We start from the raw sequence: 144,179 nt of genomic DNA on the forward strand, positions 1-144,179 counted from the left end.
AGGATGTCAGTATCAAGATGCTGAACGTGACAGAGTTTCAGCGCTGAGGCAGGAGCTTACAAGCTGTTCCATCCCACCCCTACCTAGCACTTGTATTCCCTGGTTAATTTCTCAAGTGCATTAGCTCACTGTCTCATTTGGTGGCCTCTAGCTACATGTAGCACTTGAAATGTGGTTGGTCCAAAAAGGTATGCTGTGAATATAAAATATCAATGACCTGCTAAAATGAAAGTGTATATTGACTATATTTTGAAATGATAAGAGTTTTGACATACTGGGTTCTAAATAAAATACATTATTAAAGTTGATTTTACCCATTTCTTTACCTACTAGAAAATTTGAGATTACATGTGACTTGAATTCTTTTTCTATTGGATTGTGCTGCTCTAGAGACTTGCAACACATTGGTAATTTTCATCTGCTTAGTCTTCTCCCAGACTGTGATATAGGAAATGGTCAATAGGCAACATGACCGAATATGAGAAACTACTGGTTTGTGTCTTTGGATGGTATCTGTGTCACAGAGGTAGTTACGCTCTGCATGGAAATACGGAAGTTACATAGGAGAGCTGGTAAAGTGACAGATATGGAAGGTGATTCATAGCTGGTTTGGGTTTATACAGCTCTTGAATGCCTGGAGCCCATACCTCCCTACCTCTCTTCTAGACATTTCTTCCTAACTAGGACAGCAACTTGAAACTGAAAAAAAAGTGAGCATTTTGTGTCTACCAATAGCTTAGCAAGACAAAAGGGTAGTTTTCAGCTTCTGTAAAGCCTGTAAATCCAGGCAGTGATGAAGAAATCCCAGAAATGGTGTTCTGCTGGGTTTACTTTTATTGAACAAGTAGTTGAACAGACAGCATTGTGATCAGGAGATTTTCAAGCACAGACAGATGGAGATATCTCTGTGCCCTTGGATCACAGATTCTAGGAGGAAAGAGATGGGAAAGACTGAAAGTCAGTGAGTCCATTCCCCCAACAGCACTGTATCATTTTCTATAGTAAATAATAAGCTCTGAAGAATTCTTTGTATATACAGATGGTGAGAGGCAATTCAGAATTAGGGCATATATTTTCCCTCATGGCTTTCTCCAATTCTTCCATCATTTGTCCTGGAAGAGAAGATGGATAGTTTAGGTGCTAGAAACTCAGAGATATAATAGAGATGTGGGCTATACATTTATAGTTATGTTGTAGTCAGAGAAATCCACAGATCCCTGCATTCTGCCAAGAACTCACCATTTAAAATCACTTCCACATTTATTCAATTGATTCAATGAGTACTGAACACCTAGTACATACTACCTGTTGAGACAGATACAAATACGAACTCTGTGCTTGATTACATGTGGTCCTCATGGTAATGAAAAGAGGTAGGTGTCATTAACATCGTTTGACAGAGCAGGGAACTGAGCTCCAGGGAAGGCTAGTGACTTGCCAAGGTCTTACATTTGGTCAGAACTTAAATCCAATTCCTCCAACACTAATGCTTTACTATTACAGCTTCTTTGGGTTGTAAGAATTTAATCATCTCTCTGATTTTTAGAAGAAGGCAAGGGCCTCAGGAAGTTTTCTTCCATATTACTGTGCGTTATCAGCTAGTACCACCTGGAGCACCAGCAGCACTGTTGTTCCAAACCTAAACCTCCAGTTTAGTCCTCACATCCACCCCAGGAGATTTACTTTGGTTTGAAAGTGGAAATCTATGGTCTTGTTACATCTTTGAAAATCTTTGTCAGGAAATTTCCTTTCAAGGTAGCTAATTTTTATTTAATTGAGATATGTAATCCCTTTTCTAGAGCTCCTGGTTTTCAGAATCTCCTGATAACCAAGGGATAGTAGCAGAGCATAAGCTCTGAAGTCAGAAGACCTACACCAGACCCAAAATGTAATATTGAATAATTCTGATAATTGCAGGATCTTCCCCGGGCTGATTTTCTATAAAATGGGAAAGATAATAACCCCTGTCCTAATCACAGGCCTACTGTGAAGATGCGCACAAGGAAAGAGCACATAAAATTCCGAGTTACATAAATCATAGTAGTTATCGTACAATAGAAAATACTTCTTAGATATTAAGTGTAAGTATGTGTTCTAGGATCCTCGGTCTGTTATTCCAGGAAAGTTGTGATCTGGCGTTTAATTCATTCTTCAGACTCCAGACTGTCTTATAGAATCTTTCTATACAGGAACAAAGTTCAGGCAATAGGTTTCGACCTCCAGGACACGCATCATCATAGTCATCAGAGCAATGCTGGGCCATCACCCACCTGTACCACCTTGGTGTATCCAAGATCACACCATGAATCCTACAGAGGGAAATGAACCCATGTTCTGGACATCTTTTGTTCTAATGATTTATTCCATCATCTAATACCATAAATAAGTCCTGTTGTTAATAATGTCTGTTACATAATTCTAGTGGAAAGAACACACCCAAAAATGAAAGGAAGGCACTCTCTTACAAAACCTTTTAAAATGCTTAGCCCTGGCAACTTCCTTATTTGAATAAATACATCTTATCAGTATTTCCTATGGCAAATTCCTCATAAAGTACTTTTTGTCAAGTTGTCTACATGAGATAACAGCATGATATGGTCTGAGGTGTGGTCTTTAGGATTCACATAAAGAGTATTTTTACATCCCTGCCCTGAGTTATATGTAACAGGGTATGTTTGTGAGATGGGAGGGATAATATATTCTGTCAATAAGGAACAAACCACTAAGAATTTAAATGTAATAGTTAAAAAAGAATTTATATTTAATAAGACAGCAAACACAATAATAGGAGTAGAGCAAAAGTTTATACCTTTTCTTTATGGATGTGTATAATCCAGAGAAAAGAGGTGACTGTCAAGCACACAAGAGGAAAAAGGAAGGTCTCCTGATTTCACCCCTATACTCTGCCTACTCTACCTGGCCTTCTAGCTGCTAACGTAAAACCCAAAACACCTAGCTTACGTCTCTTATTTTTCCAGTTTGCCATGTCAAGGCTCACTGAGTAGTTCTTTTGAACATGGTCTCATCTAGTGTTGCTTCGGAGCCCCAAATCTGGCAGAGAGGTTTCCAATTCCATTATTGCCAAAGCTTTTTACGGCAGTGGAGTGGCATGAAACCAGTTGTGAATAATAAGAAATATTTTTTTAGTAAATGTAATTGATTAAAATATTTTGTTTTATTGAATACAAATATATATTTTAACATCGAATGTAAATTTATTAAGCTATAATTTGTTAATATTATTAAAAATACATAAGCACTCTACCAGGGTCTGTTACTCTAAGTTTATACTATGGACTCTTTGTCTAACTTCATACTTTGGTCTCTTCAACATAATAATAATAAGTGCCATTAGTTTGTAGACACTGTGCCAAATACTTAAAAGTCAGTATTTATTGAATATTTTCAATAACTTGGTGAGATCTTTGGTTTAGATCTTTGATTTGCCAAAGGTCTCATATATGAGGAATATAAAAAACTGAAATTTAAACCCCTAGTTACCTGAATAGTTTCTCTTATTTGAAAATTCCTACATTTTCCCCCAAGTTACATATCATCTTGCCTGAGGAAGAGCATCCTCAAATGCAATCATCAGGGAGAATGGCAAACCCAATAATGTGTGTCAAAACGTCTTTGCAGGGATTTAAGAAAGACCAGCTGTTCATGCCGGGAAACAGCTTAATGCACTATGAAGTGCAAGAACATGTGGCTTACACAGAAATGGTTGAAATTTGGTTCTGTCACTGTGTGACCACTCTCAATCTTTGTCCTGTCTTTTTATGGTAGATCACAGAAAATAAAACCTACTTTGCAAAAGTCGTATGTCAGGGACATTGCTTATAAACAATCTATTAATGATCCCAGTAAACAGTAAATATTTTAAAATATTAACTATTATATTATTATCCCTGCATATTTCAGTAATTAATTATCTTCACAAGGAAGACGTGACCAGTTCTGGGGTCACGTGACCCAGTATCACTTCCCTAGCCGAGAAACGTCCATCAGCCAGTGGAAGACACAGAAGCAGAACCACTGCTCTGACCAGAACCAGTGTGGCTCTGACACTGTAATCACGAATGTGGTGTACTTACAGATGCTGGCACATCGAGAGGTGTTGTTCCTGGGGTGCTGTTCTCTTCACACCTCCCTTCACTGCGTATGTGTGTGCTAGTCTGGCGTATTCTAAAACAGAACAGAGGAAATTTAAAGGCTGGAAAAACTCACAGTTATAATGAGAAAACAACAACAAGGATCAATGTGGGTGACATCTGGGCATCACACCAGAACTGAAATTAAAGGTAGGACCTGGGATCTGAATTCAACTATTTTCCAGTAGGGATCACCCAGGTTCAGTCCTCTCTTCAGATTCAGCTCCAAATTCATTCCCCAGTCCTAGATCCATTCCATCGCATTTCAATCCACCTATCTACTTATGAAATTGTTCAACATTGGAAATAAACCTGGAAACTATCTAGTCCAAAGCCATTATTTTACAGATGGGAAAACTAGATAATGTGGGATTACAAAATATAATACATATACATAATAAAATACGTAAAATATACTAAATATAGAATATAGATTTTATAAAATATAACAATACATAATCAGTTTGAATTTTATTGCTGGAAAAATCTTAAAAGGTATGAAATTTTAATGCCTCTCTTAAGAAATATCATATATTAAACATCTACTTGTTTGCCTCTGTGATGAGAAACTCACTATCTATCAAGATAGTTTGCCTTGTCTTTGGACATTGCTCAAGTCAAAATGGCTTCCCTCTAACTTCCTCTGAGAACACAGAAACCAGTACTATTCTCTCTTGCTTGGATAGCCTGGATCTTCTCTCCGTAATATATATTCCCAGTTCCTTTAGGTAAAAAATCCATCCTGGGGCATGCTTTATTAATATTTTTACCATTGAAGTGTGTGACTCAATGTTCCCTTGACTAGAGTATCACTTGTTATGGGTTTATACAGTTAATGGAATGACTAAAGAACACTGAGTGGATAATTTAGGCTCTGACCTTTACAGTAATGGGAAGTTGAAAATTTTCTGGGCTGAAGAGAAGGCATATATAAAACAAATTCCTGAATGGTTGCATTCATTTCTTGAATGGAGATTTCTTAATTCTTAAAACTCTGTAAGATCCATGGATGGATTTCAAGAGATTTATGAGCCCATAGATAATAAACATACAAATTATTAATGTTGCTTCATTTTTTTTCTTTTCTGGAAAGAGGTAACTTTCTCCATATCGACAAAGAAATTTTTGATCCCCAAATGTTTAAAGAACTACCACCTTGGATATAACAGTAGTGTAGTGGAGAGAAAAGAAAACTGTATTTAGATCTAAACCAACAAGGTTAAAATCCTGTCTGATCTACTTCTTAGCTTTGCGACTTTAAACAAATTACCTAGACTCTCTGAGCCTCAGATTCATCCTCTGTACAATATAGTGAGGATTCAGTGAAAGGATTAAAGTGCAAGTGCTTTACCTACAGACATGAGAACACATAAAACACTCTTCAGATGTTATTCTAAGTATATGAACTGCAGAGGGTACCATCCTCACATTCTGACCTTTGCTTATAGTGTCCTCAGAAGACTAGAACATACATGGACTACAGTGTAAATCTAGGTGGGGTGAGGCAGGATGGAAAAGTCAAGATTTGTCACCATGCTTTCACTCCTAGCTGGTCCAATGGAGGCTGGGAATGGAGGGGAGGGTAAGACAGTATTTGAGCAGAAAAGCAACAGAGCTAAAACCAATGATGACAGTATTAAAACAAATCCCTTATATTTAATTTCAAATAAAAATGGCAATTCTTCTTAACAACCTAGTGAAGTCAGCTGGCTCAGAGAACAGTGTGCATTTCTCCAGTGGAAAAACTGAATCTCCGAATGATAATATGCCCAAGATGCACAAATCTGAGAGCCCACAGCAAGTCTGCCATTTGTTCCCAGTTGCTTTCTCTTGCATGACACCACTTCTTCACCAAGAAGACTTGGAGAGGATCTGAAATACCTGGCTATCAGGTAGTCAATAGGCCCAGTAGAGGTTATAGGCTGGGCTGACTCAACATAGCAATAATTCTCAACTTTTTCCTTTTTATATAGTGGGTGGACGATGTTCACATTCTCCTGAGTACACAGGGGCTAATAGAAACTTTCTCTAATTGTTATAACCCCACCACTTTTCCTTTTTCTTCTACTCAGTAAAGTATATAAGCAATTTAGCCAAAAGGATAATCTTCAATGTTCTCTATTTTATATATGAATAAGATCATCCACAAATTTTGAATTTTTAACTGTTATGGTTAGTAAATTGGTACAACACACCTCAAATTGCTATCAGTGCAGTACTGTGGGTCAACACCACAGTCAAGAACCTCTACCCTTGAAGATATAATAGTGCAACTTGTAGACTTACAGGTTTTCATGACAGAGCATGCAGGGATTGTTGTATGTCTGGCCATCATCACCACAGACAGGATGTAAATTCTTCGGGCAAAGGTAACCCATCTTGGGTAATACTCGGTAGTGTTTGCACATCTCAGAATCCTGAGCAAGCAAAACATAAATCAGATTTTGTCAATGGCACTCAAGAGGGATGGGCTTGGAAAAACCTTTTGATTTCCTCAGTCACATCTGAATAAAAGATTTGTAAAGGAACTGTAACATAGGTCATAGGCACTCACTATTTAAAAATCAACCAACCCACTTCTAAATAACTCATGATTCAAAGTAATCATAATGGAATGTAGAAGTGTTTTGAACTGAATGATGACAAAACTACCAGATATCAAATCACAGCAGCTAAAGCAGTGATATGGGGACAGTTGTAACAATTTTATAATTGGCAAAGAAGAAAGTTTTAAGATCAGTGACCCAAACTTTCATGTCGAGAAGCTAGCAAATAATAAACAAACTAAATTCAAAGAAAATAGAAGAAAACAATAATACAGAAGAGAAATTAATGAAATAGAAAACAGAACAAAGCCAAACACTAGTTGTTTAAAAAGATTAATAAATTGATAAACCATTTGCAAAACTGATAAAAAGTCAAGAAATATACATTACCAATATTAAAAATAAAAAGGGGTTTCACTAGATATAGATATTAAAGAATGATGTGGATATGTTATAGCTATATGCCAATAAACATGACAACTTAGATGAAATTAATAAATTCCTTGAAAACCACTCTTTGAAATAGACTGAAAAGATAGAAAATTTAATAGTATCATATCTGTAGCCATTCATACAGAAATACTTGTTTGCTAGTGTAGTTGTTTAGATAAATAATTAAAACATCCAAATGGACTGCTTTAGATTATGGTGAGTTCCATATTAATAGATAATCAGGGAGAATTTAGATAAGCACTGTCTATGAATCACTGACAAAGGTAGGACTGAACCACATATATCCTTAGTATTTTTTCACGTATCTGCTGCTACAAGGTTCAAAACTACTAGGATAAAGCATTATACAGAAGCAACAAAGACAGGCTGCTTTTCTTTTTTATATATATTAAAAAAAAATTTTAATGTTGATTTATTTTTGAGAGAGAGAAACAGAATGCGAGCGGGCGAGGGGCAGAGAGAGAGGGAGACACAGAATCTGAAGGAGGCTCCAAGCTCTGAGCTGTCAGCACAGAGCTGGATATGGGGCTTGAACTCACAAACCGCGAGATCGTGACCTGAGCCAAAGTCGGATGCTTAACTGACTGAGCAACCCAGGCATCCCTGCTTCTCTTTTTTCTTATGTAGTACAACAACTCTGAACCAAGTATAGTTGATTCTACCTTCAGAGCAGACCCAGGATCCAACCACCTCTCATGACTTCTACCACCACTGCTGTGGTATAAACTACCTCCATCTCTTCCATTGATGACTGCTATGACTAGCCAGCTGTCCAGATTTTGCTCTTGCCGCCCTGTAGTTTATTTTCAATATAGTATGCAAAGTTATTCTTTTAAAAAATAAATCAGATCACATCACTCCTCTTTATAAAACCTTGGTTCAGAATGATAGTCAGTGTCTTTATTTTTTTAATATTTTTTAATGTTTTATTTATTTTTGAGACACAGACACAGCATGAGTGGGAAGGGGCAGAGAGAGAGGGAGACACAGAATCTGAAGCAGGCTTTAGGCTCCAAGCTGTCAGCACAGAGCCCGACATGGGGCTCGAACTCATGGACCATGAGATCATGACCTGAGCCCAAGTCTGATGCCCAACCAACTGAGCCACCCAGGGGCCCCTCAGTATCTTTAGTCTGGTCTACAAAATCCTATATAATATGGCTTTCTGTTACTTTAATGACCTCCTCTTCTATGGCTCTCTTTGAGGTTACTCTATTTCAGCTACACTGGATTCTTTGCTGTCTTTAACCCCTTCCTTGGAGCTTTGCTATTCTTTTCTTGGAATGCTGTCTTCTCACTTACATGTATGGAATCAATCCCATTAGGCCTTGGTGTAAATGTACCTGTGCAGGCTACTTAAAATTGTATCCCCCTCCTTACTCCGATCCCAGCACAATGTAGCAAACTACATCGTTATTTTATTTTATTATCCCCTTGGATTTACGCTTTATTCATTTATGTTATCGATTACCTATGTTCTTCAAATATAAACTCCATGAGTGTAGACAGTTTCGTCTGCTGTGTGTATGGCTATCATTCTCATACACATAAATAATGCTTGGAAAATGTGGGTGTTCAATAAACATTTGTCAAATGAATGGATGGATGATGAAATGAATAATGGATATGGTTCTCATCTCCAAGGAAAAGCTCAGCTCAAAATGAGATTGCACATTAGGAAGAACCTTGATGAGGCTTCTGGTCTGCTGGCAATACCTCATTTCTTGACTTAGGTGCTATTATCACAGGTGTGGTCCCTTTGTGATATTTCATGTAGCTGTACACTCATGAAAAGCATACTCCTTCTATATGACTATTATACTTCAGTAAAATGTTTAAAAAAAAAAGAACAGTGAATAAATCTTAAATGTTCTCAACACACACAAAAATGGTAATTATATGAGGTGATGGCAATGTTTGCTAACACTATGGTGGTATCATTTTGCAACAAAGAAGTGTGCTAAATCCACACACTGTACATCTTAAATTCACACAATGTTATATGTCAATTATATCTCAATAAAGCTGGGGAAAAAAAGAACAGATTTGTGAATAGTTTATTTTCATGCTTATGGGATTCCTAGTGAAGTGTCTAATTTACTAGAAATATGTCATTACTATGTATTTCACTAGTGCAACTCATCTATTATCCTACTTAAATTGGGCAAATAATAAGATAAAATTCATGTTTGATACTTTTCTTTCTTTTTTTCTTGGTCATCGGACTAGGTGCTAAAGTCTTACTTTTCGGGGCCAATTTGATATTCTACTTCATGAGTATACTTCATGTTCTCTTACCCCCCTTTCCTCCTTTCTAGTCCCCACCTTGGCAAAGCTCTAAAAAAGCAAACAGTGGGGCGCTTGGTTGGCTCAGTTCATTAAGCGTCCAGCTTCGACTCAGGTCATGATCACACGGTTCATGAATTTGAGCCTGACATTGAGCTCTCTGCTGCCAGAGCAGAGCCCACTTCAGGTCCTCTGTCTCCCTCTCTCTCAGCCCCTCTCCCACTCGCACTCTCTCTCTCAGGCTAATTTACACTAAGGTATACATTACTGATGGCCTTCAACTTGTATTTTGAAGAAGCAAGTTTTAACCACTGTGAATTGCTGATCGGTGGAATTTCACAAGTTTGAACATGCTCAGCATACCTCTCTGGGCTATTGGGAGGAGGGCTGGTTTGGGGATGAGGAGCAAAAGGAAGCTGGATGAGGAGTCTTTCTGGTCTGCTAAAATTATTTATTGGACCACATGAGCAATAAGTCACATTCATGTTTTAAAATGTTGAAAACGTACTAAATTGGCTTGGAGCAGGACTAATAATCTAAAAGAGCACAGAATAATATGCCCAGTCATCCCAGAACTCTCACTGAGCATGAACTACAGACAAAGGATTTGGAGTTACACTGGATTAGCCTTTCCAAGGCCTTTCCATGGCCTTTCCATAGAAATGAAGTTCATGGAGAGCGAGTGGCAACACGCCCCAAGCATAGGTGCTTTAAGTTAATGAGTAGCTTTTCTGAAGCAGCCATTCTTACCAGAGAAGAACTGGAGGAAGCTGGGCTGTTTTTCTCTGCAGAAGATCTAAAGTGGGATGACTTTTCTCGAATTCTTGCCCTTTCCAAAGCTTCTTTTTGACTATAGAAGAAGACAGAAAGTAGTTTAAAGGTATAGCCACAAAGACTACCTCCTATAACTTCCAGGGGGATGTTAAGTAACCCTGAATAAAATGTGATATAGAACATTCAACCAGAGGATGATGTAAAGAAAGGTACACAAAGGCGAACTGGTTTAGAGTGCTCATCACTTAATCGACATATAACCTTGGACAAGTTGGTTCAATTCCTTGAGATTAGCTTTCCTAGAACATAAAAAGAGGGTAGTATTGATGATTCTTATCTCCAGGAACATACTACAAAGAGCTAAAAAAAAAAATACTGATTATTATTATCATGTTCACACAGTGTTTTTCATAGCCATGCTCATTAATCTCTACCATGTCCATTGTCCCCAAATATGGTTGTTTGTCAAAATAACCTAGAAACCCTTTCTAAAAAACAAGTTCCTTAGCTCTGAATTTTCTGACAATATATTTTGGGGTGTAAAAATCTATATTTCTTAAAAAGAGACTTCTCTGATGAGTCTGATCTAGTCACAGAACAAAGATTTGGAACAATTTCTTGTAGCTATGATCCTGAGAGTTGAAAACAATTTTTCTTTTGAGTGACACAGTTAGTAAATATCATAGTTAGAATTTACACCTGGATTTCCTGTCTCCAAGTCCAAGTGTTCTTTCTCCTATACCAGGTGTTCTCAACTTTTAAGGGCCTTGAATCTAAAGACTTATTTTAAGGATTCCATTGGTTTGTGTGCACACATTTATTTAACCAGCAGCTCCTAAAAATGCAATTTCCACATATCCTATCTCCATGCTTTAATAAAAACTCCTTTTTGCATTGAAAAATATAAAAATAAAAATAAAAATGCAATTGCCCCACTGAAGAGGGTAACAGGATCCTCTTACTCACATGATAGTTCTGCACATGTAGCACTTGTTTTTGTATAACTTTCCATCAGCACCTCGCACGGGGTCATTCTCTCGCGTGCACATGAGCTCATCATTCCTCACGTACTCCCGAAAGTTACTGCACTCATCCTAGAAAATGAGAAAGGGCAAGTGAACAGGATTTTCCCCCTTCTTGGCTTGGTGGCTTTCTCAAGCTTGATTTCAGAAAGTCTTTTCTTAGCTCTGAGTTCAGACTCAGTGCACTTCCCCTGTCAATGTAGGCCAAGGAGCACCCAGACTTTAAACTTTCCATCCCCCACTTCATTCTGAATCTCTCTGCACTGGTCCCAAAAATGCAGGGGGGTAACTCTTGACAGATCTCCTTGTCTCCCATACCCTTTCCTTCCTTGCTTCCTTTCTTCCTTTCTCTCATTTTCCACATGAGGTGTACTCTTGACCCAAGGACAATATCACAGGAATCTAATGCTACAAATGTGATTATTATTGCAAAGGACTGAACATGTCTTCTTTGCATTGAAAAGTAAATAGAAAAGGCAGCATCACACATACACACTATTGAGTCATTGATGCTCAGAAAGCCATCTGGAGGAAACAGAAAAAAGACATCAAGGAGAGAAGCTGAAGAGGAAGCTTTGAAATTAGTTTATATTACCTGAATTGTAAAAATCAATGTCAACAAACTACCTGAAACCTCATTTCACATTTAGTGTCAGAGATAAGCATGCAGTTGAGGTTGTAAAGATTTTTACACTCTATTTTTCAATCCCTATTTCTCCCAAAAAGGAGAGAATAAAGCAATAGTGGACACACACTGCAGGAGAATTCTCTACAAAATTGAGAAAAATGTTAAACCTTAAGGACAGAAAAAAATGTTGTTATAACCAAAATGCAAATATTAGCAGAGTCTCTTTTCTTTGAAGCAGAACATTAGCATTTTTATTATCCAAAAACTGGAGAATGTAAGATGCTGAGGATAAATGGCAAAATAGTCATCTTCATATCTTTTAAGAAATAATCTTTGTGGGGTGCCTACGTGGCTCCGTGGGTTGAGTGTCCAATGTGGGCTCACGGTTTGTGAGTTCCCAGCCCAGCATCGGGCTCTCTGTTGTCAGTGTGGAGCCTGCTTTGGATCCTCTGTCCTCCTCTCTCTGTTCTGTCCCTCCCCTGCTCGTGCTCTATCTTTCAGAAATAAATAAACATTAAGAAAAAATAACCTTTGCGTCATTTGAGGGCTTGGTGTTTGATTTTTCTTCATCGTTCTTTTTTCTTTCATTAGCTTCTCGCTCACTGCAGAATAAAAAAGGCTAGATCATTTTTTTATAGGGTTATTAGTGAGTTTTTTAAACTAAGTATTTCTCTAATTGTAAACCTTAGCAAATCTAACACCATTTTCTTGTATCTAAAAAATATCTAATATCTATCTATATATATATTTACTAATGAGTCCTAATTGTTGAAATTGTCATAATTCATTTTTGGCAATGTTATCAACTTTCATAAATTCAGCTACTATGATGTCACCCGAATGATATATGCTCCTAGAAGGCCATTGCATGTTTTCCTTAGTAAAATATTTGTATGGCCCTCATGTGGTGTGATGTTTCATTTCTCTTTTTTCTTTTTCATATTAAATTAGAACTGAACTCTCCAATATTCATTTTCATTATATAGTTATATTGCTTTAAAGTTTATAAATGTTTAAAAAATATTATCTCCTTGAATCCCCACAGAAAGTCTATTTTGTAGTAATTTCTTCCTTTATATATAAGAGGAAGTGAAACACTGCAGAGTGAACTGGCGTGTCCCGTGTTCCTCAGCTCCTGAAAGTCCGTGATTTTGGCACACTTTACAACAGCTGTCTCCCTGTCCCAGATGCTCCAGGTACAATTATGCTTCTCATTATCAAAATGAAAATTTCTTATGAGAGTGTTCTAGAAGCTTACTGTCCTCTTCTAAAGTGAAGGTCTACTATATTTTTAATGTGTGATGCCCAGGGTCTTAACTTTTAAATTAAAAAGAATTATCTCTAGGGCACCTGGGTGGCTCAGTCACTGGTTGAGTGTCAGACTTAGGGTCAGGTCATGACCTCACGATTTGTGGGTTCGAGCCCCACATTGGGCTCTCCAGTGTCAGAGCAGAGCCCGCTTCAAATCTTCTGACCCCCTCTCTTTCTGCACTTCCCTGACTCACTCTCTCTCTCTCAAAAATAAATATTAAAAAAGAGACAAAAAAAACATTACAAAAAAATAACTATCTCCTCACAAATGAGCACAACGTGCCAAAGTGATTGATAAACCTCTTCACGTACAAGATGCTCTGACACATAGCACACTTGTTGACGTGCATCTTGCCATCGGGGCCTCGAACAGGGTTATTTTCTCTTGTGCAGATAAGCTTTCCCTCTCTCACCATGTTCCGGAATTCATGGCATCGATCCTGAGGAAAAAAGAGATGTTACCATGATAGTCTGATCTCTAAAACTTAAAAAAATTTTTTCCTAATGTTTATTCATTTTTGAGAGATGGAGAGAGACAGAGCACAATCAAGGTAGGGGCAGAGAGAGAGGGAGACACAGAATCCAAAGCAGGTTCCAGGCTCTGAGCTGTCAACACAGAGCCAGATGCAGGGCTCGAACTCACAAACCGTGAAATCATGACCTGAGCCAAAGTCGAACGCTCAACCGACTAAGCCACCCAGGCGCCCCTGATCTCTAAAACTTTAAATGTAACTTGCGAGATATAAACTTATAATACTTAAGGGGGGAAATAAAAATCTAGAGAAAACAAAATGTTGGAGATGGAATGTGTTTCAAAGGAACTTTATTCAATATCTGCTTATGAAGTTAGAATCCTCTCCATAGCATCCCAGTGGAATTTTACTGTGTCAGGCAGCCTGTAGTGTGTTAACACAATTTTCAGCAGGCTGAGAGCTACACCTGTCTCCCTGCACCTCTACGTAATACTCCACACATACAAAAGCCCTGGAATGAACTGAAAGATGCTCTCTTGGCAAAAATCAAGTCTGTATTATCATATGCCAGGCATTTTGTTGTGTGCTCTAGTGGATTTCCTTGGGTTGTCATAAAAAAAACCTAGAAGATAAACATTCATTAGCCTCATTTTACAGATGAGAAAATAAGGCTCAAAGTGATGAAGTAATTAAAGTCAACATTGGAATCGTGTTCAGAAATCTGTCAACAAGCTTTCCCGTCTTCTGGGCTTTCACCTGGCAGAGAATAAAACTCCTAAGCACTTGTAAGAAGGTAATGTGGCTTCGTACATTCAATGAAAAATAAGAACCTTAAAAAAAAAGGCAATGGAACGGAGTCCACAGGATCTGGAAATTTTTGGACATCTACAGAAATTTGTAAGTTCAAAGAGCCAAAGTAGAGATATGGGAAGATGCCCTTGAAAGACACCGCTAGTAACCTAGATGATAGTTAACCTTCTTTCTTTAAAGTGTGATACCCATGAACAACTCTAGAACTACTTTTAACTGCAGCAGTAAAAAAGTCCTCTGGAATTGAATACTTGATCCAAATACTAAATATCTCACAGCCATCATTTTTGGGAGTTGCTGTATTTCCTTTTCCATACACTCCAAATGTCACACACTTATGTTTATGATAGCACCATATTGCAATCTTTGCTTTATGGGTGCAATCTCCGGCTTTTCTATTTATTACCTCTGTGTAGTTAACTTCCCTTGAGTTTTTCTCAACTGAAAAATTGCAACAGTACCACCTACTGCATTGATTTTGGGAAGGCCTGTTTATTAGTTTTTTTAAGGAGGTATAACTGACGTACAGTATTATACTAGTTTCAGGTATACAACATAGTGATTTGGCACTTGCATACTTTGCAAAATGGTCATCACAATAAATCTAGTTACCATCTGTTACCATATAAAGTTAATACATTGTTACTGACTATACTCCCCATGTGTACTTTATATCCCCATGACATTTATTCTAGAACCAAAAGTTTCTACTGGGCTGGTTTATATGATGATGCATGTGTTCTGTGAAAAATTTTACTTTGCATTTGTAGGTAAGACCATAGTTCTCTTTTTGCCACAAAACACACACAGACAATGTCTGGATATTTTTCATATATGAATGTAGAGAGTATTTTTTGTTTGAAATTTCTAAAATAGATAATTAAAAAAAGAAAAACATTGACCAGGATTACAAATAGAATAGATGGCCCGAAGAGATCATTTAAAGTTGGATAACAAAATCTTTTCTCAAGCCCATTCATTTACCAAAATGCATATGCCCAACATATTTTTAAAAAATGAAAATTACTGGGGCGCCTGGGTGGCTCAGTCGGTTAAGCGTCTGACTTCAGCTCAGGTCACGATCTCGCGGTCCGCGAGTTCGAGCCCCGCGTCGGGCTCTGGGCTGACGGCTCAGAGCCTGGAGCCTGTTTCGGATTCTGTGTCTCCCTCTCTCTGCCCCTCCCCCATTCATGCTCTGTCTCTCTCTGTCTCAAAAATAAATAAACGTTAAAAAAAAAATTAAAAAAAAAATGAAAATTACTATTCATGGTTCATTTTGTAAGTCAGTATAGACCTAATGAAAAGTTCCCTCATTAATGGGAAAACTTCCCTGGGGAAACTTCACAATTTCTCGTTTCTAATTGGAGTCCATAGATGGATTGGAGGAGATTGTGCTGTGTCACAGTCTATGTGTTAGTATTATAAAGCACTGAACATTGTTTTTTCTATTATTTTTTTAATGTTTATTTCTGAGAGAGAGAGACAGAGACAGAGACAGAGACAGAGACATGGGACTCAAACTCACAAAACAGGAGATCATGACCTGAGTTGAAATAAAGAGTCTGATGCTTAAACGACTGAGACACCCCATTGTACCTTGAACATTATTTTTAAAGCCCAAATTGGGGGCACATGTGTGGCTCAGTTGGTTAAGGATCTGACTTTGGCTCAGGTCATGATCTCACGGTTTGTGGGTTTGAGCCCTGCAGTGGGCTCTGTGCTGACAGCTCAGAGCCTGGAGTCTGCTTCAGACTTCAGTGAGCCTGGGTCTCCCTCTTTCTTTGCCCCTCCCCCACTAGCACTCTGTCTCTCTCTCTCTCTCTCTCAAAAATGAGTAAACATTAAAAAAATTAAAAAAAAATGTAAAGCCCAAATTGAATACAAGATGACACTGGACCACCAAGTCAAGAACTTATCATCAGAGCTCCAAGTTTTTGATATTTGCTTTCTTGTTCGTAATTTTGGTGTCTGTTTGCTTAATTATTTGTTTATTTGTTTGTTTTAAAACCTCAGAGAAGAAATCCCCTTGATAACAACCAAAACTTGACACTTGTCACTGGTCCTGTAAACAGGTGGTTAAGTGCATCAGAGTTGCTTTTAGGGCACTGGTTCACATGCTATTTCTTTGCCACATCTGGCCAGGGTTTCCTGTTTATCATTATGCCCACAATGAGTGGGTTCAGTTGGCATTCCATCAATATTTGTTGAAAGAATTAACCTTACAATCAAGCATCCAGCTTTAAGTGTTAGTATGTCTAACACGCACTACCTGGTTTTCATTGCTCTTTTCCCCTGCGTTTCTCATGTTGTCCTCCTCTTTCTTTTTTTTTTCAGCTGCTTCCCTTTCCCTTGAAGAAAAAAATGGGGGAAAAAAAAACAAAAACATTTCAGCCAGAGTGAACAAACACGTCATTAATAATTAGATCTGTTTTATTTTTTTCATTAAAAAACATTTTTTTAATGTTTATTTATTTTTGAGAGAGAGAGATAAACAGAGCATGAGTAGAGAAGGAGCAGAAAGAGAGACTCATGGAACCCGAAGCAGGCTTCAGGCCTTGAGCTGTTAGCACAGAGCCTGATGCAGGCCTCGAACTTACGAACCACAAAATCATTACCTGAGTCAAAGTCAGATGCTTAACTGACTAAGCCACCCAGGCGCCCTGATCTGTTTTAAAAAAAAAGTCATTTTCTCAAACTGATGAGAAAGGAGAAACAGTTATTATACTGTAATATTCACAATTAAAGCCCCATTTTTGAAAAATACTCACAGTTTGTCCTTACACATGGCACATTTATTGCCGTGTGTTTTGCCATCTGGACCCCGAACAGGGTCACTTTCTCGGGTACAGATAAGTTGCCCATTTTTCATTTGGCTTCTAAACTCATCACACGTATCCTAAAAATAAGGAAAGATGATATTGGAAATGACTATTTTCACATAGTATTTGATTGGGCTTGAAAGTCTGAAGATTTTGACTCAAGAGTCAGGAAGCCACTTAACCTTGCTGGGAGGCAATATAAATGACGTACAAACATGACCAGATTCTAATTCCTGGAACCTATAAATATGCTACCTTACATGGCAAGGAAAAATTAAGGTGGAAGATAGAATTAAGATTGCTAATCAGCAGACCTTAAAATGGTGACAGATTATCCTAAATTATCTGTGTGGCTCAGAGTGATCACAAAGGTTCTCAGGAGTGAAAGAGGGAGGCAGGGAAGTCAATATCAGAGTGATGCCACATGAAAATGATTCAAGTGGACACCGCTAAGTTTAAAGGTGGCCATGAGCCAATGCAGGAAGCCTCCATAAGTTAGAAAAGGCAACGAAACAGATCTTCTCTACAGCGTCCACAAAGAAACGCAGCCCTACTGACACCTTAGTTTTAACACAGTGTGAGATCCAGTTAGGACTTCTGAACTCCAGAAATATAAGATAATGCATCTGTGCTGTTTCAAGCCACTGTCGATAGCAATTTGTTACAGCAGCTGAGCCTCATTCTCCCCATCTATAAAATAAGGTTAAAAAAATGTATTTGACCAGGTTGCTGAGAGAATTAAATAAACTACGATTTATAAAAGTGCTTTGTAATGTGTTAGACTGAAAGATTTCCGTTTGGCATGAAATTTCCACACTGAACAAGTTATCAGCAATACTGACGTTTATGATGGCTTCTGACCTTCTTAGGGCAAAGATCTTAGCTGGCAACATTGACATTCTCTTTCTGTATTTTTGATAGCCAAGTGTTGACTTACAGAAAGACCGTTTTTATCAAAATCTAGTTAGTGACTCACCTTTTCTGATGCTGATTGAGTCTCATTTGATCTATAGTCAGAGTGCTTATTTTCCTCTGCTTCTCTTTCTCTGGAAGAGACAAGAGTCAATAGTCATCCTGTTAGCAGAAACTCAGGTTTGGAAGGAGCCTTTGAGTTCATATCCTACATTTCCTTCACAGAGAATCTCTGTGCATCCTCAAAGCTGAGAGTCAGCTTGGTTATTAAGAAGCTTCCTCATCACAGGGTCTATAGGGTAGATAGGTATTCTAGGTAGACAAACTCAAGTAATTTCAAAGTCTCCTTTATTTGTGTCCAAATTTACCTTTAACTTTCGTCCTTTGGACTTCACAATCCCAGGACAACACAGAACAAGTTTGCTGAACCCATTAGCTCTTCTCGATATTAACTCATCAGATATTTAGAGGCAAGTTTCAAGTCTCAGGCCCAGTGTCCTCATCTTTTCATGCTATGTCTTGGTTTTTAATACCTAACCAATTCACCAGTCTAGTGCCTTGACTTGTAGATCAACCCATTAGGGTATTAGTTTTTAAAGTATGGAACCCAAGATAGAAAGAAGATAAGTAATCTAGAAAATACCTTAGGATCATGTTTTTGTTTTTTTTTTTTTTAAACTCTTTTCTGATAAAATATTTATGCCAGTGGTCTCTAAGTTTTCATGCACATTAAGAAACACCTGTGAAACTTTTAAAAATTCAGATCCACTGACTATCCCAACAGGTTTACTGACAAGATCTAGACTGGGACTCTGTAGCCTGATTTTCAACAAGCCAGGTCATTCGGATGCAGTTGGCTCAAGATCTAGTACATTTACTTTTCTTTCCAAGTTTCATTTGGTGTTGTACACAGAACAACATGTGTATGTATGTATATAACATATATACATATATATATTCTTTTTAGGGAGTTCCCTTTGCATGTATAAGAAATAGGGAAGTGGCAGTAAAATAGATCCTGAAGATTCAAACAAATATAAAGTCATGAAATTTTAATCAAGTACTATTGGATGAAGAGGGTACTGTAATGATTCAGTTTAATGCCACTCGAGGGATAATCATGGCTCTGATCAAAAGCCTCCAGTGACCTCTGATCACACATGGAATAAAATCCAATATCCTTCTCTTGGCCTAAAAAAGCCTTATTTAATGTCCCCATACTCATTTTCTGCAATCTTCTATGCAATAATTTTGAGACATGATGACCTCCTTTCTGTTTTTCAGCTTGGTAATTTTACATCTTCAAAAGTTTTCACTGGTTCTTGCTCTGCCTGAAACTTTCTTCCTCTAGATGTCCACATGGTTCACTTCACTTACTCTTTACGGGTGTCCCTCACACGCCAGGCTTTCCCTGAACACCATAAATAAAGCAGCAACTGCAATCCCTTTATGTTGCCTTACTCTGCTTTATTTTCCTTATTACCATCTAGCCCTGTGCTATGTAGTTATTTGTTTATTTATTTATAACTTGTCTGTTCTATATTACGTTATAATTACATGGCAGGAACTTTGTCTTGTTCACATGAAGAATGCTTGTCCATGACCAGTGCTTATTACAATGCAGACAGTCAAAAACCATTCATTGTCAGATGAGTGATTTCTAAAGATTGTAAGAAATATTCCATGTATGTTGTGTTTTGTTAAATACTCCAGATGAGTATCTTATAGTATAGATGACAATTATTACATTGGCAAAATTTTATCTTATACATTTTTTGCATTGGAGAATCGTCATTTGTTCCTTAACAAAATTATCTATTAATATATGTGGCAAAAAGAAGCAAAGTCCTAAGTGAAATGCTCTCTCAGTTATGTTAGTCATATCTGCAAAGTACAAGTTGTGCAAAAGGACAACACAGTGTAGTGCAGGAAATCATAACATTAGTTATTATTTATTACTATTCATGCTGATGCCTATTATTTACTGGACACTACTGATGGTATTAATAGTGACAATTCACATTTATTGAATGCCTTCTTTGTGCAAGGCACTGTGTAGAGAGTTTTACCTGGTTCTTTTCATTTACCTTTCAAAACAGACACTAGTGGCTATGATGATTATTGTTGCCTCTACCACCATTATAAATATGAGCAGATGGAAGCCTAGGAAAGTGGAATAACCTGTCCAGAACATGAAGCTGCAATTATCTGATGCTAAAACCCTAGCACTGCTCTACTCTACTGCCCTGCTTCTATTGACAAATTTTCGTAATGTGAATAAATATTAGGCTAGTATTCAGAGGAACTGGATTCTGATTTTGGCTCTGAAGTTCACTTCCCCATGAGACCCTGAAGTTAAAAAAATTTCAGGGGCGCCTGGGTGGCTCAGTCGGTTAAGTGTCTGACTCTTCGGCTCAGGTGATGATCTCACGGTTTCGTGAGTTCAAGCCCCGCATTAGGCTCTGTGGTGATGGTGCAGAGCCTGCTTGGGAGTCTCTCTCTCTCTCTCTCTCTCTCTCTCTCTCTCTCTCTCTCTCTCCCTCTTTCTCTCCCAGCCCCGCTCTGTCTGTCCCCTACTCACGCTGTCTCTGTCTCTCTCAAAATAAAAAAGTTAAAAAAAGAAAAATTTCAGTTTTTCTCATCTGTAAAATGCAACATTTGAACTAATCAGATTTTCTCACATGGCCTACACTATCACAAGACTGTAATTTCTTTTCAAGGAGAAAGGTGAAAAAGATGTATGTGTGGAGAAGCATTAAATGCTTATTAAATTCATATTGATTAAGTGTCATAATTAATAGCATTATGATATATGCATCAAATTTTAAAACTGTGAGTACCTATCAAGGTCACCCAGAAAACTATCTCCGTGTACAAGGGTGGTTATGCTCCTTGACCCAGTAACACAAATCAAGAGTGGCTGAGTTGGATCAGAAAGCACTCCAATTCAGTACACTCACCATGGGAAAACACACAGAAGAAACACTCTGGATTATGCAATAAATGTGTTCCACACACACCGCAAGAAACAACCCTCTTAAACTATGCTGGTCAACTATTCCAAATTACCTTCGCGAACTCTCCACAGGACTTAGGCATTATATGTTCTAAAGAGAAATGCTCTATCATGATGGCAATTGCAGGTCACAGAATTATGAGAGAAAACAGACTAGGAATCAGACAATGATTAGCTGCCATTGCTAAGGCTCATTGTTTCTTACGGGATACAAGGGAAAGAGATAATACTTGGGAATTAACAAAAACAATTTTTCAGGAGGGAGCTATAAGTAAATGAGAAATAGCTAGTCATTCAGCTTTGAGACTGCCAGCTGAAAGAAGTACTTACAGTATCTCCTTACACATGGTACATTTATTGTTGTATGCCTTGCCATCAGCGTCACGTACAGGATCACGCTCCCGAGTACAGGTGAGTTTTCCGTTTTGCATCTTTCCCCGAAACTCTGCACATTGGTCCTGAAAAAGGAGAGGAGAGTAGGTCTCTTGGATTACTTGGTTTGTTGCATTGTTAAGTTCATGAAACGATTTGAGTTTCTGTTATTACAATGTCCAGCACTGCTATCTACAGAGAAAGAGGGACTGGAATCACCCATATTCTAAGAGGTCAGTTGTCATAGTTAATGATGTTGCTTCTAAGGTTCTACACAAGGAAATTATAAAGCTGGCTGGGATTTAATAGCACAGATGAAGGGTCGGCAAACTATAGCCTATAAGACTAATCTATGCAGCTGTTCTTATATATGGGGGTTTTACAAATCAAAACTTGAAACACACCCTCAACTCATTCATTTAGATATATTTATGGCTGCTTTCCCACAATAATGTCAGAATGGAATAAGAGAAACAGAGTCCATATGACTCACAATGCCTAAAATATTTGCTATCTGGCCTTTTACAGAAGAAAAAAAAAAGCTGACCTCTGGTGTAGACAGAAGGGAGAAAGAATTGCTGGAAGAAAGTACAAAGTTATACAAAATGCTAAGGAAGACAGGCTCAAGACAACTGTGGAGAAGACAAACAGGGGACTTTTGAGTCCTCATTCCTGAGAGTGAGGATGTAGCCTCCTTAAGGAGAAAAGATAGAAAAACAGAATAGCCAGAATTTATCAAAGACATATGTCAGGCCTGTGTCAGATCTGGAAGCAAAGAGAGGATCTTGATATCCGAAGGTCGTAAGAAGTGAAATCAAGCAGCTGTAATCTTATGCAGTAGTGTTCACAGGCCCAAGGACTGGGTTTATAGGCAACACTGTCATTCTGACTCTTAAAAATGTCTTGGCAAATGTGCTAAAAACTTGCCTAAATTATTTTATTTTGTCCCTGTAAGAGTACTGCTAGGTAAGGGAAGCTAGAGTTCAGCGACATGAAGTAATTTATTCAATGCTGCATAATGGGTTGCAGGGTCTACCCCTAAACTATGTGGTTCTGAAAACCATGCTCTTTCACCATATTATGCTGCCTTGGGTCAACAGAAAAAATGCCCTGAAAAAGTGACCCTATCGAAGGAAAGAGAATAATAGAAGAAAATAAAGAGCATGTGATGCTGCTGAGGACTATCTCCATGTTTATACCACCTAACACTCTTATGATCAATTAATGGCCTGAGAGCTACACTATATAAAAAGGGGTCAGGAGTCTGGGATGAGGTCATGATGTTAATTATTTCCAGGGTTAAAGAAATCAAAACGAGCCATAGAGAGACTAAAATTTGCTGAGATATTACCCTGCAGTTTCAAGGGGAAACTCCCCTGTCCTTCAGAGAACGCTTTCAAACTCAGCCTGACATTCATTCCCCTTTATGCCAGGCTCTGCCATGGTGCTCTTGTCAGACACTTGCGTCCACCCTGGTCGTGGAAATTAGAGGTCCTCTCACCTGCTCTTTCCCTCCTCCGCCACCACCACCATGGGAACTATGCCCCGCAGCGTTTCTCTGATCTTCCTCTTCTTTTCTCTTTCTTTCTTCATCTTCTTTCTGGCTGGAAATTAGAAAGGGGGAAGTACGGAATAACAGATTACAGAGAGCAGAGCCCATTTCTGTGAGTTGCTCATCGTGTGACCCAAATAGATTTGTACAGAATCCACCAGCATTTACTGAACATCCACTATGTTGCAGGCCCTCCTTTGAAAATAGAAAGACGAATTACATGGAGTCCTTCTGCCTAGAAGAGCTCTCACTACTGTAGAGGAAAACCAACATGTACACAAACACAAGCAAGGCCACGTGAGCGGTTTACTACCACTTCCTAAATGCTCACTGTGATTCTCCAGCTGGATTCTTCTCAAACACCTCATATTCAAGAGGTCCAACAAGAACTACCTCCTCCACCAAATGTGTCCTTGCTCCTGGATTCTCTACCATTCATGAAGAAGAAAACACTAGAGCCATCTCTGTCCCCTTCCCCGCAGCCCCCATGGCTGTTGACACTGTGACACTGTTTTCACATCTCCCATGTTGATCCATTCACCTTCCCTCTTATTCCTCTGGCTCTGATGAGATCTAGTGGCTCCTGGATTCCTGCAAACCCCTACCATCACCAGTAGCATTCTGAATCTTAGTCTTTTCCTTCTCTTTCCCCTCCTTTTTATTGTTTGTGTATGGATCTTCCCAAAGGAACCATATTTATGCCACTTACTCTCTTACCCGAAAAATGTTAGCAGCTTCCCACTATGTATAGCATTGACTTCAAAATCCTTGATCTGGCATTCAAAGCCAGCAAAGTGGCTAAGTTCTAACTAAACTACATGACTTGCTCTTTGTTGTTCAGATTACTGTTTTCTTAATTTCAGAGCTTTACCCATGCTGTTGCCCTCTGCCCCTCTCATTCCTTCCTGTACAGTTCATACCTTATCCAAATTATAAAGACCAGTTCTATTCCCCCTATAAAACTTCCTATTAACTCTCTCTTCCCTGAAGTACCAGAATACACTGTACACATCATTTTTCATTTAGCAGTTCCTCCCTCATATTTTATTAACTTGTACCCATGTCTAATCTTTAGTCAACTATATGATTTCTGAGAAGATTATTTAATCCATCTATGAACAATCATTATTCATGTTGTACATTGTAGATAGTCAGTAAATGGCTATTAAATGAGTTAAATATTTTATGTGTACTTCTGAGCTTTGTATAAAGAATTTATTTTCATTCTGTGAAAAATGTGATATTTTAAAAAATGTAGGTAGAAGAGTTAGACTGATAGCAAAATATGTGTATTATATTCCCAGTGGTAATTATAATCTAGAGAAGGGATCCATTTGACAGCAAAGGACCTAAAATTTTACCAAGAAAGATGTTGTGATCTATTAATAGGTAGGCTCTACCCCAGAACTAAGAGAGAATGTAACAACCTAGATATATTGTCTATTTCTAGAAGTGTAAATCTTGGCCTTTATAGAGGAAGATTTGCCTAAAAATGCTCTACAGATAATAATTTGCTCCTTTTATATGTAAAGAAAGGACAAACACAATGTATATTATTATCCTGGCTCTTTGCCTTCCACCATATCTTCCAGCTCACAGCAGGGGCTTCATTTGTGTACTCACAAGACAGCTTTACACATGGCACACTTGTTGCCGTGGGTCTTGCCATCTGGGCCACGCACGGGATCGTTTTCTCGTGTGCAGAAAAGATTTCCATTTTGCAAAAGGCTCCGAAATTCACTGCATGTATCCTAAAGGAGGAGAAAGGGCAAGAGTAGGGGTATTTTCTTATAAATTACTTTGTTGGGTTCCTACTAAGTGCTTCCTAGAAACAATAAAAAATGACCTATAGATATATTTTTTCCTGGCGATTGAATTTTTCAATCAATTCCTACTAAACACACACGATTTATTTATTTATTTTTCTTTTTTTTTTCAATATATGAAGTTTATTGTCAAATTGGTTTCCATACAACACCCAGTGCTCATCCCAAAAGGTGCCCTCCTCAATACCCATCACCCACCCTCCCCTAAACACACACGATTTAAAAAGAGGTTTCTCTTCCTTTTTCCTTGAGGTGTAACCCCCAAATCCAGACTGAATCTGCAATCACACATAAGACTCGTTTTTGATGGGGGCAAGGAAATGACCACAAATTTGAAAAAATATACTTGGAATCAGTCTTTTTTTTAAGCCAAGAAAATGTTATCCTAGATATCCTAGTGTACCCAATGTATTATTTTTACTTTCCCCCAAATGCTGTCACCAGAAATAAAGGTAAGGCAAGGAAAACAACTGATTTCACCAAATGTGGTCATCGAAAACTACATGGTGGGTTAGGAGTAATGCTAGATTTGGTGTCCAGAGGTCTAGGTTTCAATTCTTTTGTTTCCATTTTTTAACTGTGAGTACTTTGAAATATAAAGATGTGGATTCAGATACCAATAGTCCCACTGCCTTTGTAAGCAAGTTGTTCCTTCTCTCTGGATTTTAAACCTTCATTTAAAACTCGGGAATGAAGTAAATCATATGTTTGCCAACTATGGCCTGTAAGCAAAATCTGGCCCACCACCTCCTTAAATAAATAAAGTTTTATTGGAACATAGCCATGCCCATTTGTCTGCATATCATCTACGGCTGCTTTACAGCTACAACAGCAGAGTTGTGACAGAGACTGGATGGCCACAACCTAAAATATCTACTATTTGATCCTTTAAGAAAATTGTATCAATTCCTAGACTCAATGAACCTTGAGTTCTCTGACACAGGCTTTCAGTAATTGCATGTTATTTTTACAGAGAAACTGCAAAACCTCATCTTTTAGTGTGGTATTAAACTTCCAGGACAACTACCTTTTCAGCTTCTCTCTTAGCTTTTGCTTTGGATTCAGCTTCTTCTTTTTCTTTTGCTTCTTGCTGGCTGCAGGAGGGGGAGGGAGAAGAATCTTTCCTAGTACCCAGTACATGTTATCCTAAATGGGAACTCTCTCTAGATAGAAATATCCCATTACCTCCATACCTCTACCAACTCAGTTGGGAGTAGGAGAGTAAACGCACACCTGTCCATATTGTTTTCTGTGTTTAATGTTGCTTAAAGAATAAGACACACATGTCATAGCAAACCAGTAAACAAATTTACCACTACAGTTTTCTGGAAAATAAAGATATGGTTTTTCTCCCCAGAAAGCAATAAGGATGCTTGAAAATATTTACTAGATGTTAGCAAATGTTCCATTTGTTACCACCTAACGATCACATCTTTGGATTATTCATGGTAGTATGTAAGCAGAGAACAGATTTCTCAGTCCTTGTATGCCATTAACTCTGGGGGACTTTGCCCTTAGCACATAGTACTCCCTGGAACAATTCAAGTACAGTTTAGAACACTGAGAACACCTCAAAGAAATGTGCTAAGGATATGGCTTTTTAACTGTAAATCCTTGAAAATAATGCAAAGATAGCTTCCATATCTACCTCCTAGAGAAAACCTTCAAAATCACCTCCCTTGCCTGTCCCAGGCCTATCTTCTCTCACACTCAGCAGCAGTGGCTGTGGTTCTACTCACAAAAAGGCCTCACACATGGAGCACGTATTGCCATGCATTTTTCCATCTGGGCCCTCGATGGGGTCGTTCTCTCTGGTGCAGGGAAGTCGTCCATTTCTCACATAGTTACGGTATTCACTGCACAGCTCCTGCCAAATGACGGTGGATTTAAGAATCAGGTAACTAAATACTGGAAAACTTCCTCTACATTACCCCTATAAAACCTATGATACAATGCCCCCAAACATAGCAGATACATCAAAACGGTGATATAGAAGGTCAACATTAGCCAAGATTCTTTTTAGGGACTTTTTAAGGTCACGCATTATCTGGAGTATAAGATTACTATTACTTAGTTCATTAGAAAACCTTCAATTCAACTCAAATATTATTCTGGGCTAGATACTGTGAGATACATAAAGAAGAATTGAGCAGGGGTGCCTCAGTGGCTCAGTCAGTTGAGACTCTTAATTTCTGCTCAGGTCATGATCCCACGGTCATGGGATCAAGCCCCACATCATGCTCCATGTTGAGCATGGAACCCGCTTAAGATTCTCTTTCTCTCTCTCTCTGCCCCTCTTTTCCACTTGCACTCTCTCTATCTAAAAAAATACAAATAAGAAAGAAAGAAAGAAAGAAAGAAAGAAAGAAAGAAAGAAAGAGAGAGAGAGAGAGAAAGAAAGAAAGAAAGAAAGAAAGAAAGAAAGAAAGAAAGAAAAAGAAGTAAAGAAAGAAAGAATTATCTATTGTTCTTTTTGTAAAAAATTTGTGGTTGGCAGAACAACAGCTCCCATCCCTCCTATTTGTCCAAGTCCTAACACCCAGAGCCTGTGATCATATTACCTTACAGGGCAAAAGGAACTTTGCAGGTGTAATTAAGAACTTTGAGATGGGGAGATTCTCCTGGATTATCCTGGTATGTCCAATGTAACTGTAAGGGTCAGTCCTTAACAATAGGAAGAGTGAGACAGAAGAGATGGAGAGGGAAATACAACTGTAGAACAACAGTCAGAGATGTGATGTTGTTGGCTTTGAAGATAATGGAAGGGACATGGACGGCTTCTAGAAGTAAGAAAAGGCAAAGAGACAAATTCTCCCCTAGAGATTCCAGAAAGGAACAGAGCCCTACCAGCCCTTTGATTTAGTTCACTGAGACCCAGGTAAGACTTCTAATGTAAAGAACCAAAGACAGTAAGTTTGTTTTGCTTTAGGCCACCAGGTTTGTGATAATCTATTAGAGCAATCATAAAAAGCAAATACAGAGTGTTTAGAGTCTTTGAAGAAAATGCATAGAACCATCTATAACTTGGAATAAAAAGAATGAGATAATTGAGAAATAAAGGAAAATTTCTGGCATAATAGATGATAGAGCTATTAAGTATATTGTATAAAAGGGGAAAATCTTTGGAGAGCAGCTAATACTTATTCCGAGCCATGGAAAGTGGCCAGAATTTTGACAAATAGAAGACAAGGACAATCATGTCTGAGTATGAGGAAAACCATATAGAAAGTAAAGTTCATTGTGTGTATAATATTGAAGACTTAAGACATGTGCTGTTATATATGGGTAAGTTCCTTGGGACTTCATAAAAATAATATACATAAAGATAGTTTATTATTTTATAAGTGAAGAAACTAAGATGCAAAAATGTTAACTGTCTGCCTTATTGGTAGGGAGACAGAGCCAGTATTTGAGCCCTGACAGTCTCAGCCCAGGTCTTTAACCACAATGTGACTGAGTCCATGAGATGGGATACCTTGAATTAATGTTTGGGATGTCCGAGAAACAACAAGGTGGCCAGTAGGGCTGGCACAAGGGCAGCAATGGGTAGAAAATAGGAAATGAGGCCTGAGAGGTGGCAGAGGTCAGATCATGGGTGGAATTATAAGCCACTAAAAGGGCCTTGGTTCTTACTCTGAGTAAGTTAGAAGCCATGGGTGGCACAGATTGCCTTATGTTTTGCAAAACTGCTTTGGTTTTGGAGTTAAGGGTAGATTGTAGGAAATAAAGATGAGAGCAGAGAGAACACTAAGGAGTGAGGTCTTCCAAATTAGAAAAAGACACAGGAGAGGAACAATGAAGATCTGAGACACATCCTGTAAAAATGATACAAATGGTGATAAAGTGCAAAATCTAAGGCGCATCATGGGCATTCAAGTCAGAACTTGTGGTCCAATTGCTAGCTCTCAAATTTTTAACTATATACATTTCCTAACTTCTAATCTGAGCCTCTGAGTCCTCTTCTATAAAATACAGATAACAATCACATACTTTGAATGGTTACTACAAAGATCAGACATAAAACTGTTATATCACATGACATATGCCAGAAACTAAATAATTAATAGTCATCACCATCATCATCTTCATTACGTGAGAATGTAAACCCAAGGCTCAAAAATGCTGTTAAGTAATTTTCCCAAAATCTCACAGATAATTAATTGGGATTAAAATTTAGGTTTTATTTGTTTTGTTTTGTTTTGTTTTTTGTTTTATTTGTTTTGAACTAAACATCCTTATATAAAAAGATATGGAGAAAACTTTGAAATCTGCCTCTATTGATTTGCATTCATACAAGATAGCAATCTGTATATGCTTCTTTTTTGGGATACTACAATTCACATGGTAAGTGGAGAAAATGGTGATTGACTTCTTCTCAAATGCACAAGCAACTAAATCATACTTGGAGTGAATAAACTGAATAGGAACAAGGGATCTTCGTATACACGAGAATCCAATACATGTCCTCAGTCTGAGAAGTTACTAAGGACATGGGATAAGGAGGTGGGAGCAGGAGGCTTGCCTGGAGAGAATGGAACAGTTATGTGGCTCTGATGGCCTGAAACAACTACCTGGACTGCTTCTCTCTTCACTTTCTCAGCCCCTACTTTCTCCTTTCCTTCCTTGCTATTATTTTTCTTCTCTTCTTCTTCAAGTTTGCTGCAATCAAAAATAAAGAAGATACAAGCTAAGTACAGTTTTAGAGTCTCTTTGGTAATGTATTTTAAAAAGGAATGAGGATCTTCGAGACAAGGTCAGATTCACTCTTTGGTACAAATTTATGCAGTCTAAGAGGTGCTATTACTTTGCAGACAATAATAATAAAAAATAAATAATTCAGTAGTTTACAATTCTCCTTAAAAAAATAAAACTAGCATTTTTTTTTTATCAGTGTGTGACCCTCATGTAGTCTTTTTCTATCAGTCAGTGACTTTAGTGATCTGACTTTAGGCAAGCCACATTGCCTTGATTTTTCTAAACTGTGCAACTTTTCCTGTGTAAATAACAACCATATCAATGATCAAAGCAGAGGTGATACCAAGTCAGATGATGGGCCCTAGTCAAAATAAACCACGTTTCACTATAAAATTAAAACTTTAGATATTATTTTAAGGGCATTAATATTCAAGTTGAATTCACGTTTTAAAGTATAATAATGATCCAAGCCCAAGAAAATTCAACAACTAACATTTTGAGGTTGATCAAGAGCCTAAGCTTCTGGCATTCTTGCCATGTTCTACTGATACACAGCTTATCAAAGCTTGAACATCTATAGCATGGATCACATTATATCCGGTCATCTCCAAAGAATGAACAAATGGAGCAAGTAAGAGAAGACCCTTGATTTCCTGAATCTGAGCCCATTGTCTGCCCTACTGGCCTAGTGTGTCAACCTTTCCTTTAAGGAGCTATGTGCATATACCTGAGATTGGGCAAGGACATGCAAAAAGTTACAAGACAGAAATCAACTTTGCACCTCTTTCAACAGATACTATTTAAACATTTTCCTCAGGGCTCCTGGGTGGCTCAGTCGGTTGAGCTTCCGACTTTGGCTCAGGTCATGATCTCACGGTCTGTGAGTTGGAGCCCCGTGTCGGGCTCTGTGCTGAAAGCTCCGAGCCTGGAGCCTGCTTCGAATTCTGTGTCTCCCTCTCTCTCTGACTCTCCCCCGTTCATGCTCTGTCTCTCTCTGTCTCAAAAATAAATAAACATTAAACAAAATAATAAAAAAAATTTAAACATTTTCCTCAACATTTACTTTAGCGTGAGACTCTGTAGAGGACTAAGAATCTAAGGAGGAGGAGAACCAGAGGAGGTAATAATCAATTTCTCCTATACTGTTCCACACAATGGAGCTCAGGTCCGACTCACCAAAACAGCAGCAAAAAAAGTCCCTGGACCTGGGTTCACAAGAAGACATTTCAATAAACACCTATTACATGGCCCTGCCTATTAGGGGTTTTACTCTCTACACTAAACCACTTATCAAAGTATTTATCTCACCTGGGCATGGTAATGTTCCTAAAAGGATAAATGTAATTCTCTCCATTCCATTTCTCATTCAGGTTATTCTAACAGTTCTTGCACACTGGCCTCATAGATCTCTGTTCAACTGGTTCTTCCTTAGCCAATATTTGAATATATTCACATAATCATAAAATGTCAGAGGTGGGAGAGAGACCAATGATATCAGTGCATCCAGATCATCAAACTTCTGCTCCCTCTTTGTTATGAATGATGATTATCAAGTGTTACAAACATACCAGCACTAAATTAAAACTTTCCCATGACTTACCTAGAGGACAGAAAGAAAACTGAATAGAGAATCACATTGTCACTGTGTGATTCAATATTACTTCCTGCCTTGTCCATGTGCTTTTCAGCTTACCTAGCACACAACCCATGGCATATATTCTACACATTTCTAAAGAAACTGAGACTCAGACGTGATGGATAATAAAGAGATGCAGTAGAACAGATGAGCACAGGTACTCACAATAGACTTGCACACATGGAGCACTTGTTTCCATGCATTTTGCCATCTGGGCCACGGACAGGGTCATTCTCCTTGGTGCATATAAGCGTCCCGTTCCTCACTTGGTTCTGAAATTCACTGCAGAGCTCCTGGAAAATATTTTCTCAGAATGATTTCTTACCCTGACTATTCCTTTGCCTATTCTGAGGAATAAGTGATGCAGAGTAAGAAGGAAAAGGAAAAGTGATTATGTGTAGCAGTAAATCAGTAAGTATTTACAAAACTTCCATCACGGACTCAGCATTGTCCTGGCACCAGAGCAGGTCTGGAAATATTTAACATCATCATTCCCCTGAGACTGCTTACAATCTAGGTGCAGAAGAAGGCTGACAAAATTGGTAAAGAACAATATAAAATGTATGTTTGTGTTGTGTTACATATCAAAGTCTATAAATTATAACTGAATGATCAAAGGTGAGGGGGGTTCAATGGACCTAGAAGAAGAGGCTTCTTGGAGGAACTGAGAATACTGGTCAGCCTTCACAAAAAAGAAGGAAATCCTGCCTTTTACAACTACTTGGATGAAACTAGAGGGAACTCTGCTAAGTGAAATAAGTGAGGTAGACAAAAAATACTGTATGATCTCACTCATATGTGTAATCTAAAAAAGCTGAACTCATAGAAACAGAAAGTAGAACGGTACTTTCCGGGGGCTGGGTGGGGTGGGGGAAATAGGGAGATGTTGGTTAAAGGTTATAAACTTCCATTTAAAGATGAATTAAGTTCTGGAGATCTAATGTAGAGTGTGGTAATTACAGTTAACGATACAATAGTATGCAATACAGTATACTTGAAAGTTGTTAAGAGACTAGATCCTAAATGTTCTCACCACAAAAAAAGAAATGTATTTGTGTAATTATGTGATGTGATGGAAGTGTTAGGTAATGCTATGGGAGTATTATTTTATAACATATAAGCGTGCCAAATCAACACGATAGACACCTTAAACTTATACAATGTGATATGTCAATTAAATCTTAATAAAGCTGGAAAAAATTAAAATAAGAATATAGTCTCCAAAAATTATTGGTAAACCTCAATTTGTCTTTAGAAGGCCGAGAAAGAAAAGAAAATGATGCCCAAACTAAGAAATAAAGACATATTTCAAAAAAAGATATGGAGGAGAAAACAAGTATGATCCCTTGGAGAAACTGACACCTTTCTGGGAGTCACTTGATAAAGCAGAGGGATGCAGATTTCATACAGGAGAGGTACAAGAGAAGCAGAGAGAAGGAAAAATCGTTTAGGACCATTTGGAAAATCTAAGATGACTTAGCAGCTGATCAGATATTATGGATAAAACAAGTGTTCAGTTTAAAATAAAAAGATGGCTCCAACTAACAGAAAGAAAGTTAATGAGCAAGTGAGTCAGTTTAAAGGTCAACTTTTAAACTGTGTCAACTTTCCCCAAATAAATAGTAGGCTTACACCTTGCAGCTGTTAGGAAATAAAACACATAAAGGTAAATCCTGTTTATGGCCATTATATGAGAGTATTTCAATATCATATATGGACAGATTTTATTGTGTTGCCTATAAAATTATAAAATTAATCATGTACAGTAGATTAAGAATAATTAGAAAGTCAAAGGATTTAATAATTATTAACTAGGATGAGAATATTAGTACTTTCTCCATGTTTAGAGGGTGAGAAAGATAAAATATGATAATATATGTGTACTTTGTTTTATAAATTGGACTAATGAAAGCAATAGGGACATTGTACTGTGTATTTGAAATAATAGAGGTTGGAATGATGTAAACTGAAATTAGTAAATTGTAAAAATTGATATTAATAATCTGTGCCTGACAACAGAAATCTAAGAAAAGCCAAATATGGAGAATATACCTTACCAAGTAAGTTAACCCTCTACTTTTTATAAAATGAAACTCAAAATTTGAATTATCATGCAATATAATTGATACTCTGGAAACTTCTAATCAAGACCTTTTTTTCAGGGTTTTTGTTGTTGTTGTTCATTTCAGGCACGACAATTGAAAAGGAAAACATTTCTGCTAATGAGATATCTAGAATGCTTTAAGGAGAAAAAAATGTCAAGGCATAGCATTAGTAGTCCTGAGAAAATTACCTTTGTAGCTTCCCTTTTAGTCTTTGTTCTTGTTCTTTCTTCTTGCTGACTATAAGGAGCAGGGGAAGAAAAAGAGAGAAAAAGAAGAAATAGGTCTTAACAGAGTAGATTCTTAACGTGTACAGGTTGATCATCCGTTGCTTTAACAGGTCTCAAACACCCACAAAGATCCACTCATAGCAGTTTGTCATTTTAGTGGATAATAAACTGAAATGATTCACTTTACCTCAAGATAATAGTCTGTAAGAAAAAGTCCCTTCATGAGCAAAGGCTGCAATAATACTTCCTGTTTATGGATTCTTTTGCATCTGCGGTAACTCCTTCTACTTTGGTAATATTTGGCTTCTGTGGGGCAGCCAAGCATGGTTAAGGGGACAGACTCTGGAGTCAAACTGCAGAAGGATCACAAGAAATGTCTGACCCTCTCTGTGCCTTCCTCATCTTTAAATGGGGAAGGGGAAGGGAGGGATAAGAGAAGTAGCAATGAAATTAGTTTTATAGGATTGTTGTGAGTATAAATGGGTTAATACATGTAAAACAAGTAGAATAAGTATTCGGTACATGATAAAGTGATTGTCAAAAGCAATCGGTGTCATCATCACTGTAATTATTATTACGAGTCAATCCTCCCAAAACAGGCATATGATGGAAATAAAGTGGGGGTGATGGATCTTAACCATTTTGGATAACTAACAGGGCTGCAAACTGAGTTCAGCATAATTGAACCTACAGCACAATTTAATCCTGGTGTACAGACGGAAAAAAAAATTAAACAACATGTAAGAAGTTTTAATTTTAAAATGCAAAAATGTTTTAGATAATATGTAAAAATTAGGTTATGTTTCAGTCAACATAAGGCTTGCTCCCATTGATCAAATTAAACTTCCTTAAAAGGTGAAAAGACAGTTTGCATTTGGTATGAATGTGTGCAAGACGAGACCATGGAGGGAAGAAGGATTCTCAAAAAAGGCAACAGCCTTTGCTAACATACCCATAAAATATGAGGTAATAAATAAAACTTTATTTCTTTTTGATAAGGAATTAAAAATTTTTTTTTAATGTTTTTGTTTATTTTTGAGACAGAGAGAGACAGAGCATGAGCAGGGGAGGGGCAGAGAGAGAGGGAGACACAGAATCCGAAGCAGGCTCCAGGCTCTGAGCCGTCAGCAGGGCTCAAACCCACAGACCTGAGATTATGACCTGAGATCATGACCTGAGCTGAAGTCGGACGCCCAACCGACTGAGCCACCCAGGCGCCCCTTGATAAGGAATTTTTATAGGGATGGGAGAAAAGTACTAAAATAGTTCCAAAATTATGAGATTTCTCATACTTTTTTATATGGAAACTGACCTAAACTTTGCCGTGAGTCTAAGTTGACTAAAATATTTAAGAAGCATTTTCTTTCCATCCTGGGAAATCATCAGAGGAAGCAGCAGAGCTGACCACTAGGTGGCAGAATTCCTTCCTCATCACTGAAAGACTGATGTGGAGACACAGAAAAACAGACTGAAACAAGCCTACATTCAGGCAAATATAATTACTAGAAGTTGATAATGGCATTGCTAAATGATTATCTTCTATCTATACCATAGGGTGAGAAACATCATTTTCTTCATTTTTTTTTTCCCTGCACTAATGTTTCTAACTTTCCCAACTCTCTGGGCCTTTATTTTGTCATCTATAACTTGTGATAATGTAAGAAAGATTTATTTCATGTTTGTCTTGAAGATCAAATGAGATTAGGCAGCAAAGCTTTTTGCAAATATTTGTCAATGATATGCATTCAATAAATGTTGGTTATAATGATTATATGTTCATCATCTTGACTTCCATCTAAGAGGTTTTTAACGTTTCCGTGCCCAACCACTATGGGACAAATATTGTTCTCTACCGGGAAAGACTGAATGAATCGTTTCAGAGATTCTGAGTTTATAGCAAATCAATTGGAGTGTTTCTTGGGACAAAGATCAAAGCCTTAAGGAATATCATAGACTCTTTTTTTGTGAGAATACATCATGCCATTTATTCTACAGTTACCCTTTAGTCCCCTGTAAACAAGGATCCAACTTCCACTGTTCCTAAAACAGGCTTCACCTACTTCAAATATTACAAAGTTCATCTTTGTGTTGTGCTCAAATCTGTGTCCCTATAGCTCTCATCCATTTTAACTCTACTTCTTAAGATCACACAGAATGAGTAAGAAGAAAGGTAGTAAACTAAAACAAACACTCTCCTAAAACCTGCCATGCACCATAATGATATTTTATATGTAATCTCATCCATTTCCTATTTTAGCTGATAATCCTTCAAGTAACTAAAAAGCAATTAGTGTGGTTACCACAGAGTATTCTCTTCTCTGAATCAAAGATCTTGAGTTCTCTCTAAAACCTCTTTATATCGCAATCATCATCATCTGAAAGCTCTCCACTTGCTTTTAGGTTTTGTATTTTAATGTGTGTGTGTGTGTGTGTGTCTGTGTGTGTGTTTAGTTCATTGAAATGTGACACCCCAAATAGACTGCTGTACTGAAGAGAAAAATGCATTATTCACAACTGATTATTCACAAATGTTTGAAAACTTCGCTTGGTTCCTTCTCCCCCACCATCAGCAGTCCTGAGCTTTACTCACAAGAAGGCCTCACACATGGAACAGGTGTTGCCATGCACTTTCCCATCTGGGCCCTTGATGGGGTCGTTCTCTCTGGTGCAGAGAAGCTGTCCGTTCTTCCTTAATTTGCGGTATTCGCTGCACAATTCCTGTGAAATTGAGGAAGGAAGTTCGAGGTCTTGAACATAGGTTAGATCAGACTGGCAAAACAGCTGCATTTTTTCTCAAATGGGGATCAGCAAGTGGCTTATTTTAGAATAGGTCTTAGAAGACATGACTATTTTTAAAGGATGAGTTATAAACACTTAACCTAGAAATAGTCACATATGCACATGTGTATATGCTCACATGTAAACAAACACAAACTGTACAAACGTTTCCTACAACTTCAGGGGATTTATGAGTTCCCTGAATGCCATCTATGGAGCCCAGGTCCACATGCCTCTGACTTTTGGAAAAGTTTCCCTTACCTCAAAGGAAGTTGTGTTCTTAGATTGTCTCTTATTTCTTGACTCACTTTCCTTCTTTTTCTTTTCTTCTTCTGCTTGACTAAAAGAGAATATAGAAAGAGATCTGTAAGGATCATAGAATGCCCAAATTGCAAGTGATCTCAAATATCAGTTAATTATTGTAGTTAACATTTAGTAAATTCTTACTATGTACCTAACCTCATGCTCATACCATGAAATCTTCTCAACTGCATGTTGTAAAACTTCTATTACGACCCCACAGGTAAGAAAACTGACAGACAGAATGGATCACTTCCCCAAGGACACTTGCAGTTTTCCAATCTTCCAGTACTCACAATTTTCAATACTCAGTATGTCTCATTACTATCTAGCTTTGCTTTAATCTGCCAGTAAATTCTCTACTTACATCATCCGTGAAACCCCACACAGGTCATTCTACCCCTGAAGTCCTCAAACTGTTAGGAAGTTTCTCTTGGCATTGAGCTGGACCCCTTCCAGAGTTTCAACTCATTGTTCCCACTTTCATCCATACAGACAGCCTACAGTGTTGATTCCACATTTTTTTTTTTATTTTATTTTTTTTTTCAACGTTTATTTTTTTTTTATTTTTGGGACAGAGAGAGACAGAGCATGAACGGGGGAGGGACAGAGAGAGAGGGAGACACAGAATCGGAAACAGGCTCCAGGCTCCGAGCCATCAGCCCAGAGCCCGACGCGGGGCTCGAACTCACGGACCGTGAGATCGTGACCTGGCTGAAGTCGGACGCTTAACCGACTGCGCCACCCAGGCGCCCCTGATTCCACATTTAAAAACAAAAGATACTTGGGTATTTCAAGGCCATAACTCTCCCCTTGCTAAGTATGCCATGTCTTAACAGTCCTCAGGGGAGATGGTTTGTATTCATTTCCTCTAAATATGTTTTTGCTTTTCTGCTGAAGTGGAGCTCTCACAAAGGAACACAAAGTTAATCTGGACTCAGTGCTTACATTTTCTAGAATCCCTTCCATAACAACAACAATTGTCTATTGAAGAGAGAGATGTTGAACATATAGCCACACATATCAATTTACAGCTATACTAATTGTGGTTAGTGCTATAAAGGAAAGTCCTCGTCACCAAGATGGAACAATTGAGGGGTTAGGGGCATGGAGTAGGCTTCACCATGATTGTTTCAGCTGACAAGTCAACACATGGAGGGGTTTACTGTGCCAGATACTCATCTTTCCTATTCCAAGTCGTTCCCCCAGGTCCTGTGTATGGACTAATGTACCATTTTGCATACTGATATGTTTGCTTTGTGATTTGTTGTGTGATTTCAGATGACTTCACAACCTGCTCTGTAGGGGTGAGATCCTTGTTTTATATCCTGTACACTTCCAGAGGAACTCAACCAGTGATTGATATGCAGGAATTATTCTTTGGAGTTGGTTAGGAGTGACATCACCATGATGGCAACATAGGTGGTTCCTAACTTCCCTCCCCCTCACGAGAACAACCGACTTCTATTCAAGAACACGACATGACTGAGAGAATCCTACAACACAGGGGTGAGGCTGAAGCACACACTGGACCTGAGACCAAGACAGACTGCATTAAAAGGGTAAGAGAAGGAGCTACACGTGGACCTCTCTGCCTCTCTCTCAGGACAGAACAGGAATTATTCTCTGATAATTATGACATTGTGCAAAACTGTCACTGACAAGAAATAAAACACAACTTAATTTTTAAGAAGTAAATACAACAAAGCTAACATTAAAAAATTTAAAAAATGAAGCAGAAAGGACAAAAGTCTCCCTCATTTTTCCAGCTACAGCGCTACTCACAAGAACACCTCACACATAGAGCAGGTGTTGCCATGCATTTTCCCATCCGGGCCCTGGATGGGGTCGTTCTCTCTGGTGCAGGGGAGTCTTCCATTCCTCACAAGCTTACGGTATTCACTGCACAGCTCCTGCCGAAACAAAGAAAGCAAGTTGGGGATACTTGCTTTTATGCCTATTCCAAGCAGAATCCTGGAACATCTACAGTGGCAGAAACTAGTGTTATGTTTCTTTGATTCCAGGATTTCAGCTGTGTTTCTCTCACATGTAAAATTCAGTTCAACAAACAAAACTCATCATTTGCTAAGAGATGGGGACAAGTTGAACACAATAGGATGTCAAAATATAATAAATGAGGTGGGCAAGTAAACTCCATTTTAATCTAAATGGAATAAAATAAGTGCAAACATGTAGGTACAAGAAAATTTGAGAATGCAGAGGTTGAGGCCATGAGATCTGATTGTGAAAAGTAGAGAAGATGTCATGGGACAGGAATAATTTGTATGAGACTGAAGAGCAAACAGGATTTTGTGGGTAAGAAGACGATTGGGGAATACGCATACTAGATTGTTAAAACAAACTAAGAAACAAAGTTGTAAACTACACGGGCATATAGCAGAACATGAATTTCTAAATGAAGGTAAGAATCCAAATAAAATAGAGATAAGGAGGTTGAGGTGTATGTTGCAGTTAATGATGAGCCATTTGTGGGCTTTAAGCAGATTAATATTTTGAAACTTCAGTTGTGTTAGGGAGGATAGTTGGATAAGGGAAAGACTAAAACCTAGAGGGAGAAGTAGGAGACTTTCATCATCTAAACAATAGGTGATGGGGGGCCTGGATGGCTCAGTCAGCTGAGCATACAACTCTTGATTTTGGCTCAGGTCATGATCCCAGGGCTGTGGGATCAAGCCCTGCATCAGGCTCTGTGCTTACTTGGGATTCCCTCTCTCCCCTTCTCCCTGCCCCTCCACCACTTGTATGCTCTCTCTCAAACACACACACACACACACACACACACACACACACACACACCCCAAGGGAAAAAAAACCCAAAACAATATGTGATAATAACTTAATAAAAGGCTATGGAAACAAATATTATAACATTTCAGGGATAAAAATCAGGCTTTCTGTGTGCAGAATGAAGGTATTTTTATCCCAACTCAGATGTGAAATTTCCAAAACTCGCAGGTAGAAAATATACACGTAGAGTCTCTGGAAACTGGTTTGCCAAAGTCTAGCACAGTCTGTACTGGTGAAACCAGTACTAGAAGTCAGTTTTTTCAGACTTCAAAGAAGTTATTCTTATTGTACAGGATTAGTCTCTGAAGCAGCGAGAATGGATCAAGCACCCATAGCAGTCATCTCAATGTCATCTCCAGAGGAAAGGGTTAAGATTTCCTGGGAATTTTTGCAGGACAATATTCTACCCTATAGACTCTGAAATATGTTCAAATTATAGTGCCCAGTAGGACTCATTGGGTGGGTTCCACTCACTGCGTATGAAGGTGCTTTTCCAGATTCTCTTTTACTTCGTGCTTCATCTTCAGCCTTTTCCTTTTCTTTAGCTTCTGCTTGGCTGAATGAGAGAAAACGAGAAGAATCCATAGGACCAAATACAAGCAATTATTTGTCCACATTCCTGCATTGATAATTTCTCCTCCCTCTTTAGGAAGAGCAATTTTGGCCTTTTATCGCTAAACCAATGAGAAACAACAAAATAGCCTCCAGTATGGTAAGATACCATAACTTCTTCATAGTTTTTGCTTAACATTGAAAGAAATATGGTGATTGTGGATTTGGAAAACTTGCTTTCTGTAAATTACCTTTCTTGCCTGAGGTCAGAACAGAAATGTCATCAATGTCCACAGAGGAGGTATCAAAACTGGTACCATAGTGACAGTATACCTGGAGGCTGAAAGTGGCCTTTACAAGCACATTGACTGGTTCCCTTGTTTCACAGTGAGGCAGAGACAGTTTTGGCTATACTCTTAGGACAGGACCACAACTAAACAAGTTCTCTCCTCTTAAGTCTATAGTCTATCCATCACATCATGCACACCCTAGCTTTATTAATTCACCTTACGTGTATTGCTTACTCATGGCTGTGTTATCTAAAAACAAAATATAGGGTGGTGGGAAAAGACCAATAATTTTCATACACTGATAAACCAAATGAGCTTACATTTGCTTGGCACAGTGGAATTGCATAGTATGTACAGCTAACTGATGGCATTTCAATTACACAGGGCTGTCAATCAAAACAAAAGACCATAGATTTGAAATGTAAATCAACTACTTAATCTGAGCTCAATCAAATAAACTGGGAGCAATTGCAAATTTTGAAAGCAAACTGTCAATTCTAACTTATTGAGAAATGTCACATTATATATAGTAATATTTAATTTTATAAGGGTTCATGGTCGTTTCATGGGCAACACTAACTCTAATAATCACTTTCTGCTTTAGGTGTTCACTTTGGGCCCTAACGTCTCCAGAGGATGAGATGCCACAAACTTGTACAACAGGTTCACATATGATGCTTCAGCAGTGGGAAGAATGTGATATTTGCACAAGCTCATGGTTGTCAGGATGTTCCAGTGGTAAGAGAATGAATGTCGGGGAAACAGACATATTGGAATAAATAGTTCCCAGCTTTATTGGCTTTATTGCTAACATTCTATGTAAGTATTCAACTTATTCAACTCCTTTCCCTATTTTGAGCCACAGCTTCCCCATCTATGAAAGTAGCTAGTTCTATTAGACCATCTGTAAGTTCCCTTCTCTCTTTGGTGTTCTTTTAGACACTTTGACATTCTATACTCACTAGAAGGCTTGACACATGGAACACAGGTTTCCATGCATTTTCCCATCTGGACCACGAATAGGGTCATTTTCTCTGGTACAGAAAAGTATTCCATCCTTTGCATGATGCTGATATTCACTGCAGAGTTTCTAAATAATGAAAATGAGACACTTTAGATATAGTTCTCTATTCTGTTTATACATTTTAGATACTGTGGAGGATTTGAGTGACAGGAGACTGAAGTTAGAGAAAATATAGAAAAAAATAAGGAAAGAAAGGGAGGGAAGAATTGAGGAAGAAAGGAAGGGAGGGAGGAAGGGAGGGAGGGAGGAAGGAGAGAGTGAAGGAAGGAGGGTAAAGAAGGAAGAGAAGGAAGAAACTGGAAATGAAAGATAAAAGGATAGTTTTGATTTGAGAACTAAAATTAAAGGATTGTGGGAAAGAAACCAGTTGAAGATGAGGGCTTGACAAAAAGATGGAGTTACATGAAGTCAGAAGGGGACTAATGAGGTAGGCTGTTTTATGAAACTGTGAAACTGCACACTAGAGAAGGTGGGCTAACTCACTGTTAGAAACAACTTAAATAGAGTTTCTTCATGGAGTGAAATGGTCCAAATATCCTCCAGGATACCTTCAAATGTTGGCTTGTCATACTACCACTGGATTGTGCCAATATTTCTGACTCTATGAACACAATGTGGAAGATGAACTGAATCTTGAGGACTGAGGGAGATATTGGCTACAGACATAGAAACTAGGCAGAATGCTAATACCCTGACACAAAGGAAATCTATTAGAGATATGAGCTAAGTCAGTAGCAGGAGAAAAAAAACAACAACAACAGATGCCTGGTTAAGATATGTTTAGAAAGTAGAATGTGGTATGATTTTAAAGGAAGCATATTAAAATGTTACCCTGAAGACCTCCAAACAACTACCACACATATCAAACTTTGAATTCAGATAGTGCTTTGATATATTACCTTCATTTAGGAACTATTTTACTAATATGACTTGATTAATTTCTCCAAATAGAGCTAAAAATTGTAATGCCATAATTATTCTTATAAATCTTATGAATTAATAACTATAAATCACTTTCCAGAAGATCCATCAGTAATGGAGGAAAAATGAACCAACATCGAAAAGGCTTTCTAGAGTAAAATGTAAGCACACACACACACACACACCCCGCAAAAGTCAAAACAAGGTGATCAAACAAATCATCACCTCAATTTCTCTTTTAACTTTAACTTTTTCTTTAGCCTTCCTTAGGTTTTCATGTGCTTTATTTTTTTCGTCTGAAAAACGCCGTTTCCTGGAGAAAAACAAGACAAAATAAATGCATACAGATGCTTCAAATCTTTATGTTACAAAATAGTCATTTAGGTGAAGGTGGAAAAACAGCCACATGTTCATGAGTTCTAATACAAACATTTTCCAATCATCTTAAAGATCCTAATTAGATTGAAATCTTCACTCTTTACCCCCCCAATCCCTTTCATTTTGCTTTCATGTATCCACTGCAGTGATCGTTTTTGTCATCTTCCTTTTTTTAAAATCCCCTTAGCTTAAATTCTACCTTCACTGAGAAGACGTCCCAGATCTCAAAGTGGAAATGGGTTGTATAACTGTCACTGTATTTTCATACCTGAATATTCTCTTATGGGATAGTTCTCACTCTGTCTTGAAATGTGTGTGTTTGCGGAGGCACTTATTTGTACTCTTTAACTTTAAGCTTCTTGAGAGCAGGGATCTTCACTTGTACATTCGTTCAACATTTGGCCAGTAACAATTTTTTGTCAAGTGCAGGGCACTTGGGCATATACTACAGCAGCATACAAAACAGACACATACCCTGTGTTCTTGGAATTTAGAACCCAGTAGAAAAGACTAACAGTCAACAAACAGTCATAGGAATAATTACACAATTACCAGCTGTGATGATTGTTAGGAAATAAAATTAAGAGTTACAAGGATTGATTTCAATTAGGAATTTCAGGAGTCTTATCCAAAGAAGGATAATCTTGAAATGCAATCCACAGAGGGGGAGACACTAGCTGGCCAAGACTGAGACAGACTTGCTGGAGACAGCATAAAAAAAAGAGCTTGGAAAGATCAAGGATATGAATGAGTGACAAGACCTTGTCTGAGACATCTTCATAAATGCCATGATTTCTATGTTGTGGGATTTGCCCTTCCCCAAGGTCAGATGCCCGAGATGAAAAGATAACATTAATCTCATTCACATACGAACCTCATGTTTTTGTGGGTGTCAACATCTGTCTATCACAATGGGATAATTACTGAAGGAAAACAGTCAAAGTCTTGGTACCTGCTTTTACCCTCATTCTGTATTATGAGTAGCTCATAAAAAGGCTTACAAAAGTGGTGGGAGGAAATATTAAGAAGTATTTTGTAATCCAGTCTTCTAACTGGAAAATCGAATCCATCTGTACTCAGAAACAGACATACATCATGAGGATCTATTTACTAGGTGATATCATGTTTTGTAGAGGGCAGAAAACTGCTCAAAAAATTCTAAACAACAAAGCTGTACCTCAACATCGTGCTTATTCACTGTGCCAATCAATCTCCACTTCACGCGCCCATTCACTCCAAAGAAACTGCATCTATACTCACAACATTTCAGCACACAGGGCACATTTGTTGCCATGCATCCTGCCATCAGGGCCACGAACTGGGTCACTCTCCCGTGTACAATAAAGTCTTCCGTTCTTCACTTGGGTTTCAAATTCCTTACAAAAATCCTTCAAAAAGATAACTAATTACACTTAGCACTTTTCTACTCTTGAACACAGAAAATGTATACCATGGATTTATAGTCACAGAATGTCAGGTGTAGAAGATGTTGGTAAACATGTAACATATTAATGAAGATTAGTAAGAAATAGAAATAGTAATTATGTCATGACATTACTTGGTACCTGTATCTACTATTTGGTTTATTAAAAGGTAAAGAGCATTATAAAGAATAAGGCTGAGCATTTATTTCGTAAAACGAGATAGCTCTTGTTAACTTCCAAGTCAATGAAAAAAGGATTATAAAAAAAAAAAGTTCTTTCAACTAGTCCCAACAAAGACATAACAAAACGCAGCTGCCAAGACAAAAGCAAAAATTTGTCAACAAGCAGAACAGAGAATCTGTGAGATGTGATGCTTAAACACTATTTAATATGGACTGAATCAAGAACAATCCAATATGGCTTGCAAGGAAATAAGGTGACATCCAATGACATTACACTTTCTTTCATTTGTTCTCTCTGTGAATCTGGGGCCTCCTTTACTGATGTTCATTTTTATGGGCTCTGCTTCCTTTATTGATATCTATTTCTAATACGGTAGATAGAAAGCACAGAAAATGAATCTAATTTTCATTCACTTCCCACTGTAGAGAGAGGAAAAACATCAAGACTAATATTTATTTAGAAAACCTTAAAAGGCTGTGACTTCCCCAAATGTTCCAAGAAAGGTTTGTATCCAGATTTCCCAATACTTTAGTTCAGTGGTTTCAGGTTTTTCTCTCTGTTTGGAAATCCTACTATTAGATGAAGGCTAAACTTTATATCTATGTCTATATTTCTATCTATACCTCCCCTAAATTGCTCTAGACTTAGGGATCTCTCATGTCAACAAACATGTTTTGTGATGGTGTATATTACTATATAACCTACAAAAAATGCTTTTCAAAGCCTTTTTCAACTGTGTGACCCTCATTTTCCCATTTCAGCCAAGAAAACATGAGCACAAAAAATGTGGTTTGGAGTCTGAAGACCTGAGCAGCTAGATTGCCTTTAACTCCCTGGGAGATCACAGCAAAGCCCCATCACCTTAGAGACCTCAATCTCACCTATCTACACATTGAGGCTTTTGGAATAGATGCTCTTTAGGACTTTTTCTAGATCTAGTATTCTCAATTTTTAAAAAAGAACTCCTATTTCATGAGGACACTTTAAAAAAGGACTCTAATTGACTCTTAATAAGAAGATACTTGTTTTTGGAGGAGCAGTGGGTGTGCTCCAAACTTCCTGGTTATAATGATGTAGGAATAAAGACATAGAAGACAATCACCTGATAATCACAGCATAGTAACAAAATTACTGTTCAATGGTTCCCATAAGAGAAACAATGATAATTTCAGTTTATAAGTTGTGATTCATCTAAGGAGATTCTGAAGAAATACTTTTGTGAGCAAACCACTGACAGGTTAATTATGGGGCAGTTATTGAGCCATCACTATAAAGCATCCCCATTCAATACAATCATGTCCTGTGACCCCACCAAAACAATGACCCCAGCTACAGAGAAAAAGAGGGAAAAATAGCCAAGACATGATAAAAGACAATGGAAAAGATCTGTGTTTCTGAAGTAATAAAATGCTCGATATTACAAGATGACCCAACATTTTTGACTGAAATTTAACCACCAAAAGAAGTGCTTTTCAAATCTTAGTGAGTATTCAACAAATTACTGGCAACTCTGAATGCTCCACTTTTCTTCATTTAAACTCTCAACACTCTATTTAGGGTGGAAAATATGCTTCATTGAATAGTAGTATGAGGTGGAAGCTTAGCCCAGGTCCACCAAAAACTGGACCTATGACTATCGTAGGAAAACATTTGCCCATCATCCACAAAAATAGTATCTTGTGATGCCTCTCCCGATCTGATGGGGAACCCCAAATGTGGGGTGAAAGAATTCACCCAAGGCAGAACAAAAGAGATAAAAGTTTATTGAATACATCACAAGGGTGGGGGACAGGAGAGCAAAGGAGAGGCTACCTGCCAGGAGGCAGTGGGGACTGTATTTAAAGAGGGAAAGTGAGGAGGTATGGGAATGTTTGGAATTTTCCTTTTTTGGTAAGAGTGCCTGGTTGTAAGTAGCTGATTTGTTAGTTAGGACTTGTGAATATTTTGAGGTGGGTTGCCCCAGGGGCCTGTCTGTATTCAGCCAGGGGTTAATGTGGGTCCTTCAGCCTTGATCAAATTTCTATTGCTCAAGGCTATTGTCTAAAAGCAGCTTCTAAACTTGTATTAGCATGAAAAGGTACAGAGTGTGTAATCACATTCCAACAAGAAAGTAAAAATTGACATTTATCCAACCTCTTTAATTTGGAACAAAGAAATTGAGGTTCAGAGAGAAGAGATGACTTGGTCAGTTTCACAGAGCCAGAGCATAACAGAACTATAGCTAAAATTTAGGTGTTCTGACTTCTCAACAAAAAGTCATTTAGAAACATAATTACTGTCACTGTCATTGAAAGTACGGTTTAATAACTGTGGTGATTTAGGAAACCCAAGTTGTATGATCTACAATGCTTATTCAATTACGAAAGGAATAATTTTTGTATACTAGGTTAAACAATAAAATCATACAATAATTTGAAAAAACTTAAAGGGTACTTTAAAAACCACAGTCTCCGAGTGCTTGAATGGGTCAGTTAAGTATCTGACTCTCGATTTCAGCTTAGCTCATGATCTCACAGTTTGTGAGACTGAGCCCCACATTGGGCTCTGTTCTGACAGCATGGAGCCTGCTTGGGATTCTCTGTCTCTTTTCCACTCTGTTCCTCCTCTGCTAACACTCTCTCTCAAAATAAATAAATAAACTTAAAAAAATAAAATAAAAATAAAACCTACAATCTCAATATTTGTGTGGGTTTTTTTTTGTTTAAACAGAAGCAATACTTTTATAAACATAGGCCTCATTGAATGTAATAACCATAATGGAAAAATAACTCCAATTTGTATCAGTGGGATCATATATAAAATACACCAGTGATATACTGTTTAAAAAACTCTAACTGGGTGTTGTATGGAAACCAATTTGACAATAAACTTCATATATTGAAAAAAAATAAAAAATAAAAAATAAATAAAATAAAAATAAAAAACTCTAGACTTATTTAGAAGTTATTCTGTCTATATTTATGTTGCATTAAAAAAATTTATTCAAAGCAAAATTAATCTACACTAAACCAGAGAGAAGTCTGGGGGAAATTAAGTAGAACTTAATTTGCATGTTTTCTTTTTTTTTTCTTTCTTTTTTTTTTTTTTAAGTTTTTTTTAACGTTTATTTATTTTTGAGACAGAGAGAGACAGAGCATGAATGGGGGAGGGACAGAGAGAGAGGGAGACACAGAATCGGAAGCAGGCTCCAGGCTCTGAGCCATCAGCCCAGAGCCCGACGCGGGGCTCGAACTCATGGACCGTGAGATCGTGACCTGAGCTGAAGTTGGACACTTAGCTGACTGAGCCACCCAGGCACCCCAAATTTGCATATTTTCTGACTTACATTCTTTCTCTCTTTTTTTCTTAAGCAAGGAGGGAAATTGCTTGAACTTTAGGTGTGGAAATGCTATTTTAAGATTGAATCTAATGATTAATATACTAGGAATAGTGAATGTGGTAAAGTTTGAAATTAAGGGAAACAATTTATTGTAAAAATTAAGGACAATGACATTATTGAATTACCTCAAAGTGTCACACCTAAGTCTGTTAATATTTTGGCCACAAGAACCAAATTATGTTGGTGAGTAATTTACCTTTTCAGCACTTCGTTGAATTCTGGTTTCACCTTCTTTCTTGGCATTTTCTTGAGCTTCTTTTAAGCTGTTATGAAAGAAAACAGTTGGTCAGTTTATGGCTCAATCATATTTTCAGCATCCCTGTGCTAGGTACTTTCACATCCTTGGCCATAACTTGTTAAACCGATCCATTTACATGAGACAAGCTTTTCCCTGTCTTGATTGAGCCAGAAAATTGCCAAAGATAAGGAAGGGTGTGAAACTGACTCACTGACAGTCAATTAGAAGCTCTGTTCTGTAAAAGTAGATGGGTGTGACTCCTTGATTGACAAACAGAAGATTGTTAGGAAAATCCCCTTTAACAGGCAGAACTAAGAGCTTTAATACAATGCTGTGACTACAGTGAAACCAAACTAAGCATTTAAAGTATTGCCATCCACGCCCTTATGTAAACCTTTTCTATACCTTGTAAAGTATTTGTTTGCCTTCATGTAAAAGCACCTCTGTTAAAAAAAAAAAAAGCTACATTGAACTGAGCTTCTAAGTCCTCTCATACCTATTACCTACTTGCAGTCTCACCCTGGAGATGGGCATTATTAGTTCTACAGAGGAGAAAACCAAGAGTTAGAGAGGTCAAATTCTCTTTTTTAGCTAGTGCATGAAAAGAAACAGAAAGTCACAGAACTGAGGCAGGCTGGAACACTAAAATCACATGCCTCCTAGATAAGAAAGTGGAAATTAGGCTTATTTCCTGTCTGGAAACCAGTTATAATCACTGTTTTGCAAACCTGATAGGATGTGCCCCTGAATTCCATAAGAGCACACTGTAATTTTCAAAGGCAGGTGTGAAGTTTATTAATCTCTTAAATCTAATGAGGTAAATGGAACATTTTAAAGCTTGCTGACATATAGAGAGTCCATACCTTGTTTAATAGCCAGAATATTCAAAAGACTCACTGGATGGTCTTCATATCTCAGCCTCAGTACTCACAACAATGTCAGACACTCAGGAAAAGATAACCCAATTCTTCCCTTTCATAAAGTTCCACCTTTTATTTTAATAATGAATTCAGCCACATGACATTATTGTTATTATTATCATCTTAAATTAGACTTACTTTTAGTAAGAGTCTCTATACATATTCAAATGAAACAATGCATGTCAAATGACTGACGTAGATTATTCCATATGAAACTGCTTTCTAAATTTTAAAATATTGTGCCTTATAAACATGGTGCATTGTCCTGTCGTTATAATTAAGCAAATTAAGAGTACTGAATTTAATAATGTGATCATCTCATCCACTTCTTTTAAGAAACACTAGCAGATGACATTAATCAAAAAGAAAAGCCACTCTGAGAGCAAGGACTATTTCACCTTATGAAGACAAAGAATTATATGCTTCATGAAAAGGACTGTATCTCTCTGTGGAGTGGTTCTCAACACAGCAACCAAATGCATCCGCACCAAGTCTACCTACGTGCCCTGCTTGGGGATGACAATACTTACAAAAGCTCAGCACACATCGCGCATTTATTGCCATGTGTTTTTCCATCAGGTCCAAGGACGGGATCATTTTCCCTTGTGCATCCAAGTCTTCCATCTTTCACATAAGGCCGAAAAGCACTACATACATCCTGAAGAACAGGGAAAGGAACTTGACATTCACCATACTGATTGTAATGCCTTCCACACTGTTTTCAGAATTTTTATAATTCTCAGTGCTTCTCTGCCCAATGCACAGTAGCCACCTGGAGCAGTGCCAGATGCCTAGAAGTAGCTTAGTAAGTACTGCATTAAACATGTGGTTTAGTATGGTGCCCATTTACCTATTCATTTACTATTAAACACAGATACCCTAGTATGTGCTAGAACCAAGGTAGAACATGGTCCTTGCACTCAACTTGCTCATGATCTACTGGGGGACACAAAGAGACACTTAAAATATGATGTGTGGGGCACCTGCATGGCTCAGTTGGTTAAGTGTCTGACTTCAGCTCAGGTCATATCTCACCAATTCATGAGTTTGAGCACCTGATTGGGCTCTGGGCTGCCAGTGCAGAGCCTGCTTGGGATTCTCTCTCCCTCTCTCTGCCCCTCCCCTACTCATGCTTTCTCTCTCTCTCTAAATATAAATAAATAAACTTAAAAAAATATACATGATGTGCTAAATGTCTTGGTAGGTGCTCTACGAGCATAGAAAGGGCACCAAACCTTGACTTAGGCAAAACATTCAGCTAGAAAAAGTCAAACGTGACATGTCTGAGATACTTATTTCTTTCTCCTATCATCACAAGTGCATAGAATTTTAGCCTAGAGAAAAGCCATTTAATACAAATCTCACTTTTAGATATGGAAACACTGGTACAGTGTGGGTAAGTAATTTGCCCAAGATCTCCTGACAGCAAGTGACAGTGCTAGGGTTTCAATTCAGGTTAAGTACCTGATGCATAATGCCCTTTCAACTACAAATGTAGTTTTGTTTTGATTGATTGATTGATTGATTGATTTCTCTTTTTCATAGAAAGCAGAAAGAGAGCTGAAAGGTCTCACTACCAAAATAATAGTTTCAGGAACTATCAATTGCTTTTCATCTAAATGAGCCGTGTTTAAATGAGCAGAGGTTGCCTGCTTCCTCACACCCACCCAAGAAGGAAGAGGAGAGCATCTTTTCTCTCTCTGGTCAGCCTCCCAAGCGTTTCCACCATTTTGACACTTGTCCTCACCTGCTCTGGATTACTGGTCTCACATTCCCCTTCACTTTTTATGCCAACTTGGGACCTGGTTTTGCTGGAATTGAAAGTTAGTAGACACAGAAATTTAGCATCACAGAACATCTTACCATTCAAAAAATAACTTATTTTCATTGTATTACGATTCTCTTTTACCCTTAAAAACAGATGTCACACTGCATTCTTTTCCTGACTTACTCTTTATAATGACAGCCTGTGTTTATACCTTGGAGTCAAAGAAATAGAATCACGTTGGAGGGCTAATAAGATTCAGACCTGAAAATATGATTTCCAGAATTTTCCTTCCTGTGTCTAGAGGGGATCCATAACAGGAGAGAGGGAAAAACTACATCTTGTAACTAGATATGCCCCCAAAAAACTATGCTGCTGTCATTGATGGTTTTTTTTTAAATATACAAATTCAAGTTTATTGGATGTAACTTGCTACTATACTATTCTTTGTTTGGTTGATGCTAATATTTTAGTTGTCATGGAAAGTACCTAAAGTCCAAAGAATTTTATTCGGTCTAATAGACCTTTAAACCATATCTGAAAACAGAACCATAAATGTAAAAAACACTTTCTACTTTATAAAAAGATAAAAACCACAGCATTTGTGTAACAATAAAAGACCAATATAAGGAGAAAAATGAAGTCATTAAAAGCGATAATAAAAAAGTTATATCAAAAGATATCATCTGAGGGAAAGAAAAAAATTGAATCCTAATGTTATTGCAGAGTCTTCTAGCAGACAGAGCAAGACAGAAACACAATGAGCAGTATGGCTATCACTGTATTATAAAAGAAGTATACCAGAAATCAGGAGAGAGAAATTTACACCTAAAACAGAGAGTTAAAGAATCTACCACAGGATCCCCACATAAAGCACAGTAGTCATTAACTGTTCAGTGTGCTCATAATAGTATTACAAAATGCATATCTAACAAAGCCTGTCTGTTCTCCCTAATGTCTATTTGTGTTTTCATTTATGTTGGCCACTGGTGAGAGTTGAAGGCATAATTTCAGAGTACATCTCTGAAAATGGAGTAATGTGAGGGACCAGAGTGATTTAATTCAGTTGTCTTTTGGTAAAGATACTAATTACAAGGAAAGATAAAGCTTGCAGAAGCTTGAAGACCGAATATTTATTATATCCTTTACTAGTCTCAAGCACTGGTTCTTATCATTTTTGCAAAAACTGAAGAGTAGACAATTCAAGACTGAGGGCACAAACCAGAACCTGAAAAGCAGGTATGCCATCTTGTTGATTGAAGACAATTGATAACCAAACTAGCACTGAGGGTGGAGAAAGAATCAAAGAGGGACAAAATATTTGACAGTGAGATGCTTTAGCTATGTGACAAAGGTCGAATAAATGGAAAGAAGTTCAATATTAAAAATTCCAATTAATCTACTCTAATATTATAAGTTACAGAGTATTTAATAAAAAAATACTTTGATGATTAAATAATTCTCTGTGAGAAAAGATACACTCCTAGACACATAGAAATGGATAGGTGTCTGTATGTATATGTATGGGTATGTATGTGCATATACATACGTGTGTACTTATCTGTGCATGTACCTAGATATATCAGATGTCTACTTCACAGAGACACTGATAACTATTTGATAAATTACACACAAAAGTCCTTTGTAAAATATAAAGTGTGACACAACATATTTTTTTCCCTAAGAATATAGTAAAAGGAGGGGCACCTGGGTGGCTCAGTCAGTTAAGTGTCCCACTATGGCTCAGGTCATGATCTCACAGTTTGTGGGTTCGAGCCCCACGTCGGGCTCTGTGCTGACAGTTCAGAGCCTAGAGCCTGTTTTGGATTCTGTGTGTGTGTCTCTCTCTGTCCCCACCCCACTCATACTCTGCCTCTCTCTGTCTCTCAAAAATTAATAAACATTAAAAAAATTAAAAAATTAAAAAAGAATATAGTAAAAGGAGTGGTCCTAATAATTTATGGATGGCTAACTCCCACAAAATGAACTGATACTTTGAAGACTATAAGAAAAAAATGTGTCCTGTAATTATTCGGAGAGCATGCATTAGGGAGAAAGTCTGCTGCCAATACTCACGCGTTCTCAGCACACAGCATACATTTGTTGCTGTATGTTTTCCCATCAGTGCCACAAACAGCTGCATAATCCAGAGTACAGATAAAACCCCCATTTCTTTCTCCTTTTCTGAAATCATCGCAATTCAACTGCAAGAGACATTATCAAGGAACATCAAAATACAAGAGATAAAATATTCCTTAGGTACATAAATGAGTTAATATTTTAAACCCACAGCAATATAACTACACTGGAGAACAAAACAGGTTTAGGAGACTATAGTACACTAAAAAAGTCATGGATAATAAAACATGGTCCAAGAACAGAGATACAATTAGATTTCAGGAGAAAGAATTTCTATGTGATTTCAGTAGGGCAAGTCAGGCACCTCTGTGAAATTTAGTTTCCTGTTTGTCTGTCAAATCCTGCCTGTCTTCTCTACAGAGTAGTAATGAGGCCCAGTAGATAATGGATATGAAAACTCTCTGTAACTATAGGCTGTAACAAAGTTTTTATTATTACAGATGAGGATAGGGATCAGAAGCCAGATTGCTGGGTTCATAATTCTAACTCTCCCACATACTGGCTTTGTGATTTGGGAGTTACTTAACCCCCCTGGTCTGTAGTGTTCTTACTTGCAAAATGTGTACAATATTACTAACTTCTTAGGATTACAAAGAGGTTTCAATGTATGAATACATGCCCAGCACTTAGAATAGTGCATGGCATTTCGTAACCATTGACTGTTGTTGTTTTGTTGTTATTTTAAACATTTTCCCCACAGACAATCAGGCCAATAAGACTAAACAACCTTTTTTGGATGACGGAACAAATGCCCAAATCTCAGCTCTAGTGATACGACATGTACTTAGGGACACAGCTGTGCAGGGAGACAGCAACTGCTTGAGGTGATACCTGGAGACCAGCGTTTGAATCTCAGACCTGCCACCCACTCACTTCACCTCTTTGAACCTCGCTTTCCTCCTTGCCTGACAAATGGAAATTCACACCCTGTCCATATTACAGATTTATGCTGGGGATCAAGTGAACACTTGAGAAACCTTATTTGGCAACACTATTGTGACATGAGTTAACTAAAGAAGACCTCAAGTTAACTTGCATTTAATTTCTATCTAAAAGCAAATAATAACACTAGGTATTTTTCCAGTTATCAGAGGGCAACATAAGTTTTTGATGTTATTGTCATAACAAAAATATTTTAAATGCAAATGTGGAAAACTTACAATGTATAGATCTGTGACCTAGTATGTCACACAATACAAAGACTAAAAGTACAATGCATACAAATATATAACGAATTTGTGAACCAAAGGTGACATTGAGGACTTCGGAAAGACAATAAAAAAGGAAAAAGAATGTAGAATAGTAAAGAAAAGCTATGGGACATGCCCAACTATTCATGTCATATGTTTAGGAAGAAGTTAAAATAGAGGCAAAACAGGGTAAGTAATGGCTCTATGTGTTATTTCACTTGTTCGGTTGTTCATTTGTTCACTTGCGTTCTGATGAGAAGACAAAGACCATAAATATGATAATTTTAAATTATAATAAATGCTATGAAAAATAAACTGAACAATACCCACAATAGTGGCGATTTTAAATACAGTGTCGAGAATGGTCTCTCTGTAAAGGTAACATTTGAGGTGAGATGGGATTAATGAGAAGGAGTCAGCCACTGAAGATCTGAGGGAAGACTATTTCAGGCATAGAGAAACTACAATTGCAAAGGATTTGTGATAGGAACTAGATTGTCCTGTTTAAGAGGCACCAAGAAGTGTGGCTGAAGTAGAAGGAAAAAGCAGGAGAGCTGCTGGCTTTCTCTCTAAGGTCATTTCTGGAGAAACGACAGAAGCATGGGTGATAGGGATTGATTTTATTAACTTGGGACAATCACTGTGATTCCCCTTCACCAGCAAAAGCAAAGGCAGCATACTAGGTCACAGGTGTTGGCAGGGTGATGACAGGGCAGATCAAGAGCCCAGCTGTGAGGTGATGAGAACAGGTGCAGGTAGTTACTACTCCACTTCCTCCTCCCCCTCCAAACTCCAAGGGCTGGTAGATCACAACCTACAGAGAACACCTCTTCCTATTGCTAACAGATTCTGAGAGTGGACAGATGGATTTCTAACCTGTGGAGTAGGGAACAAACTGGAGGAGCAACACTGGTTCCAGAACATTCTGATCTGGGCTTCATCCCTTTTCCTATCCTTACACTCAACAGGAGAGGCAGAGCCTGAAGTGTGGCCTTAAACACCATCTCACTCACTGTAGCAGAAAAAGTAACTAAAGCTATCATGGAATCTTAAGAGTAAAAATATTTGTATACATGAGGAGCAAAACAAGGTAAAAGAAATATGGTAATGTGAGCAATATTCAGTATCAGTTGAAGCAGAATTATTGGAATGGATAGAAAAATAATTTATCAAAAGTGTAACTATGCTTTAGAGAGATAAAACATCTTCAACGTGAAACAGGAAAAAAGTTATAATGGGAAAAAACTGGAAGTTTTAGATATGGAAATATTTAAACGGCAATAAATAAAACAATATAAAGAATAAAAGAAGGATAGGTGCACATACCTAATGAATTTGTGAACCAGACAATCAGATCAAGAAACTCTTATAAAAGGCAATGATAAAGGAAAACAAAATTTAACATAAAAAATTTAAAGAACATGGTGAATAGAATTAGAAGTCCCCCAAAGGAGGCAAACATATATAGACAATAATATTTGAAGAAATAGGGAACATTTCTAGAACTAATGAAAACTGAAAAAACAAGAGAAAGAGAAATAGACATAGCAAATCAAAAATAGCATCTGGTCAATAACAAATTGGGGGAGGTTTAGGGAATTTTAAGCAAACCAGACTAGCCTAACATATGTTAGGGGAGAAAATACAGATATTGACAATAAACAAAGATGTTAGCAATAGTGATAAATAATTATAAATATGGATATTTGGTTAAGGGTAGTCATAAGAAGAACAAAAATAGGTATGCGACCTTTAACTCATCATCACACAAAAGCTGGAAAGAAGAGACTACTTTTAAAATATGTTTTTATTAAAGTCTGGTAACTGAAACTATGAAACATTAGGAGAACCAAGTCCTAGAAAAACAGAAATAACAAACTGAAAATGGGCTAAACACACAAGTTAAAATATAATTTGTTATTGGATTTTAAAAATTAGGATCAAATCAGGTATGGATGATAAGAGAAAAGTTAACATTAAAAAACACACAGATACTAAAACAACAGGATAAGAAAGGATACAAGGTAAAAATGAATAAGAAGAGAGCAGATGCAGTAATATTAATACTAAAAGTATAGAATTCAGTTCAAAATGCATCATAAGTGACAAAGAAGGACTCTATATAAAGTAAAAGAAAAAGCAGAACATGAAGACATAGTAATCACTGAGTATTCATTCAGTTAATTAAACAGGCTTTAACTATGTCAAACTACAACCATCAGAATGTGATAGAATTAGATAACCAGGGGGCGCCTGGGTGGCTCAGTCGGTTGAACATTCAACCCTTGATTTTGGCTCAGGTCATGATGTCACAGTTCATGAGATCATGCCCTGCGTCGGGCTCTGGGCTGAAAGCATGGAGCCTGCTTGGGATTTTCTTCCTCCCTCTCTCTGTCTCTCTTTGTCTCTCTTTCTCTCTCTCTCAAAAATAAACTAAAAAAAAAAAAAAAAAAAAAAAGAATTAGATAGGGGTGCCTGGGTGGCTCAGTCAAGTGACTTCAGCTCAGGTCATGATCTCACTGTTCATAGGTTCAAGCCCCACATTGGCCTCTGTGCTGACAGCTTGGAACCTGGAGCTTGCTTGGGTTTCTGTGTCTCCCTCTCTCTCTGCCCGCCACCCCCCCCCCCATCAGTCTCTCTCTCTTAAAAATAAATAAATATTTTAAAAAATTAAAAAAAAAGAATTAGATAAATCAGTAGCTGGAGTTACAGACTTCAGCATGCACTTCTCAGAAATTGATAGATCAAGAGTAAAAAGTTAAGATGCTTAAGCCATCAGATTTTGATAGAAAACTACATCCATGACACAGAAAATAAACACTTTTTCCAAGACATAAGAAACATTTATAAAAGTTGAATACTTATTAGGTCACTAAAAAAGTGTTAGGAAATTCCAAAGGATCAATGTCATATGATCTATGTTCTCTGACCAAAATTCAATAAAATCAAAGTTAATTTAAAATAGGCAAAAATCAAATAATCAAATCAATAATATAAAGAATGTATTACTGAATAACTTTGCAAGGGAGGAAAATTAAAGAATGTTTGGCAAAGAATGACAAATGGAAACACTTGAAGTACCAATCTTTAGATAATCATTAATATCTTTAAGTACCCCGGTCACAGAATTTTAAAAGTTAAAAATTTTAAACTAGGTATTGTGCAATCCATTATAAGATGTGCAGGAGAACAAGATTAAAGAAACAAGAATGAGTGACACAGATAACATAAACAATAGAGAAGATAAACAAAAACAGCTGGTAAGATAGATTTCTAGTACAATTGATATGAGAAAGAGAAGATGGAAATAAAAAATACAAGCAATGACCATTGAAAATAACTGTGTAAATGTTGAGATATACGTACAATAAAAGCATATTAGGAGTATCCATATGCTAAAACATCTGAAAACTAAAATGGAGATATGGCTTAAAAAAAAGTGTAAAACACTCTCCATTGTTTAATAAGAAAAGTTGAACAGACCAAAAGCATTAATCCAACTAATATACTGGCCTGAGATAATCCCTCCCCAAAATGCCACAGTCCTAATAGCCTTAAAATCCATTTTTCTAAAGTCCTTAAATTAAGAGGAAAACTTATATTGAATAATAATAATTTGTTATTCCAAAAATTGAGAAAGCGTGTAAACTGAAAAACAATTACAGTTTTACTGAGGTTTTACTTAACATAAAATTCATGAATTTTAAGTGTACAATTCAGTGATTTTGGGTTAATTTATGGAGTTTTACAACCATCACCATAACTCAGTTTTAGAATATGTCTGTCACCCCAAGGGGTTTCCACTATGACCATGTACAGTTAATCCCAGTTCCCAGCTCTAACCTTAGGTAACCACAGAATTTTCTGACTATAAATTTACCTTTCCTCTATATTTCTCATAAATGGAATCATAAATATGCAATTGTTTGACTCTGGCTTTCACTTTGCCTAATGTTTTTGAGGTTCATCCATATCATAACAGTAACAGTAGTACTTTCTTTTTATTTCAGAATATATTTCATTCTATAAATGTAGCTCATTTTGTTCCATTACCAGTGGTCTTTCAGACACTTAGATCATTTCTAGTTTTGGATTATTAAAAAGAATGCTGTTATGAACATTCACATGCCTGGCATATGAGAGAGAGAATTTTAAATAGGCTCCACACTCAGCGTGCAGCCCCACTTGGGGCTCGATCCCACGATCCTGAGATTATGACCTGAGTCGAAATCAAGAGGCAGACGCTGAACCCACTGAGCCACCCAGGTGCCCCCAGTGTAGCTGCACTCTTGAGTACTCTTACCAGAAATCTGCAAGTGTTCCAGTTTCTCCACAACCTTAAAAACATTTTGGGTTTTTTTTTTTTTTTTTTGTCTTTATGATTATAGCCATTGTAGTGGGTGTGTAATGGCACCTCATTGTGGCTTTAATGTGCATTTCCCTACATAATACCAATGTAAAACATCTTTTTAAGTGTGCACTAGCCATTAAGATATTTTTAGTGTAACAGCTGTTTTTAATTGAATTGTCTTCTTATGTCTGAGCTGTAAGCGGTCCTTATATATTGCAGATAGAAGTCTTTTACCCAATATATGAATATATGAAAATCAGAAATTTTCTCCCAGTCCATAGTTGCTTTTCTGTTGTTTCAAGGATTTAATTTGAAGCCCAAATGTTTGTATAGACATACTATGGAGACATGGCAGGTTTGGTTCCAGACCACCACCATAAAGCAAATACTGCAATAAGGCAAGTCAAATGAATTTTTTGGTTTCCCAGTACCTGCAAAAGTTATGCTTACACTATGCTAGTGTTTTAATAGTGCAATAGCATTATGTCTAAAAAACACCATGTACATACCTTAATTAAAAGATAGGTCTTTTTGGCTAAAAAATGCTAATCATCGTCTCAATTTTCAGTGAGTCTTCATCTTTTTGCTAGTTGAGAGTCTTGTCTCAGTATCAATGGCTGCTGATAATCAAGGTGGTGGTTGCTGAAAGCTGGTGTGGCTGTTGCAATTTCTTAAAATAAGACAACGAGGAAGTGTGCCATATCGATGAGCTCTTCCTGTCATGAATGATTTCTCTGTGGCATGCAATGCCATTTGGACTTCTTTCAAAATTGGAGGCAGTCCTCTCAAACCCTGCCACTGCTTTATCAACTAAATTTATGGAATATTCTAAGTCCTTTGTTGTCATTTCAACAATCCTCACAGCGTCTTCACCAGGAGTAGATTCCAGCTCAGATTACTTTCTTTGCTCATCCATAAGAAGTGACTCCTCATCCGTTCAAGTTCAATCACAAGATTGTAGAAATTTAGTCAGATCTCAAGCTCCACTTTTAATTCTAGTTCTCTTGCTCTTTCCATCCCATCTATAGTTGCTTCCTCTGCTGAAGTCTTAAACCCTTGAAAGTCGTCCATGGGGGTTCTCAACTCCTGTTAATATTGATACTGTATTTTGACCTCTTTCCATGAATCATGAATGTTCATGAATGTCAATTTCTACCAAAGAAAAAGCCTGCCACAGGATTTTGGTAGGGAAGATGTTGAATTTATAGATTACTTTTGGGAGAATTGTCATCTTGATAATAATTTCTCGATTGTTCATCATTAGTATACAGAAATAAAGTTGAATTTGCATTATTTATTTGCATGCTGAAATCTTGCTAAACTCATTTATTAGTTCTAGTTTATTTTCTTTTTGGATTTTCTATATATAGTATCATGTCCCTACAATGAAAAAAATTGGTTTTTTTCCCAAGCAGAATGTCTTTAATTAACTAAAACATTTTGCCTTATTATATTGGCTATACCCTCCAGTTCAATGTTGAATAGAAGTGGTGTGTTGAATAAGAGCAGTAAGAACAACCATCTTTGCTTTCTTCTCAATCTCTTTGGCCTCTAATCATTAAGTATGATTTTAGTTATAGGTTTATCATAGATGCCCTTTATCAGCTGAGAAAGTTTTTGTCTATTGGTAGTTGTGTGTGTGTGTGTGTGTGTGTGTGTGTGTGAAAGAGAGTGTGTTTATCTTGAATGAGTGTGGAATTTTGTTAAATGCCTTTCTGCATCTATTAAAATAATCGTGTAGTTTTGCCTTTATCAATGTGGTGTAATAGATTTTCTGTTGTTAAAACAATCTTGATTTCCTAGAGTAATTCCTACTTGGTCATGGTTTTATCTTTTTTATGTTGTGGATTCTGTTTGCTAATGTTTTGTTAAACATTTTTCCATGTACGTTTATAAGTAATATTTGCCAGTAGTTTTTCTGTAGTTGTGTTATCTTCATTTGTTTTTTTAAAACTTTTTAATAATGTTTATTATTTATTTTTGATAGACCGGAGGAGCGGCAGAGAGAGAGGAAGACACAGACTCTGAGGCAGGATCCAGGATCTGAGCAGTCAGCACAGAATCTGATGCAGGGCTCGAACCCTACAAACTGAGATATGACCTGAGCTCAAGTTGGATGCTTAACCGACTGAGCCACCCACATGCTCCACTTCTTTTGGATTTTGTATCAAAATAATACTGGCTGGTGTTACCTCTACTTCCTGAATGAGTCTATAAAATATTGATACTGTTTCTTCTTTCATTATTTGCTGGGGATCACCACTAAAGTCTGAACTTTTCTTTGATTTAATCATGGATTCAATTTTTTTGCTTGTTATACATGTATTTTGATGTTCTAATTTTGGGGTCAGTTTTTAATAATTCATTTATTTCTAGGATTTTTTCCATTTCATGTCAGTTGTCTACTTTTTTGTGGCACAAATTTATTCATAATACTCTACTATAATCCTTATAATTTCTCCAGGGCATATATTGATATCCCAAATCGCATTCCTGATTTTGGTTAAGTATTGTCTTCTCTCTCTCTCTCTCTCTCTCTTTAGGTCAATTTATTTAAAGATTTGTCTCAAGGAACCAATGTTTGGTTTATTAAATTTTCCTATTGTTTTAATAAAGTTTTGTATTTTATAGATTTCTGCTCTAGTCTTTATTATATCCTTCCTTCTGCTTGGTTGAGATTTAGCTTGCTCTTCTTTTTCTAAGCTTCTTAATGCGGAAGTTAAGATTATTAACTTGTGAACTTTCTTCTCTGATTTATGCATTTAGAGCTCTATAGAATGCTTTAGCTAAATGCCCAAGTTTCAAATTGCTATGTTTTTAAAAATTTTATTCAATTCAAATTGTGTTCTAATGTCTGTCAGGAGTGTTTCTTTTATCCATCAATTTTTTAGGAGTATGCTGCTTAACATGCAAATATTTGGGAATTTCCAGAATTTCTTTCTCTTGCTGGTTTTGTATTCAATTCTATTTTTCAGAAAACATACTTTGTATGATTTTAAATCTTTTAAATTTATTGAGATACGGGCTCCTAGGTGGCTCAGTTGGTAGAACACCCAACTCTTGATCTCTGCTCAGGTCATGATCCCAGGGTTGTGGGATCAGCCCTGCATTGGGCTCTGTGCTGAGCATGAAGCTTGCTTAAGATTCTCTCTCTCTCCCTCTCCTCCTTCTCCCCCACTTACACTCTCTCTCACTCTCTCTCAAAAAAATAATAGATTTATTGAGATAGATATCTTATAGAATGTTCCATTGTTTCTTAAAAAGAATGTACCTTCTGCAATCATTAGGGAAATACTCCCTATATTTCAGTTAGTTCATAGTGTTGCTCAAGTATTCTATATCTTTGATGGTATTTTCTCTAGTTGGCTCTTTCAACTTTTAAAAGTAGAGTATTAAAATTTCTGACTATTATTGTTGAATTGTCTCTTTCTTTACTTATAGCATATTTAGTTTCACACATTTCGAGCTTCTGTGAGTAAGAGCAGTTATAATTGTTATATCTCCTGATGTGTTAATACTTTTAAAATTATAAAATGTCCTGGGGTACCTAGGTGGCTCAGTTGGTTGAGTGTCTGACTTCAGCTCAGGTCATGATCTCACAGTTCGTGAATGTGAGCCTTGCATTGGGCTCGCTGTTTTCAGCACAGAGCCTGCAGAACCCACTTTGGACCCTCTGTCATCCTTTCTCTCTCTGCCTGCCCACGCTCTCTCTCTCAAAAATAAAAATAAAAACATTAAAAAAATAAAATTATAAAAGGTCCCTATTTGTCTCCAATAATATTTGACTTAATGTCTATTTTGTTAGATAGTAGTATAGCAAATCCTGCTCTCTAGTGTTATACTTGTCATGGTATCACTCTTCATTTCAGACTCCTGTGTCTGTAGATCTAAGGAGTATCTATTGGAGATAGTTTATAGTAGCTTTTTTTTAATTAAACAACAATCTCTGACTTTTGATCAGAATGTTTAAGTCATTTACATTTAGTATAATTATTGATATAGTTGTATTTATATTTGCTATGTTTCTGCTTGTTTTCAATATACTCTTACCCTTTTTACTTCTCTGTTCTTCCACTACTGCCTTCTTTTGGGTTAAATATTTCTAGTATGTCTTTTTAATACTTCTGTTGATTTTACATATTTATTATATATATCATTTTATTGCTGCTTATTCTAGTGATTATCATATTCAGCCCAGTTTATCCCAATCTATTACAGATTAATATTTAATTCTGGTAAAATACAGACATTTTGCCCCTATATAGCTCCATTTCCTTTATTCCCCTTTGTACTATGGTTATCTTAAATATTTTATCTATACACCCAATAAAACAGCATTATAGTTAATGCTTTATAAAATATTATATTGTTAAAAGAAACTAGGTAAAAATAAGGGAAATATATTTATAAAGTAGTTCATTTTAACCCATGTGTTTACCATTTCTGGTTCTTTTCACTTCTTTCTATAAATCCAAGTTACTATCTGGAAGTGATTTCCTTTCATCTAAAAGACTACCCTATTATTACTTGTAAAACAGGTCTGAAGGCAATAAATTTTCTCCAATTTCACTTATTTGGAAATGTCTTTTTTTGACTTAATTTTTATTGGTTAATTTTGGTGAATATAGAATATGGATAAACATTTTTTTTCTTTCAGTACTTTGAGCATGTCATACCATTGTGTTCTGGTCTTCATTATTCTAGATGAGAAGCCAGTCATTAATTTAAACCATTATATACAATGTGTCATTTTTCTTTTTCCACTTAAATTTTTACTTGATTTCAGCATTTTAATCATGATAGGCCTAGGTGTTGATCTCTTTGTATTCATACTATTTGGGACTTGTTGCAATTACTGAATGTGAAGAGTAAGTTTTTAAAAATCAAACTTGATACATTTTAGGCCATTATTCCTTCATATAATTGTTCTGTTTATTTGATCTTTTTTATTTTTGGTATTTCTATTGCACATGTATTGACATGCTTACTACCTCAGGGATTCTTTGTGTCCATTTTTAACCAATATTTTTTCTACTTCCATTGTTAATTTTTATTTATCTTTCTACAAGTTTACTAATTCTTTTTTATGCAGCCTCAGAGCTTCTTTTGAGCCTCTCTACTGAGTTTTTTGTGTGAGTTATGCTATCAACTCCAGAATTTCTATTTGAGGTATTTATCTTTGTCTGTCTCCGTCTCTATCTCTATTTACTGAAAATGTGCATTTATTTATTCTTTGTTATTATACTTTCCTTTAATTATTTCAGTAGTGTTTGAACTATTTAAACACTTTTAAAATAGCTGCTTCAAGTCTTTGTCTGCAAAATCTAACCCCCAGAGGCATTCAGATAGTTTCCATTGGCTTTTTTTCCCCCTGGGTAGGGGTCATACATTCCAGTTACTATTTTCATATTTCATAATTTTTGTTGATGGCTAGACATTTTGGATAATGATTTCACTATAAAGAATATTTTTGCTGTTGTGTTGCTTATTTGCATCTTCGGCTGGGCTAACTCTCTGATTTCTTGCTGTCCCACAATGTACAGTTGTTGATACATCTGCTAAAAAAATGTTTATAGTTTTTATTTTTTTAAGATTGGGTCTTTAGGTTTTTCTTTCCATATCTCTATAGCTTAGCAGATGGCCAATGATTAGACACAGTTTGTGCTCAAACATCTCAAGCTAGTAAGGCTTCCATCCCCTACAGATAGGCCTGTGTATATTGAGGAGGACATTCAAAGTTCAGAATACATTTACATCTACCTCAGCATTTGCTTTCCCCTGGGATTTTTTCATGTGTGTTTTCTAAGTGCTTGTGCACAATATTATGGCCAACGAAGACTTTGTGAATTGCTCAGTCTTTCTTTACTCTCTGCTGCCTATATATGAAGACCCAGCCAGAAATATGCTTGCCTCAACCATGTTACCACTTCAGGCCATTGTCTTTACTCTGGGTGAAGATCATGACATCTACTGGAAACACCTCTGGATACAATTGTTGCCCACTGCTCTAAATTACTTCAATAAGACAGTGCAGTTGCTGACCCTCATAGTCTGCCCAACTGGTGGACACTCTATACCAACCCAACAACAAGAGTGAGATGGGAGTTTCCTTAAGAAGAACATCACAGACTCCCATTGTTCTAAATCAAAGTTCAGCAGTTTTTCAAGCATAAATGCTTATCAGATTGACATAGGCTACTGGTCAATTTCCAGATGCTATAAGGGTTGTTTTGGTCAATTTTGTCTAGATTTATAGTTGGTTTTTGAGGAAAGGATTTGCTAACCTTGTTATTCAGCTATAGCCTTAAGTGCCACTTCTCAGGGTAATTTGATATTGATTTCAAAACCAGATAAGAATAATTAAAAAGAGAAAAGTATACACTCATTTTACTTAGGAAAAGAGTTTCAAATTTTCTAAATAAAATACTAACTATAATTCAACAGTGTATTAAAAATATTAAAAATATATTAAGGTTAGTATGATTTACCCTAAGAAAACATGAATAGTTTAACATTAGCAAATTTATCAAGAAATTTATTACATTAATAGACTGAAAGAGGAAAGTTAGAAAATTATTTCAATAGTTGCAGAAAAGGCATTTGACAATGATCAAAACAGATTTAGAATATTAAGAACAGAAAGAAATTTTTCTAAACCTGCTATAGTTTATTTAAAAAACACTTACAGTAAACATACTTAGTGGAGAAACTTTAGATATATTCCTTTTAATATATGAAGAGAGTGCAATCTGATGTTCATTATCATCACTACTATTTAACTTTTGAATTCTAGATCCTGGCCAATGATACAAGAAAAGAAAAAGAAATAAAGGAGTGATGAAATGCAAAAGGAAGTTATGAAACACCTACTATCTCTTATTATCCAGATAATGTGATGAACTACCAAGAAAAAATGATAAAATTAATAGATAAACTATCAGAATTAACAGAAGATGCCATAAAGCTATTCAGTGTAAGATTAACCTGTAGAAATCAAAAGAATTTTTCTATACCAGCAATAACCAGAAAGAAATACCATAAATAAAATACCAATCAAAATAGCAATAAAATTACAAATTTTGTAGGTATTAGCAAAAATCATAAAAATCTCTGTGGAGAATATAGATTTCATGAAGTACACAGAAATTATTATGAAGTAACGATAAGGTATTCTGTGCTCTTGAGTTGGTCAAGTTACTACTATAAAAAGTCAATTTTAGGGGCATCTGGGTGGCTCAGTCGGTTAAGCGTCCAGCTTCTGCTCAGGTCATGATCTTGTGGTTTGTGAGTGCAAGCCCCACACCTGGCTCTGTGCTGACAGCTCAGAGCCTGGAGCCTGTTTCAGATTCTGTGTCTCCCTCTCTCTGCCCATCCCCCACTCACACTCTGTCTCTCTCTTAAAAATAAATAAACATTTTAAAAAAGTCAATTTACTCAAATTAATTTATAAATTATTTGTATCCCTAATCACTTTGGGTTCCCAAACTCAAGTTAGATTTTTTCATAAACTGAATAAACTGTTTATTTGTAATATAGGGGGGAAATATAGGTCTATACATAGGTAAGTCAACTTTGAAAAAGATGAATTAAGAAAGGGGACCTGCCTTATTAGTTATTAAAGCAATGAATTCATCTAAACAGAATAGGTAACTCAGGAACACATACATACACACATATGAACTTAATATCCTACACAGTTGGCAACCTAAATCATAAATAAATGAATCAATCAATTAAAAAATAAAGTCTCTACACAGACCAAATACATTAAAGACTATGAGGAATTAGACGAGGGTGGTAGAAATGAAAATGGTAAAAAGGAGTCATACTTGGGATATACTTTGGAGGCAACACCAATGACAGTTGTAGATGGACTGGATATTAGAGTTGGAAAGTGAAAAAATGACATACTAGTGAAGTAGAAATTGATGCAAGAGAGAAAGGATTTCTGTAGGAGGAAAATTCTTGAACTGGAAGAGCACCTTATTCTGAAAGTGAGTATCAGGGTTGATTTTTGATGGGAGGTATCTAAGCACAAAAAGTGGGTAGATTTTTCTCTCTTATAGTAGACAGAAAGTAACAACAAAAACAGTGTAATTACATGAACTGATTCAAACACAAATAAGTAAAAATCTAAACAGAAATTATCTGAAAGGCCCAGAGACAAATATGAACTACCTTAATTTACAAGTACTTTCCTAGGTGGGAAAAAGTAACCATAAGAACTTAAGAGGTAAAAATTATAACTCAGGCATAAAATGATAACAGAAAGGTATAATGTGTTCAAATTCTAAAATTTTATTTCTTAAAAATCCTACTTGATTAAAATTCAGCAAATATATGCCTACATGTGAAAACATCTGACTAGCAATATTTAGAAATAGTTTTGTTAAAATTGGTATGTTTGTATAATTCATTTTTTGGTTTGTATTTCCTTGTATTTTATATTTTAAAACATCACTGATTAGTTTCTCATGAAGGAGAAAGATGGGGAACAGAAGGTGGAGGAGAATAGATCTTACTGAAGGAGCCTCTCTCTAAATGTGACCAGTAAGGGCAGAATTGGAACTTACCAGTAAACCTTTGGGATCTCCACAGACTTTACAGAGCACAGAAGCAGCTTGCTTTTGCTCAGATAAAGGATTTTCAGGGATTGACCAATTGAGTGGTGACTGTGTTATTGTTTTGGAAGTGAGATTGGTTGAGTTCAGGCAAAGAATTTGGTTGACTAGATTTACTGTGGAGGCTAAGATTCTCAGACAGACCTGAGTAACGTTGACAGGGAAAATTTTAGCTCGGTTAGCCCAGGGATGTTACAGCAATTTGGGTGTGCCTCCCCTGACTGATCATTTTAATTATGTGTCAGGGACAGGAGTGGAGGAGAAAGAAGATGTTGGAAAAGAAGCTACAGAGGAGATCTATAGTGATATGAGTTGTCACGATTCCTAGTGGTAACCCCAGCTTTGTCAATAACTTACTGTGACACGGTGTACCCTAGAAATTTCCCTTAATCTGGGTCTAGAATTCTTATTTTTTTGTGGAAATACAAAAATTGTGTATACATAAAAAAATAAAAAGTGAAATCATTGTGTGGTGGCTGGCAGCTGTATGGTTTCATTTTATTTGATTTTTTATCAAAAAAAAATTTTTTTTTTTTTTTACCACAGAGCACTTTTCTCAAACAAATATTAGCCTGTATTCCAATCTACAAAATAGATACAAATAAGCAACTCTAGTTGAGTTAGGGAAACTACAGGTATCAGAAAGGACATGAGTAGGAAATAAAAGAAGGAAAGAAAAAACAAAGAAAAGGAATTAGATGCCTGCTAACACGTGTTAAACCTTGTACTTGGCTTTTTAAACCTAGTTTCTCATTTGGTCCACATTCCATTTCACAGATGAAAAAACTGAGACGCAGAGACACATAAATTGTCCAAGTGACATAGACAATAAATAAGAGTTCTGAGATTTGAACTTAGTTCTAATAGTTCCATGAAGGCTCTTGGTGAAGCCGAGACAGGACAGGAGGAATGAGAAATGGCTATGGAAGGCAGACATCACACTTACTTACTCCACCTCTTAGCGTCTGTCAGTGCCCAAAATGTTTTCTGAGAGTTAGGTCATGGGTTGGGCATAGGGACAAGCTGTACCAGATAGTTAGCCCACCCCTGGACTAAGCCATGTTCCCTCCCTTCCTAAGTAGTTGGCTTCACAACAGGTATGACCTAGTAATTAGGAAATAAACAAATAGTTTTAAATAGTCAAACATAATCTTGAAAGTAAATATGACAAGTTGACTTCAAATAATCTCACCGTTTCTGGGGCATCGGCCTGAGTGGCTCTTGTTAAATGCCTAGCCCTCTTCTGGGATTTTGCTTGTTTTTCCCTGGAAGAGAGCAAGGAAGAGCATAGCTTGCTTAGATATGTTTTCCCAATTTGGGGGATAATAGCATACATGTCAAACTTAATTTTGACTCTTACCCTGAGCTCAATCAGGTATATCAGAAGTGAGGTACATGCAGAAATGAGCCAAGGTACCATAAATGTCTCCTCAGTACTGAAAAATATCTCAGATATGGTTCCACAGAAGGCAAGAATCTTTACCTTTAACTGCATAATGACTACTCCCCCACCCCTTTCAGTGCTTTCAACATCTAGGTGGTCACCAACTCTAAAAGCCATCTCTGCCATTGTTGGAATAGTCTCTTTGAAAGACCATGTTCACACTGAACCAAAATCTATCTGTCTGTTTGTTTCTGGTTCTACACTCTAAGGTCCCACAGAGAAAATTCAGAAATTTGAGGATAGCTTTTATGCCTTGCACAGTTTCCTTTCCAGATTAAGAAACCGAGTTTATTCCGACATAATTTAAGTAAGTGATAAAAATAATAATTGAGTGAATGACTTCAAAGAGATAAACTGCCTTGTATGTCTCAAGGCATTCTACTTTTGTTTTAAATTATTTTTCAATAAATGTACTAGGTTCATAGTTTCAGTCTCCTGTCAAGACAATCCTATGTAACAAGGAGGAAGCTTTGTAGTAACTAATACAACTGCTAGTTTACATTCAGGGTTCAAGAGAATAATTTGCCATAGGTCTCCCCCCATCCCCACCTAAATCTTGATCTTTTTCCTTCATCTTCCCCCAGTTTCTTCACTAGCAGCAGCATGTGTGATCATGGCTTCATTATCCCAATATTATTGACTATGTCAAATTAAATCCCCTGAGATTTAATTAGCATTTAAAAAGCTAATTATAACATAATTATCTTAAATGGATCAGCTTAGTGTTGGCTTAGTATCAGTGTTGAAGTTTTGATGGTGGTCAGAAATTAAAGATGACCTCCCTATTCAAAAACAAAATAGAACACTTTGATTTGAGGATTTTCTATTGATAACAAGCCTTCTTCCACCTTTGGGTGTCATCAAAGAGAAGGAAGTCAAGTTAAGAAGCATTACATGGATGTTGGTAAACTTTCAGGACACTCAGCCTTTCTGAGCTGCCGGGATGTAGAAAATAAAATTAATTCTTTAGACCTTTTCATCCTACTGTAATCCTAGGTGTCTACAGACACTGGCAGCTCACAGGGTCAGAGTGCAAGATGTGTCCTGCTTAAAGCCTTCTACTGTTTGGCTGCCATAAGGAGAGCCTGGCATCATTCCCAGGGTGGGGGGGGGGGAGTGGCTTTTCTCACTCCTGAGGGTACCACAGAGTCAGGGCTTAACACATCTAAGAATTCTTTTTTCCCAGAGTCAGGAAACTCAAATTGGAACTATATCCTTAAAAGACTATTAAGTGCTACATAAGGTATTAACCCTCTACCCTCTGGAATGTTTTAGAATACCATTTGAGTGATTTAAAAATCTTTCCAGGAGGCACCTGGGCGGCTGAGTCAGTTAAGGGTCCACCTCTTGATTTCAGCTCAGGTCATGATCTCGAGGTTAGTGAGATCAAGCTCCACGCAGGGCTCTGCGCTAACAGTATGGAGCCTGATTTGGACTCTCTCTCCCTCTTTCTCTGCCCCTCTTCCGCTCCCTAGCGTGGTCTCTCTCTCTCTCTCTCTCTCTCTCTCTCTCTCTCTCTCTCAATAAATAAATAAATAAATAAATAAAAGTTAAAAAAAAATCTTTCCAGGTAGGAGGTACTTATCCAACTTCTGCTAAGCATTTTTATTTAACCATTTAGATTTAGAAAAGTACATTTGATGGGATATAAAAAGAATACATTTACTATTTCAGAGAATAGCTGGTAACTCAAACACTCAAAAGAACGAGAACTTTTACTCACAGTATCATTTTGCATGTGGCACACCTGCTGATGAATGCTATTCCATCCGGGCTTTGAAAAAGTTTTTTATCTTGGGAACAAAATAATTTTCCATTTTTCATCAATGCCCGATATTCATTGCATGTTTCCTAAGGAAAAGATTTAAAGAACTGTGTTTACTGAAGCTCATAAAACCAAGGCTTTACCTTCTAAGAAGAACTTCCTTGAGCAATATTATTTAATGACCACTACCTGATTTCTATCGAAGCCAATCACTCAATTGACACAAATAACACGAATTCAAATAATGACTGGATTGTCCCTTGGGGATTGAAAATCCACTTAATAAGCATTCATCTAAAACAACGAGTAAAATGGAAAGACCTGACCTCATATTCCAGGGCTGTCATTCCCAAGCCCAATAGCCTTCTCAAATTAAGTTCTCAATGGCTAACTTACCCTATCTGTAAAAACAGGATATAATTTCATATGTTTCATATGTCTTGTGAACATTAAATATTATAAGTATGTGAAACATTCAAAGGTGCTTGATACATAGTAAATAATCAATAATTACATTCCTCTCCCCTCTTCTTCCTCCTTTATTATTATTGTTGCTATTATTATTATTATTGGAATATGATGAATATAAGATACCCAGCACACAGTAGGTCAATAATAATTGCTGTCAAAAGGAACATGAAAAGACTACTGAAAAGGTAAATTCAATATATTTCATGGAAGGCTTTCTGTATGTCACTATTTTCTAGGAACTTAAAATCAATGGTGCATTTGCACTATCTCATAAAGTACTAATTTAATATGTCATACTTGCTATCAGTTTAGAAAATCCACTAGGTATTTAGAGCAAGCCTTTAGAATGTAAGTTCTGTGGGGTTTTTATTTTGTTTTGATTTTGCCAAAAAAAAATACTGCCTCAAGATGTTTACATAAGAAAAAAAAATTAAACGATGCTTTTGTGTCCAACTCTGACAAATACAACCTCTTCAAAAGAATTGATCATAGAATTCTGTCCAGCCTCCTATATCTTTATAATAATCATTCAATAAGTTAACAAAAAGTCATTACAATATTAATATACTTTGCTAAGTGCCATGTATATAGCTAGATGCATGGATAGAGCAATGAGGCAGGAGCATCCTTGCCTGAATTGTGCTTACCATCTAATGGATACTAATGGATAATGATGTACTTCACCTAGCTTCTTTAACATGGGAGGCAGTTGGTAGCACTAGCAGAATAATTAATGGAGAAGAGGAATAAATAAATAATATCAGTGACAAGCCCTGGGAAATTTTGCTAATGGTGACCTACTAAAATACCTCAGAAAATGATTATCACCACCCAGTGATGTTATCTGAGTAGCACAGTAATAATTTCTGGCAACTGACTGATGACTAGGCCGCTTGAGCTCTGTGTAGTCTCTGATTCTATAGTATCTTTTTTTTTTTAAGTTTATTTATTTATTTATTTTGAGAGAGAGAGAGAGTGCATGAGCAGGGGAGGGGCAGAGGGAGAGGGAGACAGAACCCCAAGCAGGCTCTGTGAGCCTCACAAACTGTGAGATCATGACCTGAGCTGAAACCAAGAGTCTGACGCTTAACCAACTAAGCCACCCAGGAGCCCCTGATTCTACAGTATCTTATGCCAACATGGAAAGTTACTGCTTAGCTTGCCAGACATAACTGATTCTAAAAAGTCTAGATGCAACTTTGTCATAGAGAGAAGAGCCTGGTATTTTTTGTGATGGAAACATATCCTTTGTGAGTTAAGATAAAACTCAATGCTATTTTTCTGAGTTGTGAAATAATCCAATGGATTCTCTTGGCAAACAGAATAAAGGCCATAAAAATTAAAAGCAGGAGGTGGGTTTTTCCCTGGAAAAACCTTTGGCTTGTTTTCATTTTGTTTTGTTTTGCTATTGTTGTTGTTGTTCATGTCTTCTCCACATGTCTCAGAAAAACTAAAGCCCTCCAGGGCCAAGCTCTTTCCTTTACTGGCTCTGACATAGCTCATTGTCTTCTACTGTCTCTCCTCCAATACATAATACAATCCCCCAGGAGCTGGCATCACCTCCATTCTGTGTTAGGGCACTAACAAGGTGCTTTTGACTATAATAACCCTTCTGTGATAACAAATTTAAATGTATGGTAAAGATCCTTGCAGATGACTACAGTCATTTTCTGTGCTGTTCCGGGTCATGTTTATAACATTCAACATGCTTTTCTGGAGCTGTCAAGAACTCAAGCTACTGAATTTGGAAAATAAAAATTCCAGGACCATAAGAAACATTAAATCAATACTTCTCATTTCTGACAAAATATACAAAGATTGCTATCAGAAATATTTCCAGAGACATAATTATTTCTTTGTGTTCTTCTTGCCTATGCCAACATAAAGGGTGGCTAAATTTATTTTTAAAAGAAATAGAGTTTGTACAAAGTCCCAGTTGCAAAATTGCCTGGATGGCTCAGTCGGTTAAGCGTCTGACTTCAGCTCAGGTCATGATCTCGCAGTTAGTGGGTTTGAGCCCCGCATCCAGCTCTGTGCTGACAGCTCAGAGCCTGGAGCCTGCTTCAGATTCTGTGTCTACCTCTCTCTCTGCCCTTCCCCTGCTCATGCTCTGTCTCTCTCTCTCTCTCTCCTTCAAAAATAAAAACATTTAAAAATTTAAAAAAAAATAGAAATATCTATCAGAAATCACCACTCATTATCATAGAGTCTGAAAAAGCAAATTATGGTTTCATGCACAGTGATATTTATACAATACTCTTCTTTTTGCCAGTATAAAACATGCAAGTGAGCATGCTCTCTGACTCCTTCAAATCCAAGTTTTTTCTACTCTACCCTACTACCCTACTTATTCCATAGAGGTTTCTGAGCCTCTCCTCAGACAGCAAACTTAGATGAAATAATAGAGACTACGGTGAAATTTTCTACAGGGGGTGCCTGGGTGGCTTAGTCAGTTAAGTGTCTCATTCTTGATTTTGGCTCAGGTTATGACGTCACGGTTGGTGAGACAGAGCCCTGAGTCAGGCTTTGGACTTCAGATCTTTGTTTTAATGCTGTCTTTTTAGAGAAAACTTCTTGACTATCCTAAGAAGAACTGATACTACCTCCATCCCCAGAAATTCCTACCTTCCATCCTACTTCATTTTTCTTGTGACACTAATCATTATTTAATGTGCTATACATTTTATTAATTGACTCATTCACTTGTCTGTTTTTCTCCACTAAGATGCAAGTTCCACAAGGACCGGGTTCCTGTCTGTTTCCTTACTTTCCAATATCTCCAACATCTCAAACAGGGTCTGACAAATGGTAGATGCTGAGTAAATATTTATTGAATGAAATACATACACTGACATACATATACGAATATATACTAGGTAGAGACAACCCCTTTATACACAATAATCACAAGAGCACTCACTTCAGCTTTCTATGTATGTTGTTACTTTTTCAGGTGTTAAACTGAACAATACTAATTCACTGGTATGTTTATGGAATTTTTTTTAACTTTATTTATTTGGAGAGAGACAGAGAGAAGACATGGGGGGTGGGGCGGGGGGGGGGGGGTTGGCGCGCAGAGAGACCATCGCAAGCAGGCTCTGTGCTGTGAGCACAGACCTCAACCTGGGGCTCGAACTCACAAACTGTGAGATCATGACCTGAGCCGAAACCAGCAGTCAGAAGCTTACCAACTGAGCCACCCAGGTGCCCCTGTTTATGGAATTTTGAAGCACTCCTTTAGCATGGTAGATTGCCTCTTACAGACATCCATCATCATTTGCACATTGATATGCGTGTCTGTGTGTGTGTGTGCGTCTGTATGATTCATGTCTTCCTTCATAAAGACTTGTTTCTGTTTTTAACGAAAGCTATTAGTACCTATCAGTATAATATGTCTGTATTATTAACGTGAAGGTGTTGGCCACAGATCATTTTTCTTTAGAGATCTTGGAATGGATTCAATGAACAGAAAAAGCAGGACTAACCTGATTTTCACCCTCACTGGCAGCATCTGGGACAAAAATATAGAAACCAAAGTTAAGGGAATGTAAACTATTCAATAAACAAACAATTCACTCAGTGCAGTGTCTTGTTTATTTTAATGGCAATATGTTATAAAACCACAAATTGTTTTTGAACACATTAAAACTTACGATGGCAAATAAAATGAAGGCACTGCACCAAGAAATCAGCACGTACACTCACAGAGGTCCAGTCACTCATAAAAGTCTAAATTACTTTGGAAAATAATACTCATATACTTTCTTACCCCCTCAAAATATCTGATTTCAAAAAGATCCTTTCACAGAAAAGTATGAGAGACCTCTCTTAAAATTATAATGTAACAAATACCAAGTATATCACAGCAATTATAATTTAAAAGTATAGTGTAGCGTAAAGTTTATATCATATATACACATAAAATTAAATTTTCTCAATTCTGGCAACTCTGCCTCCTTATTACAGCTACAAGAATTAGAGATTTGACAAAAATTAAGAATGATTAAAATCCCAAGCTATTATACTCTCTTATTAACAGACTCCAGCGCCCCCCTTTTTTAATGTTTATTTTTTGAAAGAGAGAGGGCGAGCGGGGGAGGGGCAGAGAGAGAGGGAAACACAGAATCTGAAGCAGGCTCCAGGCTCTGAGCTGTCAGCACAGAGCCGGTGCGAGGCTTGAATCCACAGACAGCAAGATCATGACCTGAGCCAAAGTAGGTTGCTTACCCAACTGAGACACCCAGGCGCCCCAACAGACTCCCTTTTGTACCTACACACTTATTTTAGGAAAGTGACATCATTTATGTATAATAATCCCCAGACTCTTCATCTCTGTGATTTTCTTTTAAAAAATGCAAATGCTTCAGAGAAGATTGAGCCTAGGCAATTCATGTTTCCTTCAAATTCAAATAGCAAGTGCAAAAACTTACCTTTCACTTCTTATAAAAGTCTCTTACCCTTTAGGAGAGATGCTCTCAGTTCATTTAGGATTTGGTAATACAAAGATAAAATATACTAGAAGGCACTGCTACTTTAAAATAGGAATAGATGATTGAATTTTATTTTTAATTGTTTATATATAGTACTATATATATATGAAATATACATCTACATTTTAAATATCTACTACATACATAATTCCTATCAGTATGAATTGATGTAGTTGGTTATGGGAAGATGAAGAAGAATCTATTAGCTTTTCAGAACTAATAAAGAATTAATAGAAGGATTTCTCATTGGTAAAAATTCAGATTGTGTCAAACTACTTGCCATTTCTAAAGATAACAACATATTTATTAAGCCACATATGTAATCCTTCAAAACTCTGTCCGGCAAGATATTTCAAGATTATACATACACACATACATATATACATACAAACACACATTTCAGGAGTAGGGGGAGGGAGACAAGTCCCTGCCTAGGGCTTTACCATGTGTGGCAAGAGGCTTAGATTACATGCAAATTGCTCACCTTGTATAAGGCAAACAGCCAGGGTCAGAAGCATTGGCACTGTGGCTATCTTCATGTTGAAGATGATGTAAGTTGGTTACAAGTCTGCTCCGTGCATTGCTCACCAGCTGGTGCTCTAAGACTGAACCCGTGGAGATGCAGCCTACTTTTTATATATACTGGCAAATACTGGTGACACCCACAACAACAACCAATATTATAAAACCAGTTGTTCAAGGTCGTGCTAGACTTAATACACCACATCAATTTAGTTTCCATCCTTTAGCATCCTGTCAAGGGAGTAGATTTGAACCGATAATGTTTATTTCTACAGTTCTAATATGTTTTCATGATACCTCCCCCAAAAAGCGATAGATTGAATCCAAGAATGTCATTAAAGTTTAATACTCCACGGTTATTAGTATCTAAGAACTGAATTCTTCACCAAGACCAGACACATTACTTTTCAGACAAACATGTTTCTAACTGGGCTCCCTTCATAAGTGGGAGGGGAGGGAAAAAGACAGATGGATTACCCTACTAGTCAGAGACTTACAGATTCCCACATCTGGAGAAAGTTGCCTGTAGTGAGAGAAGCTGTTGCTTCCATCCGCAGATGTTTTGAAGTGTCTCAATTCAGTGCCATGGACTCATGTACAAGTTAGAATTTAACAACCCACAGAGCTAACCCAGCAAGATTCTAACACTGAGTACATGGGAAAGCTGAAATTCAGAAAAGGAACACTGACTTTCCCCAGAACACACAGTTTAGAAGGAAGACTCAAGGGTGGTACTTGAAGAAGACCACAAGTTCAACACTTTTTTCAACTTTTTTCATGGCTTCCATCACGCATTAGTAAAGGCAGAAACTGTGTGAAATCAAAGCTTGCACATAACTACTTTTAAAAATTCTCAACCTGAAGGACATTTTACATTCTAAGGTCTCACTTTTTGGTTTAACCAAACATCGTAATCATAAACATTAGAGTCTCCAGCTTTAAGTTTCCACAACCCATCACTCCCCAAATGACTGTTTGAAAAACTTGTCTCAACCAATTTTCTCCTAAATTTAGTTTACTCCTATGTTGACTCATTATTTAGTCTCCCAAGGAGGAAAGAAAGAATAAAGTATTTAAAAATACGAATATATCAATGTAACATTTTTCTAGAGATAGTATCTTCTCCTTAGTTCCTTCTTCCATTTTACAAGTAATGCCTTTTGTCTACCTGCTTACTCTACTCCAGTAGCTCAAGAAAGCACCTGAAAAATTATGTAAAAATGGTTGAAGCCAGAGCCCAACGGTTTGATTCCAGTACTCCAAAGGGTCTCTACATTCATAGAGGGAAAGTTTTAAACTTTATGGGATCAAAACCCTTTTAAAGGTTCTTCCAGAAAACTGATCTAAGGCTAGCCAATTTGAGAATGATGTCAATATTCTGGAGACCATCAAAGCCAGAGTATTTCCTTTTCTTTTTTTTTTTAATGAAATAACTTATTTCCTATAAAAGTATAATCATTGGTTTCAAGGTCTGTGGTTTGTTTCTTCCAATAGTTTCGTAAAATGAGTGTCTACGGAAAGCAAATTCAAACTGCATTACTGTTATAGATTAGAAAATTGATATCCATCATGGCGTAATCGAAAGAGAATGGAACAGAGAGTCAGGAAATTTGTTTCTATTCCTGTCTTTGCAACCTTACAGCGCAATGGAAATGAACTTGGCTTTGACGTATGGTAGACGTGGGTCCAAATCTTGACTCATCGGTTACTAGCTATGTTGCCTTGGGCAAATCACTTATTTTCTCTTGGCCTCAGTTTCCCAATATGCAAAACAGGGGTAATAAAATTGCAGTATACAATTGTTGTAAGAGTTAGAGGAAATTCTTGTGTGTGTGTGTGTGTGTGTGTGTGTGTGTGTGTGTGTAAGGCTTAGAATAATTTTGAGTATAGTGATAAGTCTTATAGTTAATTATAGTTGGTTTTGCATTTTTATGTTATTATAATGGTGTAGGTGTATTAGTTAATGTCAAAGATCCCAAGAAAAGTCAATATCACTTGGACATGGACCTCAACAACAGATTTAAGTTTACTCATCATGGAATCACACCCCCAACACGTTCTGAACTAAGATTAAAAAGTCAAGATATAAGTTCTCCTTTTAATTTTATTATATTCTTTCTTTTTTTTAAGTTTTATTTTAGACAGAGGAAGCGTGCACACATGCACAAGTTCCAGCAGGGGAAGGACAGAGGTAAAGAGAGAGAGAACCTTAAGTAGGCTCCACACTTGGTGTGCGAGCCTGACTTGGGGCTCGATTCCACAACCCTGGGATCATGACCTGAGCTGAAATCAAGAGTTGGACCTTCAACCAACCGAGCCACCCAGGCATCCCCATTTTATTATGCCCTAAACCACAATATCTAAAACAAATCAGACCATTTGCTGTTTAAAACTTGTCAAAGTCATTGCAAGATTTCAGTCACCATTGATTCCTTAGCTTTTTCTGTACAAGTGTCTTCTAAATATTGACACACAAGTACTGATTTTTTATTTTTTATCTGCTCTGTCAATTCATATGAAATGGGACCCAACAATACACTCTATTACTGGTGATAAGGAAGTTTAATGCCTTAAAGTAGAATTGGTGACTGTGTAATATGCTCCGATGAACCCCAAACCTAGCCCAAATGGATAGTATTCCCAGGAGTGGAAGTGGTGTGAAGGCAGAACAAAAGAACCAAAAAATTATTGCATCTCTAAAGAATCTCTGCTATGAGGAAAGGTTGAGGAGTTGGTTTCCTTCTTACTGGAAAAGTGCTCCTCAATGACACCCAGTACGTCTGAAATGATGAATAAGAAGTTTGGAATGGATAGCCTCTTCTATGAGGAGAGGGAGCCAAAAGAAGATTCAATGAGCACTCCCAATATTGGAAGGAAAACCAGTTGCCTCTTGACATCAGGGCTTTTTCTCCATTTCATTTCAGGAATGCTCTAAATCCAGAGGTGATTCATCACATACTCTGTTAGTTACTCCATGTTTCTGACAACCACAACATTTAAATTCAAATGAATGGGATTGAAGTTTTAGAAAAATGGGGTTTGGGTTATGAGAGTACTTTTGTGTGTGAGTGTGGTTCTGAAAACTGTTTTTCTTTATTGTTATTTTACAATGTACCATGAAAACCTCTTCCATGCACATGAGTGAAAATGTCCTACTGACAGAGAACACTGCAGTTGGATCAAAAGGCTGCTGGCAACAAGAGTGCCAGCTAAAGCAAGGTATCAGCTAAAGGTTAAAGCCAAAGTTTAGCTAATGCTAAAGCAAAGTATCAGCTTAAGGTTAAAGCACATAGCATGGCAAATGTCTGCCAGGGAAAGCAGAGTCAGCAATATTTTCATCAGAGAAATCAGAATTTAAGACCAAAGGCATTAGAGATATGGGATATCATGTAAGCCCACTTGGCCCCTACCTCCACCCGTGACTTTCCTGACACCCATGGTCCCCTTGGCGAGAATGGATCCCGTACATCTCTTTGCATCCAATGTAAACCACCCATTTTCTGTTTTTTCCTTAGCTCTTCCTGAGCCCTTGACATATCTCCACGTTCTCTCATCATCTCCTCGAGTGCCCTTTCTGTAAGTCCTCCTGATAATCCTTGGGGGAATCGTCTGTTCCCCTGTCCGTTTTTCTTTTTGCTTTCCTGGGCATGTCATCTTCAGCCAGGCGTTTTTCCGCATCCCACAGCTCGCTCGCAGGATTTGCCTGGGATTCTGGCTTGCTCTCACACTGCGGCCTTCCCTCATTCTCGGACTTGCCCGGCTTTTCTTGCTTTCCCTCATCTTCTGGTTGTCCCTCATCATCTGGCTGTCTCCCATTCTGGAACCTTCCCTCATGCCCTGGCTTCCCCCTCCACTTCCAGCTTCTCTTCCTCATCGGATTTCCCTTCATCTTCCGGCTTTAGCCTCGCTTCCAGCTTTCCTTTCTTTTCATCATAGAGTTTTTTCCATGTTGACATTTCCCCTTTTTTCCTGCCCTGCAGGGAACCCGGACAGGTTCCTCTGTCCCTTCTAGTCTTGCAGAGTGCTGGGGACTGACGCGCGGAGGAGTGGGCCGGCAAGCCCCCGCGTCCTCTGGCTCCGGAAGCGCGCCCTCCCCCCGCCAGCGTTCAAGGAGCAGGTTCTGCGCAGGTGCAGGGACGCGCCAGCAAGGCAGGCAGGGAGCGTGCGTACTTTTCCTTAAATTCCAAATTCCATCTTTTTTTTTCCTTCACTCTTTCAATTATTCATGAAACACGTAGAACCTTTTTTCTTCTCATGAAGAAGGAACGAAGCTAGAGTACAAGAAGTATAAACTTTACAGTTCAAAACAGGTATCAAGTGGTCCAGAATCTGAATTCACGTCAAGGATATTGACATACAGGAAAGAGATGAGAAAACTATAAAAGCAAACGAGATTTTGTAGACCAGTAGTGTTGCTAAAGGCCAAATTTATTTCCTAAATCCGAAGTTATCAGACTGTGGTTCAAATCTTCTTTTTCTATGTAGAGATATCCTTGATGATGACCATAGTTTAATAAATAACTATAGTCTCTTAAGATAAAATCACTTACTGCATTTTCAAAACAATCTGCCATTATTAGCTGTCTTGATTTGTTTATGCAATCACGTGAGGTAGCAAAGTACGTGTTATTCTTTTCTTACCTGCCCCAGATGGTAGCATGAATGAACCCCAGATCAGGAACTAGCTTGGAAAGTAATCCCAGCCTTGCCTCTTGCTCACCTTATACACCCGATAAAGCTCTCCCAGAGCCTTTTAGGGAGTTCAAAGAGAATCTAGACATTATAATGCTGTAAACTAGGGACAGCGTGCTACTGATCATTTAGTTCTTCTCATGCCTGCTCTCACACACTCATACAATTGCACACATACACACACAAAACCATTCACCCATAATGGCTTGGGCAAAATAAATGTGTTGCGATCATGACTGTAAAGTATATACCCTAATAGATCTTAGAAGATGAAGTAATTTACTTCTTATTTTCTTATCCGTAATTTCCTTTCCTATAATTCTCATATTTTTCCCCATTAATTTAACAGGTCTGTCTGTATTCTCTTTTTTAAAAGATGCTAACTGGAAAACAGCCTTCACCCACCTTCTTATCTTGCACTGTTCCATTAACAGCTAACTTCACTCCCTCTCTGGAAATTCCCCTCTGTTTGTCCACAAAGCCTTAGAAACTATAGAGATAAGCATCTCATTTTATCTAAGAACAAGATGGGATGGGCACTGTTTGATCACAGACCCTACTATTTATAGATATTGTTGCTTTTATTAGATTAGGATTAAGAAAACAGGAAAGTTTCAATACCTAATTTTTAACTGGATTAACTTTTACATACTGGGTTATATTTGTTCTAAAATACAATATCCCTACGGTTGATGCTACTAGAACCACTGCTCCATGACTCCACACTGTCCATCACCTGGAAATTCAGTACATTCTGGAGTCTCCTAGGAGTCATTCTGACTCTACAAAACAGAAGTCTGTGCAGCTATGGTCCTTGGGAAAAAAATCACAGTAAATTACTTTGAACTAGCTAGTATAATGAATTTTGTTGAAAGAATATTGTGTATTTTATGTGTGAAATATTTATGTGTCTATGTATACAGTAAGCAAGAACAAAATTGCTATATTTATAAGTAAAATTCTGAAAAGATAATCTGTGTTTTTGATTTATATATCTGTATAAAATTATTTGCAAAGAAATATAAAATTTGCTAGCTTTTTTTAATTAAAAATTTTTTTAATGTTTATTTTTGAGGCAGAGAGAGACAGAGCATGAGCGGGGGAGGGGTGGAAAGAGAGGGAGACACAGAATCTGAGGCAGGCTCCAGGCTCTGAGCTGTCAGCACAGAGCCAGATGAGGGGTGTGAACTCGTCAACCACGAGATCATGAACTGAGCCGAAGCCAGCCGCTCAACCGCTCAACCGACTGAGCCACCCAGGCGCCCCTAATTTGCTAGCGTTTACTGTATACTAACTGACAGGTATAACAGAAAACCTAAAAGGAAACTATTTTGTTCTTTTTTTACAGGTAAAGAAATCGAGGTTTGGTAAAATTCTGTAACTTTCTCAAGGTCGTACAGCCTATAAGAAGTAGTTTTTACATTGCAAGTAAAGGCAAACTCCAAAGCCCATGCTCTTAAATATCGCACTGTAGAGACCATGTTACCTACACCTGTAATTAACTTATCTCAGATACTCACTGTTATAGTCTCACTTGTGTCCCTCCAAAATTCATATATGAAGCCTTAACACCCAATACCTCAGAATGTGACTGCATTTGGAGATAGGTCCTTTAAAGAGGTGATTAAGTTAAAATAAGGCCATTAGGGTTGGGCCCTGACCCAAACTGACCATTGTCCTTATAAGAAGAGATTTGGACACGCAGGGACACACCAGTGAAGCATGCGCACAGTGACTTACACCAAGCACCTGGCTTGTAGGTGGTTAAGCTGAGAGTTGTATCTAGGTCTTAAGACTTGAAAAATTTCATTCAATCAAGTAACACATTGATTGTGTCATGTGACAATCTTTATTCATTAGACAGAAAAAAGCAATAAAGGGATGAATAGTAAGCTTGAAATCAGAGAGTTCTAGGGTATAGGACCAAATGATTTAAAAAGTTAAAAATGTGAGTCCAAAGTGAGGTGCTATGGTATTCCAGCAGATTGCATAGTACTCCCACATGAATACAACAAATATTGACTAAATGCCTACATTTGCCTGGCACTGTGTGAGAGGCTAGTGTTAGATTTGTGAATAAAAAGTCATTACCTCTATCTTTAAGAGGTTATGGTCTAGTGGAAGTGGTGGAAAACAATCATACAAGTCATTGTTCAGTCAAATCTGTGAAAGTGTTTTTTAAAAAAATGTCCATGGAGTAAAGCCAGTATATTAGCACAGGTATTTAGCCTCTGAAGGGGGATTCCCTGATGAAATCAGGCTCAATTTAAAAAAAATGATCTGGGATTATAGGTAGTCCAACTCACCTATCTGAAAAATTCACACAATCAGAATGCATCATTCCTTAAATAATTATGAGAGCCTAAGTTTTGCTCTGGTAATTTCTTTTATCTGATATTTTCAGTTTTTACTGTATCACTAGTTAGTTATCTAACAGCTAGGCAGGAGTTGAAATTAAAATTGAATGTGAAAGTGATTTTGAATCTAGTGGGTTTTTGGTTTATTTTGAGTGATAACTCCCAGGTGATATTAATGCGTTTCAAAGCCTCACTAAAAAACTAATCTAGTTAAGAAAATATTTTTCCTTAAAAGTAATTTTAATATTTCTGAGTGAGGAGCTGTAAGTGGTGGACATTTATTTGCCAACCACAAGAACACTCTTGGAAAATGCAATAACTAGCTTTAGTCTATAGTATAAGATAGCAGTTATTTTTTCTCTCACTCTTAGAATATACTACTTATGCTTCTGGGAGAAGTGTTTCGTTTTGTTTTTAATTTTTTTTTAATGTTTATCTTTGAAAGAGTAAGAGACAGCATGAGCAGGGGAATGGGAGAGAGAGGGAGACACAGAACCCAAAGCAGAGGAGGAGCAGAGAAAGGGAGACACAGAAGCAGAAGCAGGCTCCAGGCTCTGAGCTGTCAGCACGGAGCCCAATGCGGGGCTCGAACCCACGAACCATGAGATCATGACCTGAGCCAAAGTCAGATGCTTAACTAACTGAGCCACCTAGGTTCCCCCGGGAGAAGTGCTTTTAAAGTGTACAGGAAATTATTTAAGAACTCTATGCAGTTACTAGCATTAATAAAGGTATTCACCTTATTATTATACTGTACTTATATGTAAATTTTATTCCAGAATAATAATACTCATAGAATACTGTATAGTACAATACCAATTTGTACACAGTATAAATATGTGTACACTGTTTATATTTTATATATTTGATCCTATATTAACCCTTTAAAGTAAGTAGATAATTTGTTATTTCCATTTCATGGTTGGTAAAACTGAAAATCAGCACGATTGAATGATTTTTCCTCAAATCTATTAGCCAAAGAGTTGGCAAAGGAATTCATGTCTCTTGACTTTTATTCTGATATGGTTTTTTTTTTCACTCTCATATTTGATAGATCTAAACACTAATTCAGTGATATTAGGAAAGAAAAGAAGGAGAGGGGTGGCTGGGTCGGTAAAGCATGCAACTCTTGATCTCGGGGTCATGAATTTGAGCCCCACGTTGGGCACATAGATTACTTAAAGAGAAAAAGAAAACTAAAAAAAGAAAAAGAAAAAGAGGAGAAAATGTTGAAAGAGTACGAAAGGGTGTTTTAAAATACATATTCTCATTTGGGCCTCATTACTAACCTGGTGAGTAGGTTAGACATATAATATTGTTAGTATCCCCATTTTACAGAAATTTAGAGAGATACAGGAAATTTCTCAAAGGCAGTAAATGGTTAAAGTTGGAATCAGACAGGAATTTAATGAATCAAGATTCTATTGTCTTTTTCCAATGACCTTTGGGTCTCCTAACAATGTAAAAGATGCTTAAAGATATACTTTTCAAAATTTCATTAGGAGGAAAATTATGAGAAGGCTTTGAGAAGACAGGTGGGAAAAGAAAAATACCTGCTTTATATCCTGAAAAGAGAAACACAAATTAGTATGTATGCTAAGGAGTTCACTGGTTTGTTTTTAAATGATAAGTAAGATTTATGTTCTGGCTACAATGGAGTAGTAACAGGGAAAGGATATTTCTTCCTACCTGAAAAAAAAAAAAAAAACCCAGAAAAACTACACAGTTTTCTGACATCAGACATCAGATAGTACAGGTCGGTGATCTCTGGGAGAGGGAACAAGTACAGAGTAAGCAATACCTACATTGCTCACTGTCTATAGACCATTTTCAGGCTGCTACACAGAGAGAGAAAACCCAGGCAGAGCCTAGCAGTTTCCCTAAATGCAGATACACAGCTGAGAGTTGGGGAGACCAAGGGAGTTAAAATTCACATGGCATGGGTGCCTAGATGGCTCAGTCATTGGAGTCTGACTCTTCATTTCAGCTCAGGTCATGATTCCCGGGTAATGGGATTCAGCCCTGCTTAGTGCTCTGCACTGAGAATGGAACTTAAGATTCTCCCTTTCTCCTTCTGCCCCTCCCCTGCTTATGTGTGTGCACACACTCTTTCTCTCTTTCTCTCTCTCAAGAAAAAGGAAAGAAAAGAAAAGAAAAAAATCACACGGCATGGACTAAGAGAAGAGAACTTCAAAGAAAGGTCTTCAGAGAGCTGCAGCAAATAATAGTCTTCAACTGAGAACTAAGAAGTAAATGTAATTGAGAAGGCTACTCAAGTCGAGGGGAAAAAAATCACCCTACAGGGAACAATATACAGAACTTAAACAGGAGAGGAGATACCTTGTATTTCATCAGTAAAAGGGAAAAACCTTGTCATTCAGTTAGTGATCTGAGAACGGTATTGCTCTAGCAGTGGGGCAAAATTAACCCCAAAGCCTGCTTTTGTTCCATCCAAAAAAACTTAAAATCAAGACTTCAAAGTATCAAACTATTTCCAAGTAACTTAACTGTGTCTCAGAACAAAGCTCAAGAACAGAGGAATACAAAAATATTTATCACCCAACAGAGTAAAGACAATGACTAGTCTACAATAAAAACTTAACAAAGTAATAGGAAATAGAACCTGTAATGAGAAGAAACATCAATAGAAAGAAATGGACTGCTGGGGCGCCTGGGTAGCTCAGTCGGTTGACTTCGGCTCAGCTCATGATCTCGCGTTCCGGGAGTTCAGCCCCGCAGCAGGCTCTGCGCTGACAGCGGAGCCTGGAGCCTGCTTCAGATTCTGTGTCTCTCTCTCTCTCTGCCCCTCCCCCACACGCGCTCTGTCTCTCTCCGCCTCTGAAAAAAAAAAAAAAAAAAAAAAAATTAAAAAAAAAAAAGAAAGAAATGGACTGGACTCAAGAGTCCAGTCAAAATGAAGTAAAGTGTTTTAGGATTTTCCTGAACCATCTCCTACAGGTGGAGCCTGACAATGTCTGGGTAGGGAAGATCAATTCTCCAAAGTGCACCATAGAAGACCAGTGATTTTTTGGAAATGTGTGACTTGCTGGCATTTTGACGTCCTGCAAACCATGATAAGAGTATCATCCATTTGACAGCATTGTTAAGCAGATTGAGATGATTCTGTGAAAAAGCCAAAGCCACTATTATATTGGTAAGTGTGAATTACATAGTGAAGACTACTTGAGAGCCAAAAGTACTTTAAACTTCGAAGTTAAGTGTTTGGCTTTGTACCAATGCTACTTGGATTCAGAAACTGGCTTTTGTGATATGTGGCCAGGGACAATTGACTGAAACTCCCTGTCTTAATTTCTTCACTGCTAAACTCAAAATTGTAACAGTGATGCCATGAAGATTACATGAGGTAATTCCTGTAAAGACTTCAGATGATTCCTGGTGTATGGAGAATACAAGTGTTAGATGTTATTAGAAAGGTCTTCTTGTTACCCTGTTGACAATATTGAATTAGAGATCACGGTGGGGAAATCCAATTCTTGGGCTTTGAAAGTATTGAATATTTTATGGAAAGTGCCAAAACCCGGGGCCTAATTTTATGGGTACAAACTAAGCCTCCAGGGTAGAGGAGTCATTTCCTCATCATTGCCCCTTCCTTTGGACAGCTTATTGCACTCCAGGTGGTGAGGCTTTGGCAAGGAATTGGGTCACCCACAATGAACAATAGCCACACGTGGCTGGATGGACTGATAGGTCATTTGAAACATGAAAAAGTGACACTTTTTCAAATAGGTCAGAAAATGAAACAGCTCATTTTAAGCTCTTACATTTTCAAATATTTCCTCTTTTAAAAGAGAGGAAATATTTTATCAGCTCTCTGGGGATGGGGGTGGGGGAATGCCTTTTCCTACCGTTATGAGTCCATCTTAGGCCTTTAACTCATTAGCAGGTTCATGAATACAGCCAAATAGTACTTAATGTGGAATTTGGGAGTCTGCATTTTAATTCCAGTCCTCACTTTTAGCTGAAGTGAGACTGTGAACATGGATTAAATTTCTAAATTACTCATGAGGCAAGGCACATCAGAAAATTGACAAAAGGAACAAAATGAAGGTAGACTAATTAAATTTTACTAATCAAGTATATCAACCAATGTAATAAAAACATTGCCTTCAGACAGGATTTTTAAGATAGTAAAACTACTCTGTACAATACTATAAGGATACACATATATTATTATGCATTTGTTCCAACCCATAGAATCTACAACACCAAGAATGAACCCTAAAGTAAACTAGGGACTTTGGGTGATAATGATGTGTCAAGATGAGTCCATCAATTGTAATAAATGTACCTCTCTGGTGAGGATGTTGATAATGGGGGAAGCCATGCATGTATGGTACAGGACGTATATGGGAAATCTCTGTACCTTTCACACAGTTTTGCTGTGAATCTAAAACATCTCTAAAAAACAAGGCCTACTAAAAAAAAGTTTTAAAAAATACAGTCTTCAAAGGCAACAACGCCTAGAACAGCATTCAGTAGATAGCAAATTACATGATGACCCTTTTGACTAAAATACCCTATCATTAAGTCACATAAGGAACAGCTGTGAAAAAAAGTGTAAGATTTGGAATAAAAAAAAATGGGTCCCATAAGTTATCTGTGCAATTTTAAACCTATTTATTTACATCTCTTAGCCCATTTTCTCATTTAAAACATACACCTAATACTGCCATCTACAAATCAGTTTTGTCGTGAAGATAAAATTAAACAGTAAGAGTAGAAGTATTCCATGAGCTATAAGGTGCTAAGCCTAAGCTCATTGCTGTTCTTGGTCCATACTGGTATTATGTGCCTCAACTCATATATTTATCAGCCACATTCACTTACGAGGCTAGCTCGTTACATCTCAAAATCTTTAAAAAAAAAGGAGAGTGGGAAAGAAAGAGCTGAGACTCTTTTTTTTTTTTTTGCCCTTAGATTAATTAATATATGCAATTTTAATTAAAGTTCTTAAAAAATATGATTTGTCGTCATCTGGGTGTGGCTGCAATAGTAAGATGCCACTGCTGTGAGGGTGGCTGGTGGTGGCACCAGGCCAAATCCGTGGTGGGTGTGGAGACATCTAGAATAATAAAGTATCACTCCACCCAGTTGTCTGTCACCTAATTAACTGGTGTGCTCTGAAAACAACTCTTGGGAGTCACAGTAATCTCTCAAAGTTGTGATGCAATGGAAAATGGCAGCCTACTTATGGCGGAAATGCAGAATATCCTCTGACGTTTGTTTTCTGGGAAGAGAGTCAAATGGAGAGAACAATTCCCATGGAAGTTCACCCTTGACTCCTTGCCCACTTGAATTACATTTCTGAGCCCAGCAAAAAGTGCTTGCATAAGCAAAACTGCCAGAAAGAAAAAAAATGAATATTGCAAAATAGATGCCTTTGCCAGAGCACACTTTTTCCTTCCATTGCTCATAGAATTGAACAGTGAGGGTAGATATAGCATGGAGCCCTGTTAGAAAAGAAAAAAAAAAAAAAAAAAAGAAAGAGGGGAAACCTGTCAGGTTTTCTTGTTTTCAACAAGAAAATACACTCAGCTCTCTTGAGTGTCTAGTCTTTGTGAGAATTCAATAGCCAAAGAACTAGGTGAACATTTATGAATAGTCACAAACTTATCATAGTCTTTGAACTGGAATGGGTCTTGGTATATTCTAGTATTTTCAAATATCTTCATTTTATCTGTAAGGCCGATGAGGGGAAGCCATAAATTCAAGGACAAACAGCTGAGAACAGCAAAGCTGAAACTCATTCCACGTCTCCTGACTTCCAACTCCATGTGCTTTCTCCCACACTTTTTCAATCACCTACTCATGCCTGATTTGGGGATTGACTCTTCTTTCACACCCTGTATTTTGGGGAATAAACTCAGACTCATCTATACATAGAATTTTATGTAATGGTTTGGACTCTAGGTTACATTTTATTAGCTTTACTCTATCTTAACTGGAGGCAATTTTGTCCCCCTTCTCCACACAACCCCGGGGACATTTAGCAATATCTGGAGATAGTTTTAGTTGTTACAATTAGGGATCTTCTATGGCACTGGTGGATAGTGGCCAAGGATGCTGTTAAACATGCTGTAATACACAGGAAAGCACTTCTGGCCCCCAGAAAAGAGTTACCCAGTCCGAAATGCCAATAGAGATGTTCAGAAACCCTGCCTTATGCTTCCTAGCCAGAATTAGCTTCAAAGTTTTATTAATTATCTTGGTGATGAGACAGTTATTTCTGGAATAAGGGATTCTGCTGTGACCCACAGAGGGTATAAGGGTACTGTTAGAAAAGCCAAGTATTTATTTTTTAATGATTTATTAGATCGGCCAGTTTCTCATCTCTGATTTTAAAAATTGTATCATTACCTGCCTGCAGAATGTATACATAAATCCAGAATCCATCTTGACCAGAGATACACTTTTAAGAGAAGATGTAGAACCCTGGAGATTTTACTTTAGCCTTCTTTCTATCCTTTTCCTCCTTGTTTTGCAATCATTATTTTGTCATTAGCATCTCTATGGCTGAACTCCTCTGAGATCTAACTTCCAAGGACCTTCTTTGAGTGGCTTCTTACCTTTGGTGGAACTTCACCAAGCTACCTAGGTATTCACAATTGGCCACATTCTAAAGGTTTATTTGTATTGCTGACTCTCTTCACTGTTGTAACAATGGCCTATCTCAAATTTCCACTCCAAAGACAGCTTTCCTAACTTCCTCTCTTCCTGTTCCTTTAGAACTCTCCTAAGTGTCTTCTGTTCTTTTTCTGGGGCTTACAATGTTTCTGTCTTTGCTATATTGAATTTAATGCTTAAACAATAAAATTTGTTCAAATAAGATTGTGAATGTAACCATAACATATGTAACAAATAAAAGTATTTTGTTTTCATGTAGAAAGGGGAGGACCAGTGTGCCTCACCCAGCTTCCACCTTCATTACTTTCTACTTTTTTTAAGTTTTTATTTAAATCCCAGTTAGTTAACGTACAGCATAATATTAGTTTCAGTTGTATAATATGGTGATTCAGTACTTCCACACATCACCCAGTGATCATCAAAAAAAGTGCACAGAGAGGGGGTGCCTGTGTGGCTCAGTCAGTTAAGCAGCCAACCCTTGGTTTCAGCTCAGGTTATGATCTCATGGTTTGTGAGTTCGAGCCCTGCATTGGGCTCTGCACTGACAGTGTGGAGTCTGCTTGTGATTCTCTCTCTCCCTCTTTCTCTCTCTCTCTCTCTCTCTCTCTCTGCTCTTCCCTCTCTCCTTCTCTCTCTCAAAATAAATAAATAAACTAAAAAAAAGTGCATAGAGATTAAATTACCAGTGTGTATCTAGTATCTAGTACAGGGAGTACATGCAAAGACATTATATACATATTCGTTGATCAAAATGAAAGAGGGAAAAGATATAAACCGTTTGAAAATTAGTGATGCCAAGTGTGGCCTTTTCTCCATGCTACATTTTCCCCTGCATCTCAATTGCTCTGAGTATGTTGAATCTTGTATCAGTTGAATATTCTTCATGGTATGAAGAAGTGTATCTTTCACCACTGAACACATTACTGATTTGCTACCCTCTTTCTTCATTTTTAAAGTCCACTTCTCATTTTCCATTATCTCTATCAAGATGATGCCTTCTTTGTGCTCACTTCAGCAGTACATAAACTAAAATTATTCATTCATTGATTTGCTGAGTCATTACTGATCATCAATTTCAAAGTCTGTGGAAGTTACTAAAGATGAATCAGGTATAAACCTTGCCTTCAAGGATCTTCTAATTTAATAGGGTAGTTAAGGCTAATCCCCAACATAGCTCTACTTTGAAATAAACAGTGATAACCACCAAAAGATGAAGTGCCATGGGAGTTTGTAATGGGAAAGTTTACAATCAGCTGAAACATTAAGAAAAGATTTATAAGAGACATGAAATTTGATAAAAGCCTTGAGAAAAGAGTGATCTGAAACATAAAGACACTCAGGTGAGGTTCAGGAGAAGTATATTTTGAGGAAAAGGGATATTGTGGAGTTTAACTAGACTGTAATAAAAGGTAAATTAAAATAGTGGTAGATACAATTAGAATAGGATAATGAGACCAAAATGTAAAGGGCACAATACCTAAATCTTGAGTCTCATTCTGTTTTATTTCTCATGGCTTTTTCTACCGATATTTTCAGATAGCAAATATTTTCTTTATTGAAAGTCTTTGTACTGGGTTAATGTTCTATTAAAATAAACATCTTAATTAACTATTCTGCCTTAAATATTTGCTGAGTATGCAAAAATTTTGACATGCAAATTTAACAGTAATCTGATACATCTTTGTAAGTCAGATAATGTAATCAGTGGAAATGGTTATCACTTACATATGGTCAATAAGGAAAAGTACTTAAAACTCGGCCAAAATTAACAAAAAAGACATTTAAAAATGGAATTGAATAAGCAATTTTACTGGAAATGAGCCAAGCTTTATGAATAATATTCTGAAAAAAAGTAAAATGAAAAATTATCAAAGTTATTTAAAAAGAATACTGCAAGCTTGTGGTTTTTAAATGTACCTGTATATTTATATGTCTGCATCTATTGATACCTGTTGCTATCTATCCAAACATTCAGTGGTGATAACATTTACCATGACAAATGCAGTAACAGATTGGTACTGCTAAGAAAAAGTTGCCACATGCTAGTTTTCTTTACTAATGCTGATTATCACAATGGTAGTACCTGGTACAGGAGAAACATTAGAGGTAGAAATCTAGAGACACAAACTATAACTTGGCTACTAATTACAACTCATCTGGCCTGGGGCAAACTGCATCATCCTGTTAAAACAGAGATTACTCATTTATGCCATATTGAGAATAGACCAAATAACTTCTAATTTCAAATAATGACATTAATAGTAATTTTGTCTTCCATGATGCCTGACCTCTATGAAAAATTGTCCCACCCAATTTCTTTGAGGAAAGAGAACTCAGGGCCCTTCTTTCAGCGTGGGGAGGCATGACTACTAATCAGACAAAGGGTGACATGTTGTCCGAGGGCAGTCAATACATAGGCTGAGGATACTTTGCATGAGGACTTCTGTGTAATAGGGGTGATGGATATTATTTTAGCTAAATAATGCCCCCCCTGCTGGAATTTGAGTAGTGTAATATGGAAAGAATCAACATACTGATAAATGGAAAAAGAAATAAGATACAGAAAAGTAGGTGAGGGCCGGATAGTAGAGTCAGAAGAACCAGTGAAAGGGATGGCAAGAAAATCCATTGCTCGTAGTGATGAAGGCAGGTGTTCTAAGCATTACAAATATATTGGCACAGCTCTCTACAAAATATGGAATTCAAAATTGTAAGATTACTAAACACCAAAGCATGGGCACAGCAGTCCAACACACTTGAATTTTCCCCTTATGACTATGAACTGACTGTAATGAAATATCAAAATCTTAAAAAAAAAAAAATCCAGTACCTTGTCTTTGAACAAGTCTTAGGTGCCTGAAGCACATTCTCAGTCTTTCCTATTGGATCACTTATTTGAACTGTGATCCTTCTTTTCTTTCTTTCTTTCTTTCTTTCTTTCTTTCTTTCTCTTTCTTTCTTTCTGATAGAAACTATATAACATAAGATTTACCCTCTTAAAACATTTTTAAGCATACAGTACAGTATTTTTAACTACAAGCACAATGTACTGATCTCTAGGACTATTTCATCTTGTGTGACTAAAACAACTGAACTGAACAACTCCTTGTTTCCCCCTCACCCCCTAGCCCCTGGCCTTGATCATTCTAGTTTCTGTTTCTGTGAATTTGACTACCTCAGATACCTCATGTCAGGGGAATCATGCAGTATGTACCCTTCTGTGACTGTCTTGTTTCACTTAGCATACTGTCCTCAAGTTTCATCTATGTTGTAACATGTGGCAGGATTTCCTTTTTGATGAAATAATATTCCATTGTATGTATATGCCACATTTTCCCTCTGGGATCCTTTTTTCTTACTATGACATGTTATCCTTATAATACATTCCTGTTACTAGAAATAAGTAGTTTGGGTAAAACCTTTTCTCCCTGGAACTTAGAGAACTAATGACTATAATTTTTTCCACCTGTCATCTGATTTAATGTTTCCTCAAAACCTATGAGGCATTATTATCTCCATTTTAAAATTATTATTTCCATGTATAATTCTGAGGTTCAGAATCTTACCCCAAATTACAAAACTAGACAGTGGCACAGACTGCCTTCAAACCTAGAAATGTGTGGCCACAAAGACTATGCTATTGTGATGCCTTCCAAATGTAAATTACCAACAGGCTGTTATCCCACACCTCTAAGGAAAATGATAGTGCGATATTTTTCAAAATACTTCTATGTCTTTAGCCCGTATCTTCATACCTTTGCTCCAGTGTGGAAGTTAAATGAGAAAGGTAATATCATTTCCATTTTCAGATATAGAAACCTAGCATGCCACTCAATCTGGAGACTGTATAAAGTAAACCATTGCAGAGGAAAGAACACATGCCTGCCTCCTCCACTTACCAGGTGTATGAACTTCTGTGCTTCACTAATAGGGAGTTCCTATGTCAATAATGATATTGATCTCATAGAACAATGTTAGGATTCATATTAAATGAAATCTAGCTCAATAAATGGCAAGTAAAAGATATTCAATAAGATGATTGTTCTCTTGTTATTTTCATTCCAGATCCCACCCACCCTCTTTTTAAGAACTAAATCACACTGTACTCTCCAAGGTCAAATTATAATGTGAAATATATGAAGGATGATTCATCATATAGGATTTCCTTAGATTTAGAGTGTCATTTTATCCCAGACTACTCATGTCTATTTCTGCTCACTTGCTAATTTATTTCCACCCCGCCTTGTTCTAAAAAGAATTTAAGGCAGACAACTCAACTCAAATCAAATTGCCAGTATATAAACAGTGACATAAACTTGAGAGAGCTCATTCTTTCAGTGGTCTTTCAACTTAGGAACTGCCTGTAGAGGGGTGCCTGTGTGGCTTAGTCAGTTAAGCATCTCACTCTTGACCTCAGCTCAGGTCTTGATCCCAGGGTAATGAGTTTAAGCCCTGCAATGGGCTCTGCATTGGGCTCTGCACTGGGCATGAAGCCTACTGAAAAAAGAAAAAAAAAAAAGCCTGCTTGTAGAAAAGAAAAGAAGTGCTGATCTGAAAGCCAGATACATTTAGAATTAAGTACTAATTTCATCATCAAAAAAGCTAGATTTAGGAAAATTGCCCTCTCTGAGCCTCAGTTTCCACTTGTGTGAAATGAAGGAGTAGGATTAGTTTATTCTTCATTTTTATTCCAATGTTTATGATGCTATGTTATTATGGGTGTAGAACACCAACAGAGAACCTGGCCACTACCTTAAAACTGAAGTGGAGTGGACTTCCTGTCCACTTGTGACCCTTCCCTCCACTAACCTCTTCTATCATACACATATTGTCTTCATCACCCATTTGACGCATTATTTTAAGATTAAATTATGATGTGCTTTTTGTTTTCATAGGTGTGTAGTTAACAGAGAAGACACATAATTAACAGAGCCTTATCCATGTTCATAACTCCAATACCTGATAGAGTATCTAAAGAGAGTGAATACTTGATGATAAGGGAAACTTTTGTTGTTGTTGTTCTCTCGGGTTTAAAAATTTAAGCACCTTAAATGTGTTTACAATAATGTGTTCTCTGGTTCACACAAAAGAGTTCTGTCATTAATGTTGGTCCCAGACATTGTAAAGTCTTTTCACCTTAATTATTATGTTTGATGCCTCCACCAGCCTCAAATCTTGCACAGTGATCTACATCCTACTACTGATCTACATTCCTGTAACATTTTACAAGCAGGGAAGCAAGACAAGTGAAGAACATGTGCTTTAAAATTGGATCAGGTTCTTGGTTATGAATCCACCATTATCAGCAATGAAAACAACAGCAAATTATTGGAATTTCTGGGTCTTGGCTGAGATTAAACAATTCTATAGTTATCAGGAGGATTAATTAGCTAATATTTGAAAATTTCTAGGCTTTAGTAGGTAGTCAATAAATGGTAACTATTATTCATTCCACAAAATATTAAGGCATATATAGGAAGAAAAACATAAAATTGTCTTTGTTCACAGATGATATGCCTGTTTCTCTAGAAAATCCAAACAAATACACAAAACAAATCCCGGAACCAATAAGTGACTATGGCAGGGTTGCAAGATACAAGGTTAAAATGCAAAAGCCAATCACTTTTCTATATTCCAGCAATGAACAAGTGGAATTTAAAATGAAAACCACAACACCATTTACATTAGCACCCAGAGAAATGAAATATTTGGTTCTACATATAAAAAAATATGTACAAAACCTATATGAGGAAGGCTACAAAACTATGGTGAATGAAATCAAAGAACTAAATAAATTAAGAAATATTTCATGTTCATGAATAGGAAGACTCAATACTATCAAGATGTTAGTTCTTCTCAACCTGATGTATAGATTCAATGCAATCCCAATCAAAATCCTTGTAAGTTATTTGTGGGTATTAACAAACTGATTCAAAAGTTTATATGAAGAGGCAGAAGACTCCAAATAGCCAATACAATGTTGAAGGAGCAAAACAAAGTAAAACAAAACAAAACAAAAACAAAAACAAAAAACAAACAAAAAATAAGCAAGCTGGAAGTAATGCTGCCTGACTTAAAGTTTACTGTAAAGCTACAGTAATCAAGACAATGATGCTGGAACAACTGAATATCCACAGGCAAAAAAAAAAATCTTAATTCAGCTTTTACATTCTTCACAAAGATTACCTCATAGTGGATCACAGATCTACATGTAAAATGACATAAAACTTCATATAAAACTCCTAGAAGATAACACAGGAGAAAACCACAATGACTTTGGGTATGGAGATCACTCTTTAGATACAGCACCAATGGCATAATCCATGAAAGAAAGAATTGATAAGCTGGAGTTCATTAAATTAAAAACTTCTGTTCTGCAAAAACAAGCGAGTGAGAAGACAAGCCACAGACTAGGAGAGATAGTTGCAAAAGATGTCTGATAAAGAACTGTTACCCAAAATATACGAAGAACTCTTAAAATTCAACAATAAGAAACAATCTGATTTTTAAATAGATTGGGCCCAAGACCTTAACAGACACCCCACCAAAAAATATAGATAGATAACAAACAAGCATATGAAAAGATGCTCCATGTAATACTTCATTGGTAAAATGTAAATTAAAACAACAAAGATACCACAACATAGTGATTAGAATGGCCAAAATCCAGAACACTGACAACACCAAATACTGGTGAGGATATAAGCAATGGAAACTCTCATTCATTTCTGGTGGGAGTGTGAAATGGCACAGCCACTTTGGAAGACAGTTTAGCAGTTTTTTGCAAAAACTTTTACCATACAATGCAGCAATATAGCTCCTTAGTATTTACTTAAAAGGATTGAAAACTTATGTTCACACAAAAACATGTACATGGATATTTATTCATAATTACCAAAATTTGTAAGCTACCAAGATGTCCTTCAGTAGGTAAATGGATAAATAAACTGGTGTATCCAGAAAATGGAATATTATTCAATCTAAAAAGAAATTAGCTATTAAGCTATGAATAGATATGGAGGAACTTTAAATGCATATTACTAAATGAAAGAAGGCAGTCTGAAAAGGCTAGGTACTGTCAGGTTCCAACTGTATGAAATTCTGGAAAAGGTAAAAGTATGGGTACAGTCAAAAAGATCAGTGGTTGCCAGGGGTTAGGGATGAATAATTATAGCACAGAAGATTTTTAGGGCAGTGAAAATACTTTGTGTGATACCATAATGATGGATACATATCATTACACATTTCTAAAAACTCATAGGATGCACAGTGTAAAGAGTGAACCATAATGTGAACTATGGACTTTAGTTAATGATATTTTTTATGCTCATCAACTGTAACAAATACTCCACCTGGGTGGGGTAGGCTATGCATGTGGAGGCTGGCAGGGGTATATGGAAAATCTCTTTACCTTTCCCTTAATTTTGCTGTGATCCTAAAACTGCTGTAAAAAATAGACTTGATTTTTAAATCTTACCTTGTGATTTCATTCACAAAAAATCTTCCAGTGACTCCTCTCAGCCTCAGAATCAAGATGTTCATTTTCATTTCTGCTTTTCAAAGACCATGTAATTTGTCTGTGGCTTACCTATTGGAATATAAGGGAATCTATATGAGTCCTTTGACCTTAACAATCTAGCTTTTGAATACCTCTTCTTGTCCCTCCATTTGTCACTATAGAAAGAATAGGATTTTAAAGCTAGTCACAGACAGAAAAACAGATTGACAGAAAAACGTCATACCTATAGGATCTTACAGATTTCACTTAACCTGCTCCATCTGTGAAAAGGTGGTGGTAATATAAGGATTGCTGCTAATATCTATATTATTTAGAACTCAGGACCTGGCACATAGTAGGCCCTCAATAGTTGGCATTGATGGTAATAATGAGGATGATGATTTTCTGGCCACTGAGCAGAGATGCAGGAAGTAGAAAAAAATTTTCTTTCAATACTTTAACCAAGTTTTAACTAAATCATTATTGACTTATTCAGCTCACATGTGTTTTTCTACTAGACAGAGTGACATCTGTACCCCATATTCTATCTCATGTTGTTGTCTTTATATAAATAAAACATTCACCGATCCAGTGTCTTACAGATTGCCAACGGAATTTAATGATTAATGTATGGATTCTGGAAATAAATTGCCTGGATTTGCACCTGCCACTAACTGTGTAAGGTTGGACAAGTTTCTTTATCTCTCCTTGCTTCCATTTATTCATATGTAAATTATGGATAATAATAGCTGGATAATAGTAGCTGGAAAATAGTAGCTATCTCTTAATTCAATAACTAAAATTAAATAAGTTAACACATGCATAAAGTGCTTAGAATGGTTCCTGGCAATCATAAGCTCTCAGTAAGTATTTGCTATTATTATTATTTGATTCTTTGTTCTCTCTAACCCTCTCCCCAGCTCCCTCTCCAAATATTTAGCATTAGCTGGGAGGGTCCTGAGTATTTAATGACTTGAGATAGAATGCAATTTGGATTTACAAGGCTTGAAAAGAAAGACACTGGTAATGCTGGAAGAGTTTGTGGAAACTGGTACAGCCTTTCTGAAGAGCAATATAGATAGTCCATAACTATTTTAAATGCATATCTTAGTCCGTAATTTAACTTAGTGCCAATGAAATAACAGATCAAATGCACTAACCTAAACATAGATGTTTAATAATTGTATAGCTCTATATAAAACAAAATAACAACTTAAACATACACCAAAAAGAAAATGGTAAAAGAAACCATAGTGGAGCACCTGGGTGGTTCAGCCGGTTAAGACTCCAACTTTGGCTCAGGTCATGATCTTGTGGTTCACAAGTTCAAGCCCCGCAAAGGGCTCTATGGTGACAGCTCAGAGCCTGGAGCCTGTTTTGGATTCTGTGTCTCCCTCTGTCTGCCCCCCCCCCCCCCCCAACTCATGTTCTGTCTCTGTCTCTCTCTCAAAAATAAATAAACATTAAAAAATAAATAAATCACGGATTATTCACAGTGCAGCTATCTAGACTTGAGTCTATCAACTCTTGCACCCTAGCTGTACTCTTTATCACCTGTCCCACCTATCCTGAGCCTATCTCAGTAAATGTATTTCTCAAGTCAAAAACCTAGGATTCTTATCTGACTCCTTTCTACCTAATCTTCCAGTAAGTCCAGTCAATTCTTCCTCTACAACATATCTGCCTCTACGCTGTTACCTACTGACCCAAACCATCTCTCCTATGGACCGCTGCTCTAGCCTCCTCATCAGCTTCCTTGCTTCCATTTTGACCCCCATGCTGATCAATTTTCCACACAGTAGTTTGAGATATGTTTTAAAAATACAAATCACATGAATTAGACTAACTACTTAGAACTTCTGATTGTTTTCCATCTAACTTCACATTGGAATTACATCCAGACTTTCAGCTCTGGCCTACAAGATGCTAATGAATCTTTCCAATGTCAATTTGCACTATTGTTTTTTCTCACTTATCATATTCTTTCACCATCAGCCTTTTTCCTGTTTCTCCACCATGCAAGCTCCTTCCTATGTTAGAATCTTATATGAGCTTAACCTTCTGTCTGGAAAGCTCCTCCCCTAGTTTTTGAGGAGTTGACTCCCAGACAGGCCTCAACTTAATTTTTTTTTTTTTTTTCAGACAGACCTTTCTTTGTAACCAAATCTAAAGCAGACCTTCCAGCTACTGCATTCCCAATCCTGGTTGTTTTTATGACCCAGTTTATTTTATTTTCACTGTAAAATAATCACTCACTGGCATGCTTTTGTTATTAATCTGTTTACTTCTTTACTATGTGCCTTTACCACTAGAATATAGGCTCCATAAAGAAAGACTCTTTCTCAGATTTTACTCCATGAAGCTGTATTTCATGATTATTGTTATTGGTATTATTGATGCGGGACCATAAGGCACACTGAGGGCCAAGCACAACCTAGAATTACCTGCCCCCCTACCCAGGTGGGATATGTGTGACGTTCCTCAGGCACTCCTGGCTGCCCAAGGACAAAGGAAAGGACTGAAAACAAATGGGTAAGCTGATAAAGTCTCCATCAGTTTACAAATATCTTAGTAAATTATAAGAAAAAGGAATCTTATCAATAGCCTAATCTCCAGAAACCTATAGACTCAGCTTCCTGGAGCCCCAACATCACCCTCCCCTCCACAGTGATATGGGAAAGAAAGGCAGAAGGAAATGGCAGATAAAATTGAATTTCTTTATAACCTGCAGCCCATTGACAAATACGTGAGGCAGGCAGACTAAAACATTTCTCTAGGAGCCCCCTACTGTCTTATTGTTAATGCTTTGCTAGAGGGGAAAACAACCTTAGCTTGACAAATAGCTAGGCCTTCAGTAATTTGTGAGTCTTTAGCATGTGGAAAATCCCTTTATGAAAATTCCTCTTGACTTTACTTCCCCTGGCCCCATAGTATATAACCAGTCACTCTTTACAACCCCAGGGCAGCTCTTTGTGCCGCCGGGTCCTGTCCTGTGCTTTAATAAAATCACCTTTTTGCACCAAATACATCTTCAAGAATTATTTCTTGGACATCAGCTCTGAACCCCACCATTCACCCCAAAACCCCATCATTATCATATTATTATTATTATTATTATTATTTATGTGACTTGAGAATTTTCACTTGGTTTCCCCTATTTCAGAGCAAAAATAAGAGCATTCCTTTGTATAAATCTCATATACTACAAATATAACTTCTTCCAATCATTTTTTCTTATGCTCTCATTAAAAAAATAGTAAATCCATTAATTTGGTGCCAATGATATTTAATTTTCTTAAATCTTCTCATCCTATCACATTCCCAGACCTCTTTTTATACATTATAATTTTTCTATAGCAATAGGACTTGAAGTATCAACTATATCTCTGTCAGTCATCTAACCTACTATACCTCATTTAAATGCCCTCAACAACCTGAAGAGGTGATATCATCATGCCTATTTCATGAATAACAGCTAACATTTGTTGACTGATTATTCTCTACCAGGCACTGTTGAACATGTTCTCAAATTAACCAATCTTCATGACAACTAACATTTTACAGATCAGGAAGCCAAGGAGAAGAGAAATTAATTAACTGGTCTGACATTTTACAGACATTATTAATGACAATGTCAGGACTCAAACCTAATTCACCTGACTCTGGCCTCATTTTTTTCAACTTCTATATTATCTAGCTTTCACATATGAAAAAGAAGTTTCCTTTGGGAGAGTTTGAGGAAATGGAGAATACGTAGCAGAATGGGGTTTGAATGAAAAATCACATACTCTAAACTATTAAACTATTTTGCTATCCCAGTGATATTTAGTACCTCAGTCAAGAGTATGAAGTGTTTTATGATTAGCCAAGTTGTTAGAACCCTTTTCTCACTCCCTAGACCATTGCTTGTTCTTCTTGTTTAGCTGTCCCACACCATTCTTTATTGACAGTTTTCCTCTTCATAGGATTGGTAAGAAATTCTGTGGCTGATCACTACCCACTGCTTACACCCACCCTTGTCCCAGCAAATGTGAACAAATAGAACTGGCACAAAAAACCTGAAACATTGTAAATGCAGGAGACTTTGCAGTCTGTCAGAGTTAATAGTCATCCTTGAGGAAGGATTACCCATATTCCAGGCACAATGAACACTTTACATGCGTTATCTCATTTGGTTCTTCACAACAACCCTATGAGGGAGCTATCATTATCTCCATTTCCAGGTGAGGAAACACAGACTCAGAGTTTAAGACTCATCCAAGGTCACACAGGTAGAAGTGAAGCACTGAGATTTGAGTATGAGTTTTCCTAACACTGTGGGCTACTCTTAAACTCTTAAACACTACACATATAGATTTCTAAATAAAATTAGGAGGGAGCTTTTCACTAGAGTTCTATTCTAATCCTGTTTGTCAAAAACTTTTAAAATTCTAACATGGGCGGGGTGCCTGGGTGGCTTAGTCGGTTGAGCATCTGACTCTCAGTTTGAGCGTCTGCCTCTTGATTTCACTCAGGTCATGATACTATGGTTGTGGGATCGAGCCCTGAGTGGGGCTCCGTGCTGAGTGTGGAGTCTGCTTAAGATTCTCCCTCTCTCTCCCTCTGCCTCTCTCCCACACTTGTGCGCTCTCTCTCTTGTAATATGGGCAATTCAACTTAGTAAGTCACACAAGAAAAATGCTGAATAGGGGAGGGCTCAGGAGTCAGTGAGGGCATCCTGAGATAGAACATGGTTTCTGTCCTTACATAACACAGGTGCATAAAATGTTCCCAGCCCAGACATGCAACATCAAAGTTCTCATTGGATTACACATTTAAAGCTGTCATTCCCAATATTGTTATGGTATCATAGCAACTGATTCAGGTCAGAATTCCTGCATTTTAATTCTTGCCTAATAGTGAAAAGGAAAGAGTGTCTTACTGTCAGAACTCAAGAAGCTCTTAGAGTTCATCTAGCCCAACCTCTTTCATTGTCTAGATTAAGAGACTGAAGCCCTATTGACATTAAAACACGAGACAGCAACTGGATGAATCTCGAAGACACTCTGCGGAGTGAAAGAAGCCACATACAAAAGACTAAATGACCACCATGTAATGTTTTTATACAAGAAAACTAGAGTGAATTACCTGTTTAAAAAAAAAAAAAAAGACTACACGGCATACAATTCCTTTTATATACAGTTCCAGACAAATAAAGCAAATCTGTGGGGATAGAAATTCAAATAATGGTAACTTCTGTGGCCAGGGGTGGGGGAGGCATCGACCATAAAGAGGCACAAAGAAACCTTTAAGGCAATTTCTATACTTTAATATGAAAGGTGATTCTATAGGTCTATGCATATATAAACATGCAACAGACTGTACATTTATGACTTGCGAATTTCAGTGTATGTAAATTATATCTAAAAGGAAAATGAGAAAGAAAATAGCTGTCTGTATACTAAGAGGCCTGTGTGAATCTCATCTTTTACTGAATACTCAGAGACCATTTTGTCTCTGAAAACTCTGAATACTCAGAGACCATTTTGTAACCATTTTGAAAGTTACATTCAGTACTGCAGATGTGGGAAGTTGCTCTGTAGAACAGGGAAGACATTTACTCAAGATCACAGACTAATGACATAGCTAGGTTTGGATTTTATATTTCATGCCATAATGGCTTAGAAATACCTGAAGCTCTAAAGAAGTTTTGATGGAGGCCCCAGCCGTACTGTGGAAAAAATCACAGGAGAAAGGGTATTGAATTTGAAGCCAGATAATTTGTATTTAAAGATCAACTTTACCATTATTTCTATAAATTACAATGCTGGCACATGGTAGGCATTCAATTTATTTTTAATGAGGGGGTGTGTGAAGGGATGACTGAAAGAAATATGATCAGTAATTTAACTTCTGAATTTAGGAAGAATAAAAATAAAAATTTTTATGTATTTTAAACAGTAATCTTCAAAGTATGCTCCATACAAAACAAGTATTTACAATTGTATCTTTAGAAAAAAGGCTTTTAGGGTCAAATGTGGCTTGTCAATCTTTTTTTTCTTAATGTTTATTTATTTTTATTTATTTATTTTTTGAGAGAGGGAGAGAGAGAGAGTAGGGGAGGGGCAAAGAGAAAGGGAGAGAGAATCCCAAGCAGGCTCTACACTGCTAATGCAGAGATCATGACCATGAGATCATGACCTGAGCCGAGATCAAGAGTCAGACGGTTAAATGACTGACCCACCCAGGCACCTGATTTATCAATCTTGGTTTAAGCAAATTAAATAACTTTACCTAGCTGCAGGACTCCTTTCAAGTGCTAAAAGATATGTGAAATCTAGAGAAAAATTAAATATAGAACATTTCCTAAAATCATTTAGCCACTAAATTATCATTAGGTTGGACTATTATTAAAATCTCAAAAAGCAAAAATGCGTTATAGAAGGGAAACATCCTATCTTTTTTTTTTTTTTAATTTTTTTTAACGTTTTATTTATTTTTGAGACAGAGAGAGACAGAGCATGAATGGGGGAGGGTCAGAGAGAGAGGGAGACACAGAATCGGAAGCAGGCTCCAGGCTCTGAGCTGTCAGCACAGAGCCCGACGCGGGGCTCGAACTCACGGACCGTGAGATCATGACCTGAGCCAAAGTCAGACGCTTAACCGACCAAGCCACCCAGGCGCCCCCATCCTATCTTTTTAAAGGATGAGGAAAAACGTCAAATTAGTCCATGATATCCAGAACAAAAATGAATGTAATAAGATGAGATTTCAGTTTTACTAACTTCCAAACCCAAATTTAAACATTTTTTTAATTAATAACTTTAAAAGATATGATGCCCTAAAGTTAAATATATTTGTGGGTTTATTACATAGAAAGAAATTAAACATGACCACAATGGTATGAATGACTGCAGAGAGGAAATGAAAATATACTATTGTAAGGTTATTACATGCTCGGTGGTTGGCATAATATTTAATCATAGATTGCGAAAGCTTAAAATGTATATTGAAAACACTAGAGTAAAACTTTAAAAAATTTTAAAAAGGTGTAACTAATAAACAATGATGCAACAAAAATGGAATCATAGAAAAATACTCAATGCAAAAACAGCAGGAAAATGAGAAAAGGGAATCAAAAACAGGAGGAAAGACTCACAGAAAATATATAGTAAGGAGGTAGATCCGAATCCAATTATTGTCAATATCAATTGTCAATAAAATGAAAATACTAATTTGAGAAGACATACTTACTTCTATGTTCATTGCAGCATTATTCACAATAGCCAAGATACGGAAGCAACCTAAGTATCCATTGATGGATGAACGGATAAACACACACACACACACACACACACACACACACACACACAGAGGAATATTACTCAGCCATAAAAAAAGAATGAAATCTTACCATTCACCACATAGATGAACCTAGAAGATATTATGCTATGTGAAATAAGTCAGAGAAAGACAAATACCATATGATTTCACTTATTTGTGGAATCTAAAAAACAAAACAAGTGAACAAACAACAACAAAAGAGAAACAGACTCATAAATATAGAAAACAAGCTAGTGGTCACCAGAGCTTGTGCCAGGATAGGCAAAATAAGTGGAGGGAATGAAGAGGTACGAGCTTCCAGTTATAAAATAAATAAGTCACAGGGATGAAAAGGAGAGCATAGGGAATATACTTAATAATACTGTAATAATTTTGTATGTTGGCAGATGGTGACTACACTTGGTGAGCTTTCTGTAATGCATGGGACTGTTGGATCTCTATGTTGTGCACCTGAAACTAATATAATAAATGTCAGCTATACTCTAAGAAATAAATTTAAAAAATGTTTAGAAAGAATTGTTTTAAGTTTATTTATTTATTTTGAAAGAGACAGAGAGAGCATGAGTGGGGGAGGGGCAGAGAGAAAGGGAGAGAGAGAGAATTTCAAGCAGGCTCTACGCTGCCAGCACAGAGCCTGACATGGGGCTCGAGTGCCAAAACTGTGAGATCATGACCTGAGCCAAAACCAGGAGTCGGACACTTAACTGACTGAGTCACCCAGACGCCCCTAGAAATAATTTTTTTTTAGTTAAAATATATAAGGCCATTTACAATAGCATCAGAAACAAAAAATTTAGGAATAAACAGAATGAAAGCTGTATAAAACCTCTACACTAAAACTATGAAACGATACTTGAAAGAAATGAAGGAAACTGAAAGAAATAGATAAATACATGTTTGTGGATACAAAGGATTAAAATTATAAAAATTTCAAATGTACCCAAATTTAATGTACAGACTCAACTCAGTAGCATTCAAAATTCTAGCAAGACTCTTCATAGAGAATGAGTAGCTGAATTTATAGTACATGTTAAAGTGCAAAGGACCAAGAAGAGCTGGGTCCTTTGCAAGGATACTGACGATGGGATATTAGCAATAAATGGAAAGTTGCAATTAATGATGCCTAAAATCTTTTCCTTCAAGCTCTAAACTTCATATTTCTTTAAAAGAATGAAGCTCTTGGGGGTGAAAGTTGAGTTCAGAAGACCCAGGCTTTCACACTGGTCATCTTTATTTACTAGGAGAAACAACCTTTGACAAGTCATTTAACTTCTCTCTTCAGTCAGTAAAGTGAAAATAATCCCTGCTTTCTCACATTATTGGGGTGAGGACAAAAATGTACATATGGAAGCATTTTGAAAACTGTGCCACGTATATATATTTATTACTGCTTTTATTACTTTGGGAATTTTACTTATATCAAGAAGAAAACAGAAAAACTACATGACAGAGGCTATTTTGGGCGCTATTAAAAATACCTGAGTGGGAAGGAAGCAGCTGGGACTCTCAGGTGGAATGTGGGTGGGAATTTCCTGAGTAATTATCTGAAGAAGGGAAGAGCTTATCAAACATGGCGAAAGGGTAGCTCAACTGAAATACCATCAAAGAATAGAGAAGTTTTTTGGGATTCTGAGGACTCCTGCACCTACTGGCATTATACTTAACAGACACATAGCCAACCTGGCCGTGTGTGACAGAAGAATCAGTTAAACAATTGGGCCACAACATTTAGTGAGTATACAGGTTGTGGGAATAATTTTAAAGAACATGATATCAGTAAGCCAATACCTTACAGAATGAGTTATTCAATATGATGGAGATTTCTGAATAATTCAGAATTTCCCCTTTACATTCCACATAGCTTAACCATGTCCCAGAGGGGAAAATATTCTAAAAATCTCTACACACACATTTTGCCTCCTTGAATAAAAAATAATACACAAAATTTAACTATCCTTGACAATTGTATAAAATACAGTTACAACTTGTGGATTTTATTAAGGTTCATGGGGTTGTCTGCCTTGCACTGTTTTTATTGTCCAATTTATGTGTTCTCTGAATTCTCCTATAAGCTTTCCTTGTGGAGTTTTTTACAGAGCTACACTCTGGCCCTCATCATCACAGGGTATTCTCCACCCCCAAGATGTAAAACTTAAAAGTGCCGTTTCTTGGCAATGAGAAAGAATGAAATATGGCCTTTTGTAGCAACATGGATGGAACTGGAGAGTGTTATGCTAAGTGAAATAAGTCATACAGAGAAGGACAGATTCCGTATGTTTTCACTCCTATGTGGATCCTGAGAAACTTAACAGAAGACTATGGGGGAGGGGAAGAAAAAAATGGCTAGAGAAGGAGGGAGCCAGAACATAAGAGACTCCTAAAAACTGAGAACAAACTGAGGGTTTATGGGGGGTGGGAGGGAGGGATGGGTGGTTAATGGGTATTGAGGAGGGCACCTGTTGGGATGAGCACTGGGTGTTGTATGGAAACCAATTTGACAATAAATTTCGTAATAATAATAATAATAAAAGTGCCATTTCTGATCAGATCCCCTCTTTCCATCTTTCCCACTCTCTCTCACTCATCTTGCTCCTCACATTACTCATACCCAAGTTCCTTCTCCTCTTCCTATTATTGCTAACTGAATATCTTGTCTTAGTTTTCTCTCTCGTTCTTCCAACCTAAATCCAATGCTCAACATATCAGGTATTACCTCACCTTCAGTAACACATAATCTCGAGTTTCTACCCCTTCTCTTTGCAAAATTCCACACCTAATCAACAAAGGACAGCTATTTTCATGTGGAGGTATAGCTTATATTTAAGAAACTAAGCTCTAAATTCAGGCACATCTAATTTTGAATTTCAATTCTTCCATTTACTATTTCTTTGAACCAAGGCCATTTATTTAACTTCTCTCTGCCTCAATTCTCTCCGTAAGGTATATTCCCCTGGTATGTCCATGGTGCCTGACAAAAATCATATGCAAGGTGAGTATTTGTTGAATGAAAATGAACATTACCCTCCTTAATGTCATGGAAATGCCATTAATTTCAACTACTGTTCCTTCTTTTTACTTCAAAATACATTTACAGTTTCAGTCATCCTTTCCTTTTTCCATTTTGCCTCAGGAGAAGGATGACTTACAATTCTTGAAGGCTAATCACCCACCTCTCTTCTGTATTCCAAGGACTCCCACGTCTATAGTGCATTGCCTTATCAAAGTTCCTTATAATATCCTCACTACAACAGGATGTTTTCCTTTAACCCACAAACAAGCTTTATCTTTCTCCTGTAAGTTACTCCCTCAGTTCTCCCTTGCCTCTTGTGTTCCCAAGGTCCTCTGAAGGGCAGTATCTACTTATGGCTTCTGCTACCTTGCCTCTCATTCATTTATTCAGCATTAACCAAATCTAATTTAGCTTCTCTCCTACAATTGTACTGAAAATCACTAGCATTAGCTATTTAAAGATAAATTCGTTTCTCATTTTATTCAATTTCTCATCAAAATTCGAGATGATAGTTGCACTTCCCTCTGAAGTCTCTGCCTTTCATTTCAGCGCCACTACTCTCTTCACCTATGCTTTTACCATGCAGAACATTCTTTCTCAGTCTCATTTCCTTATTTCCCTTTCTTTCACTGCCTAGCTCTCAAGTCTGGTATGTCTCAAAATTTAATTCCTGACCCATTAACTGTCAGCTACATGACATTAACTCCAAATCATCTCCATCTCCCCCTTCAACCAAACTTCTAACTTCTAACTTTCCATCAGTCATAATTACTCACATATCCAAAACCAAACTCACTATTTCTTCCTCACACCCAAGTCTCCTCCTCTCTTGTTCCCTATATTTAGAGCTTCCCTATCCCCAGCTAGAAATGTAGAAGTCATTTTAACATCTTTTTATCCAGGTACATCTAACTGGTCACAACACCTTATTGATTCTATTAATAAAATCCCCAATCTCTACGCTTCTTTTTTAACTTCATTACTGATGCCTGCATGCTGGCTCACTTGCTTTTATTCATTCAAGATAGGGGTGCCTGTGTGGTTCAGTTGGTTAAACATTTAACTCTTGGTTTCAACTCAGGTCATGATCTCACTGTTCGCGGAATCCAGTACTGCATTAGGCTCAGGACTGATACCATGGAGCCTATTTGGGATTCTCTCTCCCCTCCACTCTCTGCCTCTCTCTCTCTCTTTCAGAATAAATAAATAAACTTTTTTTTTAAAAATATAGAACTCGTGACTTTCCCTACCTGACCTTCACCTACAGTCTGTCCTATTACAGTCAATTACACCATCATTTTCCCAACGATGCCCCAAACCTAGCATTTGTCTTTGATTTCTCAGTTCTCTCAATGATCGCATGCAATCCGTCATGTATACTAATTAATCCATGTTAATTAACTTCATCTTCACAACACCCCTATGAGGTCTAAGGCTCAGAGAAGTTAAATAGGTCACTTAAGGCCAAAGACCTAAATGAAATCAGGTCATGTCTCTCCTTTCCTAAGCAACCATCCAACAGATTTCCGTTACATTTATAATTAAACACAAATTGTTTATGGCAGGCAACAATGATCTCATCCTTGCCAGTTCTTCATCTTCATCACATACTGCTGTCATGTGTGTTCACACAAACTTGCCTAACTCAAGAGTTTTGCTCCTGTTAGTTCTTTTACCTGGAAAGCTCTTCTACCTAATTCTTTCTATACCTTACTTATCTCAACTTTCAGGCCTCAAATTAAATGACACCGTTTTCCCTGAAAAACTTAAAGGCCCTAAAATAAATAAAGGCCCTCAGGATGGAGAACTATTTATCATGCTACTGGAAGCCAAAAGAAAGCTGGAGTAGCCATACTTCTATCAGACAAACTAGACTTTAAATTAAAGGCTGTAACAAGAGATGAAGAAGGGCATTATATAATAATTACAGGGTCTATCCATCAGGAAGAGCTAACAATTATAAATGTCTATGCGCCGAATACCGGAGCCCCCAGATATATAAAACAATTACTCATAAAAATAAGCAACCTTATTGATAAGAATGTGGTCATTGCAGGGGACTTTAACACCCCACTTACAGAAATGGATAGATCATCTAGACACACAGTCAATAAAGAAACAAGGGCCCTGAATGATACATTGGATCAGATGGACTTGACAGATATATTTAGAACTCTGCATCCCAAAGCAACAGAATATACTTTCTTCTCGAGTGCACATGGAACATTCTCCAAGATAGATCATAGACTGGGTCACAAAACAGCCCTTCATAAGTTTACAAGAATTGAAATTATACCATGCATACTTTCAGACCACAATGCTATGAAGCTTGAAATCAACCACAGGAAAAAGTCTGGAAAACCTCCAAAAGCATGGAGGTTAAAGAACACCCTACTAACGAATGAGTGGGTCAACCAGGCAATTAGAGAAGAAATTAAAAAATATATGGAAACAAACGGAAATGAAAATACAACAATCCAAACGCTTTGGGACGCAGCGAAGGCAGTCCTGAGAGGAAAATACATTGCAATCCAGGCCTATCTCAAGAAACAAGAAAAATCCCAATACAAAATCTAACAGCACACCTAAAGGAAATAGAAGCAGAACAGCAAAGGCAGCCTAAACCCAGCAGAAGAAGAGAAATAATAAAGATCAGAGCAGAAATAAACAATATAGAATCTAAAAAAACTGTAGAGCAGATCAACGAAACCAAGAGTTGGTTTTTTGAAAAAATAAACAAAATTGACAAACCTCTAGCCAGGCTTCTCAAAAAGAAAAGGGAGATGACGCAAATAGATAAAATCATGAATGAAAATGGAATTATTACAACCAATCCCTCAGAGATACAAACAATTATCAGGGAATACTATGAAAAATTATATGCCAACAAATTGGACAACCTGGAAGAAATGGACAAATTCCTAAACACCCACACTCTTCCAAAACTCAATCAGTAGGAAATAGAAAGCTTGAACAGACCCATAACCAGTGAAGAAATTGAATCGGTTATCAAAAATCTCCCAACAAATAAGAGTCCAGGACCAGATGGCTTCCCAGGGGAGTTCTACCAGACATTTAAAGCAGAGATAATACCTATCCTTCTCAAGCTATTCCAAGAAATAGAAAGGGAAGGAAAACTTCCAGACTCATTCTATGAAGCCAGTATTACTTTGATTCCTAAACCAGACAGAGACCCAGTAAAAAAAGAGAACTACAGGCCAATATCCCTGATGAATATGGATGCAAAAATTCTTAATAAGATACTAGCAAATCGAATTCAACAGCATATAAAAAGAATTATTCACCATGATCAAGTGGGATTCATTCCTGGGATGCAGGGCTGGTTCAACATTCGCAAATCGATCAACGTGATACATCACATTAACAAAAAAAAAGAGAAGAACCATATGATCCTGTCAATCGATGCAGAAAAGGCCTTTGACAAAATCCAGCACCCTTTCTTAATAAAAACCCTTGAGAAAGTCGGGATAGAAGGAACATACTTAAAGATCATAAAGGCCATTTATGAAAAGCCCACAGCTAACATCATCCTCAACGGGGAAAAACGGAGAGCTTTTTCCCTGAGATCAGGAACACGACAGGGATGCCCACTGTCACCGCTGCTGTTTAATATAGTGCTGGAAGTTCTAGCATCAGCAATCAGACAACAAAAGGAAATCAAAGGCATCCAAATTGGCAAAGATGAAGTCAAGCTTTCGCTTTTTGCAGATGACATGATATTATACATGGAAAATCCGATAGACTCCACCAAAAGTCTGCTAGAACTGATACATGAATTCAGCAAAGTTGCAGGATACAAAATCAATGTGCAGAAATCAGTTGCATTCTTATACACTAACAATGAAGCAACAGAAAGACAAATGAAGAAACTGATCCCATTCACAATTGCACCAAGAAGCATAAAATACCTAGGAATAAATCTAACCAAAGATGTAAAAGATCTGTATGCTGAAAACTATAGAAAGCTTATGCAGGTAATTGAAGAAGATATAAAGAAATGGAAAGACATTCCCTGCTCATGGATTGGAAGAATAAATATTGTCAAAATGTCAATACTACCCAAAGCTATCTACACATTCAATGCAATCCCAATCAAAATTGCACCAGCATTCTTCTCGAAACTAGAACAAGCAATCCTAAAATTCATATGGAACCACAAAAGGCCCCGAATAGCCAAAGTAATTTTGAAGAAGAAGACCAAAGCAGGAGGCATCACAATCCCAGACTTTAGCCTCTACTACAAAGCTGTCATCATCAAGACAGCATGGTATTGGCATAAAAACAGACACATAGACCAATGGAATAGAATAGAAACCCCAGAACTAGACCCACAAACGTATGGCCAACTCATCTTTGACAAAGCAGGAAAGAACATCCAATGGAAAAAAGACAGTCTCTTTAACAAATGGTGCTGGGAGAACTGGACAGCAACATGCAGAAGGTTGAAACTAGACCACTTTCTCACACCATTCACAAAAATAAACTCAAAATGGATAAAGGACCTGAATGTGAGACAGGAAACCATCAAAACCTTAGAGGAGAAAGCAGGAAAAGACCTCTCTGACCTCAGCCGTAGCAATCTCTTACTCGGCACATCCCCAAAGGCAAGGGAATTAAAAGCAAAAGTGAATTACTGGGACCTTATGAAGATAAAAAGCTTCTGCACAGCAAAGGAAACAACCAACAAAACTAAAAGGCAACCAACGGAATGGGAAAAGATATTTGCAAATGACACATCGGACAAAGGGCTAGTATCCAAAATCTATAAAGAGCTCATCAAACTCCACACCCGAAAAACAAATAACCCAGTGAAGAAATGGGCAGAAAACATGAATAGACACTTCTCTAAAGAAGACATCCGGATGGCCAACAGGCACATGAAAAGATGTTCAACGTCGCTCCTTATCAGGGAAATACAAATCAAAACCACACTCAGATACCACCTCACGCCAGTCAGAGTGGCCAAAATGAAGAAATCAGGAGACTATAGATGCTGGAGAGGATGTGGAGAAACAGGAACCCTCTTGCACTGTTGGTGGGAATGCAAATTGGTGCAGCCGCTCTGGAAAGCAGTGTGGAGGTTCCTCAGAAAATTAAAAATAGACCTACCCTATGACCCAGCAATAGCACTGCTAGGAATTTATCCAAGGGATACAGGAGTACTGATGCATAGGGGCACCTGTACCCCAATGTTTATAGCGGCACTCTCAACAATAGCCAAATTATGGAAAGAGCCTAAATGTCCATCAACTGATGAATGGATAAAGAAATTGTGGTTTATATACACAATGGAATACTACGTGGCAATGAGAAAGAATGAAATATGGCCTTTTGTAGCAACATGGATGGAACTGGAGAGTGTGATGCTAAGTGAAATAAGCCATACAGAGAAAGACAGATACCATATGGTTTCACTCTTATGTGGATCCTGAGAAACATAACAGAAACCCATGGGGGAGGGGAAGGAAAAAAAAAAAAAAAAGAGGTTAGAGTGGGAGAGAGCCAAAGCATTAGAGACTGTTAAAAACTGAGAACAAACTGAGGGTTGATGGGGGGTGGGAGGGAGGGCAGGGTGGGAGGGAGGGCAGGGTGGGTGATGGGTATTGAGGAGGGCACCTTTTGGGATGAGCACTGGGTGTTGTATGGAAACCAATTTGACAGTAAATTTCATATATTAAAAAATAAAAAAATAAAAAAAAAAAAAAGCAAAGGAATGGGGAGCCTGGGTGGCTCTGTTGGTTGAGCGTCTGACTTCGGGTCAGGTCATGATCTCATGGTTCTTGAGTTGAAGCCCCACATCAGGCTCTGCTGACAGCTTGGAGCCTGGAGCCTGCTTTGGATTCTGTGATTCCTTCTGCTTTGATTTTCTTTTTCAACATTACTTTGGCTATTGGGGTCTTTTGTGGGTACATACAAATTTTAAGATTGTTTGTTCTAGCTCTGAGAAGAATGCCGGTGCAATTTTGATTGGGGCTACATTGAATGTATAGATTGCTTTGGGTAGTATCAACGTTTTAACAATATTTGTTCTTCCAATCCACGAGCATGGAATGTTTTTCCACTTCTTTGTGTCTTCTTCAATTTCTTTCATAAGCTTTCTATAGTTTCAGCATACAGATCTTTAACCTCTTTGATTAGGTTTATTCCTAGGTATTTTATGGGTTTTGGTGCAATTGTACATGGGATTGATTCCTTGATTTCTCTTTCTGTTGCTTCATTATTGGTATATAGAAATGCAACTGATTTCTGTACATTGATTTTATATCCTGTGACTTTGTTGAATTTATGGGTTAGTTCTAGCAGTTTTTTGGTGGAATCTTTCAGGTTTTCCATGTAGAGTATCATGCCATTTGCAAAAAGTGAAAGTTTGCCTTCTTCTTTGCCAATTTGGATGCCTTTTATTTCCTTTTGTTGCCTGATTATGGAGGCTAAGACTTCCAACTCTATGTTAAATAATATTGGTGAGAGTAGACATCCCTGCCATGTTCCTGATCTCAGGGGGAAAGCTTTGTTTTTCCCCCATTAAAGATCATATTAGCTGTGGGCCTTTAATATATAGCTTTTATGATGTTAAGGTATGTTCCTTCTATCTCAACTTTCTTGAGGGTTTTTAATAAGAAAGGATGCTGTATTTTGTCAAATGCTTTTTATGCATCTATTGATAGGATCGTGTGGTTCTTATCCTTTCTTGTATTGATGTTATGTACCACATTGATTGTTTTGCAGATATTGAACCAGCCCTGCAGCCCAGGAATGAATCCCACTTGATCATGGTGAATAATTCTTTTGATATACTGTTGAATTTGATTTGCTAGTATCTTGTCGAGAATTTTTGCATCCATTTTCATCAGGGATATTGGCATGTAATTCTTCTTTTTAGTGGGGTCTTTGTCTGGTTTTGGAATCAAGGTAATGCTGTCTTCACAGAATGAGTTTGGAAGCTTTCCTTCATTCCTATTTTTTGGAACAGCTTGAGAAGAATAAGTATTAACTTGGCTTTAAATGTCTGGTAAAATTCCCCTTGGGAAGTCATCTGGCCCAGGACTGTTATTTGCTGGGAGATTTTTGATAACTGACTCAATTTCTTTCCTGGCCATGGGTCTGCTCACATTTTCTATTTCTTCCCATTTGAGTTTTAGTAGTGTCTAGGACTCTGTCCATTTCTTCCAGGTTGTCCAGTTTATTGGCCCATAATTTTTCATAGTATTCTCTAATAATTGCTTGTATTTCTGTGGTGTTGCTTGTGATCTCTCCTCTGTCATTCATGATTTTATCTATTTGGGTTCTCTCTCTTTTCTTTTTGAGAAGTCTGGCTAGGGCCTTATCAATATTGTTTACTTTTTCAAATAAACCAGCTCTTAGACTCATTGATTTGTTTTACTGGGTTTTTTTAATTCTATTTTTTTAATTTCTGCTCTAATCTTTATTATTTCTCTTCTTCTGCTGGCTTTGGGGTTTCTTTGTTGCTCTGCTTCTAGTTCCTTTAGGTGTGAGATTGGGTTTTCTATTTGGGATTTTTCTTGTTTCTTGAGATAGGCCTGGATTGCAATGTATTTTCCTCCTAGGACTGCATTTGCTATATCCCAAAAGGTTTGGACTATCATGTTTTCATTTCCTTTGCTTCCATATATTTTTTAAATTTCTTCTTTAATTGTATGGTTGCCCTATTCACTTTTTAGTAGGATGTTCTTTAACCTCCATGCATTTGGAGGGTTTCCAAATTTTTTCTTGTGGTTGATTTCAAGTTTCATAGCATTGTTATATGAAAATATGCATGGTATGATCTGAATCCTTTTATATTTATTGAGGGATGTTTTGTGACCCAGTATGTGACCTATTTTGGAGAATGTTTCATGTGCATTTGAGAAGAATGTTTATTCTGCTTCTTTTGGAAAAAAGTTCTGAATATATCTGTCAAGTCCATCTGGTCCAATGTATCACTCAAGGCCATTGTTTCTTTATTTATTTTCTGCCTATATGATCTGTTCATTGTTGTAAGTGGAGTATTAAAGTCACCTACAATTACTGTATTAAGATTGCTTATGTTTGTAATTAATTGATTTATATATTTGGGTGTTTTCAGGTTGGGAGCATAAACATTTACAATTGTTAGCTCTTTTTGATGGATTGACCCCTTAATTATGATATAATGCCCTTCTTCATCTCTTTTTGAAGTCTTTAGTTTAAACTCTAGTTTGTCTGATGTAAGTATGTTAGCCAACTTGACAATAAATTATATTTAGAAAAAAAGAACCATGAAAGTCAAACAAAAGAATAGAATGGAGTGGAGAGCAGGGGGAACCATCTGGAGGCTATTGTGAAAAAGAGAAGGATCTGGGACAGCATGCACTGGTTAGGGACAGAACATACTCATTTACTAATAGCATGAGAAAAGTATGGGGGTTTTTAAAAGAGTTATCTCTAAAGCTTAAGTATCATATTCTAGGAAATTAACCAAAATCATCTCCCTTTTGCTAAAGATATTCTATGGAATGAAATCAGTCACACGAATAAAATTGCATTAATTCAACAGGATGCCAACTTGACAATTAAATTATATTACTGAAAACCTTTATTTTCTGGAAATAATAAGTACCACTTTCCACGATGCTTACATAACTTTCTAAAAGCTATTACTTATGTCCACAGCAGGTCTCAAGTTGGAAGGGTCAAAGACATGCAAAGCTGGACATGGTATGGTACTAGAGATTATCTAGTTCATCCCCTTAATTTTACTAATGAGGAGACAGATGCCTGGAGAGGGGAAGTAGTACTTAGCCAGGTGACAGGACAAGTTATTTCATCCACTCATTAGGGTAAATATTTATTGAACTCCTACCTTGTACTAAGCTCTGGGTTGGTATTTGAGCCAGGAATAAATTCCAGGTCTCCAGATTCTCAGCTTCAGGCCCTTGTGCCACAACATGTATGGCCAAGCATTTAATAGCATATTGATTCACCAGGGACAAATTTCAACTTACATTTCTGTAAATGAGGTCCATGGTCCACCAGAACTGGAGTCCTGGGCACTAACCTAGACTTACTGAGAATCTCTCTGGAAAGGATTATAAAAACTGCATTTTAACAATTTCCCCAGGTAATTCTCATTAATAGGATATTTGAGAAACACAGCTCTAAGGGAGTAGACAGGAAAAATCCAGGATTTAGACCTTTCATTTAATTTAGAAGCAAACAGCTAATACCAGTCAGCATATCCCAGAAGTAGGAAAGAAACTGATCCTCTAGCCAGATTTATGGTATCTTAGAATCTCACTCACTGGTTAACCATTTATCTACAAGGTATACTTCATTTATAAGTGCTTTCACATAAATTATCTCGTTTGATCAAAACAAAAACACTAACATATATTGGCACAATTACCTTCTTCTCTCTCCTATCAGGAGACAATAACTCAGGAAGGTTAAGTGGTTTGTAGGAGGTTATATAGATAAAAGGCCACAATTATTCTCACTGTATCACTATGTCCTCATCTGGCAGATAAAGAAATTGTACTTAATGAAACTTAAAATTCTCTGTACGAGGTATGAAAACTAGAACATGTGTTTGCCAGTGCTTATCTATATGGTTTCATTCACTGCACAGCCAAAGTCTGTGTTTCCTTAAAAAAAGAAGAGGAAAAATGAAAGCCAAGCATCTCTTGCCAGACTGAGACCTTGAAACTACGTAGGGGAGAGTATCATATGAATGTCCAATCTCTGGGGCTTCAGGAACTTACTCCCATGCCTGCCATCTGCCTATGTATATCCTTTTCCTAGCAGATGCTTCCTTGCAGGTGTCTGTATGACATCACAGGCCTATTTCAAACAGTGTCCACTATGCTCTTTCTCCTGGAAAGAAACTGAGTTCACATTCCTTCTATTGATACTAATACCATCTTACATAAATTTAGCACTTTGTAGTTTTTAAAACGTTCAGAATCTTTTTATCAGACCCCAGGTAGTTCTTGGTTGCTATGTTCTTCTGCTGAGGCTTCAGGGCTCCAGATTCAGATCCACCCCAGCCTAGCACTCTCAGGGCTCCCCCTGAGGCACTTTTCTTCATATTCTCCTTCACACTTAGGGGCCTAGGCAGCTAACTTCACTTCTATTTGGTCTCGTTTACCCAAAAGAACTATCAGCCCCTTTAAGTGTGGGGATTTGCAATGCCTTTTCCCCACCTCCCCACAGTCCAGAACATTAGGTAGAGCACAGGTACATGCTCTGGAACACAGAGACAGAGCTCCCTGATGCTTTCACTTGACAGGATGCCCAAGTAATGTCCTCTCCACTTCCTGCCATAATGCTTAGCCATAAGAAACCACTCCCCCCAAATTTAATATTAAACTCCCTGAATGCTAACAGCAATACAATTACTGTGTCTAGGAGATTGCTAAGTGCTTTATATGTATGTATATCTCACAAAAGTTCTGCAGGAAAAATATTATTACTTTCATTTTATAGATATGTAAACTGAGGCCACAAAGACTAAACACTCACTCAAGTCACACAGCTAATAAGTGGAAACTTTGAAATCAGGTCTGTGAAACTTTAAGAGCTATGCTCTTAACTAGTCAGTTAGACAGTCTACTTTAACCATTACTTGTCTCTCGCCATACTCTTCTTAGAAATATTGAACTGTGTTGGCTGGCTGAAATTCCTAACTGCACCATCTGCAGCTGAGTCCCTGCCCACCACTGTCCCATTCAAGTGGGTGGAGGAAGTTCCAAGTTCCAGACTCTCCCAGTCATTAAATTCCACTAAAGTTAACCAGGCTATGCTTGGAATTATATTTGATCTTCCCAGAAGCTCTGTGAAATTGACACCACATAGATCATAAATCCCACTCTCTGGTTGAGGATGGCTGAGGCACAGATAATTTGATTAGTCTGGGTTTAATAGAGCTAGCAAGTGGCAAAACCATGAAACTCAGGTTTCAAACACTAAAGCACTGTACATTTAAGTTCCCCTCAAATGCATTTAAGTTAGGCAAGGAATACAGAAAATTAAATGCACTGAGTCTGATTCATCACAATGTCGAAGTGCATAGAAATTCAGTTCTGTATGAGGGCTTGAGGCTAAGATGTTATCAGCCTCTTCACCCTTACTCATCACCTCTTTGTACCATGTTGGCCCATACAGTAGAGCAATAATCAATTCAGTGTATGAAGTAGCCACATCAATGATCCAGAGTATATGACCCAGTAGATTTGAATAAAATTATATAATTAATGGAAGGAGAGGAACAAGGAATGAGGTAATAATGAAGTAAGATCTGGGGTAAGTCTGGACAGGAATCAGGAAAGGAAAGATTTTGTTAAAGATATTGAAAATGTACAGTGGTAAAATAAATTTTCCTCATAGGGTACCCTGGGTTTCCCCAGTTTTGGCTAAGCCATATCAATATCTGACATTTCCCTAGAGGAGCAAGATCAATCACCACCACTGAAATAAGACTCAGTGAATATGGAGGCTTCTATCCAACCTTTCCTATTTTTTAATGGAAAATCAAAAGAGGAAAAGAAAAACCCTCCAGAAGTCACTCATTCTGTGCCCTTGCTTGGAGATACAATCACTCCCATTTAGCTCTTGAGAGTGATACAGAATTTTGAGTAGGAAGGGCCTCGAGGGTCATCTCTTGTAACTCCCTCATGTTACAGATGACACAGTTGATGCACAGAAAGAATAAATGACTTGCCCAAGGTCACACAGTGAGTCACTGTCAATGCTGGGCATCAGCACCCAATGTGCTGTTCCTCTCAGGACTTAAGCAACTGAAGGCTTTCTTATTATTATTTTATATTTTATTTTATTAGCATGGGGTAAAATCTGATTATTTACGAGCCAGAAAAAAATGAAAGCAAGATACTAGATTGATTACTGTGTTTTCAGTATTATGAACATTTGTTTGATAAGGGGGATGGTGAAAAATGGATACATCCCATTAGCTACAGTAACTGTATTTCTATTTTCTTTGGAGTATAAAATGATGAAGTGGCCAACTCATTAATCAAATGTAGAATTAATCTTTAAATTCAATTTGGGTTAGACTACATTACTTCAAGATTTCTGAGAACATTTGAGACTCCGTGATCCTGCACAGAGAATGGAATGGGCCTTGGACTCTGAGTCCAGAGATATCAGCTGAAATTCCAGTGCTAACCTGACCAGCTCTACAACTTGAGATAAATCATTTAATCTTTCTGAGCTTCATTTTTTTTTCTTCATATGAAATACTAATAATCCCTGGCTAAGCCTCAGGCCTATAAGGAAAATAAGAGATCATGTATTTAGCAATAGTTTATATTCTATATTATTAGTATTACTAATATTAGTCTGTAGTAAGTATGTAGATGCATGTATATATGTATGCATTCATGTCTGGATAGATGGATTCATAGACACTTCTGCTTTAGCTCTCTGTGCCCAGTTTGATTCAGCTGTACTGTCTCATAATGGCAACACTTCTCTAGGGTGTACCATACCTGCCCTAATTTGACTTCCTATGAAACGTCATCCCCTTCCCCTTCCTCCTGAATGCATCTGCCATGGTTCACATACCTGGCATTCATGACATCGTACCTCCCAAGTCTGTGGACGGTACGGCTTACTGTTCTGTTTCTCAGTATTCCATTTTGCGATTTCAGTTTCAAGTTACATTTTAAAAAGAACAAATCAGATTTTTGTTTTTCTCTATTTTTTTTTTCTCAGATCTCCCAGGATTTTTTTTTTTTTTTTGTAGAAAATATATGTGCAACTTTGCCTTATGAAATTTAAGGGCCAATTCTAGATATAAAGCCTGTGAATTGGAAGTCTTTGAACTGAGGATGTGGTCACTTTATTGAGTCTTTAATTTATAGATGGGGTGGGAATAATCAGCTATAATCATCTGGGTGTATACAATGTCTAACATAAGCTAGGATTTCGGGATCTGATGAACTAACATTTTTATGCTGAAATATTATCATCGAAAGTAAATGAAAAACTGGCAAACTTTAAAAAGGGAAATGTTTTTCAAATTGCTACGTGAAAAGCAGTGACCAAGAATCAATCTGGAAATGGGTGGGAGGGGTGGGGGGGCATAGCAAATGAATAAATTAGCTTTAGCAATAATATAACAAAAATGATCTCTTCCATGTGGAATGTGTTGTGTATTTTCAATGACTTTTTATCTGTTGTGTTTCATTTTATCCTCACATAACACTGCTAGGAAGACAAGTTGATGATGTATTTTTCTCATTTTACAAACAAGTATCTTGGCAAGGTTAAATATTTTGCCTGAGGTCCCCTGTATAGGGACTGGAAAAGCCCAGACTACTAGTTGAAGACTTGCTCTGAGACATAAATTTTATTCCCCCAGAGTGAATTTCCATTATTTTGTTACTTTCTGATGTTCTCAGAGCACCCTATTTTTAAATTATTAAATCATTTTAAGGATTCCATGAATCAGAAATTGTATCTTCGTGTTCTTGGTCTACCAACAATACCTAATGTGCATGCAGACCCCTTAGCAGTTTGCAAAACTTTAGGAACCCCGTCTCACCACAGAAACTTGATCCCCTTCCCTGGGAACCACTACTTTTACATGGTTTGCAAAGTGGCCTGTGTGAAAAGAGCCTGTGTCAATTAGATATTAATCAGAAAGGGAGTCATTATTTCACAGAACAGGAAGTCTAGAGGTGGAGCAGGCTTCAGGACTGGGTGACTCGGCAGCATGGCTTGCATCTTCCTCATGCAGGAGGCCAACTGGCTGCAGCAGCTCCAGGCATGGAGCAAGACGACAAAAGACCATTTCTTCTTCAGGCATCTGTTAGAAGAGAGGAACCTTTTCCAGAAGCCCAGCACAGATACCACCAGTCTGTATTGAGTTCAGGTCATTCCTGAAGCTAAGCACTGGCAAGGAGAATAGTACTTCCCTTATGTCAATGAGGCCCAGCCTGGGCCTGTAGGTAAGGTCAGCTTCCTAGAGGCACAAGGCTATATGCAGAGATGAACAATGGACAAAAATCAGCCTTCTGTTAGGCGGAGAGTGGAATTCATGCTGAGTACGGAAACAACAATGGTCACCGGGCGCCAACACATGGGCATATCTCTAGTGCAGGAATAGGACCCAAAGGAATTCTTCACTGGAAGTCCTAAAGTTAGATGATAGCATTTGCCTTATAAATTTCTTCAAAATTGAAGCCAACACCTGATATTTTAGATTGAAAATACAATTAGTACATTTCCATGGTCTATTAACGTGAATGACAGAAAATGACCATTTGTGAAGTGATCACAGTAACAGTGTATTATTTTTAGTAACTCATTTACAAAGTTCATTAATCAATTTAGCAGTCACTGAGCAAGTGCTACATGATGGATAGTGTTCTAGACAGTGAGTATAACAGCATAAATTCATGAAAGTGTGTGTGTTGTGGGTAAAGGGGTAGAGACAGACATGTCAATTATTATAATGTATTTTTTTTTCTATCCTATACAAAGTAGAATGGAAGGATGGTCCAACACATTAGATCAGGGCTAATGAATGGCTATATATACATGCATATTGAGATATCATAAATAAGTATAATAAACATATGCACATTTCCATCTTAGCAGTAGTAGAATGGAGACTCTTCATTGTTCACTCTGTTATGTAGAAGTGGTTTCAACACCCAGGGCAATATAGATGTTATACTCCAGCAGAAAAATGGAATTGCATGAAGACATACATAGGTAGCATGGCTAGTATCCAAAGGGCAGTCTAACAAGACCTGACAGCTAACTAACTACAAGCTATGTTTGCTGAACATATGAGAGACAACTCTCTATCCAGAATAAAAATGGATCATTGAAAATGGAACCCAAAGCTTAGTTAAAAATAAATAATAACAGGGGCGCCTGGGTGGCTCGGTCGGTTAAGCGGCCGACTTCGCCTCAGGTCATGATCTCGCGGTCTGTGAGTTCGAGCCCCGCGTCGGGCTCTGTGCTGACAGCTCAGAGCCTGGAGCCTGTTTCAGATTCTGTGTCTCCCTCTCTCTGACCCTCCCCTGTTCATGCTCTGTCTCTCTCTGTGTCAAAAATAACTAAACGTTAAAAAAAAATAATAACAAATATGATCTCTTATATTAAGTACTTATCCACGTTACAAATACAATCTTATTTAATCACCGGAAAGCCCCTGAGGTAGGTGGTATTATTATTACTATTATTATCATTAATGATTTTACAGATGAGGAAACTGAAACTCAGAGGAGATTAAGCAATTTGCCCCAGGTATATAAGTAATAACAGATGAAAAGAATTGGGCCCAGACTCTTTTGTCTCCAAAGCCTGTACTTTTAATGATTCAACCACTGTTTTTCAAAATGTGGCCCATGGTCTATTCACAACAAAATCACCTGGGATGCTTATTAAAAATGCAAACTCTTCAGCTCCATCTAAGCCCACTGAATCTGCATACTTCGATGGAGCCAAGAATTGATCATTTCACTGCCATTTTTTTGTTTGTTTGTTTGTTTTTGTTTTTGTCTACTGCCTATTAACACATTGATAAGCTACTCTGCCTTCTGACATTTAAGACATCATTAGGGGGGAAAGGTGAAAACCTTACTAATACGTGCACATGAACAAAGACCTTCTAGAAGTTATTCCATCTAGAAGCCTTCATTGAATAGATAGGAAAAACCAGTGGCCAGAAAGTGTAAGGTCTAAGACTTATGCAACAATCCCAAAATTACACCATGGGTGGGAGTACCTATGGATACCTGAGAATTCTGGAGCTTTCCCCCTCCTTCCTGACTCTACTTTATTCTATGACTTTGAAAAGGTCATTTTTTATCTCTATGCATCAGTCTCTTTACTGTTAGCTTCTGGTGAGCTGACCTATCCTTCCCAAGGACGATCCCAAGACCCACTCGGGAAGAGAATTTTCTTAGACCCTGCAGCTCAGTCAAGTGCTCTGGGATTTCTAGCTTTGAGCAAAGAAATGTTCATCAAGACAAGGGAATAGAATATTCTCATTTCTCTGTTTCAGTGTCCTTGAAACCACCCCCCCCCCTTTTTTTTTGGTTACCATTTCCCACCATCTCTAAATTCTTTCAGGAACAAAACTGAATATAACATGTAAATACATGTCCTTCCTACTTTCTTTTAGGTGGCTGCAAAAAGTAGCAAGTTAATAAAATTTCACCAGGTTATTTAAAGCATGAGAGGTAGAAGGCATCTTGAAGTATTTATTTTCACTCTCTTTGATTTTTATAGGTGATAAAACCAGGCAATAAACGGCAGAGGCAGAATCCAGTGAAATACTATTATGTTACTCCACTGCAACTGATAAATGCTTATGCCTCCTAGTCTCTGCTTCCCCAAACAGTGCTAGTGTCAGCATGCCTGGGTGGCTCAGTCAGTTAAGTGTCTGACTCTTGATTTTGGCCCAGGTCATGATCTCATGGTTTGTGGGTTTGAGCCCCACTGTGGGTTCTGCACAGACAGTAAAGAGCCTGCTTAGGATTCTCTCTCTCTCTCTCTCTCTCTCTCTCTCTCTCTCTTTGTCTGACCCTCCCCTGCTCAATCACATGCACACACACTCTCTCAAAAGAAAATAAATAAACTTAAAATAAAAACAAAAAATAGTGTTAATGTTGCTATAGCTGCTACTTTTTTCTGTACCAGTAACTTTGGCCCATGGCCCTGTGGCAGAGTAGGGAAGCAGTTCTCAAAGTCTGGGAGCTTCTACCCTTGTTGATTTTAGGTAATGTTGAATCACATTTTTCCATTGAAAAATAATTCCATTAACAATTTAAAAAATATTTTTACTTATTTCAAAGAGAAAGTCTCTATACAGTGTTAATATAACTTTAAAACCTCTGTGACTTGATAATCTCTGTTTCTAAGAAATTGAGAGTGGACAGTTTTGTTTTGTTTTATTCTACTTATATTCTTAGGATTACCTTCTCTTTATGCCAGGTAAGATAAGCTTTCCAAATATTATGGTGATATGAATTTTTCTTTTACAATAAATAAATTTAAAGAAAAATATTATGCAAATAATAGTATAGGTGTTATGATAAAATTCATGAAAATGGTACGAGAATGATTAGGGTACAGGAGACACTAATAAAATGTTTGAAACACAGACTTTGGAGTCAAACGCACTTGGGTTTCCCACCCAATTTCTAGATGCATAAGATTTGTAGCAGCTTATATATTCTTTCAGTAATTCACTTAACTACTGGAAAAATGGGAATACCTATCCACAGTTTGTTATGAAGATTAATAAAATGATCAATGTCAAGGTCTTACCACAGTGCTTAGCATATAGTGAGGTCAACAAGTGCTAACTGCTATCTTATCAACAGTGGTAGCACCAACATTGCCTTAGTGAGGAATGTTGATATATTTCATCTTCTAGGAGCACAGATCATAAAATCTAGGTATAAAAACACATCTCTAAAGTTTATCTAATCTAACCTTTCCCAGACCCTACCACTCCACGCTTAAATTTTCTCTAAGGGAGTTTTTCACCTTTATGGTTTTAACCTTTATGGTTTATGACATTTAATAATAATCTAAAATATTTTTTCCAAAGAAGATATCCATATGGCTAACAGACACATGAAAAAATGCTCAACATCACTCATCATCAGGGAAATACAAGTCAAAACTACAATAAGATACCACCTCACACCTGTCAGAATGGCTAAGATTAACAACTCAGGCAACAACATATGTTGGCGAGGATGCAGAGAAAGAGGAACCCTTTTGCACTGCTGGTGGAAATGCAAACTGGGGCAGCCACTCTGGAAAATAGTATGAAGGTTCCTCAAAACACTAAAAATAGAACTACCCTACGACCCAGCAATTGCACTACTAGGTATTTATCCAAGTGATACAGGTGTGCTGATTCAAAGAGGTACATGCACCCCAGTGTTTATAGCAGTGCCATCAACAATAGCCAAAGTATGGAAAGAACCTAAATGTCCATCGATGGATGAGCGGATAAAGAAGATGTGGTGTGTGTGTGTGTATATATATATATATATATATATATATATATATATATATATATTAAAATATTACTTGGTGATCAAAAAGAATGAAATCTTGCCATTTGCAACAACATTGTTAGAACTAGAGTGTATTTTGCTAAGCGAAATAAATCAGTCAGAGAAAGACAACGACTTTCATATGACTTCACTCATATGTGGAAGTTAAGAAACAAAACAGATGAACATAAGGGAAGGGAAGCAAAAATAATATAAAAACAGAGAGGGAGATAAACCACAAAAGACAAATACAGAGAACACACTGAGGATTGCTGGTGGGGAGGTGGGTCAGGGGATGGGCTAAATGGGTGATGGATGGACATTAAGAAGGGCACTTGTTGGGATGAGCACTGAGTGTTATATGTAAGTGATGAATCCCTAATTTCTATTCCTGAAATCATTATTACACTATATGTTAACTAACTTCGATTTAAATTTTTAAAAATATAACAAATAAAATATTTTTTAAAATATAATTTGTCAAATTGGTTTCCATACAACACCCAGTGCTCATCCCAAGTGCCCTCCTCCATGCCCATCACCCACTTTCCCTTCTCCCCCACCTCCCATCAACCCTCAGTTTGTTCTCAGTCCTTAAGAGTCTCTTATGGTTTGCCTTCCCCCCCGACCGTGACTTTTTTTTCTCCTTTCTCCTCCCTCCTGGTCTTCTGTTAAGTTTCTCAGGACCCACATATGAGTGAAAACATATGGTATGTGTCTTTCTCTGCCTGACTTATTTCACTTAGCATAATACACTCCAGTTCCATGCACGTTGCTGCAAATGGCCAGATTTCATTCTTTCTCATTGCCAAGTAGTATTCCATTGTATATTTAAACCACATTTTCTTTATCCATTTGTCAGCTGATAGACATTTAGGCTCTTTCCATAATTTGGCTATTGTTAAAAGTGCTGCTACAAACATTGGGGTACATATGCCCCTATGCATCAGCACTCCTGTATCCCTTGGGTAAATTCCTAGCAGTGCTATTGCTGGGTAATAGGGTAGTTCTATTTTTAATTTTTTGAGGAACCTCCACACTGTTTTCCAGAGCGGCTGCTCCAGTTTGCATTCCCACCAACAGTGCAAGAGGGTTTCCGTTTCTCCACATCCTCGCCAGCATGCATAGTCTCCTGATTTGTTTATTTTAGCCACTCTGACCAGTGTGAGGTGGTATATCAGTGTGGTTTTGATTTGTATTTCCCTGATGATGAGTGACATTGAGCATCTTTTCATGTGTTTGTTGGTCATCTGGATGTCTTTTTTGGAAAAGTGTCTATTCATGTTTTCTGCCCATTTCTTCACTGGATTATTTGTTTTTCAGGTGTGGAGTTTGGTGAGTTCTTTATAGCTTTTAGATACTAGCCCTTTATCCAATACGTAATTTGCAAATAAAATATTTTTAAATGCTTTCCCTAATCTAAAACTAAAATTAAGCAAACATTTTAATACAAGTAGTACTCTGACCTCATCACCAATGGTAATTATATATACACATAATATTACTGGAAATATTAACATTCTTTGCCACTCAGGAATTATAGTAGTTATTAGAGGGGTTGAACTACATATTAGCATATTAAAGAAGAACAAATGTATTATTAGATGACGAATGTATAATATTTTGATAACTGCATTTCACTATAATTTGTTTCCTTGTAATTTTATGCATTTCAAGCATTTTGAGAAGAAAATAACAGGCATTACCACACCACCACAGGTGTCTAGAGCACACACCAAAAGTTTAAGGATCCTTACTCTACAGCATTGCCATAAAGTATCTTTGCAGTCTGCTTGCATACTTCGAGCTATTTCCTTTCTCCAGAGACAATCATTCCATATCTGTCCAGAGTGAGTGTTTAAAACCATGGACAACAAATTCCACTTGGTGGCAGAAACAGAAACCAATGTGCCGACTAAATTTCCTAAAAATATAAACTAGTTCTGCACCTATCTTGCAAAGTTATCCAAGAAAAATACTAACTCAAGAGGCAGAATTTCCAATATTTAAATCACCTACTAAATAAGTAGCAGGATTTCACACTGTTTCACAGTGTACTCTGTCTACAGGCCACTTTCTTTTTTCTTTGGTTTTTTTTTTCAATCAAAGTACAATTAACATGCAGTGTTGTATTGGTTTCAGGTGTACTATATAATGATTCAACAATTCTATACATAAGCATACTCATAGGATAAGTGTACTCTTAATCCCCTTCACCTTTTTCACTCATTCCCCAACCCAGCTCCCCTCTAGCAGCCACTGGTTTGTTCTCTGTATTTAAGAGCCTGTTTTTATATTTGTCTCTTTTTCTCTTTGTTTGTTCCTTTGTTTTGTTTCTTGAATTCCACATAAAAGTGAAATAATATGGTATTTATATTTGTCTGACTTCACTTAATATCATACCCTCTAGGTCCATCCATGTTGTTGCAAATGCAAGATCTCATTCTTTTTATGGATGAGAAATATACCATACCACAATATATTGATAAACACTTAAGCTACTTTCATATCTTGGTTACTGTAAATAATGCTGCCATAAACATGTATCTTTTCATGTATCTTTTCAAATTAGTGTTTTCATTTTCTTTGGGTAAATACCCAGTAGTGCAATTACTGGCTAATTGGTAACTCTATTTTCAGTTTTGAGGGAACCTCTCTACTGTCTCCCACGTAGTTGTACAAGTATGCATTCCCACCAAGAGTGTATGAGGCTTTCTTTTTCTCCATATCCTCACCAAAACTTGTTATTTCTTACCTTTTTGACTCTAGTCCTTCTGACAGGTGTAAGGTGAGATCTCACTGTGGTTTTGATTTGTATTTCCCTGATGATTGGAGATTTTGAGCATCTTTTCATGTGTCTCTTGGCCATGTGTGTCTTCTTTGGAAAAATATCTATTCGGGTCCTCTGCATAGGCCACTTTCTTATTTACTAGCTCAGAATTAATATTGTTTCACTGTCACTCACACATCACTCATCTTGCTAAAAAAAATGGGGGAGGGATGGGGTGCATCAGCTTTCAATTATTTTGCTTAAACTATTCTCTCTGCACAAGACACAGGTAATTAAATTAATCAATTTTTCATCTGTTTTATTATTTTTTCAGCAGGTTTTTGTCTCTTCAGAATTAAGAGGCAGCTTCCTACACCATAACAAAAGACCACAGAATTTAGGTTGGTAGTCAAGCAGCATGTAGATCCAAGGCATTCTTGCTTCCAATTTAATGCCCTCTGTAGCACTCAGGGCCAGAGAAGAGGATTATGGAAACAATAGGTAGACAGAGGAAGAGAAAAGGATAGGACTAAGGAGAGTCAAGGAAGAATGAATTAATAATTTTACATTTAACAAAGTGTTTCCATAGAATCTCTCTTTACATGCTCCAAACCACAAAAACAACAAACACACAACTTGTGTGATATTACCAATACTTTCTTGATGAGCAAACACAAGAGAACACAGAAGTTAAGTGATTTGTTCAAATTCACAGAACCATAAGAGTGCAGTCAAGGTTTGAGCTCAGGAAGGCTGGCAAGAAGCTGCCTCTGGCCTTGTCCTTGTCCCTCCCCCAAATCCATTCCCCTATAGAGTGGGTGGCACAATCTTTCTAAATGAAAGATATGAACATGCCACTTTCAGATTTGGTATCTTCCAGAGTCTTAGCGATAAAGTTCTGTACTTGGAGATCTATTTTGATCTGACCACTGCTTATTTCTGCTATGCTAGAGCCAGTTCCTACTGGCCTTTGGGAAATGATAAATATGAAGGAATTTTGCAAGTCCATTGATAAACTATTGGAAGCTTAGATTTGGCAATAGCAGGAATATTGACACCACAGAAATGAGCAAAAGTTACAAATGAAGGTTGTTTTTTTGTTTGTTTTTCGAGAACAGATTTACCAACATACTACTGCTCCATACCACATGTCATTTGACCACACCCTTTCTCTTCTTTTCAAGCATGCTGAACTACTTTCTGTTCTCCACTCAGTAATGATTCCTTTGCCTAGCCCTAAATTTTCCTTCTCCTCTTCCTTTGACTCTACTCTTAGGAAACTTTCAAGTTTCAGTTTTTGTTCTACTTTCTTCCTGACATTCATTTCCCTCTGGCCCTCATCACTACAAGACTGGGTGAGATGTCCCACCAATGTCATCCCAAAACACACCATGCTGTCCACTCCTGAGGCAGTATTGTAATTGCCCTATTACTGGCCAGACTGTGTCACCTAACTACAAGCTTTTCAGGTGCAGGAACTCCATCTTATACTTTATTTTAATACCATTCTCTACCACTTGTCTGACATCTAGTGAAGGCTCCATATTTGGTCAATGACCATGATGAATGACTAGCATTAAGAAGGTTTCAGGGGACAAGATTCCTAGAAAATAGAACTTCTAACTTAATTTGTATTCAGAGGTACGACACAAGGAATTGGGAAATCATTATCAAACCAAAAGAGAACTTCAGGAAAGAAAAAAAAAAAAAGACAAAACCAGGGTCTTAAGAGACAGGGTTGTCAGTTTACTTCTGGTTCTAGCCCTGAAATGACAAATACTTGTCCAGATGACACCACTACCTATTACCAAGGGTGTGAGAAGCTTCCATGTTTGATACCCTTTTCTGCTGAGCCCAGGAGACTCCTCCATGCCCAGGCTGCTGTCATCAGTCAAAGCTGGCATTTAAATTGAAACTCATTTGTCAACCTGGAGAGGTCATGAGACACAGTAACTACTGCCTTCCTCCTGAAGCCTTTCTGCCCTACTTTCAAGTGTCTTTGCCAGCTTGCTCTCTTTCGGTGTCAGGTTTGAAACAGAGAGGAGAAGGAAGAGGAAGTGAGGAAGCCGCGTGGGAGGGGGAAATTTTGGCAGAGGCCATTGGCGAGGGCCACCTGTAACCTGCTCTCACGTTCCACCTCCACCCCTTTCCTGCCTTTCCTTGAGTTTCCTCTCTCTCCTTCTCACTACTTCTCACTGTCATTGTTCACCCACTTGCCTTGTCCTTCTGAGCTTTTGGCTCTTTGTTAACCCATGCTTTTTACTCTGCAGCAGCTTCTCATTTCTTCTCAATTTCTTTTTCTGACCTTCCCGTCTCTTTCTCCTCTGCCACCCCCATTCCTTCTCAGCCTCTATTTTTGTCTTATATTTCCTTCTTCCCTTCAAACAGTTTCCATGAACTTTCTGGGAATTTTTGGTGTCTCCTCTCATTTCCATCTTTCTCCTCAGCTAGATTTTAGCAGAATTATCTTAATCTTGAACATGACTTTCCTCCTGTTTCCCTGGCCCTACTTACCCTTATCTTTCAAGTTTCACCTTCTGTATCACTGACTTCCTGACCCTGAGATCCCCTCCTAGCCCTCAATTTCCAAAAGGATGGGAAGAAATTTCTTTAGAGCACTGTTTTTTTCTTAGTAGATGTTTCAACTATATGTCAAAATATTTTATTTAAATGCAATAGATAAAAAATCATTGTATCACATACACAGTAATATAACCTTGCAAATTATTTTCTAGCTGGCTTTACAAATCTTACATATCTTCTAAATTGACCATTTAATCATGCATAGTTTTCTTCAAATTAAAACCTAAAAGCAATGATCACAAAAATTAATCCTGTCATTTCTTGAGTGTCTACTATGTATACATTGCTCAATGTATTACTCAAGTTCTAAAGCCTTTGCTTTTCCTGTCTAGACTTACATGTAATCTTATTTCTAAAGATATTTCATGAGAAAATTTGTTTTTAAATTAGTACAGGTTAATTAGAACATTATACATTTGTATTTTCCTGTTAATGAACGTTGAATGCCTGTACATCCTGGAAAAAAATGAGCCATGACCTCCTAGAGGCCTTTGGAGTAGCTTTCTTAATGAATGTCTGTGCCTTATCTCTCATTAGCTTAGAAACATTAAAAAAAGTCATGTTGTTTCTTAAAAAGTGAAACACAAGAATTCTGAGTAAAAGACAAGGTGTTACTGCTAGGAAGAGGCAACGTCATAGGCAAGGTGTTCTTCATAGGGTTCTTCACAGGGTGGGGAAGCTTGGTTGACCTTGTTTTTAGTAGGAAGGTATCAGTGTTTCCTTAAAGTCTGTCATTCCAGTGACAGACAAAATGCAAAAAGCTCAGAGCTAATAAACAAAACAAAAGAAATTCAGCAAGTCTCTTAAGAAAAGCCCCAAGTATTAGTATCCAAAATCTATAAAGAATCTCTCAGTCTCAAAATTCAAAAAACAATAATCCAGTGAAGAAATGGGCAAGACATGAATGACACTTTTCCAAAGAAGACACCCAGATGGCTAACAGACACATGAAAAAATGCTCAACATCACTCATCATCAGGGAAATAAAAAATGAGACACCACCTCACACGAGTCAGAATGGCTAAAATTAACAACTCAGGCAACAACAGATGCTGGCAACGATGCAGAGAAAGAAGAACCCTTTTGCACTGCTGGTGGGAATGCAAACTGGGGCAGCCACTCTGGAAAACAGTATGAAGGTTCCTCAAAACATTAAAAATAGAACTACCCTATGACCCAGCAATTGCATTACTAGGTATTTATCCAAAAGATACAGGCGTGCTGATTCAAAGAGGCACATGCACCCCAGTGTTTATAGCAGTGCTATCAACAATAGTCAAAGTATGGAAAGAGCCCAAATATCCATCGGCTGATGAATGGATAAAGATGTGGTATACATGTATATATGTATTTATATATATATATGTATATATATATATTTATATATATGTATATATATATTTATATATATGTATATATATATTTATATATATGTATATATATATTTATATATATATGTATATATATATTTATATATATGTATATATACATATATACATGTATACATATATATATATATATATATATACATATATACCACATATATTTATTTAGCTTAGCATAATACACTCTAGTTCCATCCATGTTGTGGCAAATGGCAAGTTCTCATTCTTTTTGATTGCCGAGTAATATTCCATTTTGTGTGTGTGTGTGTGTGTGTGTGTGTGTGTGTGTGTGTGTGTATACATATATATATACACATATATATATATGTGTATATATATATATATGGTATGGTAGAAGATATGGTATATATATACATATATATATATGTATCATATCTTCTTTATCCATTCATCCATCGATGGACATTTGGGCTCTTTCCATACCTTGGCTAGTGTCGATAGCACTGCTATCGGGGTGCATATACCCCTTCGAAATAGCATACCTGTATTTCTTGGATAAATACCTAGTAGTGCAATTGCTGAGTTGTAGGGTAGTTCTATTTATAACTTTTTGAGGAACCTCCATACTGTTTTCCAGAGTGGCTGCACCAGTGTGCATTCCCACCAGCAATGCATAAGAGATCCTCTTTCTCTGCCTCCTCGTCAACATCTGTTTTTTCCTGAGTTGTTAATTTTAGCCATTCTGACTGGTGTGAGGTGGTACCTCATTGTGGTTTTAATTTGTATTTCCCTGATGATGAGTGATGTTGAGCATTTTCTCCTGTGTCCGTTAGCCATCTTCTAGACATGTTAGCATGTCTTCTTTGGAAAAGTGTCTATTCATGTCTTTTTCCCATTTCTTCACTGGATTATTTGGTTTTTTTGGGTGTTGAGTTTGGTAAATTCTTTATAGAGTTTGGATACTAACCCTTTATCTGATATGTCATTTTCAAATATCTTCTCCCATTCCATCAGATGTCTTTTAGTTTTACTGATTGTTTCCTTCACTGGGCAGAAGTTTTTATCTTGATGAGGTTCCAATAGTTCATTTTTATTTTTGTTTCCCTTGCCTCTGGAGATATGTTGAGTAAGAAGTTGCTGTGGATGAGGTCAAATATATATTCAGATATATTCAGAACATTTCATCCTAAAGCAGTGGAATATACATTCTTCTCCAGTGCATATGGAACATTCTCCAGATCACACACTGGGACACAAATCAGACCTCAACAAGTACAAAAACATTGAGACCATACCATGCATATTTTCAGACCACAACTGTATGAAACTTGAAATCAACCACAAGAAAAAATTTGGACAGACAACAAATACTTGGGAGACTAAAGAACATTCTACTAAAGAATGAATGAGCTAACCAAGAAGTTAAAGAGGAAATTAAAAAGTACATGGAAGACAATGAAAATAATAACACCATAGCCCAAAACCTCTGGGATGCAGCAAAGGCAGTCACAAGAGAAAAGTATATAGGAATCCAGGCCTTCCTAAAGAAGAAAGAAAGGTCTCAGATACACAACCTAATCTTACACTTAAAGAGCTAGAAAAAGAACAGCAAATAAAACCCCAAACCAGCAGAAGACAGGAAATAATAAAGATTAGAGCAGAAATCAATGCTATCAAAATAAAAAAATGAGTAGAACAGATCAATGACACCAGGAGCTGGTTCTTTGAGAGAATTAACAGAACTGATAATCCCCTAGCCAGTTTGATCAAAAAGAAAAGGACTCAAATAAATAAAATCAAGAATGAAAGAGAAGAGATCACAACCAACACTGCAGAAATACAAATGATAATAAGAGAATATTATGAGCAATTATACGCCAATAAATTGGGCAATCCAGAAGAAATGGACAAATTCCTAGTTTGGACATAAACTACCAAAACTGAAACTAGAAGAAATAGAAAATTTGAACAGACCCATTACTAGTAATGAAATCGAATTAGTAATTAAAATTCTCCCCAAAACCAAGAGTCCAGGCCTGGATAGCTTGCCAGGGGAATTCTACCAAATATTTAAAGAAGAGTTAACACCTATTCTTTTGAAGCTATTCCAAAAATTAGAAATGGATGGAAAACTTCCAAACTCATTCTATGAAGCCAGCATTACCTTGATTCTAAAACGAAACAAAGACCCCACTAAAAAGGAGAACTACAGACCAATTTCCCTGATGAACATGGATGCAAAAATCCTCAACAAGATATTAGCCAACCAGATCCAATAATACATTAAAAGAATTATTCACCATGACCAAGTGGGATTTATACCTGGGATGCAGGGCTGGTTCAATATCCGCAAAACAATTCACGGGATTCATCACATCAGTAAAAGAAAGGACAAGAACCATATGATCCTCTCAATAGATGCATAGAAAGCATTTGACAAAATACAGCACCCTTTCTTGATAAAAACCCTTAAGAAAGTAGGGATAGAAGGATCATACCTCAAGATCATAAAAGCCATATATGAAAGACCCACCACTAATATCATCCTCAATGGGGAAAAACTGAGACCTTTCCCCCTAAGGTCAGGAACACAATAGGGATGTCCACTCTCGCTACTGTTATTCAACATAGTATTGGAAGTCCTAGCCTCAGCAATCAGAGAACACAAAGAAATAAAAGGCATCCAAATTGGCAAGGAAGAAGTCAAATTTCACTCTTTGCAGATGACATGATACTCTATATGGAAAACCCAGAAGATTCCACCAAAAAAACTGCTACAATTGATCCACAAATTAAGCAAAGTCACAAGATTATAAAATGAATGCACAGAAATCAGTTGCATTCCTATACACTAATAATGAAGCAACAGAAAGAGAAATCATGGGATTGATCCCATTTACAATTGCACCAAAACCCAAAAAATACCTAGGAATAAACCTAACCAAAGAGACGAAAAATCTGTACACTGAAAACTATAGAAAGCTTATGAAAGAAATTGAAATGAATTTCAATTCATTTGAAAAATTAAAAATATGAAAGAAACGGAAAAATATTCCATGCTTATGGATTGGAAAAACAAATATTGTTAAAATGTCAATACTACCCAAAGCAACCTACATATTCAATACAATACCTATCAAAATAACACCAGCATTCTTCACAAAGCGAGAACAATCTTAAAATCTGTAAGGAACGAGAAAAGACCCCAAATAGCCAAAGCAATCCTACAAAAGAAAACCAAAGCTGAAGGCATCACAATCCCAGACATCAAGATGTGTTACAAAGATGTAATCATCAAGATAGTATGGTACTGGCACAAAAACAGACACTTAGATCAATGGAACAGAATAGAGAACTCATAAATGGACCCACAAATGTATGGCCAACTAATCTTTGACAAAGCAGGAAAGAATATCCATTGGAAAAAAGTCTCTTCAGCAAATGGTGGTGGGAAAAACTGGACAGTGACATGGAGAAAAATGAACCTGGGCCACTTTCTTACACCATACACAAAAATAAACTCACAACGGATGAAAGACCCAAACCTAAGACAGGAGACCATCAAAATGCTAGAGGAGAAAGCAGGCAAAAACCTATTTGACCTCAGCTGATTAATTACTTTTCAAACTGCTTTGCTGAGAGGAAGAAAATAATTGCTCACCAGCCAGGGATGAGAACCCACCATCTCATCCCAGTTCCTCAAAATATCTAAGTTACAGACTTATTCTCATGGACAATTGTAACCTAAATACTACTCTAAGATTGCCTTTTTGCCAAGAGATGAGAAAGGCTTTCATGTATCCACAGGAAAAGGAGACCCACAACACTGGGAAAAGGGAGAAGAAAGTTGACCATGATGTAGCCCTGAAGAGGAAAACCCAAAGAGCTACTTGGAAAGGGTGCAAACAGTATATATTTGGAAGGAATTGTTAATTTATCTGGAAAAAAGTTATGATCTATAAAAGGGTTACATTATTTATCAAGGATGTCTTTAGTTGAGACTTTAAACTTCAGCCCCACAAGCACCCCACCGCCATTACTAAATGAGGCACTGTCATATTCCACAGGGCTGGTGGGCCTGGAGTCTGCAGTTTGTGCACATTTACATGTCTATGCCCAGTAGGCTGTAAATTTTATAGTGATGGTATAATTGTTCACCATCCTTGTAAGAGACCATTGAAGGAGACAGATGCAGTGAGAAGTGAGGAAAACATTTCTGCCTCTGGTGCTATTAGCTTTGTGGTTTTCCTGGTCAATACTACAAATCCTGAGGTTATTTGTTCTGTCACCTAACCTTTATTTGCAGCACGTTGAGGTCTGCTGTACAAACCTCAGAGTAACAGCTTTTCTCTCCAGATTAAAATTAAAACTGCCTTAGGCAGTGAAATCTTAGAGCTTTCATTTTAAGCAACCAAATTAGTTTGCAAATCTTGTTCTTTTTATAAAACATTTTAAATTAACCAAATTTTAATATTACTATTTTTTAAGTAAGCTTCATACCCAGCATGGAGCCCAACACAGGCACCAACTCACGACCCGAGATCAAGACTAGAGCTGATATCAAAATCTGGGTGCTCAACTGACTGAGCCATCCAGATGCCCCAATTAACCAAATAAAAAAAAAATTTTTTAATGGCCTCTGAAATATATTCGATATCTTTTCAAAAAATTAGTTAATATTCTAAAACTGAAAAAAATACATTTATAAACTTAATTTCCCTTTGAAGTATTTTAAATGCCTTTTTAAAAAGTGTTTATTTTGAGAGAGAGAGAGTGTGCAAGTGGGGAAGGAGCACACAGAGAGGGAAAGAGAGAGAAAGGAGTGGGGGAGGGGCCGAAAGAGAGGGAGAGAGAGAGAATCCCAAGCAGGCTCCTCACCGTCAGCACAGTGTCCAAAGCGGGGCTCAATCCCACAAACTGTGAGACTGTGACCTGAGACGAAATCAGGAGTCAGATGCTTAACTGACTGACTGACTGAACCATCCAGGAGCCCCACTGTCCACTTTTTCAGTTAAAAAAAAGTTTTCAGAGGACGTTCCTGCTCACAGTAGACCACAATGAGCTATACCCTCACTCTGCAGGGGTGAAGTTTACTTTCTTTTCTGGCAGAGAAACTGTCCTTTTGACTTCTCATTCTATCCCTAGGTGTAGCAGTGGACATAATGCTCCATGAATATTACTACAAGAAGAGGGAACAGAGTTTGTGCACTGGTAAGGAGAGGTTGAGAAACACACTTAGTATGGCTGAGGGTAGGGTGTGAAAAAAGGAGTGGCATAAGATATGCAGAAGTGATGTTATACCCGTTTCTGGAAAATCCTGCTGGGTATGAGTTTCACTAGTGGGCTGTGTTACCTCATTTAATTAGATTTACTGACCCTCCATTTCACTTTGGAATACTCTGTACATTCTTAAGCTTCATCTTCTACTTTATGATGAGGGCCTTAAAATAGTTCACAAGAATCTTCATTTATCTGTTACCACAGGCGAGTACTACAAAGAGAGGAGGTCCTTCTGTATTTGTTTATTTGCTTTGCTTTTCGTTTTGTGTTGTTTTCTTTGCTGGAAAACTAAAATTCTCACTTATTGAAGTCAATGTCAGGGGGCATCAGGGTTAGTGCGTCCTGATGAAGAATCAAGACTCCCTTTTATGTGACTGGCCAAGTGTCATTCACCCATCATATCATATTCTTTCCTTTCTTTCACTCTGAATATACCTAAATTTGACCAAGTCCTGTGAACTCCAACTCTAGATTCCTTTTGGCACCCATCTTCTGCTCTTCATTGCTGTCAACACAACCTTGCTGTTGTTCTCAAACCACAGCATTTCAGTTGTCTCTACAATGATACCTGTGTTTCCAGGTTCTCTCCCTCTTATCCCATACTGAAGCACCAGCATTATCTATGTGAGATGCACATAGTGTTTCACTATTCCCTGTGTGAATAAGGGAAAAGTTCATAATCACTAGTGGGGCATGAACATTCCTTCAGATCTAGGACAGCAGACCTTCCCATCTCCTCCCCTCACTACAACAAGCTACACTTTTCCTTAGGCTTTTTCTTTCCCTGAAAAGAGTATATTGTTATAGTTCCTTGTGCTATCACCTCTGATTGGAAGGACTCCCTCCCCTCTGTCCACGTGACAAAGTCTTGCTTAGTGCTCAAATGTCTTCTCTGAGCCTTCTCTGACTTTCTGAAGCAGAGACATCTCTCCTCTCGTGCCCATGAAATTGTGTTTTTCTCTAATGTGGTATTAGTCATATGATACTTAGTCATATGTGTGAGTTTATATAGGGGTCTTGTCTACTAGAATTTGCTTCTCAAAGTCTTGGCTGTGTCCTTTTCATCTTGATATGCCCAATAAGTATAATATTCATATATATGATATTCAATTATATATAAATAATATATAGTATACACAGTACTTTGCCCAGTGGCTAGCAAAGAATGGATACAACACAAAAAGCCAATGAATGTGGAATGAAAAAAATGGGTCCATGGCATTAATTAATCCAAAAAATATTTGAATCATAAAGATCTCTACTTGCCATGTAGGATGTATTGGGTGCATTCTATAGGTAACAAGATGGGGTTTGAGGTTTTTAAGCAGGAAATGCACCTGATTTTATTTATTTTCCTTAGAATATTTAAAACTTTGTCAAATATGGGCTAAAGGGAAAGGGCTGAAGAGTCCATTGAAAAGCAGTAGATCAGACCACTTTCATTTAAGTAAACAAGGAAATGAAAGGAATGAAGACAATGGTTATTCCAAATGTAAACTTAATAGGAGTTAGCAAGTTATTAGATGTATAAATGGTGGAAGGTAGAATGAACCAAGTTCTAGAGTTCTGTTGTGTGAAAATGAGTAGATAAGGATCCATCAACATATGGAGGATATAAAAGGAATGGCATGTTTCAGGGGTAGAGTCATTACCAATTTTGCACATGCTGAATGATAGATTTCTAAGATAGGTCTAGTTATTAAGTTCAAAACACCAAAATATTATAGATGCAAATAAAAATTTTTGTTAAAGATGAATTTAATCTAAGGCAAAAAGCATGACACAGCCAATTACCTATAATACCATACAGCAAATGCTACTTTAACAGAACAAAATGCAATAGAAACAAAGGAGGCAACAATTAAGTGAAATAAAAACTGATTAGAACTTCATGGTGTAGGTTAAAATAGAGCTGTATTTTGAGGAGTAAATTCATTCTTTATCATTCATTCTTGGTCATTCATGAGGCAATCTGCTCAAATAAGGAAAAAGAACAAAAGGATCATGGGATAAGTGCTCTGTCTGAGCCCCTGTCTCACTTCTTTTGTGGTGACCATCACAAAGGGGTGAGCTATCAGGCTTTTTGTATGTGCAGCCCTTAAATCTGCACATCCTGTTTACACCAGGGCTCCTTGAGGCTCCTTCCATATCAATTCAGGTGGGTTAGCCCTATTTTCTGAAACCACTCACAAACCTGACTACAGTTTTACACACTGTATGTGGCCAGAGCCATCTACACATACCATAGTCCTCTTCTGACCGACCCCAGGGGCCATCCTCGATTGTCTGCCCTGCTCCTCACAGGTGTATCAAATCACAAAATCCTACCTCTTCCTACTCCACCCTTTCCCATTGGGATCACTAGCCTTGGTTCTGACATAAATATGTGATGGATTGATCATCTGGGCTCGTGGCAAAGACTTCGACCACAAATCCACATCATCTGGTCTGACAAACTTAGCTGTGTATGGAAACAAGATTCTGACATCCAAGTGGAACTATCCTTTCAAACTGAAAGGTTAGGTTTTCATTTCATGTTCCCTGAACCGTGCATTTCCATTCAGCCTTTTGTGTTTCAACTCCATGCTGATTATCCTCCACTGCTCTGTGATGTCGTGCCATCTGCTTTGGCTCATGGCATTCTCACTGTGCCATAGAAACCTTCCAATCAGTTCCTACGAGGACTCTCAGTAGGGCTGGCCTCATTATCCGCTAAATCCCCTAATTTCTATTGCAAAATCCTTCTAAAAGCTGCCTTCCTTGGAGGGGTTATATTATTAGCACGTATCACTTCTGTATTGATTCTATAATAAGGAGCATTAAATTCCTGACACTTCCCTTGTCAGTCTTCATGAGTAAACCTCGCACCCATCATCACCAAGCAAAGTATAAATCAAACTGATGTAGCCTGTCACTTCCCTTGACAGTCTTCATGAGTAAACCTCGCACCCATCATCACCAAGCAAAGTATAAATCAAACTGATGTAGCCTGTTTATTCCTGAGGAAGTTAATTATGCTTAAAACCAGTAGGTAATATTTGTTGAGCCCTATTTTTCCTATCTGCCAAGCTCTATGTCAAGCACTTTTCCTGCATTTTTATTGAATCTTTAAACAATACTAGGAGGTACCTACTAATTTATCCCCATTTTAAGGTTAAAGAGGTAAAACTGAGGGCTAGTAAGTTAAAGTAACTTGCCCAAGATAACATGGCTAGTAAGTGAGTATCAGGATTCAAACATTTGACTTTGAAACCTATGAAGCAAAAGGAAAAAACAAAACAAAACATACAGACACATATCTAATTCTGATACAAAATGGATATTGCTAAGAGCCATAAGAGTGGTATTGATAGAGGTCTGTGGGGTTCTAAATAAGGACAGAATCAACTCCTGCTTGAGAGAAGAAAGTGGGAATGTGCACTTTGGAGCTTAGCTCTGAAGGGCAGAGAGAAATCAAACAACTTTGAGAGGAAGAAGAGCAGAAACAGTGTGGAGACAGGAAGCATAGGCCATACAGAATGAACATATTTTTTTTTTTTATTAGAGCCAACCTTACACGTGAGCAGGTGATGAAAAATCACTTTTGAAAGAAATACTAATACCAGAATGTGGAATGACTTTTATATTAGGGTAAGGATGTGTTTCTGAATAAGATTTCAAGCAGGAAAGACACGTGTTATAGGGCCGCCTGGGTGGCTCAGTCGGTTAAGCGTCTGACTTTGGCTCAGGTCATGATCTCACGATTCATGGGTTTGAGCCCCGCATTGGGCTCTGTGCTGACAGCTCAGAGCCTGGAGCCTGTTTCACATTCTGTGTCTCCCTCTCTCGCTGTCCCTCCCCAACTCGCACTCCGTCTCCCTCTGTCTCAAAAATAAATAAACATTAAGAAGTTTTTAAAAAAGAAAGACACGTGTTATCATATCCGTGTTTTAGCGAGAGTCTTAAATTAGGGAATGACTGATGCAATTCAAAGGGAGGAGAATATAGTCTGGGAAGCCAGCCAAATTATTTCAGCTGTTGAGGTAAGAATTATGAGGGTCCCCACCAGGGGGCAAATGGCAGTAGGAATGAAGAAACAGAACAAAGATGAAAGATGCTTGCTTCCAACATTGTGTGAAATGTGAAAGACTGACCTCAAAACCTTCATAAGCTTCTTGGGAAGAAGCTTCCAAGAACAAAACAAGACAAAAATCAAAAACGTTATTTAAAATATGGCAGTTAATGGCACAATAATGCAGAGGAAGTATCTGTCAACTAAGGTTGAAATTTCTGGAGAAGATTTTTAATAGAGAAGGCTATTCAAACGCAACTGGGGGACATACTGCAATGTTTGGAGTCCTGTTTGGTTGTCACAGTTGAAGGGTGAGTCCTACTGGTACCTAATGGGTAGAAGCCAAAGATGCTGTTAAACATCCCACAGCCCTTCCTCAACAAAGAATTACCTGGCCAAAAATGTTTATAATGCTGAGAATGAGAAACCCTGCTTCAAAGGATCACTAGGAATTTGATAGACAATAGGAAAGGTTTTTTTTTTTTTTTTTAAGTTTATTTAGAGAGAGAGAGAGAGAGAAAGAGCATAAGCAGAGGAGGGGCAGAGAGAGAAGGAGAGAGAGAGAATCCCAAGCAGGCTCTGTGCTGAGCACAGAGACTGATGTGGAGGTTGAACTCACAAACCGTGAGACCATGACCTGAGCCGAAACCAAGAGTCGGACACTTAACCGACCGAGCCACCCAGGCACCCCAGGAAAGTTATTTGACTTCTGTGATTCTGCTTCCTCATTTGTAAAACAGAACAATAAGGGTGATGGCAACTCTTTCATAGAGTTCATGACAAGATTAAATATCATGCTGGTTAAGTTTTCTTCGTAGGGCAAGTGCTCAGTAAACATCTATGAATAGCATTGACTTTTTTCAAAAATGGGAGATTGAAGAGACAATAAGTGAATTCGTAAGGAAGAATTTCATCTCATCAGAAGTCAAAATCTCTGTGCCACCAAGTCTACAACATGTAACCCCAGCTCTGACCTCCCTACCAGACTCTCTTCCCAACACGTAAAACTGCCTGCCATTTTCATTTGATTATTTCACTATTTTTTCCAAACCCAACCTGTATAAAATAGAACTCATAATCCCCCTACTAATGCATCTCCATTGCTTGTGACAGGAATCAAAAAAGAGAGTAGGTATGATTCAGAAACACTGTCTTCAAGATCCTCACCCGCTACTAACATGGAGTGTGCTATGGGGCTTTAACAGCTGCATTCCTCTTCTTGGCCTCAACTTCCCAACTGTGCAGTTGAGGACATTAGCAGGGATGCTCTCATAGGCCCCTTCCAGAACTAATAGTTTATTGCCTAGAGTGACAATTTCCTCTCTCTTTCCCATTTAATGCCAACAAGTGATGTCATTTCTTTCCTGGAAATGCCACTCACATTCGCCCCCTTTCCCCCAAATTCCAGTGGGAGCACACTGAAGCAGATGATCAATAGTTTTTCAAAGGAAAATTGTAACAGGCTCCTAATGAGCTCTTTGCCTCCTAATGAGCTCTAGCCTTTATCTCCCAATCCACTGTACATGCCACATACATCCTCTTTACACATGTCTTTGATATGCCACACCTGCTCAGAATTCTTCGTCGGCTCCTGGCTGCACATCTCATTCATGAAAACTCTTCCACCTGGTGTCCAGGGCTCCCCATGATCAAACCCAGTCCCCCTTCCCAGTCTCGTCTCCCATGGCTGTCCTCCATACACTGCTGTCTAATGCACACACGCCTGTCCCCTTGCTAGTACTGTAGCATGACATGTTCATTCCTTACATGTTCCTTACATTGTTATGCTCTCTGAAGTGCTTTCATGCATATTCAACCATCTCACTAGTCATGACAGAAAAATTAATGAAGGGCCTACGGAGACATAGTAAACATGGAAAAATCTATGTAAGCAAAATAAGCATGGTTCTCTGCCCTTACAGAGCTTGCAGTGTGAAGGGAGAAATGGACACTTGTCGGGTACTCACATAAGTAAATGTGAAACTGTTAACTGTGTAGAATGCTACAAGTGAGAGGCACCTGTGCTGTAAGAAAACAAGGTGAGTCTGACCAAATCAAGGACGGGTGAATAGGGTTGGGGGTAGGTTCCAAGGAGCTGGTGTCTGCATAAGAAGCTAACCAGGCCAGGAGGAATAGAAAGCCCATCCAGACCAGCACAACAGAGTCTAAATGCAAAATTGGCTTTCTTCTGACATTTGTATATGCCGGTAAAAAAAAAATAGCAATAAGTTCACAATTACATGGGGTTTGTCTAGTTTATGCAAAGGCTTAATATGTGAAAACTCATTTGACCCTGACTGATACTCTACAATCATTAATATGGGCCCATTTTATGGATGAGTATATTTGAGTTCAGAGATATTAACTGACTGGTCTAAAAGACAAAATCAGGAATAAAACTGTGGTCTCTGATTCCTGGTGCAGGACATTTTCTCCACAACCATAGTCACTGCCTCTGCATCTACAAAGTCCATTCACCTCTGCTCAACCAGCAAGCAGCCCAAGTATGACTTCTTCCCTCAAGTCTTCCCAGTCCTCTCTGACCCAGAGTCAAAAATAACTAGAACTCAGTAAATGGTATCTTACAAACCAGAAAAATATCTAACATAAATGGCAGCAAAGGATCACCATAAAAAGAGATGAACACAAGCAGAAGGGAAGGAAAAATAAGATAAAAACAGAGAGTAAGGAAAACCATAAGAGATTCTTAAATACAGAGAACAGAGTGAGGGTTGCTGGAGGGGAGATGGGTGGGGGATGGGCTAAAGGAGTGATGGGCATTAAGGAGGGCACATGTTGGGATGAGCGCTGGGTATTATACGTAAGTGATGAATCACGGGTTCTACTCTGAACCAATACTACATGGTATGCTAACTAACTTGAATTTAAATAAATAAATTTTTTAAAAAAGCTCATAACATTGATTGGGAAACACTGAGACTCTAGTTAAAGTATGAATAAAATCCAGGCAAAAGAAATACAAGGGGTGAAACAAATACAGAATAAAATG

General features: G+C 37.4%; 1 protein-coding gene, 1 long non-coding RNA gene and 1 pseudogene across 2 annotated transcripts; 1 reads left to right on the forward strand and 2 right to left on the reverse strand.

Annotated features, from left to right (window-relative positions):
• Positions 1 to 813: 813 nt before the first annotated feature.
• SPINK5 (serine peptidase inhibitor Kazal type 5) lies at positions 814 to 75,663 on the reverse strand. Its single transcript, XM_019414237.2, has 33 exons — positions 75,530 to 75,663; positions 74,041 to 74,066; positions 70,043 to 70,170; positions 68,068 to 68,140; positions 52,651 to 52,778; positions 50,557 to 50,620; positions 49,340 to 49,467; positions 47,848 to 47,914; positions 43,926 to 44,053; positions 42,513 to 42,600; positions 41,305 to 41,432; positions 39,975 to 40,056; positions 38,478 to 38,605; positions 36,654 to 36,732; positions 36,205 to 36,332; positions 33,576 to 33,624; positions 31,448 to 31,575; positions 29,523 to 29,610; positions 26,691 to 26,818; positions 25,979 to 26,045; positions 24,749 to 24,876; positions 23,075 to 23,177; positions 21,532 to 21,659; positions 18,250 to 18,319; positions 17,223 to 17,350; positions 16,724 to 16,802; positions 13,484 to 13,611; positions 12,390 to 12,462; positions 11,177 to 11,304; positions 10,187 to 10,286; positions 6,438 to 6,568; positions 4,095 to 4,185; positions 814 to 1,112 (listed from the first exon to the last, which is right to left on the reverse strand). The coding sequence occupies exons 1-33, from the start codon at positions 75,582 to 75,584 to the stop codon at positions 1,104 to 1,106; spliced, it is 3,186 nt and encodes a 1,061-aa protein (XP_019269782.2). The 5' UTR covers positions 75,585 to 75,663; the 3' UTR covers positions 814 to 1,103.
• LOC109246325 (uncharacterized) lies at positions 40,051 to 46,523 on the forward strand. The gene is made up of 3 exons (XR_008423858.1): positions 40,051 to 40,212; positions 40,947 to 41,080; positions 45,034 to 46,523. It is a non-coding gene; the product is annotated as an uncharacterized LOC109246325 (long non-coding RNA).
• A 3,134-nt stretch (positions 75,664 to 78,797) lies between the features above and the next one.
• Positions 78,798 to 79,561, reverse strand: LOC109246421 (transcription elongation factor A protein-like 3; annotated as a pseudogene).
• Positions 79,562 to 144,179: the final 64,618 nt, after the last annotated feature.

The sequence above is a fragment of the Panthera pardus genome, unplaced genomic scaffold (genome assembly GCF_024362965.1).
Source record: "Panthera pardus isolate Hobbes unplaced genomic scaffold, ASM2436296v1 HiC_scaffold_2, whole genome shotgun sequence".
NCBI classification, from domain to species: Eukaryota; Metazoa; Chordata; class Mammalia; order Carnivora; family Felidae; genus Panthera; species Panthera pardus.

Excerpts from the sequence above, each read along its gene's own strand:
- SPINK5 (XM_019414237.2), bottom strand. The coding sequence starts at position 75,584 with ATGAAGATAGCCACAGTGCCAATGCTTCTGACCCTGGCTGTTTGCCTT. Across the intron at positions 42,601-43,925 it reads GCCCTGTGTGCTGAAATGTT|GAAACGGCGTTTTTCAGACG; the intron begins GTGAGTATAGAT and ends GTTTTTCTCCAG. Across the intron at positions 41,433-42,512 it reads AAGTTAAAAGAGAAATTGAG|AAACTCTGCAGTGAATATCA; the intron begins GTGATGATTTGT and ends TTCATTATTTAG.